The sequence below is a fragment of the Artibeus jamaicensis genome, unplaced genomic scaffold (genome assembly GCF_021234435.1).
Source record: "Artibeus jamaicensis isolate MK-2021 breed Jamaican fruit bat unplaced genomic scaffold, CSHL_Jam_final contig_723, whole genome shotgun sequence".
In the NCBI taxonomy this organism is placed as follows: domain Eukaryota; kingdom Metazoa; phylum Chordata; class Mammalia; order Chiroptera; family Phyllostomidae; genus Artibeus; species Artibeus jamaicensis.
The window spans coordinates 974,991-1,105,328 of NW_026521938.1; the positions used below are offsets into that span (position 1 = coordinate 974,991).

General features: G+C 42.8%; 2 protein-coding genes across 6 annotated transcripts; both read right to left on the reverse strand.

The window, feature by feature from the left end:
* Nucleotides 1-466: 466 nt before the first annotated feature.
* On the reverse strand, nucleotides 467-12,782 carry ZIM2 (zinc finger imprinted 2). The gene is made up of 6 exons (XM_037150691.2): nucleotides 12,416-12,782; nucleotides 10,670-10,773; nucleotides 9,540-9,587; nucleotides 7,717-7,843; nucleotides 5,466-5,558; nucleotides 467-1,422 (listed from the first exon to the last, which is right to left on the reverse strand). Exons 1-6 carry the CDS (start codon nucleotides 12,780-12,782, stop codon nucleotides 467-469), a joined length of 1,695 nt encoding a protein of 564 aa, XP_037006586.2.
* Nucleotides 12,783-29,836: 17,054 nt separating this feature from the next.
* Nucleotides 29,837-58,108, reverse strand: PEG3 (paternally expressed 3). 5 transcript variants are annotated; one of them, XM_037150628.2, is made up of 10 exons: nucleotides 57,960-58,108; nucleotides 54,070-54,125; nucleotides 46,729-46,814; nucleotides 43,962-44,441; nucleotides 43,347-43,430; nucleotides 42,035-42,343; nucleotides 41,841-41,950; nucleotides 38,327-38,429; nucleotides 37,446-37,535; nucleotides 29,837-37,098 (listed from the first exon to the last, which is right to left on the reverse strand). In XM_037150628.2, the coding sequence occupies exons 4-10, from the start codon at nucleotides 44,353-44,355 to the stop codon at nucleotides 33,236-33,238; spliced, it is 4,953 nt and encodes a 1,650-aa protein (XP_037006523.2). In that variant the 5' UTR covers nucleotides 44,356-44,441; nucleotides 46,729-46,814; nucleotides 54,070-54,125; nucleotides 57,960-58,108; the 3' UTR covers nucleotides 29,837-33,235. The 5 variants fall into 5 exon arrangements, with proteins under 5 accessions (XP_037006523.2, XP_053527942.1, XP_053527944.1 ...); XM_053671967.1 differs by lacking the exon at nucleotides 46,729-46,814; XM_053671969.1 differs by lacking the exon at nucleotides 42,035-42,343.
* Between the last annotated feature and the right edge of the window lie 72,230 nt (nucleotides 58,109-130,338).

Genomic DNA, 130,338 nt, shown 5'->3' on the forward strand with positions numbered 1-130,338 from the left:
AAAATCTTTTCGCCATGTCCTGTTCTGACACATCCCATGTGGTGGAAATGTGTGTAAACACTTCTATAAAGACTCAGGCAACAGATCACCTGTCTGGAGCCCAACTGCTGGGCTCAAGTTTTTGTGTCAGGACGTCAAAATCAAGGCTCTCTATTCTATGAATACCACCAAAGAAGGATGAACTCTATTAGATTCTTCCCCATGTAACAAAAATATTCTTTGTGAGGTTTTTGGCCTATGTGACTACTGATGCATGTGTGAAACTTCCTTTTGCAAGAAGATTGTTATACATTCTTGCCACCATTCCTTGTTTTTTGACCACACAACGATGAACTTTCAAGTTGTTTACAAAGTATGAGGGCTGGTGGAAAGTGTTCTCACATTCAGAGCACACAGAGGGTCTCTCTCCAGGATGAAGCCAGAAATACTGCAAATGTTCTCTGAAGGTTTCTCCATAGTAATTGCACTAACTGGATTTCTCTTGAGAATGGAGTTGGTAATGTTGAGTGAGTTGTGAGGGTTGGCTGAAACATTTCCCACACAGCTGACACTGGAAGGGCGTCTCTTGTGCATGAATCCGATAGTGTTGAATGAGTTGTGACCTCCGACGGAAGACTCTGCTACAGTCACAACACTGATGGGCTCTCTCTCCAACATAGTCATGTCTTCGCTGATAGCGAATTAAATATGTCTTTTTGCGGGGAAACCCAGGTGGAAGGGCTTTTGCTGACTTGTGATCTTGGAGATGCTGAAAAAGATGGTCATCCTGGATAAAAGCTTTGCCGCACTGGACACATTCGTAGTAGTCCTCCTGACTATGGATTCTCACACGGCCACAGATAGTTACACGCTGAATGAAGGACTTTCCAGGGGACTTGTCACCGGAATGAGCTCCCAGATGTCTGGTGAGGTATGGCATGAGGTAGAGGGTTTCTCCACATTGTTTACCTTCAGAGGGTTTCTTGCCAGTATGGATCCGCTCATGTTTCTTGCAGGCCATTTGGGTACTAAAGGTTCTCTTGCAAAATTCACATCTGTTGATTCTGGGCTCTTGGGAGAAAGGCTTGTTGACCACTGGTGGGGGACTGGTGCAAGTCTCAGGGTCAGTGCATTCCTGGGAATCTGCTCCTGGAGGGCCTGCTGATTGTTTAGTAAGATTTGAACTTCTCTCAAAGTCATCTCTGTCAAGGCTTACTTCTTGAGCGAGGGTCTTGGGCTCACTCACGGTTCCAGAGCTTATAGGTTTCTCCTTGTTGACCTGACACAAATCCAGTGGATCAGCAGGAGAAGACTCTCCTGTGTGTCCTACATGCCAGAAGTTACCTATTTCCAAATCTTCCATTCCTGCCTCCAAGGATGATTTTTCTACAGGCTGGCTTTGCTTTGGAGTTAGATCTTTGGTTTCAGGTCCTCTCTCCCAATCTAAAAGAAACGTAGAAGGTTCTCTACTCTAACTCACATAGATACATCTTTATAGCAGAAACAGAAGAAAGGGACCAAAAATAACAGGATGGATCTTGTGGCAATCGGAAGGGATTTAAATGTTTTGCTAAAAGTTTGTATTTTCTTTTAGGAAAGTAAGAAGCTGGCCAAAAGTCTATGCTTTATAAAGGTAACTCCCTAGGCAGGAAAGAAACTGAAGCCAAAGAAATCAAGAATAGGATTGTAGATTAGAAGAGACAATAATGAACACAGTGGTCATCTCCCAGCAGACACTCAAAATATGTGAGCAGAGTAAGAAAACAGACTAGGAAGTCATCAGGAGAGAGGGGTAGTGACCCAGCACAGTGGATTCAATTTTTAAAAATGGTCTTTAAGAAGCCCTTCCTGACTCCTCTGTTTCCTTGCCCTGCTGTAGGACCAATGTTCCAGCATGTTCTGCTGGTCCTTTTTCAGAGAATATACCACAATCCTGAGCACCTTATGACCACAGCTCCAGCCTCCATCAACTTTGGCCTGGCCAACTTTAGCAGCCTCCCTACTGGTTCCCCTTCTGGTCTTTCTAAAGCCCATTTTCCATAGATCAGCCAGAAAGATCTTTCTAGAAGGGAGCTGCCCAACAGATTGCCCCGGGATAATGTAAATGGACTATATTTTTGCTGTCTGATATAGCAGCCACTGGCCACACGTAGCTAACAAACACTTGAAATGTAGCTGGTACTTGAAAGGAACTAAATTTTATATTTTAGGGAATTATGATTAGTGTAAATTTAAGTAGCCACATGTAGCTCATGGCTGCCACAGCAGATAACACAGTTCCAAGGTGTCAATAATGCTCCCTCATTCCCGAGCTCAAAACCTTCAATACCTTTTTGACATCTCACTTGGAACAAGATCCACATCCTTTACTATAAACCTTCCTGGGCTGGCCCATGACTATTTCTGTGACCTCATCTGTTATCCCCTCCTCTTCACTCAGACCATATCACTCTTCTTCCTGTTTCTAAAACACATAAGCTCATTCTAAACTCAGGGTCTCTGTATTTGCTATTCTCCCCACCTGCAACACTCTTCCTCAAATGACTACCTGACCCCACTTTGTCTCATTCACACTTTGCTCAGTGGGTTTGTTCCTGACTCTCCTACTGTAAACAGCCTCCCAGGTCACTCTGTCTGCTGTACACTCATCTATTACTTGTTTCTTTACCCATAACCAATCACCCTCATTAGACTGCCAGCCCCACAGTCTGCCTTGTTTGTTCCTGTATCCATAGAACCTAGGACGGGGCCTGGCTCACCACAGAGGCTCAATAATTACCTGTGAAATTACTGAAAAAATCAAAGAAAGAATGAACAAATTAGAGTTCCAGCCAAGATGGAGGCCTAGGTAGAAACCCTTTGGTTCCTCACACAACCAAAAGGAGGATAACAACCAATCTAAAAGCAATAAACAACCAATAGAGTCAGAAAATCAAACTGCATGGGACTCCGACAACCAAGGGATTAAAGAAAAAATCAACCAGAACAACCAGACTGGCAGCACCGCAGCCCAGCACAGAGGGTTGCCCTGCTCAGGTGCTACCTAAGGCCCCACCCTCTTATACTTTATCAGCTGCACCAAGACAAAGAAATATGGTCCAAATGAAAGAACACAGCAAACCTCAGAACTAAGTGATGAGGAGACTGCCAACCTATCTGATGGAGAATTTAAAGCCCTGATAATCAAAATGCTCACAGAACTGATTGAACTTAGTCAAAAAAATGAAAGAACAAATGAAAGATAACCAAAATGAAATTAAGCAAAATATTCAGGGAACCAGCAGTGACAAGAAGGAAACTAGGATTCAAAGCAACGATTTGGAACAAGAGGAAGAAATAAACATCCAACTGGATCAGAATGAAGAAACAAAAGTCAAAAAAAAAATGAAAAGAGCCTGAGGATTCTCTGGAACAACCTGAAACATTCCAATACCCGAATTATAGGGGTGCCAGAAAGAGAACAACAACAAGAAATTGAAAACTTATTTGAACAAATAATGAAGGAAAACTTCCCCATCTGGTGAAGAAAATAGACTTCCAAGAAGTCCAGGAAGCCCAGAGAGTCTCAAAGAAGTTTGACCCAAAGAGGAACACACCAAGGCACATCATCATTAAGTTACCCAAGATTAAAGACAAAGAAAAAATCCTAAAGGCAGCAAGAGAAAAGGAGACACTTACCCACAAAGGAATTCCCATAAGGCCATCAGCTGATTTCTAAAAGAAACCTTACAGGCAAGAAGGGGCTAGAAAGAAGTATTTGAAGTCATGAAAGGCAAGGACCTACATCCAAGGTTACTCTATCCAGTGAAGTTTTCATCTAGAATGAAAGGGCAGATAAAGTGCTTCCCAGATAAGGTCAAGTTCAAGGATTTCATCATCACCAAGCCATTATTATATGAAACATTAAAGGGACTTATCTAAGAAAAAGAAGATCAAAAGTATGAACAACAAAATGACAACAAACTCACAACTATTAACAAATGAAACTAAAAGAAAAAAAAAAACTAAGCAAACAACCAGAACAGGAACAGAATCAGAGAAATGGACATCACACAGAGGGAGTTTAGTGGGGAAGGAGAAGGGAAGAGTGGGGAGAAAATATACAGGGAATAAGAAGCATAATTAGTAGGCATAAAATAGATGGGGAGAGATAAAAATGGTATAGGAAACAGGACTCAATGATCTTATATGTACAACCCATGGACATAAACTAAGGAGGGGGGAATGCTGGAGGGTTGGGGGGCAGGGTGAAGAGGAGATAAAGGGGGAAAATTGGGAAAACTGTAATAGCATAATCAATACAAATGAAAGAACAAATACTTAAACAAAAGAATGAACAAATTAGAGAAAAGATGAGAAGATAATGAATGAAACAGAGAGGCAGGTAGAGGAGTCCCCTTGGCCATTCCTGAATTTTTGTTTGGGTTCCCATTTCTCCACCCACCCAGGAAAAGGCAGGAGTGTTGTGTTGACTAGCACCACAACAGGCACAGCTCCAGGTTCAGGAGTGGGATGTGGCTCAACATGGAACACTGAGAAATGAGGAGGGTGTGTCAATAGCTTCTCAGGAAGCTGTGTAAAAAAGCTTCCTCACTCTTAGAAGGCTTCTTGGACACGTGCTCTCTCATCCTCTCTTTGGATGGGAACAAAAAGTACAGTGAGGATTTGTTTGCAGAGTGAAAACAGAAAATGAAACTATATCTGATAACCTGATAATACCACAGAGTCTCTAAATCTAACCATCCCTGAAGGGGCCAGCATTGAAGCTAACAATCTCTCCATTCACACCAGTTTGGGTTTACTTTTCTGTTAACAGCAACTGAAGGATAATTATGATTCTGGTTGACACACATGAGGAAGGACCCAACTCAAAGGAGAGGATTTCATAAAAATGGTAAACATTATCACACTACAGCCATAGAGTTTGGAGAAGGCAAAGTCTAGAAGGCTCTTGTCCTCATTAGGGACCTTTAGGGGAAGTTGTACAGCAAGTGAGAGGGAGGGAGAGAGGGATGGTAGAGGCAGGAGATGGAAAGTAGGTTGTGGGGTGAAGGAGGGGAGAGGGAAGGGAGCCTGTGAGTGTCAACAAGTTTGAGGAGCTGGAAGCAGCAGTATCACACCATAGTTTCTGGCTGGTCTCAGTTAAAAAGGAAAGACCTATGATTTCTAGTTGCAAGAACAAAGGCACAGATGAATGGAGGGCTTGGGGCACTAGAGAAAATGGAAACTGACCTCCCTGGAGCTGGGCAGGGTGGAACTCATGCTGCAAGAAGAGATGAGCTTCGGAAATGGGAGGAAAGGAAGTACTAAGCAGGCACAAGGCGGTGATGCCTCTGGGGAGGAGAGCTACTACCAGCCTTCTTCCTGATCTGAGTGGGTTTTAAAAAATGTTTCCTCACTAACAGCACCCAGCCCCTCCCCGGACTGACTGGGGGTGTTGTGGTCCTCTCACTTCAGTCTCCACAGGCGTACCCCATCCTACTCACCTTGACCTGTCTTTGTAGCACTTTCTTCCTGCATCCCACATGACTCCTCCTCCTCCAGCTGTGAAATGATATCCGGTTTAGAGAACTGGTACCCTGAAGAAGAAAAAGGCCTGTGACTTGGGGGCTCTGTCCTAAACCCACAGCACTTCCCAGCCTGGGCTCTAAAGGCGGTGATGATAAGGAAGGTGCAAATTCACACAGGAGAAAAGGAAGCCTGTTTCTAACAAGTGTGTCCCCAGGAGACCTTTGGCAACATTTGGGGACATTTTCGTTGTCACAGCTTTGGGGGAAGGAAGGGGTGCTTTTGGCATCTAGTAGGTAGAGGCCAGGGCTTTTGCTCAACGTCCTGCAGTGCACAGGATGCCCCCACAACACAGAATGACTTGGCCCAAATGTAAACAGTGCCAAGGTGGACACTCTGATCTAGAGTAAAAACTCAAAAGGAGGCTTGAAGGCAGTATGCCAGCTCGCTACTTCAGCTCAGGGATCTGATGTTGGTTGGAGCTGCTCAGAAGGGAACAATGTAGGGTTCTTTTCCTCCTGTGATAACCTTCATTACCTGGGTGATATAATGCTTTCTCCAATCCTGCCCTCCGTTCCACCACTACTTCTGTGTTTCTATGAACTCCCACCATTTGAATACCACCTACTACAGTCCGAATGTTGGTGCCCTCCTCCCCACCCGCCAAACTTCATATGTTGAACTCCTAATCTCCAGTGTGCTGGTATTGGGAGATGGAGCCTTTAAGAGGTTCTTAGGTTGTGAGGGTGAAGCCCTCATGAATGAGATTAGTGCTCTTATAAGAGGTCTCAGAGGGCTCCCTACTCGCTTCTAGCATGTGAGGACACAATGAGATGCCTGTGACCTGGAGGATAGTCCGAGAGGAGTCTCTTTCTCACAAGTGACTGAAGGACTACTTCATGCTGTCCATGTACCACCTAGAACAATCTTCACTATAACCCACTGTACTCACACCACCCTTAGGAAGGCAATGTCCTGGGTAATACTAACCCCAAGCTTTTAGCAATGCAAGAAGCCAGAAATGGCTCCAGGTCACTACATGAAGGCTAAAGATAAAACGGATTTATTCTGTCTATGTGAAGTCATAAATGTGGTAACTGAGAGAAGAGTTGTGTTGGAAAAGGCACTCCATCATGCCTTTTTTGTGTGACAAATAACGGTTCAAATTACACACACTGGTGGCAGGTGTGAGGGAAGGCGCTTCTCTCTCCCCACGTAGGTCTATGACTTCGCAAGCATAAGAGCACCATCCTACTCTCAGTGGAATGGTGGCTGGACTTGATTTTGTTTCTCAGAAGAACTGAGGCCTGCCACCCCAAAGCCACTGAAAAGAGGAGGATCCTGGCCTTGGCAACAAAAACATTTAGCTTGTGGGGAGAGGTAAACAACCTTGCCTTTGGATGTGAAAGAGACTGGCAACCTCTGACTCTTTTCACATCAAGGCTAGTAGAGGCTTTTGGAGCTTCTGGAATTTTCGGCAATTCCTTCACCCACTTTAAAAACATCACTGTGAGCCCTAGCAGCCAGGAGAGTGGACTAGAATATGTATGCCTGAACAATGACGACTTCACTGTACTAGTCAGTGGGGGCAGTAGACACCATTGAGTGAGCATGTGTACCGTATGGCTATCTCATTCAAAATGACTGAGCAAGTACAGCAACGAATCCGCATCAAATTTTGCGTTAAGTTCGAATATTCCTCCACAGAAACTATTCAGATGACTCACATAAAAGGCCACAGCTATGGGCAGCTTGGTGACTAGCAGCTTCATCACAACCATGAGCCTGCTCACGCCTCACGTCTTATGCAGAGTTTTTTGGTGAAACATCAAATCGCCCATGTGACTCAGCCCCTCCATAACCTACATTTGGCCCCTAGCAACTTCTGGCTTTTCCCAAAACTAAAATCAGCTTTGAAAGGGAAGAGACTTCAGACCATCAATGAGATTTAGGAAAACATGATAGGGCAGCTGATGGTGACTGGGAGAACTGTGTGAGGTCCCAAGGTGCCTACTTTGCAGGGGACTGAGGGGTCACTGTCCTATGTACAATGTTTCTTGTATCTTCTTCAATAAATGTATCTGTGTTTCATATTACATGGCTGGATACTTTCTGGACAGGCCTCTGATCTGGGTTGAGACTCACTGACATGGTGAACCACTATGACTCATGGGAGGACATAAAAGAGTTGAGAACTGTGCCCTAGTACCATAGAGAAGGCGGACTCACCTACAGAGACCAGGTTCTGGTAATTCTCCAGTGTCACCTCTCGGTGGAGTTTCCTCTCAACAGCAGTAAGAGAGGTCAGTTCATCCAGGCTGAAGTCCACAAACACATCCTGGAAAGTCACCAACTCCTAAAACAACAAAAACGATCACAAATGCTCAGAATCCAGAAATTATCCCAGAAAGTGGGAATGGAGCCTGGTGAGAGACAACCGAACATGAAGCTGACATTCAGACCAGCAGGAAGCTTCTAATCCAAGGGTTCTAACCTGGAGGTTACATGGACCTGGCAATGTACCTTTATCTTGTAGCCCAAGAGAAGGCAGGACATTTTTAAGACAGCTCCTGTGGCCAGTTACTCTAAATTTTGCTTGGAGGAATACCTCAGCCTCAGGAATCAGAGAGAGCTGAGTTGAAATTCTAGCTCTGGTTCTTTCACATAAACTTTGTAAGTGTGAATTAGGTTAAGTTACAGTGACTGATCCATAACATACAAAGAGTTCATAAATATGAAGGGCTAGTCAACCTTATTAATAAAGGGAAATGCAAATCACCATAACACAGTACCATTTTACACCCTGACACTCAACTGACAGAAATTAGGAAGTCTGACAGTACCAAATATCTAGAACATGGACCCCCAGGACCTCTTATAAAATGCTAAGGGAGCCCTGGCCAGGTAGCTCAGGTGCTTAGAGCATCCTCCCAATACACCAAGGTTGTGGGTGTGATCCCAGGTCAGGGCACATACAAGAATCCACCAATAAATGCATAAATAAGTGGAACACCAAATCAATGTTTTCTCTCCCTCTCTCAAATCAATAAATTTAAAAAAATGAAAAACTAAAGAAAAAGATGCTAAGGGAAATGAAAATTGGTAAGCCACTTTGGACCCCAAAATTCTATTCTTAGGTATACTTACTCATGTGTACTTAGAGACAGATATGTTTGAAACAATGCTATTTGTAACATTCAAAACTTGGAAATAATCCAAACATCTACTTATAGAAGAGAAATATATTTTAATATAGTTGCACAATGGAATAATATTCTAGGATTACAAACTAATTAACTACAGTTCCACACAACAGTCTGAGTAACCTAAGGTTGAATTTGAAAAGCAGATATTAAAAGATTACATAAGACTTGTGATACCCATTTTATTAATCATCATTTGTGTTTTCAGGGAAACATTATGCAAATCAGTGAGCATCTGATTTACACTAGAGGCCGTGCACTGGCTGCCCAGCTCCTACTGAGGGTTTATTTGGCTTACACAGGTTTTTTTAATCTTTAAAAAAATTATATTAGCTGAAAGACAAATACCATATGATCTCACTTATATATGGAATCTAATTAACAAAATTAACTGATGAACAAAACAGAACCAGAGGCAGGTATACATGGAACAGATTAACAGCTGTCAGAGAGGAGGCAGGAGGGGGTACTTGATGGACAAAGGTGAAGGGATTAGCCAAAGAACATATATGCACGACCCATAGACACAAACAACAGTGAGGAGATGGCCAGAGAGAAGTGGGGTGGGGGAGAGGTGGAGGTGGACAAAGGGGGGAAAATGGGGACATTGTTTATAGCTTAAATAATAAAAATAAAGTACAAAAATTTGTATTAGCTACCACCACAAAAAAATTTTGTAGATTTCATATTAATTGGGGTTTTGGCTTCCCTTTACAAAATCAGAAGACCTGGGTCTACACTCTCACATGGAACCATCTGTTGAAGCTGAGTTACAGCTGCCCTTTGGTGGGGCAGGCACTCCCCAGTTTGTTACAGTCCACCCATTTATAAATTCCTTGTTTATATTACTTCAGCAGCTCCTGTGGGCATCTCCACTTGGGATCCCTGAAATGGACGCTATAGGAACAGAGGGCTATTCTCAGGATCATATCTCCTGGAACAGTGATTCTCTCCCTTTTTTTCCTTATCTCTCCTTCAGGGATCATTCTTACAAAACTTTTTTCCTAATCACCACCCCCCCCCCAAATTATTTCTGGTTCTAAAGGAAGAGCAATGTGTTAATTTCATTAATTGTCTTTGAGGTTTCAAAATGTGATTGAACAAGCCCTGGCAGGGTGGCTCAGTTAGCTGGAGTGTCATCCTGAACACCAAAAGGTTGCAGGTTCAATCCCCAGTCAGGGCCCATACCTACACTGTAGGTTCAATCCCTGGTTGGGGCCTGTATGGGAGGCAAATGATCAGTGTTTCTCTCTGTCCCTTACTCTGTCTAAATTCAATAAACATGTTCTTGGGTGAGGATTTTTTAAAAAATGTGATTGAACAAGAACATTAAGGAGTGTATTTTTGAAAAAAAGAAAACCTCATATCAGTATCACATGCCTGTAGGAGCTGCCATTTGTTTCATATGTAAGCATGAGCATAATAATAGTGCAAACCACAAGGGTTGATTTGAATAAGCCAACAGTAAAGATAAAATAAAAAGCCCTGGCTGGTGTAGCTGTGAATTGAGCGCAGGCCTGAGAACCAAAGGATCATGGTTCCATTCCCAGTCAGGGCACATGCCTGGGTTGCAGGCCAATTCCCAGGGCGGGGAATGCATGAGAGGCAACCACACATTGATGTTTCTCTCTCTCCCTCTCTCCTTCTCTTCCCCTCTAAAGATAAAGAAATAAAATATTTTTTAAAAAGATAAAATAAAATACTAAAACAAATAATTAATTCAAGTGGTAAGAGGGGGGAAAATGTTAATATAGTGTGGGGGATAGTGGTAAGTACAACAGAGGGGGAAAAAAGCCACAAAGAGGCATACAAGAATAAGAAGATTTTTACATAGGGTAGCCAGGGAAAGGCACGGTGACATAATATTTATGTGAAAACTTAAAGAAAATGGTGTGGTTCAATTAGACAGAGAAGGCCCAGAAGTCAGAAAGGCAAGAGCCTCACATTAGAGAACCAGGTTGGAAGAAAGCCTGACTCACCTGGGTTCCAACAGATGGCAAAGTGTTAGAAACGTTTGTGTCTTCCTTTTTTGGTTCTTTGGTGTCCCTCTCTTCCAGAACGACAGAGTTCTTACCAGGGTAATCTAGAAGGAGAAAGGAATGACCACAGAATTGAGTCTGGCCTGGCAGCACCCACAGACCGAGAGAGGGACCTGCCACTCCCACAGCATCCTATGCTGAGTCGGTGGCAGTCCTGGACTTCCTATGATGACAGAAAGACCATGGAAATTATTTCCCAACTTTACCCCCTTCGATGGTTCCCCAGTGCCTTCCAAATAAAGTGGAAGTTCCCTCTATGTCAGCCGTTCCCAGTGTCACTGTACACTCAGAATCACCAGGGAACTTGTTTCTCAACTGTAAAATGTAAATACTTATACTTCTAAAGCCTCTCGTAAGGATTAAACATTACAAATGTAAAGTACGCCATAGGCATGAAACACCATGGCGGCTCTTACTAAGCTTTCTCTGTATCTTTTTATTCACTGATCTAGAAGGCAGTCACTAACTTCCTTGCAGAAACCTGAACCGTGAAGGTCTTCCTTGCCTATATTGTCTTTCCAAGTGCACTTTCCATTGATCTGCTGTTTCTCCTACCCCAGGGAGCTCTCTTTCCTTTCCCAAGAATTCAGCTCCATCAATAAACAGCACAGGCCTTCTGCCGACTTTTTCACCCTCTTGGACAATATTCCCTATGTCCACCAGAGGCAGTGTGACCCTGTGATTAAAAGTACAGAGGCAGGAGCCTGCTGGAATCCTGCCAGTTACTAATCTTGGAACAAGTTACTCAACTTCATGTCTCCTCGTCTATTAAACAGGCGTAATACCTATAGTTCACTATCAGTATCTTCAAAATTCCTTTATGAGAATGCAATGCACAGAAACTGGATTAATCATAATCCTTTATTTCATGATATATCAGCATTGACTGTCATATTTATTTTAAATTTATTCATTTATTATTTAATTATAAGACCTATGAATCCACTACCCAAACCCAAAATGAGAATATTTCCATTTAACTTACATCTACCCAATTACTTTTTCCTATCCACATCCCAGCCTTATGTCCAGAGATAGCTATAATCTTGAAATCATATTTATTGTTCCCTTGCCTCTCTCTCTCTCTCATACATATATAGTTAATATATGTTACATATTATACATTATTGCAATGACGTGTGTATATATACACATATATGACATATGTGTATAACATATGCAACATATATCTACATAGATCTCCAAATAATTTTAATTAGTGTCAATCTTATTCAAATGACTGAGGAGTAAATGGCATTCTTTTCTCATTATTGAAATGGCCTTAGTTCTAATCTAGTAACTTGAGTTTTCAAGATATCAATCAAATTTTAGCAGAGATTTAACTTCTAGGACTCGTGTTTCCCACATTTTATGCCCTGTTTTTTGGTTTTTTTTTTAGCTGGGTGTGTTGTTCCGTTTTGTGGTGACACTGAAGTTTAGGCTGGATAAGAAATGTGGGGTAAGGAGGACAAAGCTGGAGAAAGGGGCACTCTCAGGGGAATAACAAATATTAAAAGCAAAATGCAAACGCCCAAATTTCTTCCATGTTGCTCAAGGCAGATTAGAATTATTATAAAACTTATCCTTTCACTCATTCAACACGTTTTTATTCAGCTCCTATTACACACCAGGCACACAGCAGATGTTCCATAAATTGAATGGCTAGTGGCTTCCTTCCTCTCTTACCTTCCTCCTCACATGCTCGGATCAAGTTTGCCACTAGGGTTCCTGCCTCCTTGCTGTTCTTGGGTCGTTTGGATCTCACCCATGTCTGAACCTCCACAGGCAGGGTGTTCAGAAACTGCTCCAGCACTAGTAGCTCCATCATCTGCTCCTTGCTGTGAATCTCCGGCTGCAACCACTGACAACAGAGCTCCCGGATTTGGCTCACGGCTTTGTGAGGCCCAGTCACTGATAGGGCCTGAAAATGCCTAAACTTCTCATGAGAAATTTTCAGAACTGCTGGGTTCCTTATGGGAATGGTTTCTGGATTATGCATATAAAAGAGATGAGGCTTCCTCAAGATATCCAAACCCTGTGTCACGTGTGACATCTTTATAGCTTGGCCCTTAGCAGAATGGAGATACTTGAAAAGGCAGGCTGCTCCAGAACACACTGTTTTGGAAGATTTGTATCAGATGAAGAAAGGATACAGAACCTCAGGACCTGCAGAAATTACATAGAGAGACAAATGACCTGACTTCACTTAGCATAATGCTCTCTAGTTCAATAGGCATTGAACTTGAGAGCTCCTTCTTTTTTGCTGCTGCATAGTATTCCATTGTGTAAATGTACCACAGTTTTTTGATCCACTCATTTCCTGATGGGCACCTAGGCTGCTTCCAGCACGTGGCTAAGTGGGGTGCAGGTGATTTGAGACAAAAGGAGTTCACTCATTTCACACAACCCATATTTACAGAGATTTGCACATCTACAGATATCGTGTTTTCTCAGTCCCATTCCCAGCTCCAGAAAATCCACAAGCACAGGCTCGAAACATTTAAGAAAGGGCAATGAAGAAAAAAGAGACTTGAATCCCAAACTACAATGAACTGAGCTAATCTGATGAGCCGCAAAAGAATTTCATTTCAAAATACAATGTAGAACAACTATGTATTATGAAACGATGCTCAGCATTGCTAGCCATTAGAGAGATGCAAATTACAATCACAATGAGATACCACTTCACACTGGTCAGAATGGCCAATATAAATAAATCAACAAATAAGTGTTGGCAAGGTTGTGGAACCCTAGTGTACTGTCGGTGGGAATGAAGACTGGTGTACTCACTTTGAAAAACAGTATGGAATTTCCTCAAAAACCTAAAAATGGAATTGCCTTTTGACCTAGCAATTCCACTGCTGCAATTATATCCTAAGAATCCTAAAATACTAATTCAAAAGAATGTATGCACCCCAATGTTCATAGCAGTGGGTTCACAATTTACAATAGCCAAGTGCTGGAAGCAACCTAGGTGCCCATCAGGAAATGAGTGGATCAAAAAACTGTGGTACATTTACACAACAGAATACTATACAACAGAAAGAAAGAAGGATCTCTCAAGTTCAATGCCTATTGAACTTGAGAGCATTATGGTAAGCCAAGTAAGACAGGCAGTGAAAGGCAAATACCATATGATCTCACCTATCAGTGGAACCTAATTAACAAAACAAATAAGCATGCAAAATATAACCAAAGACATTGAAATTAAGAACAAACTGACAGTAATAAGAGGGGAGGGGAGAGAAAAATAATGGGGGAAAGAAGGGAAAGGGTCATCAAAGAACGTGTATAAAGGACCCGTGGGCAAAGCCGAAGAGGGGATAGGATTGAGAGTGGAAGGTGAAGTGGGTGGGTTGGGGAAAGTGGTGTTGGGAAAATGGAGACAACTGTATTCAAATATTAATAAAAATGATTTAAAAATAAAAATAAGAAACCAGAAAAATATAATAAAACAACTATGTATTATTATACAGGATAAGAAAAGATCCTTACCACACATACATCCTACAAAGGACTGGATTCATATGCAAAATATATAAAGTACATGCAAATCAGTGAGAAAGAAACAGACAAAATAAGAGCAAAAAGTTCAAAGATTTGAGCAAGTACTGCAAAAAGGAGATAGCTAAATGGCCAATGGACATATGAAACAGGACTCAGCTTCATTAGTTATCAGAGAAATATGAATTAAATCCCCAAGAAGCTATCATTACACACCCTCCTGAATGTTTAAAATGAAAAAGGCCAGACAATAATAAGTGTTTGAGAAGAGACAGAACCACAGTAGATTGACATATGCAAGCACTGGAAGTCAAAACAATTGAAAACATGGATGTATGTTGCTATTGGAGTTAAAGAAACCAAGGTTAAAAAAAAAAGGCCACATTCAATGATTCCATTTATGTAATGGTCAAAACCAGGCAAAATCGATTCTAAAGTGTTCGAACTCAAAATAGCTTACTGCTGGGACTGGGGGCAGCAGTAGTAATGCCTGGGAGGAGAGAGTGTAAGGGGCATCTGAAAAACTAGTTATGTTTTATTTCTTAATCTATGAGCTCATGACATAGACGCAGTATGTTTGTTTGTGAAAACTGTATGTTGCTTTGTGAAAACTGAGTTCTATACTTAGGATTTGTCACCTGTTCTCTATGTATATTTCACTAAAAATTTGGCTGTTATAGTTGTGGGGAAACATCTAGGTTATAGTAGTAACTGAAAAAAAGCAGGAAACAAATTTGTATATAGACTATATTCTTAACCATCTAAACCACAGGAAAAGACACTGAAAAGTAAACCAAAACTCTGCACCAGGTTTTATGTATGAGCAGTGAATTTATAAGGGATTTTTACAAAGGATTTTGTACCCTCCCTTAAAACTTTTTAAGTTCTACAATGAACCTTCATTCCTTCTACCTTCATTTTTTTCTTAATCAGGAAAATTAAAAATATTTTAGTATTCTGTAAAAGCTACATTCATTCTATAAAACCATAAGCAAAATTGCCATTTTTTTCTTTTCTACTCCCCACTGAAACATATATCTGTTATTTCTATGACATAATTTAATCATTTCTGTTTGAAGGTATTTTTGTTCTTCAGTATTAGAAATTATAAAGTAGTGAATATCACTGAAACAAAGTGTGTAATTGTCCACATCCCTGATACTTCCCTTCCAGGATTGACTCCTCAAAGTGAAATGATCTAGACAAAGGGTATAAACATTTTTAAATTTTCCTTTTTAAAAAATTTTATTACTTTTTAAATAAATTGAGGTATAATAGACATATAATATTAGTTTAAGGTGTACTATGTAATCACTCAATATATGTATATATGCCCTTATTTTGAAAGACAATTTTACTAGATATATTATTGTAGATTGACACTTTTTCTCAGCAAAGTGTCTTTTCCCATTTTCTCTATTATCACATTATGGAGCTTTCACAGATATCCATGTTCTCTTCTATGTCTCCATGCTTCTATTTAATAATTTGCCATACTTTCATCTTTTCACACTGCATTATATATAACTTATTAATATTATTTTCTAGTTCACTAATTCTTTCTCTAGCTGTATATATTACATTTCAGTGGCTCCACTTTTCATTTCTACAAGCTTTATTTGGTTCTTTATCTAATCAGGCTAATACTTTTTAGTAGTCTGTTTTTTCCTGAAAAAAATCCCTTCAAATACAGCTTCACATTTTTTAGACTTAATATATTTATTTTGTATTCTATTTCAATAATTGCAATATTTGAAGTCTGCAGGTCTGGTTCTATTGCTTGTTGTTTTAAAAATTTCTTAAAACAACATGCCAAATTTTCTTCCCAAAGGCTTCCACCATTTCCTCTTCCAATCTCAATATATAAGACTATACATCCACCTTCAGGTAAATGGGGTCAGCTTCATTGGTGTATGAAGTGCAGACTCTATGCTCAGAAAGGCCTCAAGCTTAGTTTAATGCTCTGCTGTTGTTGTTTTGAGATTCTTGGTATTTTACTGGCCAATTATAAATTGTTCCTACCCTTTCCCCACTAGGGTGTTTCAGTTACTGATTGGTAAAGGCTCTATATAAATAAAGAGTATTTCTTGTCCTATTTGCTTAAAAAAATGCAGCCATGCAACACATTCTCTTAAGTCTTTGTACAATGAAAACAATTTAAAGTACAACTTAACACTATCCATTCAGAGACCTATTAAATATTCAATTATATTTTTATTGCTTTATTAGAGCATTTTACTTTAATTATTTGTTGGAATCTAGTCTGTGGTAGGGTGTGAGAAGAGAACATATTTTTTCTAAAAACTCTCCTGCCACTACCAATCATAAATTTACTATCTCTTTCTTCTTAAGATAATGGCACCCTTTAGAATTGAGTTTCTAGGTCTGTGGCCTCCAGGGAAGAATCCTGAGAAAGTGATAGTGGAAATGACTCTGAAGTCTTGCCAGCCTGCCTCCCTAGACTAGCCAGGTCCAAGGTCAGAGTAGGGAGAATTCTTTCTGGCCTGGAGAGGGAAAGTACGATCCTGACCAGTCAACAGCCTTCCAGAAAGGAAGTTCATGGCCCTATCTTCCCTGAGGGCACTATCAGCACCCCTCCATATCTTTTTTTCATAAATTCTTAACTGTTGGCTTCCTTTATGTTTTAAACTTTTGAATCTCAGCAAGAGAGAGAGAGAGCAAAGCAAGGCAGGGCAGAGTGCAGACGCAAAGCAGAGGAATGGGGTGAGAGAAAGAGAAGGAAAGAGCAGGAAAGAGGGATGGGGCTGCGACAGGAGGGGTGTGGCCAATGGAAAGACACAGAGAGGGACCAACTGAGGTACATGAGGAGGAGGAAGGGAAGGAAGGGGAGGAGCTCAGGGAGAAGAAGGGGTGCACAGACATGACAGAGGGGAAGGACACACAGAGGAGTGGTGGGACAGACAGAAGAGAAGGAACAGGGTTTAGGGAGAAGAAACTGGGCCACGGGGAGAGACAGGGAAGGCTGGACATGAGGGACAGGGTGGAAGAGGGAGGGACAGGGTGGAAGAGGGAGGGACAAAGCAGAGAAGAGAAACCACAGGACCAGGTACTAGATGATACTAGGCTTAGGGGGTGATCCCTTCCTCAGTTAGATAAATGCCTGATCACTGTGGTACACCTGACACTAGTGCAATATTGTATGTAGCTGTAACTGAAAAATAAATTTAAAGAAATTTTTAAGTAGGTAGTAAGTTTTTACCAGAGGAGCATAAACGGCAGGTGCTGGCGGAGAAGAGGCAGGGCCGTAGGGGGGGTAGGACGGGCGGGGGAGGGGCAGCAGGAGGGGTGAGGCTGGGAGAGGAGGTGGAACCGCTCGGACAGAAAGACGGAGCTGGACTCAGAGGGTCCGAGTCCGGCCCGGGGGTCTGGTGGTCGGGAGTACGAGCGATGAACCTGAGCGGTGAACCTGAGTCACCCGGGCCTCGGAGCTGAGGTGGGGCATGAGGGGAGCAGAGGTTGCCCGGGCGCACCCTATCGCTTCAGCTCCCCATTCTCCGCAGTCCCCACATTCGAGCTGGGGCAGCCCCTCTGCCGCGCCGGGCCCTCCCGCCTCGTGGATCCTCGCGCCCGAAGGCACCGCGTCGACTCCCGCCAGCCCAGGCGTCCCCCTCAGGAAGGCCCGCGCCTCGCTGCCCTGAGCTTCTCGCGTCCTGAAGGTGGCCCCTCACCCTCGCGTCCCTTCGGACCACGTCTGGGTCTCGCGCTGCCCGCGCGCGCCTCACACACGACAGCCCGGACGTCCACGCGCGCGCTCACCTTGTCCGCGAGATGCCTTCGCGCCTGACTGAGCCACTCGGCTTCAGACTTCGCGCCCAGACATACGGCGCATGCGCTGTGCAGGGTCTGTGCGTGTGCTGTGGGGGCGAGAGCTTCCAGCCTAGAAATACAGGCCATTCCCTGATGCTTCCAGTAGGGGGCGCGCGAGGCCCAGCTATACGGGTTGCCGAGCTGGAGAGACTGGGTGCTCCTGGGCTGCTTCTCGCCTTAAAACGCTTTGAGATTTTGAATAGCTAATACATGGTTTCAACTTTTTTAAATTTACTTTTCAATTACAGTTGACATGTAGTATTACTTTCTGGTATACAACATAGTGAGTAGGCTTTTATATGCTTTGCAAAGTGATCACCCCAAGCAGTGGCCAGTGCCTTAGCTGATTAGTGCACCCCAATATGTCAAGGTTGTGGGTTCTATCCCAAGTCAGGACATATACGAGGCAACCAATGAAGACACATATACAAATCAACCAATGAATGCGTAAGTGGAACAACAAATTGATGTTTTTCTTTCTCTTTGTCTCTCTAAAATCAGTAAATAATAAAAACCAATGTGTTCTCCTTCAAAAGTCTAGTTAAATGTTTTTAGGTAAATAAAGCTTATTTAATGAGAAGTCTCCCTCTTTCCATATGTGTGTGTGCGTGTGCAGGCCACCCACCAAATATTTATGCTGCCCAATTCCCTTTGGCTTTTTCCTTGGTTTTAATTTCATGTGCACATAGGTAACCTCTGTAATTATTTTGTGTCCTTTCACACTTTCTTTATGTACATGTAAGAATATATAGATATATGTATAAATATTGTACACATGTGCATATTCATACATATGTGATTATCATTGATATATATTACGTACATATATCTACACTTAATATATATTCTGTATATATCATACAGAATATAGTATATTCTGTAATATAAATGGACATATTTTAAGATAGAAAATACAATGTTTTCTAAGTGTATAAAAATTTAAATATGTGATATCATCTATAATACCACATCTATGTATACTTTATGATATATAATGCAACAGAAATATAATTACATAATATATACATTGTTATAATACATATTCACAATTATATATAAGTATATGTTTGTACAAATGTAATACGTGTATTTTACCTTTGCTTAAATGCTCACATCTCATTTCCTCCCTTTTTTAGACAAAAGGTGGCACACTTTACACACTGTTCTGTGCCTTCATTTCTTTTTTTCTTACAAGTATATCTCAGAGAGCTTTTCATATCACTAAAAAGAGAATTCGCTCACAGTTTTTGAATCGTTTTTTGGATGCTGCTGTATCGTTGTGACCTAATCTATTTAACTGATTCCTGACTGCTGGGCAGTTGGGTTATTTTCAGTACTTTGCCACTACAACCAGTGCTGAGTTCATCAAGCCCCAGGAGTGGAATTGCTCAGGCAAAGGGCACATGTACGTGTCATTGTGATAGAGATTTCTACATTGCCTTCCAATGACACTGTTGCATCTTAGACCCCCTCCAGCCCGTGTGAGCGTGCCTGCGTTCAGACTGTTATATGGTGTTTTTTTAAGTTTTCTTTTCTCTTTTAAAATTTATTTATTCGTCTAATTTTAGGTAGAGGGAAAGTGAAGGAGAGAGGGAGAGAAACCACAATTTAAGAGAGAAACATCCACCTGCTGTCTCTCGCAAGCTCCCCAGCTTGGACTGAGCCTGCAACTCAGGCACATGCCCTGATCAGGAATGGAACCAGCAAGCTTTTGCTCTCTGGGATCATGCGCAACAAACTGAGCCACACCAGTCAGTGCTGTTTTTTTCAAACTTTCTAAAGAGAGGATTGAGAAATAGTAGCTTGGGGTAGTTTTAGTTTACATTTCTCTTTTCATGAGCAAGATAGAACATCTTTTCCTGTGTTCCAGAACCACTATATTTAGCTAAAGCACAGTTATTGAGGTTCAATATATATATGGGGACAGTGTTATAAATGTGATAAATGATGATGATGATGATGATGATGACATACGGTTAATATTTCTTGAACATTTGCCCTAAGTCAATCCTGTTCTAAGCATTAACACAAATGTAATGACCTCTTCCCAAAACCTTCTTTAGGTAGATAGTATTATCACCACCACTTCATAGATGACAAAACTGAGGCATGAAAGTGTTAAGCAACCAAGTAAATGGAGGCTCTGAAAGGTTAACTGATTTATCCCCAGGAAGCACAGAACTGGTACTGAGTGGTGGAGGTTGGTGGACATGGGAATGGAAGCATGTTGGATGGGTTCCATACTCATACTCAAGCCATTCCCCAGATGAGGAAACTCAGGCTCAGAGAAATGTCCCCTAGCCCTAGGCAGATGAGGTTGGAAAAAGACTCAAACTCAGGTCTGTCCCTGACCATGCAAGGGCTCAGCCCAGGTGAGAGATGGAAGACCTAGGTAATCAAGGTCTGAGAAAGATCCCTGCTTTCCCCTGAGAGGGCCCAGAATGAGTCCCGGCCAGGCTGCGGTGCACAGACATGGAAGCGCAGGCCCAGAGAAGCCAAGCACCCCTGAATTCATGAGGCTGACATTACCTTGAAAACCTTATTGATTTTGTGGATATCAACAAACTGATTCTGAAGTTTATATGGAGAGGCAAAAGACCCAGAATAGCCAACACAACACTGAAGCTGAAGAGCAAAGTTGGAGGACTGACAGACACCCCCTGACTTCAAGAATTACTATACATTTTTTTATTGTTGACACTATTACAGATGTCCCTCATTTTCTCCACCTTTGCCCGCCTCCACCCTACTCTCATCCCCTTCCCCTGGCCTTGCTTACACTGTTGTTTGTGCCCATGGGCTATGCATAAATGTTCTTTGGCTAATCTCTTCACATTCTTTTATCCAGTGTCCTTTCTCCTCCCCTCTATGGTCTGTCAGATTTTTCAGATGTCTGTGCCTCTGTTTCTATTTTGTTCATCAGTTAATTCTGTTCATTAGATTCCACATACAAGTGGGATCATATGGTATTTGTCTTTCTCTGACTGGTTTGTTTCACTTAGCATAATACCCTCCAGGTACATCCATGCTGTTGCAAAGGGGTAAGAGACCCTTGCTATACAATTTTTATTTGTCAATTATCTCTTTAAAAGATTGGAAACAATAAAAACAACAAGCCTAAAGGAAACTAACTCATTGGGTGTCTAGGGCACAGCTGTGGCAATAATAACAAAATTCACTGCCATTTATGGAAGAGAAACCAGGCTACATGCATTTCTTCCTTGAAACATGAAAATGATCTCATTTTACAAATGAGGAAACTGAGGTCAGGAAGTTTAAAATACATGCTCAAGGCAACATAGTTGACCAGTGTCAAAGGTGGTGTCTGATCCAGTGAAGTCTGGATCTAGAGTCTGAGTACCTGATTGCTTCTTTAACTAACATTTATTGAGTACCCACTGTCAGGCACCAGTCTAGGTGCTGAGGATACAGGAGGGGACCAAGCAGACGTAAACCCCTGACCTCGTGGCATTTCCTTGCTGATGCAAAAGAGAGGCAATAAAAAAATAAGTAAGATAAATAGTGAATCATATGGTGGAAAGTAGTACTACAGAGAAAAATTAAACAGTCAGGTGTATGTGGTAGGCAGGAGGTGGGAGGTGTTTGGGAAGTGTTGCAATTTCAGGGTGGCCAAGGAGAGTAGAGGACATTGGGGCAAAACTCTGAAGGATCCCAAGAAATAAGATATATTGAGTCCTGGCCGGGGTGTTCAGTTGGTTGGAGTGTCATCCTGTTCACCAAAAAGGTTGTAGGTTTGATTCATAGTCAGGGCACATACCTAGGTTGCAGGTTCCATCCTTAGTCAGGTGCATATGGAAGGCAATCAATCGATGTTTCTCTCTCTCTTTCTCACCCTTCCTCTCTCTCTCTCTCTGATATCAATTTTATATGTATGTATACACACACACACTATATCCTCTGATATCTGGAGGAGACATATTCTGGGAAGAGGGAACAGCTGGTGGAAAGACCCTGAGATGAGGACATATGTGATTTGTTTAAAAGAGGACAGTGCCTAAGTGCCCATCAGTAGATGAATGGATAAAAAAAAAACACTATGGTACATCTATGCAATGGAATACAATGCAGCAGAAAGAAAGAAGGAATTCCTGCATTTTACAATGGAACTGGAGATTATTATGCTAAGTGAAACAAGCCAGTCTGTGGGAGACAAATACCATATAATCCTTCTTATAAGAGGAATCTAGAACTTCTGGCCAAGATAGAGGCATAGGTAGATGCACTGTGCCTCCTCGCACAACCAAAAGAAGGACAACAACAATTTAAAAACAAACAAACAAACAAACAAAAACCCAACTAGAACTGACAGAAAATTGAACTGTATGGAAGTCTGACAACCAAGGAGTTAAAGAAGAAATATTCATACAGACTGGTAGGAAGGATGGAGATGGGCAGCTGGGCAGAGAGGACTCGTGCCAAGGCAGCAGCTGGTGGACCCAGTGAGGTGGCAGATTGTGGAGTGGGGGCACAAAGCTGCAGCTGGCCAGCAAGGCAGTAGTGGGCAGACCTGGCAAGGCAGCGAATTGCTAACTGGATGGTCCCACATCTGCACGCAGATAGACCGGGAGGAACAACTGGGGAGTGAGACAGATCACGAAACCTGTTGGGAACCGCTCTGTCTGGTTTTAGGAGTTGTAAATGCCCCCCATGGATAAATCTGAGTGAGCCACCTCCAGAATGCAAGCCACAAGGAGACAAAGCTTGTCTCTGCTTCCTCCCCTGCCCCATTGCATGGTTGGTTAGTCAGAGACAGGTACCACTCCTCAGAGGAGGGGCAACCTAAGCCAGACATGATCTCGTGGGAGGCCTTCATGGAAGGACTCGGGGAACTGCAACAAAGAGGGAGTGATGGACTTTTGCCCCCCACTCCCCCACCTATTCTGACATAACCCGAGTCCCCATTTCCATCTGGGAGAAGCGCTTCCTGGCTCTAATCCACTTAAGCCTGAAAACTTGTGATGGGAGAGGCGGTGCAGCCCCTTGCTGGCTAGAGTGGGATCTGGGGTGATCAGGCATAAGAAAGAATTCCTAAAAGTCCTGTGAAGCCTGCTTTGCTAAGAGTGTTTTCATTCATATAATAAAAGTATGAGCAGGAAATGAGTATGTCTCCCAAAGTTTCTGCAACCCCCTTTCCTGACAGAAACTGACTCAAACTAAGCCCTCAGATTTCTTTGAAATTTTATCTACTGTTTGATTCTTACTGCCTCTATTCCTCTATATTACAACCCAATAAATGCCGTTGAGGAAGGGGCTCTTCGCCTTTCTCCTCTAGAGATTGGCCACCTCTCCTCCCCAAGAAGATCATGTCTTGGTAGAGTTACTTTCATCTGTGGCAGACAGGGGGACTTGCTGGCAAAGTTGCCCCCACAGAAACCCGAGACCCCAGCTCTGGAAAACAAAGCCTCAAAACACTGATTAAAAACACCTGTGGAGGTTGAGGCAGCTGGAGAAACTCCCAGCCTCACAGGAGCGTTCATTGGAGAGACCCACAGGGTCCTAGAATGTACACAAACCCACCCACATAGGAATAAGCACCAGAAGGGCCCAGTTTGCTGGTGGGAAGCGGGGAAAGTGACTGAAATCCAGCAGAGAGTGGAGCAAGTGCCATTGTTCCCTCTCAGAATCCTGCTCCACATACCTCATCGCAACTCAGCCACAGGGGTTGCCCCACCCTGGGGAACACCTAAGGCTCTGCCCCTCACTACATAACAGGAGCATCAACACACAAAAAAATTTCCCAAATGAAAGAACAGATCAAACCTCCAGAAAAAAATACCACTAAGTGATGAAGAGATAGCCAACCTATCAGATGCACAGTTCAAAATACTGGGATCAGGATGCTCACAGAATTGGTTTAATTTGGTTGCAAATTGGATAAAGAAATGAAGGCTTCTCTAAGTGAAATAAAGGAAAATGTACAGGAAACCAATAGTGTTGGGAAGGAAATTGGTACTCAAATCAAGAGATTGAACCAGAAAAAATAAAGAAACATCCAACCAGAAAAGAATAAAGACACAAGAATTCAAAAGAATGAGAAGAGGCTTAGAAACCTCCAGGACATCATTAAATGTTCCAATATCCAAATTATAGGGGTACCAGAAGGAGAAGAGGAAGAGCAACACATGGCAAAGTTATTTGAACAAATAATAAAGGAGAACTTCCCCATTCTGGCAAAGAAAATAGGAGAACTTCCCCATTCTGGCAAAGAAAATAGACTTCCAGGAAGTCCAGGAAGCTCAGAGAGTCCCAAAGAAGTTGGACCCAAGGAGGAACACACCAAGGCACATCATAATTACATTAGCCAAGATTAAAATGAAGGAGAGAATCCTAGAAGCAGCAAGAGATAAGGGGGCAGTTACCTACAAAAGAATTCCCATAAGATTGTCAGCTGATTTCTCAAAAGAGACCTTACAGGCAAGAAGGGGCTGCAAAGAAGTATTCCAAATCATGAAATGCAAGGACCTACAGCCAAGATTGCTCTATTCAGCAAAGCTTTCATTTAGAATGGAAGGGGAGATAAACTGCTTCTCAGATAAGGTCAAGTTCAAGGAGTTCATCATCACCAAGTCCTTATTATATAAAATGTTAAAGGGACTTATCTAAGAAAAAGAAGATAAAAATGTGAACAGTAATATGACAGAAAACTCACAATCATTAACAACCACACCTAAAAAAAGCCCAAAAGCAAACTAAGCAAATAACTAGAATAGGAACAGAAACACAGAAATGAAGATCACATGGAGTTATCAACAGAGCAGTGGGAGGGGGAGAGCAGAGAAAAGGTACAGAGAATAAGTAGCATAGATAGTAGGTAGAAAATAGAAAGGGGGAGGGTAAGAATAGTACAGGAAATGTAGAAGCCAAAGAACTTATATGCATGACCCACGGACATGAACTAAAGTGGGGAAATGTGGGAGGAAGGGGGTGTACAGGGCAGAGGGGAGTGAAGGGGGGGGAAATGAGACAACTGTAATAGCATAATCAATAAAATATTTTTTAAAAAGAGGAATCTAATGAACAAAATAAACTAATTAGCAAAACAGAACCAGAGGCATAGGATCGTGGAACATACTGAAAGCTGTAAAAGGGGAGGAGGGAGGAAGAGACTGATTGAAAAAAGGTGAAGGAATAAGTCAAAGAACATGTATGAAGGGCCCATTGACATGGACAATAGTGTGGTAATTGACTATGGAAGTGGGGGGCAGGCTGGGTGGAGGGGGCTAAGGGGGAAGAACTGGGACAACTGTAATAGCATAAACAATAAAATATTTTAAAAAGAAAAAGTAAAAAAAGAGGAGAGTGTAGGGATGGTCTGATGTGCCATCATCAATGTTCTTCACAATGACCACTTTGCATCTGGAGTAGGGTCCAGCCAAGACCTGCACCACCTTCCTAGGTTTCATAAATTTGCCCATTTCGACAGCAGCCACTGGGACCTAGAGTAGAAAGGAAAGCCCATGGCATACCATCCTTTTAATGCGCTATTGAATTCAGTTTGTTAGTACTTATTTCCCTTGCTATATGAAAATAGTGAAAGTAGAGTGTTCCTTTAAACCGTTCAAAAGCTGAAATGGCATAAAATGAAGAAATAATTATCTTAGAACACATCTTGCACATAGATACACAAAATAAGTAAAGATAAAGCACAGATGCCCATAGACATGGTTCAAAGCTATGATGGCTTGATGCTAACATGCTGAGTGTAGTTCCCAAGAAAAGAGCTTGGTTGGGCCACTCTTGCTGTTTGGGGCATCTGCTGCCTCTATAATGGCTCATGCAAAACAAACTTTGGCCCTGGCCAGGTAGCTCAGTTGGTAAGAGCATTGTCCTGATATGCCAAGACTGTGGGTTCCATTCCCAGTCAGGGCACATATAAGAATCAACCAGAGAATGCATAAGTGGGTAGAACAACAAATTGATGTTTCTCTCTCTCTCAAATCAATAAATAAAAATTTAAAGAAAAACTTTGTCATGTGGCTTTAGAATTCTTTTAAAGGTCGAGTATATTCTCCCACCTCAGGTGACTTGGTTTGGCCAATAGAGTATCACTGGGAATAGTGATGGTACAAGTTCCAAGTGAGGTGCAAGAGGCCTTGTGTATTTCCACTTGTTCTCTTGCATTTCTTGCATCACCATAAGGAGGTAGGCCACTAGTCTCAAAAGGATGACAGACATGTAGCTAAGTCTCCTGCCCGCCCCCAGCTAGAAGTAGCTGTTGTACCTCATAGCCAGGCAACCCCTGGACATGTGAACAAGCCTAGAAAGACAAGCAGAGCCACTTAATCAATCTTTAGCTGATCTTAGATATGTGAGAAATAAACACTTATCGTGTGTCTGAGTTTTTGTGCTTGCTTGTTATTCGACATTCCTATGACTGATAATTGTTACAAATGGTACAAAAGTGATATATGAAGCATGCAGCAAGACTAAAGATATTGTAAAGAGGCTGGTGGGCAGGAAAAGGAGAATCTACATCCAGAACAAGTGTCTGTTTGATTGAAAATAAAATGTTGCTTTTTGTATGGTAAAAGGAGCGGGGCATGATCAACCTGTCCCCAGATGTCTGCCTGGTGGATATAGTACCAGTCTTGGCTTCCTTCTCACTCATGTCTTCCTGAGGCAGGTAGGGCAGTGGTTGGGACTTAAACCCAGTAAAGAATTTGGGTGGTGTAACTAGGAGATGCATAGCCCAGTTCTTGGGAGCTGGCTTGACTGCAGACAAAATGTTATATTTTAATTGTTCTTCCCCTTGCAGTGTCCCATTCCCCCAAGAATTAGTGTTTGTTTAGATGCAACATCTACTGGTCCTTGAAAAGTTTGTGGTTTTTTTAATCAATAAAAGAATTATCTATGTAAAATGCTGCAGGTCCCATTGCAGAAGATGAGGGGGAAGGCAGAAGTGTTATATATAGTAGTGCCCTACCCCAAGGGTCTCTGCATTCTGGTGTCTGTTTATAAACTGTTTCAAGGAGGTTGGGACTCTAGTGTGGGTGACATTACCCACCTATTTCCAACCTAGACTTTGACTTCTTTTGTTATGTAAATCATTTGGGGAGCATCACACCCAAGAGTCTGTGTCAGAACTCCCTGAGGATCTGATTTCACCAGCCATGCTTCCTATAAGAAGTGACCCCCTTTTCAGTATTTGAGTTCCTTCCATCACCACAGAGATCAGAAAACATTTCAACCATCGGCACCCTACTCAATTTTCTCTGGTGTGGAAAGGAATTGGTGAAATGAGTATCTTAATGTGTTTGGAGCTTCAGTGTCATGTCAGTCTTTCCAAGTCCCCTAGGTACCACCATTCTGACCGTCAGAATCCTGTTTCCCTAGGGCCACCCAAATTTTTCATAGTAGGAATAGTGTGAGGCTATGGATTTGGCTGCAGAATTGAGGTGCTTGTAGATATCCTCATAAGCCTCTGATTTAGACATTCTTTCCCTACAGGGGTGTACAACATTTTGGTATCTCTGGGCCACACTGAAAGAAGCGTTGTTTGGGCCACACATTAAATACATAAACACTAACGAAAACAGATGAGAAAAAAAAAGGTTTTAAGTGAATTTACAGTTTTGTGTTGGGCCACATTCATAGGCATCCTGGAACACATGTGGCCCACAGGCTGCAGGTTGGACACCCTGCATAGTCTTTGGATTTGTCTCTGACAGCAGCTATTCATCCCAGAAAGCAGATGACTACGTGATAACCAATCACAGGCAATAATTAGGTATCTTACTTCCACATGCCATGGTCTTCTAGTTTCCTATCCCAAGATCCAATATTTAATTGAAAAAAAATTCTCTAGTATCAATTTTTATACTGGTTTCTTTTTTGAAATTGAATTTATTGAGGTGACATTGGTTAATAAAATTATATAGTTTTCATGTATGCAATTATACACTACAGCATCTGTATATTGTTTTGTGTGTTTACCACACCAATCTGTATCAATTTCTATATTAGGGCTCCTTTGGGTTACAAATAACTAACTCTGGCCATGAAAATAAAGCCAATAAGAAATAGATTGGGTCCTGGCTGGTGTGGCTCAGTAGACTGAGTGACCGCCTGTGAACCAAAGGTCACCTGTTTGATCCCCAGTCAGGGCACATGCCTGGGTTGGAGGCCAGGCCCCAGTATGGGCACAAGAGGCAACCACATATTGATATTTCTCTCCCTCTCATTCTCCTTCCCTTCCCCTCTCTCTAAAAATTAAAAAAAAAGAAAGAAAGAAAGAAATAGATTGGGAGCGTACTGGGTGGCTCAGAGAATCAAAGGAAGAGCTAAACAAGCAGGCCTCAAGAAGCACAGGCTACCAGTGCAGCTCAGGCTACCTGTGTGACAGAAATGAGTAAAGGTCAGTGCTGACATTGGAATAATTCCTGTGCCCATCTGTTCAGGGAGCCTGAATGATACCCAGCTAAGTCTTTGGGCAGAGTGCTGTGGTGTTCTCACAAAATTGAATAGTCCCAGAAAGGGGAAGGGATTTGGTGCTGGTAAAAGCAGCAAAAACTACAGCAAAACAAAACCATCTAATGTGAGAGGTGGGTAATAATAAAGATGCAGGAGGATGTAGGGAACCCAAGGATTCACATGGCACTGGGGTGGGTGAGCCACAAGGGACCAAGCTTCCCTCTGGCATGTGGCCTTATTCCAGGATTGTTCATCAGCACACCCAGCCACAGCCTATATGAGCATGCAGGTAGCCCTTACTCTGAGTCTGGACACTGGGATCCCACGAGTACCAATCAGCTGAGGCCAGGGATGGATCAAAGCTCATGGAATAAACATGGTGGTGTAGGAGTAGTTTTCTCTGCAACAGGTTCAAGTGGAGGAATTCCCAAGAGTGTAAGTGCTAATCAGGCAACTCCCAATCTACTTCCTTCATTCCCTTAATCTACTTCCTTCCAAAATGTACTCTTTAAGGAAATCAGTCATAAATGAGAACTGACCTTCTCACCATGACCTACACTGATGTTCTTCTCATAGGACCATCCAAGCTGTGACCAGAGTTGGATGCCACAAGAGATAGCCAAAGTAGACTGGATCTTCATTGTAATATAAATAAGTTCTGAAAACATAAAAGAACGTAGGACTCTGCCATTGTCAAATCCCATAGGAACAAAATCTAAATTATATATGGTGCAATGCATAGCCATAGCCAATGGTTATCCAGTTAGCAACCTGGAAAACCTCTGGTCATGTTGGAATTATAAGCATATTTAAAAATTACCTACCGATTACCTGGGATGATAATCTATCAAATTTCCTGAAATGTTTCTGGTGGAGTTCGGGTTAAAAAAGAGGGAAATGATACCTTCTAATCACAGGCAAGATTTAGGAATACAAACTTTAAAGAGATGCTTAACCATAATGTTAACATTTTCATGTTAAGGAATCACTCTTATTTCTTGAATCTCATATTTAAATAAAAATAAAATTTTAGATGGCAACTCAAGTGACTGAAATATGCTTGTGGTTATTACCAGGTTTAAAAATGCTACTTTTAGCATTTTTAATTTCATAAATGCAGTTCAAAATGTGGAATCATGTAGCGTTAAAAGCCCTCAGAATTGTTGAAATATGTAATACTGAAAACTGAAATAAGATTTGTGAGGCAGACTTTAAGGCCTAAGAGGGCACAAATATTCTGGATGTGTAATTTTAATTAAAAAAATCCCCACTATATTAATAACCCAAAACTCTTAAAATAGACAAAAGAGACTGAGAAATACCTTATTTTTAACTTTACTTTTATTGTTGACACTATTACAGATAGATATAACCACAACCATATTAACAAACCAAAAACCTGTGCACAGAAACAAGATGAAAAAATATCAAGATGTTAATTAACCACAGCCTTTGGATGATGAAAATATGGATGAGTTTCTCTTCTACGTCTCTGCAACTTCAAAGGTTCTATAGTGAACACGTTCTGTGTTTATAATGGGAATACATGTAATAAAGGTGCCTTACCAAACACTATGATAAAGACTATTCAAGGAAACAAAGACAAAAGATTTAACCATAATCCCATAACCACACCACTATTTCTTAATTATTTTCCAGATTTCTTCCCATCTTTGATTCTATGCATACTTATCATTAATGCCCTAACAATCAGACAGGTGTACAGACAGAATTTAACAGGAATTAATTGTTAGGTGCTAGGAATATGGGTGACTTCCTTCTACTTTACTGAATCTCCCCAAGTTTTCTATGATATGTATTATATTTTTAATGGAAAAATACATACATAAGATTTAATACCCAAACACCAAACATCATTCAAGGAATTCGAGACAAAATACTTAACCATAATCCCACAATGACAACACTATCTTAATGATTTTTCAATTTTTTTTCAATTTTTTCACCTTGGACTTTATGCATACATATTCAACACTCATAATCACAAGCTTGTGCACTGAAAGAAAACAGGACACAGATCAAGATGTTAACAGTTGCTGGATGTTGGGAATATGGGTGATTTTTTTCCTTTCCCAATTTTTCCTTTGGGTACGTATTGAGCTTGTAATGGAAACACACATAATAAACTTTAGTTATCAGAACACTATTAATAAGGAACGTTAAGATGGAAGTGTTTAACCATAGTTCTACAAAGATAACATAACATCTATTTTTGAATACATGTTTTGACAGTTATAATCATAAAGCTGTGCACAGAAACAAGAAACAATATACTAAAGAGTGTATGTCTTTGGATGGTGGGAATGAGGTTTTTTTCTTCCCTTTTTATTTTCCAAGTGTCTGATAATGAGTTCAAATTATGTTCACAATGGAGACATGACTATAAACTTTTTAGTAACACTACCATAAGGAATATCAAGGAATTTAAGAAAATAATGCTCAACTATAAGCCTACAACAAGAACAACACAACAGCTGTTGACTATAAGCATACATTTTAAAACAGTTATAATTGCAGTATAAATATAATTCTGTGTCCTGCTTTTTCCACTTAATATTCTGTAAATATATTTCCACATTACTACATAACTCTTCATGATTATCATTTTTAAACAGCTGCGTAAGAATCACAGATATGTTCACTTAATCATTCTCCCTAATTGTTTGGCATTTAACTTGTTCCTAATTTTGCACAGACACAAGGTTGAAACGGACACCCTGACATTTGGCAAGTTGTTTTGTGAAAAGTTCCTACCAGTTCATTCTACCAGCAGTGATGAAGCCAAGCTCACCCAGCGTCAGCAATGGCTCGAGACTCAACAGCCCTCCTCGGAGGCAGCACCTCACTGCTTGTTTTCCTGGATGTCCGTTTCAACCAGTCTCTCAATGCAGCTGCCCTTCACCTACACCACGCCATCCAAATGGCCCCTTCTAAACTGCCCAGGACATAGCCTCACTGACTTGTCCTTCCAATCTGTTCCTGACATTCCTTTCGTCTGCTTTCTCACTCTCCGAGGTCTGCTGCTGTGTTGGGACTCCCTTTGGCTTACTTGATTCATCTCTGTGCTCTCAGCCCAAAATCCCCCAGGACTTTGGGCATTACCAGCAGCTCTGACACTCTCCTCGAGCCCTAACGGTGCGGATCTAGGAGAGTGAGATTGGGTACATTCCCAAGAAAGTGTATTAATTTTCTTGTCCAAATTATCTGCTCTTTTGCTCACTACTTCTACAGATCCACTTTAATTTTTTTTTTTTAAGTTTTGAATTTTCCAGTCAACTCAAAGCCCCCACCAAATGTCTCAATAGTCATTATGTGAAGGGAAGCAAAAAGAACACAGGTGGTCCACACAACAAGATACAGGAAACCACAAGCTATGAGGCCTATGAGTGGAAAACTAAGGCAAATGGACCAACACAACACTGATGGATAGCTCAGAAGTACTTAGGAGGGCTGAAACAGGAAGGAACAGATGATAACAAATTAATTAAGGCTGCTGGGGAACCTGAGTCCATGTTAAGCTTGGTCTGACTATAAAGTAAGCTTTAAAAAAAATGCAAGTTAGACATGGGATTGAGGGTCAGAGAAGCGAGGACAAGAATTAAGTTCAGCAATAGAAAGCTCTAAGGATACTAGCTCCTGGGCACCCAGGTGCAAACTGACTCATGGCAGTATATTCTAACGAAGCTACACTGCTACTTACTGATCACTTAAGGCAGGAAGCGCACAAAGTAATGAGGGAAGTTGTTACCTGCATCTTTATTTACAACATGAAGGCCTCTCCCTATGCTTCTCAACCTCCACTAGGAACTGCCTTGTTCTAGTAACGGTTGCAACCCACTCTTTCAAAGGCAAAGAAGCAACATTTATAGGGGAAAGCTTGGGCTTTTGTGAATTCACTACTGAATAACCACACTTAAGTTGGTTAAAAAGTTTGCATGAAAATCACTTCAAATGTAGCAAGGGATCAATCAACTTGGGTCACAAAAGGTCAATCCACATAATTCAAAGGCTTAGACAGCATTAGGCTCCAAAGTGTTGGTGTAGACAGATGGTTGAGAATGAAGGCCAAAGCACTTCTCTTTTGAAACAGCACAGAGTAAAAGATTATTTTATCTTCCATGCCTACACCCTTACAAGAACACTTAAGAGTAAGGAATAACACACAATTACTCAAAAATATACTGAAGGGGTTAAAATAATGCACAATAAATCTTTCACAGGATCTAAGAGGCTTACAAATATATTCTAATTCATTGCTCATTTCTTCCACCCCACTCCCTGCCAAATCAAAGCATTCCAGGTACTTCTGCACAGTAAACTGTGACTATATATCACATTGAATCCAAATATTTGTGATCACCGTTTTGCTATGATTTGCTATTTTTTATAAATCCCAGGAAAATTATGTATAGGTTATAGAAGTGTCATTTACAGGTGGCTGGGGCTATTTCTGCAGTCTCAGAACCTCCTCGGGCTTTCCCTCAATCTGACTACTCGGATGAAAGGTAAGGTACGTGCTGTGGTTTCCCACATGCCCACTGGTGTTGGATGGGGACAGTTAAGGCAGATGGAACCTCCACCACCTTCAGTTCCTTTCCAGTCCAAGTTGTCTGATGCTAAAAGCCAAGGCAAGCTTCCTTCCGACATTATTATGAATTGGTTTGAATTCTCTGTGAGGTTTAAGTTCCAAGTAAAGGTTTTCCGATCTTTACACTTGTGTTCTCAGCCAGTATGGTTATTCTGGTGCCTAGCAAGAGACAGGCGGTCACCAAAGAGCTGCCCACAGACATCACATTTGAAATACTTGTCATCAGCCCTATCGTGGTCACTAGTGCTGGTGCTGGCATGTTCAGTGTAGTGTGAGCTTTCCCCATAGACATTGCCAGCCTCAAATATGATCACCCTGGCATGGGTCTTCAGGTGCTCACCATAGGCTGAGTTGGAAGTGAAGGTTTCTCCACATTCCCTGCAGTCATAGTATGGTTCTTCCACTTCAATCTCTTGATCTTCACCTTCTTCTTCTGGGTCTTCAATCCCTGCACCATCTGGCTCATCAGCGTCACCCTCTGGCTCTTCAGCCTTTCCCTCTGGCTCTTCTGCTCTCTCTTCTGGGTCTTCAATCCCCACCCCATCTGGTTCATCGGCATCCCCATTAGGCTGCTCTGCCTCTCCATTGGGTTGCTCTGCCTCTCCATCCGGCTCTGCAGCCTCCCCGTCTGGCCCTTCAGCCTCCCCATTGGGCTCAGCAGCTTCCACATTGGGCTCAGCAACCTCCACCTCTGGCTCAGCAGCCTCTACCTCTGGCTCAGAAGCTTCCACATTTGACCCCTGGATACGCAGAACTTCTCGTGGAACAAGCACATTGGCTTCAACTTCCTGGGCTGCTGCTTCTTCCTCTTCAAGATGAAGCTTCTGATGTTTGGTGAGAACTGTGTTATGGATAAAGGACTTCCCACAGTCCTTGCACTCATAGAATGGTGAATCTCTTTTGGGAGGCTCAGTAAGAAATGAAGTGTGAACGAAGGAAGCCCCATAATCATAGGGTTCATCTTTCTCATGAATTCTCATGTGATCCCTCAGGTCTGCCTGAGTGAGGAAGGATTCTCCACATGTTTCACATTCATAGTGCTCTTCAGCCTGACCTCTCTGTGACTCAGTGAGGGATAAGCCTGGACTGACAGCATCTCCACTTCTTTGGCCCTGTTCCAGTGAATCCTCTCCCATATGAAGTGCCAGGTGTTCATTAAAGACAGAACCGTGAATGAAGTCTTGTCCGCACAGTTGGCACTGAAGAAACATTGCTGTAGAAGGATTCTTCTGCAAGTCATGAAACCTCTGTGGGTTAATGACCAGAGGTTGCATGAAAGGCTCATCATACCTCCTCTGTCCATAAAATGGATCTTGCTCATGAACTTTCTGATGCTCAAAAAGGAATGAGCTATGAACAAAAGACTCCCCACATGCCGGGCATTCATAGAGCTGCTCTCCAGTGTTATCTCTCTGATATTCACTGACGGAATGAGTGTGAATCACAGAATGTGTGTACTCACGAGCGTCAGTGAGATACTCTCTATTATGAACTTTCTGATGGTCCTTAAGGTCTGCGCGATCTGCGAAGCCCAGCCCACAGTCCTTGCATCCATAGATTGTATCCTCAGAATCATCCTGCTCATCCTCATCCTGCCTATCCTCCTCATCCTGCCCAGGCCCATCAAGGCTTACAGAGTCTCCAGACAGCTTCCCCCCATGGAATTCTTCTTGGGCATAGATCTTCTGATGTGCACCAAGGTCTTCAGTGGTAGCAAAGCGTTGCCCACGACCCTTACATTCTTGCTGCGCTGGCTGTTGAGAGTAACCTATCTTCACTGGCTGTAGAGCATCACCTGTCTGTGCTGGTTGTTGAGCATAACTAATCACCACTGACTGTTGAGCATAACTTGTCTGCACTGGCTGTTCAGCATAACTCTTTTGGGGGTCAGTGGAAGCTAAGCTGCGAATAACAGATCGTTCATAGTTTTGGCTTCCAGAAGGCTTCTTTCTATGGTGAATCTTCTGATGCTCAGTGAGGTCAGAGCTACGAACAAAGGACTCTCCACACTCTGGACATTCGAAGCATTTCTCTCTAGGGCGAAATGTTTCAGGTTCACCAAGAGGTAGGGAGTGAATCACCGAGGTCTCAAAGTTCCTACGCTCAATGTTTTTCTTCTTAGCATGAGCCTTCTGATGTTCATGGGCATTTGAGTTGGGAACAGACGACTGGTCTTCCTTCTTAAACTCACTGGTTCCCTCTCCAGTAAGACTTTTTGGAGGTTCAGTATGGGATACACTGCGTATAACTGAGTTATTTTTACCCTCTCCATAAGGGCGCACTCTGGCAGTTTTCTGTTGTTTATCATGAAGATCTGAGATGTAAATGGAGGACTTTCCCTTCTCACTACATTCCCTTCCACTGAGACTTTTGGGAAGTTTGAAAGTGGCTATGCTATGGATAACAGACCTCTCATTCTTCTTTTCTTCAGAGGCCTTCTCTTCGGCATGGACTTCTGGATGTTCCATGACACTTGAGCTCTGAATGGTAGACTCCGCAATCACTTTCAGTTTACTGAGCCCCATTGCACTGTGACTTTCCTGTGCTTCAGCAGAGGCTAAGCTATGAATAACAGACCTCTCATTTGGTTTCCTCTCATAGACATTTTCTTTAGTGGGAAACTTCTGGTTGTCATCAGGGTTAGAGCTAATGGTGAACGCCTTCTCGTCTTCATTTTCAGGTGGTCTTGTTATAGTATGACTCTTCTGAGATTCAGTGAAGCGCACACTATGAATGACAGACTTCCCATAGCCTCTGCTTTCATAGAGATTCTTTTGAGAATGAATTTTGTGACTTTCACCGAGGTCTGAGCTTTGCCTAAAGGTTCTCCCACCATCTTTAAAGTCATAGAACTTCTCCTCTGAGTAAGTTTTCTGCCGCCTTTTAAGGGACTGACCTGGAATAAAGGTTTCCTCACATACTTTACCCTTCTTTTCAAATAAGTTTGCTCTAGTGTGAATCTTCTGATGTTCTTTCAGGGATAAGCTGTGACGGAAGGTCTCCCCACACACCTTACATTCGTACATTTTCTCTTTAGCATATATCTTCTGAAACTCCTTAAAGGTTGGGCTGGGCTTAAAGGTTTCCCCCTGTTTATCATCTTTGTCATCTACCCCATGGGTTTTCTGGTGCTCAATTAGGGCAGAACTATGAAGGAAGGTTTCCTTACACACCTTACACTCATAGAATTTATCTTTCCCATATATTTTCTGAAGCTCACGGAAAGTGGGGCTAGGCATGAAGGGCTCCTCATATTCCTCATCATTACATTCTGTGAAATACCCCCTAGAGTGACTTCTCCGATGTTCAAAGAGAGCGACACTCTTATCGAAGGTTTCCCCACACTCCTTACATTCAAAACGCTTCCCTCGGGCATGACTTTTCCGAACCTCACTGACCGCCACACTATGAAGAAAGGATTCACCATACTCATAGAGATTCTCTCTGGTGTGCATGATCTGATGTTCAACAAACTCAGAAATCACACTGAAAGCCCTCCCACACTCATCGCACAAATAAGGCATCGCCCCAAAATCATGCAGCTGCGACCCAGTGAAGGAGGAGGAACTAAGGCTGCTCGTGCTCATGGGTTTTCTCATGTCACTACATTCAAAGGGTCTCTTCCTTGGGCTGCCTCTCTGATCATGAATGGCACCATTCCCATCTGTGTCAAATTGATAGCGCCTTTTTCTTTCAAGAATTCTCTTTTTGGAAACAAGGTCTGAGCCACAATTAAAGCCTCCCCTAAAAGCATTCCCTTCACAGGCCCTCTCCTGAAGCAATGACTCCCTCTTGTTGAAGGTAACATCTTTCCAATCACGATCTGGCCTTGTGGGGAACCTCAGTGACCGATCATTAGAGTCCCTCGCCCTTCCAGATTTGGAATTTCGTGAAACGTTATTGATGAATTTTTCCATTATCACCCCATGGGAAGATTCATCTTCACAAATTCCCCGGCGAAGGGTTGACTTTTTGGTTTCGGGCATGGTTTTCAGACCTGAAAAGAAAGAGCAAATGTAAATACTCCCTAGGTCCTGTACGTGTGCAAAATAATAGCAGGATTTCTCTGATGGCAGTGTGAATATAAATTGTTAAAGGTCCATCAGTACAGCTGGTCCTCCAGTAACATCGTTTCGTTCACCGTCGTTTGATTTTACCACGGATGAGATGCCGTAGGAAGTTAACTCTGTTTACGTCAATTAGCCTACGGTAAAACTGGTTTTGTTAGATGTTTCATGTAAAGTCGCACTACCTATGGGCATTAAGTGAGGACTCACTGTATGTATACATAGTGTCCTTCTCATTGATTAAAGTGGCCACTACGCATATCTGCCTAGTGCTTACCTCGACTGGCGCCTGGGTAGCCACTTCTCTTTGACCTTGAATGGCCTTGTGTCATGTGGGAGTGGCCATCGTCTTCGGCAAGCTGAACCCCTGTTCACGATAATACGACAGCTCATACTCAAGTAGGGGACCAAGACTCATCACCATAAATTGATGTCTGTCTTTCTTTGAGCCACTAAATGTGACATAGCCCATATCCAATTCTTTGAATGTCTTCTATTTGCAGTCTCATTTCTTTACTGCCACTCTAATCTGAATTTTAATTAATCTTCCTGACTCCACCTACAAATCTGTGACTAGACATTCATGTGTCCCTACATTCAGTGCATCCTTTTCAGGCTTCACCTTCTCACAACCACCTGCTAAATCTTCACATGCTTTTTCACTGGCCTCCATGGTTTTCCTCCTACCTTGCACCTCTTCTTACCCCACCTCTTCTCCAGATACTAGAACTCCTCAAGTCTCTGCTGCCTTACACAACACTCTCAGTACGGTTCTCTCTTCCCAGCACCAGACCTGCAGAGCCAACTGCCAACTATGGCCATGCTGCCTACTGTCTTGCAGGACAGTCCAGACTGGAGCTCAGGATCCTGTTCTAGGTGTATGTGTAAAAATCTCTGCTGTTGCCAGTCCATAAAAGTATCAACTCTTGTGGCAAGCGCCATCTCTCTGGTCTTTCCACCATGTACAATATGGTCTTCACCCACAGCCAGGACGATTTCTTAAAAACACAAATCTCCTCATTTACTCTTCTGATTAAAATCTTTTAAAGGCTTTTTATCACCTTTGAAGACAAATATATTAATACTGACTCTCATATCCTGCAATTGAAAAGAGTAAGGTGACTAGATGCCCCAGTGATGGGAGGAGCAGCAGCTTACCCAGCGAAAGCAGCTTCCTGTAGTTCTCCAAGTTGTCCTGAATCGGGTTCTGAAACTTCCTGTCCTCAGTGATGTCCAAAACGTCCTGGTATGATCCCGTATCCTAGAATGGCAAACACAGGCCTCTCAGAGAGTCAGTTCCCATGGGCAGCCAAAGAGAGAAGAAGAATGCTGGCAACACAGGAGCCACACACACAGGTGTGCAGAAAGTGCTCACAGCGTCTGGGACTCCGAGTGATCCAAGCCAAGTTTTACTAGGGACCTACTTTGTACCTACCTCGGCGCTATACTCTGAGGAAGATCCAAAAGACGTATGACATATATTCCTTGCCCTCATGCAGCTTATAATTTGGTTGGAGAGAAAAGACTCATGAAACAATCAGAGAACAATAAACAATCAAGTGGGGTACAGATAATTAGTGCTAAATGGGTTTCGTGGAGGGACAGTTCATGGTGGGCTGGACTAGGGAGCAAAAGTTTTGCAGAGGGCCTTGGGTGGGGCTTTAAGTGGTGGGTAAGATTCTGACACAGGGAGAAAGGGGGCTGGTGGGAAAGCTTCAGCAGGCTGAATACCATCTATGCATGGCGCATGCAGGGAACAGAAAGAAAACGTGTTTTAGCAGACATCTGGTCAGGAGGTGTGCCTTAAACCTTTGCTCCCCAGCCCCTGTCCCCCTGCCACTCTCTTGCACACACCTCCTTTGTACAACATGGCTACACAGTGGGCTCCTCTAGGTTAGGTACAGGTTCCAAATAACCCAGAAATCACTTAAGCACTGAGTGTTTTCATTCTATAGCTGCCTTTTCTCTTTTAATGGCTACTTTCCTAAAAAGAACTATTAAAGTCCCTGCATTACTCAGGAGAGTCTCCTGTGCATAACCTTGCAGAATGCTTTCTTATTGCTGCACCGGAACACGACTGCTTTCAGAGGGTGCCAGTCCTGGGGAGTATGGCACCAATGCCTGGAGACAGACTGCAGGAGGGAGATGGTGCCGTAGGAGGCCCATGGACTTTGGAGCTAGAGAAAATTAGGGTTCAAAGAGGACTGCACCATTTCTGAGCCATGCACCAAAACTAAGCAGAGCTTCAAAAATGAAACTCTAGGTTAGGGGCAAGAATTTCTAGGACAATAAACGAACTAGAAAAGCTCAGGGGGCATTGCAAACTTGGCATAATGAGCACCCTGTACAGCTAAGTCACATCATTTTTGTGGTTAAGATGGCGAGTTCCACAGCACAAGTTCCACTGTGCTTGGTTTTGCAATAACAGTGCTTCTTCCGGTTCAGCCCTAGTTTATTATAGGTAAGATGCACCTGTGAGGGAGGAGAGGGCCAGAGCTCCTAACTTAGCAGCTGGCAGAGAGCAGATGAGGTCAAGAACTTGGGGGGCTGAAGGAATCAGAGGGGTCACCATCCCTGGTGTTGACAGACCAACCCTAAGGGCAATGGCAAAAGGGAAGGGACTTTTTTCATATCTTTGTCTCCATTTGCCTAATCTAAGTAAAAAATGTACATTAAATTTTGAAGGCTACTGTTCCTATGAAAGAAAAATGATGCTTTGATGTCAAATCGATAATCTGTGGCAAGCTCTAAAGCAGTTTGTTCACTTTGTGTTTGTAATGAACAATGGTACCTAAATTTGCACAAGCTGCAATCAACTCCCCTATTCATAGATGCTGTCCAGAGAACCATTAAGAGATTCACATGTAATGCTAAAAGGAGATGAGAACTTCTTGTTTTGTACATCTCCAAAATGTAGTTTATATCTTTAGCTGCCGCTATTTCTACAGTACTGAGTTAGCAGGAATCAGTGGACTACACAGACATGGGGTCAGCTCTTTACAGGCAAGGCCGGGCATTTGAAAAGCAACATGAAACAAAATCCAACTAGCAATCTCCTATCATCTTCTATTCATAAAAGAGTATTTTAACACCTCTCCAAATAAAATCAGCCACATTTCCCACTTCCCCACAGATCACTGAACACTTCATCACCAGCTCACAGACCATGATGGTCACAGAATGTGACACATTCATACGGGGGAGGCTTCTTTTTAAAAAATCAAGTTTTAAAGTTTCTACAATGAACATTTTTATGTGGATTCCTAAATTTTTGGTCAATTTGGTTTCTCCAAATAGAAATCAAAATTTGTGACAAACTGAGTGAGCTACAAAACTGAGGGTATTTCCCCCAATACAACAGACATAACCCACATTCAGGCTTGGAGGACCTGGGTCACCTCTGACCCCGCCCATCTGCTATGACCCCCTCCCATGTGTTGCTGCTGCAGAAGCTCTGCTTTCAACACCTGGATACTCATCCTCATACTCATCTGTAGGTCCTTGCCCACCTCTAAGACAGTGGACAAATGACGGAGTTTTCAGGGTAGAATTCAAGGCCCTCCACCATCTGACCCATCAAATACATCCTGCCGCAGGAACCATTATTCATCCACCTCAGAGCCCCGGAGACAGACCTGCACACTTTGCTGGCCTAACGGAGGCCGGGGACCCGGCCCATTCACACTTCCAGGCCAGCCTGAGCCTCATGCCCTCTGTGTTCTAGTCAGTCTAGCTTGTATTTGCTTCCTGCTTCAAGGCCTTTACTTGGGTCTTCCCCAATGCCTAAGCTCCCCCTGACCCCATGCTGCGGCTGGCCAAGGGCTCTAACCAATCGGCAGTCAGACACACTATTTATATGGAGGTTTATTTGTGCTGATTGTTGTAAGACTGAAAGCCTCCAGAGCAAGGGCCTTGTCTTGGTCACCTTCATACTCCACACGGCCTGACCTAGGCGGGTGCTTGAATGTGAAAAGAGATTCAGGCAAAGCCCTGTCTCTCTGGTAGCCCTCCTCCACGCCGCCGTGTCACGAGTGACCTTCCTTCTTCCTTAAGGGTCAGCTCAAATCCCACGTCCTTTCCCCGTGTTTCCCTAGCGCACCGCCTCGTACAACGACTGCCGTACCTGCCGGCATCACGCGCGCGCCTACCTGGTGCCAGCGCTGTATCAAGCACTTCATGCACATGTGTGAATCTCACTTACTCCTCACTGTACCCATTTTACAGATGAGGGAACTGAGATTCAGCTTAGTTAAGGCAATGATCCCAGCCCGCACAGCTAGCAGGTGGCAGAGCTGGGCTTCAAACCAAGCTCTTGTCAGCTCCAGAGTCTTTGCTCTCTCTCACCAGTCTGCCCTGTGGATTTGCAACTTCTCTGACTCCCAAACTGAGGGACAGAAAGTTCTCCAGAATTGCTCTGCTTCCCTGGCCTGCTAGGGAACAGCCAACATGACAATCTACCGAGTGACACAAGAGCTGAGAGGGAGAATTCCTCTGATTATGTGGATGAATCAGGAAATAGGTAATAGTCGCCCTGGCCACTTTTCTCCTCTGGGGACAGGCCTGGGATCCTTTCAGGGAGTGACTGGGGCTCCGCCACCCAGGTGGGAAAGAAAGGCATCTCTGCCATGAAATGAAGACAGCCTTTTCCGGAAGAGAGGAAACCTAAGCATACCTGGGATTGCGACTCATATTCCATCAGGAAGTTCCTACGTCTGCGACCTCTTTCCATTGCAAACGTTGTTTTCTCCATCATAGGAAGGGAAAGATCCCGCTGAGGAAATCCTGGGAAAGGAAAAGCATCCTAAAGGAAAAGGCCCTGCACCCCGTGCAAGCACATCAGGGAGCAGGTCAGAATGCGGGACTTACTCCTTCTGGGACTCCTGGTGTATGGCCAGCGCTCTCGAAACTCCAGGTCCCTGCTCCTGCCCCTCCGGTCCCACCATTCCCGCAGCCGGTCTCGCTCCAGCAGCCAGTCTCGTTCCCGCATCCGGTCTCGCTCCCAGGCCCGGTCCCAGTCCCGGTCTCTATCCCAGTCCCGGTCACGATCCCATTTCCGGTCTCGATCCCAGTCCCGGTCCCAGTTACGATCCCAATCCCGGTTTCGGTCACGATCCCAATCCTGATCACGGTCACGGTCACGATGCCAGTCCTGGTCCCAATCCCTGTCCCGGTCCCCTGAGAAAGCCAGACGTGGGAGGAGTGAACAAAGCACTCTGATACATGGGTTCCCTTTTTACACGTACATCCCCAAACCCCATCAGAGAAGAATGCAACCCTTGCTCATGCCTTCAGGAAATAGATCTCCAATTGGGGTCTCCAGACACCCAAGGGTGATCTGGACTCTCCATCAGCCGAGACGTGGAACACTGTTTCTGGAGGCTTCGCCTAAGTGGGGCTTCCTTTAAAGCAAGTCCCAAAGCTTCAGACACTTCTGCCGGGTTCCCCAGTTCCTACACTACCAAGCCCACACCCAGGGGAATGGACATCAGCCCCTCTGCTGTCTGGCTCACCCCGGCAACTCTTAATGTGTACAGTACAAAACACATGCCCTCGCCAAAAGCAATGCTCCTTTTAAGAAGCTTTAAAAATAAAATAGCTTTAGAAGCAAAAGGGTGAACTTTGCCCCTCCTGGGAAAGTGATGGGCACAGCTTGAAATAGCCTACTGCAAGCTTCCAGCTTGAAATACTTCCTTCATTAAAAAATATACATTGTACCTTGGCTGGTGTGGCTTAGTGGATTGAGAGCTGGCCTGTGAACCAAAGGGTCACTGGTTTGATTCCCAGTCAGGGCACATGCCTGGGTTGTCGGCCAGGTCCCCAGCAGGGGGCGCATGAGAGGCAACCACACATTGATGTTTCTCTCCCTTTCTTTCTCCCTCCTTTCTCTTCTCTCCAAAAATAAAGTTAAAAGAACACACACACACACTATATATATACACATAGCATTTCGCTCCATAGTGTGTCTGCTTAGCGTCTGCTTTCGGTATAAAAACGCCTCATTTTGTCATCAGCTAATCGGCATTCCCCTCAGATCTCTGAGCAGAAGCAACTGCCCTGGGAAAGGCCGGGCTGCCTTCACTGGGGTCTAGATGCCCACCGTGCACCTGCAAACACTGAGCAGACTGGGCTGAAGTTTGGAAGTGGCCCCTTGGTCGGCACAACCTGACTGGTTACTCACTGTAGAAATAGGCGGGGCGTGGCGGGGGGGATTCTGCTCCCTTCCGGCCCATGCTGTCTTCATTGTGGATGTTACTGCTGTTGTCTGAGAGGACACCGGACACCCACTTAGTGTTTGACCATCTTTTGCCCACACTCCCACAAGTTCCCCCAAGTGGTGGAGAGGACTGTCCCACCCCACCCCCCAAATAATCCCACCTCCATGAGAAGCTCGTGTTGTGAGCCCATCACAACTTCAAGTTCCCACCATGCCTGGGTGGGGACACTGCCGTAAGCGCGCCTACCTCATCTCCAACTGCGGCCACGTACAAGTTCCTGGGGCACCTCACTCATAGGTCTACGGAAATTGGGGCTAGAGTGCAAGGCGCGTGCCAGCTCCTCACGGAACCCCTGGCACTGACACCCCAGGGTGGTAGGTGGGTGCTTTCTAACCAGGGACACTGGCCGTACCACACGCTGGGTTGCCATAGCTGGAGAGGGAGGCACAACCGGCATATCTTGTGGGCAGAGAAGCCAGGTGCCACTACACACCCTACCACAGGACACCCTCCCACGAAGAGAGTGACCTGCACACGAGCGGTGCCGGGGCTGGGAAGCTGGGGGCACGCAGTCTCACCTTCCGGCTCATACATCTCCTTGTATCTCTCCAGCAGGGTCACAAGCTTTTCACAGCTCTGGGGCCGTTTTGCTCGCACCCAAGGCTTGATCCTTTCGGGGAGGATGGTCAGGTACTGCTCAAGGACCAAGAGCTCCACAATCTCCTCTTTGGTGTGAGTCTCTGGCTGCAACCAATCGAGGCAGAGGTTTCGGAGTTTGATCAGGGTCTTCCGAGGCCCCACAAATTCCACGTAGAGGAAGTTCCGAAACCTCTGATGAAAGAATTCAGAGTCAGATGCGCCTTCTCCTACGACGGCATCCGGGTCCTTAGTCAGGTCACTGTCTAGCTCATACAGATCTGGGGCCCAAGACTTCCTGGGCTTGCTGGCAGACAAGTACTTTGGAGGCAGCATTTCTCTAAGTAAAATTTTCAGTGGAGCAACCAAACATGGGTCAACAGGGAAGACGCAGCAGCCTGTGACAGTCAGTGCTCAGGGACCTGCAGATTGTAAGGAGATACACAAATGTCCCAGAAGTTGAGAAGCAGGCAGTGGTGTGGGGCTGCCCTAAAAGGGGCATCAACAATGCTTTTGTGACGAGGCTAAGGCAGGCAAGAGGTACATAAACCCCCCGGTACCCAGACACAGGACACCGAGTTGCAGGCATGATCTCTGGGCCCCACACAGAGAGTTAATTCTGCTACTAACTGGTTCTGTAACCCTGGGTAACCTAATGTCCTAGAGTCTGTCCCCATATCTGCAAGGAAGAAACAACAGACCCACATCCCTTTTAGAGCTGTGAAGCTCCCATAAGCCAATATACCCAAGAGGCCTCACCACGCATTGCCTGACATAGTGGACATATGAGGACGCTAGCCATTAGTAGAACTGGGTGTGTTTTCTTTTCTTAGCAAAAATGGATGGAGGGCGTTAAGGGACAGGGCCAATCCTGTCATTTCTGAGCATTTCTCCCAGTAACGTCATTGTTAAGGTAGCAGACAACACGTAAAAGACAGACGGCCTCATGACGTGCCAGAAGTGCTCAGCTCCACGGAATATGATGGCAGGAAACTCTCTGCACCTGTGGTGCTGTAGAGACTGGTAAATTCAGTCAAGTAAAATGAAAAATCCAGCTTCTCAGTTGCATGAGCCACATTTCCAGGGTCAGTGGCTCCCGTACTGGACAGTATATAACATGACCATCTCCGTGGGATGTTCTGTTGGCCAGAGCAGCTGTCCAGTGTCTGAATCTGCAGGTGTCTGCCCTTGAACCCAGCTGCAGGCTTGTGTTAACATCATTCCCTTGGTTATCTTTCCTGCGACTCACCTCATCTATCGGGTGTTCCAAACGCTGATTGTACTTAAATGTTAGAGTTAACTTGCCTACCTCCCACAGGAGCTAAAACCCCACCGAAGGGACCAGGGATGACCGAATGACACAAAGCCAGGTGTCCACGCTGAACAGCATGCTGAAGGTGACGTGTGAAACCCAGTTCACAACTGGTTTTAGACACTGGCTTACAGAAGCACAGCAGTTCCGGGGGAGGGAACACCCTGGCTTACCCTCCACGCCACTGCCCCAGAGAGCATTCTCGGGGCCACTCACCCCAACCTGCCCACTTCTCTACCTGCCCCTTCCTGGATGAGAGCACTGGTAGGTCGTACAACGGGGCCTTGCACACTGGTGGGGGGTGGGGGATAAAGTGAAATACTGGTGAGCCCACAGAGACCCTCTGCAGGCGGCAAGGCGACAGCATTCACGTAAACAGCAGGGAGGAGACGGAGGGACCAGGAGGCCCCTCTGTGCTATGCACAGCCTCTGCCTCAGCCTTCCAAAGATGTGCTGTCTGTCTCCAATCAGCCTTCTACTTTGATAATCTTCTGCATTACTTCATTTATTTGCTTAGCTGTCTGAATTTTTATCTGCTTCCCTTAAAAAATGCTCTTTAAGAAAAACTTTTTAGACAGTATAAAAGCTGATTTTCAATCCTGCTTTAACTCTCATGTAACCAATGAAGGCCATATATTCCCTTCACTTACACCATTTTACCTGCCTGTAAGGTTTATCACATACACAGCCTTTTATCACTGGTCAGCCCCAACTGGTATTAAGGAACTGGGGCAGTACAGGGGGAAAAAATCTCAGTTTGGGTGGCTGAATTAACTTGCTTTGGCTTTACTTCTAGAGAAGAAAACCACATGCATCAAAAATGCCCCACTTTTGTTTTCAAAGGAAGGCTAGGAGTTTGAATTGTTCTTTTAAAAAAACGTTTAAAGAGAACAAGATGTTTCAATGATTCTGAGTCTCAAAGTAGACTATCATTTGGGAACAAACGTCGGAGATGCAGTCTCTCGCTCTCCTTGCTGTGGTTGGTGGCACTGTGCTGCCATATACGCAGTCCGCCCACTGCCGCCTTCCTCGGTGACTTGACCCCTCCCTCCCTGCCTGCTCTGTCCTCCCTCAGGAGAAGAATAGAGAGGAGGGCACTAGGTAATACCCTGCTGAGTGGAGGACTTCTAAAGCCAGGGTGAGGGCAAGTGTCCCGGCTCTGGAGCACTGCTGTGACATTTTGGACAATAGCACGATTCTACCCAGGACCTGGCTCAAAGGGACCGCCCCTGACAGGAGCAGAGTCCTCAAAAGCCAGATGCCTGCATGGAAAAGGGGGAGGCCACAGACCCCACACCTGCCCTGTGGCATCCAGACTCAAGACAAAATCCGGGCCCCCTGCAGGACACCAGCTCAGCCTCTCAGAGGCTATGGGACATGCCACACATGCAAATCACCTGTTTGGGAGTAGGATCCGTTCTGGAACTTCAGAACAAGCCACTATCCACAGGAACAGAGTCAAAATGCCAGGGACCTGCAGGTACTTTAAAGGAAGAAATACATGGACAAACAAACACAGAAGAATGTAAGAAGAGTGTCAGAGAATTGATTCTCCAAATGGCTGTGGACTTGGATATTATAAGGGGTGAGGCCTTTCAGATCATCTTCAAGAAAAGGCCAGTTCCCATGTCATAGAAACCAACTAGAGAAAAGAAATAGAAAGCTTTCAAGTTTTCGTTGTGAAACCAGAACTCAAAAACCCGAGGCAAAGATCAGTACTAACTACAGAGCAAACTCACTTAAGAAAGCAGACATAAAAAGCCCTAACACCATCATTAGTGAACATCATCATTCTATAGAATTCTAGCCAATTACAAGGCAAGGAAAACAAATCTGAGGCATAAAGGTACAAAACTATCATTCTTTTATGTAAGACTGTCCACTCAGACTTTACAAATAAATGAATAGAAATAGATCATATAGTAAGGAAATTGTTTGTAAGTGTCCTTAAACGTGTATTATCAATAACAAAATTTTTAAAATAGGAAGAACTCCATCATAAAAATAAAGATTTCATGAAAATAGCGCTGCCCTGGCAGGTGGCTCAGTTGGTTGGAACATCCTCTCCACAGGCCAGAGATGCAGGCTCAGTCCCCAGTCAGGGCACATACAAGTACCTACCCATGAATGTACAAATAAAAAAAAATGACAATATTTCTCCCTTTCTCTAAAATCAATTAAAAAATTTAAATAGCACCTACGTGAATTAAATTATATCGTAATATAAAAGGCAGTAACTAGAGACACAGGATAGTTACAGAAGAGATATAAATCCAGTACGTCGAAGTTTCAAATCCTCCCCCATATTAAACTACCTCAGCTATTGGAATTTCAAAAAATTGTGAGAACTCAACAAGCGCTCTAAGCCGACATGGAAGAATTCCATTTGGATCAATATTCTGAAAATCCGTATGTCAAAAGGCCAGCAAGCCAAACACAAAATTTAAGAAATATATTAATATAATCTTAGTGTAGGAAAGTTTTTACAGTATGATGCCTAAAGAAAGATGAAGTAAAAATAACAAATGATGGTCTTGTCTATACCATCAAAGCCAAAATAATGAAAGAACAACAACAACAAAAAACCCCATTTGCTATTTATAACAAAAAGACTGATTCATTTAAGAATCACAATATGCGTTTACTATACATAGTGGAGTGTGCGGTAGTCTATGAAAATGGCATTTAAAAATAGTAAGGAAATGTATGGGTTATTTTAAGAAATAGGAAGAGGAAAACTAGCCAGTCATTAACTTTGGGGAAAAGAATATAACCTATATAAAAATGCTAAATCTACCATCAAAATGAGCCCAGATCAGTGTGACTCGGTTGGGCATAATAGTCCCACAAAGCAAAAGGTCATTGATTTGATTCCCAGTCAGGCACATGCCTAGTGGTGGGTCCAGACCCTGGCTGGGGTGCATATGAGGGAACTAATTGATGTTTCCTCTCCCCTTCTCCCTCCCTTCCCCTCTCTCACTCAAAAAAAATTTTAAATCAGTCCTAGCTGTTGTAGGTCAGCGGACTGCGCACAGGCCTATGAACCAAAGGGTCCCTGGTTGAATTCCCAGTCAGGGCACAGGCCTGGGTTGTGGGGCAGGTCCCCAGTACGGGGTATGAGAGGCAACCACACATTGATGTTTCTCTCTCTTTCTTCTTCCCTTCCCCTCTCTAAAAATAAATAAAAATTTAAAAAAATTAAAATCAAAATGAAATAAGTGAAGATTACTTTTTAGTATCCAAGAGCAGGAAAGGGCTCTTGTATCCTGATAGTAAGGCCAACCCTGACTTCCTACAAAGACTTCTCTGTTACATTAATTTTTTCCCCCAACAGGCATGTATTTAAAAAACATAAAGCATCAGTAGGTGAAAACTACATATAAGATGTAAAGGCTTAAAAATGTGATAGGGAATCAAGTTTGTTTGTTTGTTTTTTAAAGAAAATATAAACAGGAAAACATGACACAGGAAGCAGAAGAAAATCAAGGGAGGCAATAAAACTTTCAGGAGCAAAGTATTCACCACGTTACATAAAAACCTTCCACATCTCAGGAAGGACTCAGAGGACTTCCTAGCTCATTAATAATATGACTATCTGAACGCAAGGATCTAGTCACAAGGTCATTTCCAACTTCTCTGCCATAAATGCACTCATTCCTTTTCTCAAGAAATTTGGGATGAGCCCTGGCTGGTGTAGCTCAGTGGATTGAGCACGGGCCTGTGAACCAAAAGATCGTGGTTCGATTCCCAGTCAGGGCACATGCCTGGGTTGCAGGCCGGTTCCCAGCAGGGGCCAGTTCCCAGCAGGGGATGCACCAGAAGCAACCATACATTGATATTTCTCTCCTTCTCTTCCTTTCTAAAAATAAATAAATTTAATTTAATTTAATTTAAAAAAAAGAAATTTGGGATGAGAGCAAATAAATTACGATCTTCATTAAATGTGCTCAAGATTTTATGAGCAGGCCAACAAAACAGCTCTCGGTCAACAACATTAAAAAATGAAGGATTTTTAACAAAAACCTTAGAGAAGACAAATCTTAATTAATTACTCTTTCCCACAATGTCAGAGGAAATTCATTTCAGAGTAAAAAGGGGCCTTGGGAACAGAATAATCATGTATGTGTGAAGAAATTAGCATTCTCACATACTGCCTGTGGCAATGCAAATTTTATGGAGGGCAATTTGGCTACTTATCAAAATTAAAAATGTATATATCCTGTCCTATAATTTCTACTTCCATGAATTTAACCCCAGGGATAGACAATGATATACGGTGCAAGAATATATGTATTGAAGTAATTGATAATGGAAAAAATGTTACACCATTCATCTAGTGATTAAGAAATGTTTCTAAAAAGTGAGGCAATTGTAAATAAATGGATAAGAAATGATCTCTAAGATAGTTTAAGTGCAAAATAGGACACAATTGTACGGCATTCGAACAAACTACAAAAACAGATTCACTTACTTGGACATAAATAAAAACCCAATGAAAAGGCTGGAGCTTTGACAAACTGAGAATCCAGTTCCATTGGAAGCATAAATGTACAGGAATACCAAGAAAGGGAAAGACAAACAGCAACTAAAACTTTACATTTTATATGGAAAATTATTTTTGATTGTGAACTTAAAACACTCTAAATTGAAATGCAAAAAGGAGTGGAAGTATCTTTTATAATCATTTATTGTTTTCTGATTTCCCTTTTTGAGTAGTCTTTATAACAAGTTTATAGGGAAGTTTTCTTCTAGCTTAATTTGTGTGCCATATGTTTAAGTACATTGCTACATCCAAAGACTAGGATACCAAGAGGGCTTTAAAAAGAATGATGTAAATCTGTATGTACTACGGTGGAAAGACAGTCATCAGAAATTACTGGGCTGAAAAATACATACACACATGTGCAGAACTCCTGGTGTCTCATTTCAGGGAAAACAACGAATTTGATCAGTGGCTGTGCCTTGTCGTTTCTACATTAAATATTTCCTCGTGTTTCAATGTCCTATTGTCTTTTGTGTTCATAACCAGAAAATAGAACAACAAAATTTTTTGGAAACATGAAACATAAAACATAACATTCTATTAAAAATTCTGTTTTCATTCCAATTTGTTTGATGAAATTTTTTAGTGCAATGGCCTTCCAAGAGCAGGATTTTTAAAAGTCTGATCACATTCAGGGGACAAAGGTAGGGACACACAGGAATCAGGTCCAACTCTGGTCCTAGCAGCCAACAGAGGCCACCAACTCCAAGGGGAGGGAAGGAGAAGACAAATGACGGGAACCAGGCCTGGCTGGTGTGGCTCGGGTGGCTGGAGTGTAGTCCCATCCAACAAAAGGGTAGGAGTTTGATTCCCAATCAGGGCATATGCCTGGGTTATGGGTTCAATCCCTGGCCAAGGTACATGTGGGAGGCAACCAATCAATGTTTCTCAAATCAATGTTTCTCTCTAAAATCAATAAAGATATATTTTTAAATGATAGTTTAAAAATTTATTTAAAAAACACATTTTCAAAATAACTTCAGTAATGAAGTTTCTCTCTACATGGGAGGGGTTGTGGGTTTCTAGCTGCTCTTCCATCTCCAAGACCTGCTCGTAAATGCACTAGACATATAAGCATGAAACGGGGTGCGCAGTATCAGCACTGCACGCAGAGTGCCGTGCATGAGCTGCACTGCTGAAAACCACAGGACAGCGGCACTGACTACTGGATGACAGGGTTGCCATTGTGGTGTGTGCTGCGGCATTTATGTCACTGGAATATTTTTCTAGCACTTTGCTTCTATTTCATAAAAATGAGCAGAAAACAAAAGCATCTCCTCACAATGAGTGTAACCAAGACAACCAAAGATGGACTTCATCAGGCACCTCTGCCACAAAGTCGGGTGATCAATGGCTTAAGACTTCAACTGAACTGGGAAGAACTCAATTAAATGTCACGCATCAGAGGCTACAACTGTGGCTGGGACACATGAGTAGGGATGAAGCAACCCCGTGACCCCACTGCCTAACTGACCACAGGCTCCCCTCCTCCATCAGTGCTGAGAGAAGCCCCATGGAATCTCCTGCAAGCCTGTGTTACTTTCTCTGATGCCTTGTCACTGTGCACCTGCATCGGCTCCTCATTCGTTCTACCTACCTCATTAAAAGGGGTTGTACCTGAGAAGTTTAATGTCAGGAACCCAGGCAGTTACCGTCTTCATTTCTCAGGGACAGAATGGTGTTTGGTTTCTCTTCTCTCTTGCTGTGTGCCATTCTCCTGCCTGTCCGCAGACTGATTCTCGACTTCAGCACGCGTGGGAAGGAAACGCTGCCCAGCCCATCCTACCTCACACCCCAGGCTGGGTACTCAATGCTGCTGTGGCTCGGTTCGCCCCGGCTCTTCGAGTCTCCAAGTGCAACCACAGCCCACTCCTTCCAGGGTAGTGGCTCTCCCACCTGGGGAGGAAAGCTGCACCTGCCTTCCCAGGTGTGACAGTGTGGGAAGACCGTGGTTCTCTAGGAACGAGGCATTCCAACGAGCACTCCAGGAGCTGTGTGTACTTTAAGAACCACTGCCCTAGGCTTTGGTATCCAGTCTGGTCCAATCAACTACGCACAGGTACATATAGACAAGAGGGGCTGTTGGGGTAATGATCTTACGTGGGAATGTGAGCAAGCAGTAAGTGACCACCACCCTACCACACCAGCCTCTGGTCCATGAGGCATCTCCATGTCACCCTGGGCTTACCTCTACCACTTAAGTGTAGCACTTACCACACTGCAGCGAAATTTCCTTATTGTTGTCCATTGTTGAGGGGGTCTCCTGATCAGACCTAACTTGAATGGACTGGGGGAGGTGGGGGCTGGAGATAGAGGGCTTCTGGTATCATGGTAACCCTGGCAGCAGCTTCACTGCATCCAGATGGTAGCACTGCTTTGTTGCAGGCCAGTGTTCTTCAAGTCTGTCCACCTGTTCTTGTTCTGATTCCATACTCACCGAGCAACCTTCCCATTATGATTTTGTTTCCCTTGTAGGTTTGCCTACAGGGAGAAAGTCTGCTAATCACACACACTTTTGAGTATTTGGATCTCTGCCACAGTGATCTCCCACAAGAAATCAATCAACCAAAATTGAGTGACCTGTTTTTCCACATAAACTAACATGTCAGTATGGCTTAGGTAAGGCTCCTGGGCTTCCTTAACATGGATCAACCAACACGAGGTGAGTCCTTAGGCAAAGTAAGGTTCCTGAGTCTCCACTGGCTTGAGCACCAGACACTAGATACCTGAAGCAGTCAGTGAGATCAGGAATAAACCAAGCCATCCCCAGATGCTAATAAATCATCAGTATAGCCACCTACCTTGGGAAACATGTTTTCTTCTTCTACACTTAACTGAATTTCTCATTCAGGTGACACTGAGGCCAGCGATTATGTTGCCCATTTCCTGAGACTCAAAGTCTAGCATGATATGGTCCCAGATCAGACCTAGTATCAATGCTTACTGGTAGTACGAACAAGCTTACTTTACTCACTTCCCCAAGTAACATGACTCACTAAGTCTGGTCTGAATCCATCAGCAAGCCATGAACAGAGTACAACCCTCATGAGTCTCTCTCCTCATTACCTCTCTCAAATCCATCCACTTCATCTACCCACTGCTGTGACCCTAAACCAAGCCACCATCTCTCACCCAGACCTGAGGGGAGTCTCACTGCACCCACTATTTCTACCTTCCCCTTCTGAACTCTGCAACCAAATGTCATTTCAAAAACAAAAATCCAATTAACCTGTTATTTCCATGGTTAAACTATCTCCATGGGTCCTGCAGGTGGCTCACTTGCTTAGAGTGTCATCCTATACACCAAAAGGTTACAGGTTCCACCCGAATCAGGGCACATACTTAGGCTGAGGGTTTGATTCCTAGTTAAGATTTGTACAAGAGGCAACCGCCCATGTCTGTCTATCTGTCTGTCTGTCTCCCTCTCCCCTTTTCTTCTCCCTCTAAAATCAATAAACATCTTTGGGTGAGGATTTACACAAACAAAAAAACCTCAATAACTTCCCATTGTGCTTCAGATCAAGCCCAAGTACTTACCATAGGCTCTAAGGCCTTTCACCATGCGCCCCAGTTTACCTTTCTCCCACCTCAGTCAAATCCCACTCTTTCCTTGGCTTTAGGCTTCCTGGACTTTTGGCTCCTCTCTGGACTCCTCAGTCACGTCCAGGTCCCCTCTTCTGGACGCCGCTCTTTCCGTGACACATTACTATCCACTACCCTCCAAGGCTTAACTTCAACGCTGCTGGCTTTCTCAGGGAGGCCCTCTATGGCCTCTCCTAGACCAAGGTAACTGCCTGTAGTGAATGTTCTCTTTCAAGGCATGGGTCACACAATTTTTTTTTTCAAGTCTTTCTCTACTTAATACATTTCGAGCTCCAGGGAAGCACTTCCTTTCCCACCTGGGACCGTGCTTAATAAATAAATAATGAATCTCTCATGCTTGTTTAATCACCCAATAAAAGAGAAAGAGTAGGCCTGAAGGAGTAGCTAAGTGTGGGAAAAGAGGACGCTGAAAAGGACGGCATGAGGCCAAGGAGAATTTCTGGCGAGCACACGATCCATCGGGAGAGTCCGTGCATTTTCAGAGAGCACAGAGGGCGCCGCGGCCATGTGGAGGGGACCCATGTGCCAGGATGAGGAAGGACCTGCCCACTCCAAGGACCCGGTGGCACCATGAGAAGGGAATTCGGCTCACCTGGACTGGGCCACCTAGCGTCGTCTCCAAAAAGGGTAGAAATTCAAGAAGGCAAGCTGAGGGGAAAAAAAGAAAAAACATGAAACACCAAATTCACTTTGTAATTACTGGACTCCTTGGGCTAGAAATGATCCCACGACAGCTGTATCTTTCTCTCCCACGCTGACAAGAAGTCAAATGAGACCAGTGAGAACAGCTTTCCCTCCCAGGATGGAAGGCCACGTGGGCATTGCTCTCTAAGGCCCATGCAACTATACCCTGGGCTGTAATCACAGCCTTTTCCCAATGACGTTATGTCCGTGGGTGTGCAAGTGAACTTCTGGGTGTCTTAGAACCCTCTCTGATAAGCAACACAGAAGACATGGACTTTGGATTGTATCAATTTAGGAACCCCATTTCTCACTTATTAGGTATGTGGCACCAGCCACCCTCCAAAGGAAAATGATACATGTTTTGGGTTAAGAATTGGAGGGAAAAAGTGGCTAAGAAGACACTATTATTTACTGCCAATTACAGGCCAGATACAGGGCTTAGCCCCTTACTTTTATTGACTGCTGATTCTCACCACAGTGCTAGTCATTTTCTAGCTCTCATTTCACAGAAAAGAAGCAGAAGCTCGAGGACTTAATCAGAATGCGCATGGCAAACTACTCCGGATCAACCTCATGTCATTTTGAAAAAAACAGTACGCCTACTGATATTTTCCATGGACACCAAGGAAATGGACACAGGGAATAATGACATAGGTACCCTCTAGAGACATGAGGTGACACTCCAGTTCTGCCAGTGAGAACTTACTAGCCAGTGAGGCTGGGCCAGAAATTTAACTCTGCTGCAAATTTAAGTAATATGAAAGGACTAGCTTACACTATCAACATTACACTAAAGGACTATCAACATTAGCTAATGGTGTGATTACTTAATCTTTGGTAACATTTTATAGGTTCTCAGCATTCTCCCAGGAGACTAATACTACCTGTTTCAAGTCCCCTCTGCGCCTCAGATGCATTCCATCAGGGGCCCCTGGGTACTAAGGGGCCCCCTTTGTACTAAGGATCTGGTTTATGTCAATGCTATCAGTCACTGGCAGATGTATACTTCAAAAATGAAAAACAAAAAATTCATTGTCGGAAACTGCATTCCTGAAGGACTCAGCAAAAAAAAAAACCAACACCAGAAACTGCCTTCCTGATGAACCCAGCGCCACACGCAGCTCTGCGCAATAGTGGCCCCTGCCTTCTCCTCCTGCGCCCCCCCCCCCCCCCAACTCCGTCCTAGAGCCAGAGGACCGGCCCTGGGCCCCAGGCCCTCCCCCAGCTGCCTTCACTCCTCACTTTCCCACACTACTGCCCCTGGTGGCCATCTTCGGCTCCGAAGTCTGTCCCACAGAATCTTCCCTTCGCACACTCCCTACTAACCCCCGATATTACACCCACAGCCCACCTCCTCCATTTGCTCAACTTAAGACCCTGCCTTCCCCCAAATCTATTATAATTCCTAAATTCTCAGCCCAAGTCCCCTTCTAATGACCCCCACTAACTATGCAACTGAATCTGGTCCCCACATTTCCTGACATGGCTTTGGCGCCCCTCAAAGGAAAGAAGACGCCCATCGCCACGTCGGCTTCCCAAGACGGCGCTGCTGCAGCGAGTGCATCAAGCTGCCAGATCAGCGCCTGCACAGCAGCCAGCATAAACAGTAGGGGCAAGGAGCAGGCTCTGTGCCCGCAGTCCCTCTGGACACCTAAGTCCCTCAGTCGGTCCCCACAGCCCTGCTGTCACTCCAGAAAGTGCCCGTGTAGTAAGCCTTGGCTGCAACCTCCAGGCCGCCCCTGCAGCTCTGCCATTACTCAAGGTGGTGCATGTTCTGTAAGCCTCTTTGGCCTCCAACAAATTTGGCGCGAAGGGAGCTTAAGCCCCATCAGTCACTCCGGACAAGGCAGGCCCTCCCTTAGGCCTGCCCCCTGCAGGCAACCCTGCTGTCACTCAAGATGGCGCCTGCGCACTAAGCCTCAGCTGCTATCTCTTGGCCAACGTGGTACTGGAGTGGGCGGGGCCATGCAGGCCCTCCTTTGGGTCTGCCCCAGCAGCTCCACCCTCATTTACCATAGTACCTTTGCAGTAAGCCTCAACTGCCATCTGTCAGCCAATATAGTGGTAGACTGGGCAAGAGTGTGTGTAGCTCCCTGTCAGTTACTCAGAACAGGACAGAACCACCCTTAAGTCCACCCCTTGCAGGTCCACCCTCCTATAAGATGGTGCTGGCGCAGCAAGCCTCCGATGCCACCTATCCGCCAAGAAACACGGCCCGCCCCTTGAAGCTCCAACGTCATTGAAAGTGACGCCTGCATACTAAGCCTCGGAGGCCACCTGTCAACCACCATAGCCCTGGAGTGGGTAGGGGGCTGCAGGTCCCATCAGTCAGTCACTCAAAACACGTAGCCTTTCCTTGGGCCCGGACCCTGCAGCCGGCTATGCTGCTATCCAAGATGGCACCAGCGCAATAAATCTCTACTACTACCAGTTGACCAACCTAATGCCAGACTGGGCGGGACTCAGCAGCCCCTCCCTCAGGTCTACCCCAGCCGCTCTGCCAATACTCATAATTGCGCATGCGCACTAAGCATTCGCTATGCATTGGCCAGCTTACGTACAGCTACAGAGAAGGAGGGGGTCGGCAGGGCTGTTAGCCCCCAAAGACCATACACGACCCTATCCACTCAGCTCAGCTCACAGGGCGCCTAGACAATACAACCTAACTGCACCCCCCCAACCAAAACATGCAGCCACACACATCCCAGGGTGAAAACAGTCCTGAAAAGACGACAGACTGAGCCTCTGCAGTGCCCAGGCATCATGACAGCCTGTAGCCCTGTCCCTCCGGACAGACAGTTCTATCGCGGCAACATATACGGCAACTCCAGGCACAGTGCCTGGCTTCACCAGATGCCACATGGACCCGGCTGATCAATCAGGCCATTACTTGTAGCCCAATCTGAGTTCATACCCCATGCTAGTCAGGGTGGTACTGACACAGCAAGCCTCTGCGGTCGGACACATGATCAGAAAAAAAGGTACAAGACCGGCAAGACCCCACAGCCTTCGATCACCAAACACAGGCCACTGTAGCCACCCCTGGCCCCGCCCCCTGCGGCCAACCAACGAAGACCGCGCCTGCGCGGCAAGCCTCATCTGCCCCCCACCAAAGATGGCGCCAAGGTGGGCGGGGCTCCTCAAGATCTTAGCCCAAAGTGCCTCAACGACCACAGCTTTCAACCCCGCCTCAATTCAGTGAACCAATCAGGGCAGGGTCTGCGCAGCAAACCGTAGCCGCCCACAAGAATCGGGGCGGAGCTCCCTGGACCACAGAAAAAGCTCTGTAGGCAGGATGGCTTTTGGCCCCTCCCCTTTAGCCCTTCCCACCGCCACTGCGGCAAAGCAAGCCCCACCCCCAAACACAGCAAGGATGCAGAGCCGCCCAAGAACTTAGCCAACCACGGACCCCGCGGGATGGAGGTGCAGCTCTGCGGCCCCCAAATCCAGCCCAAGAAAACAGGTGGACCCGGTCGAGACCGTGCCACCTATGTTCATTAGGAACTGGCCACCCCTTGAATGCCCACCCTGGTAGGCTGATGGTGACGGGAGTCCGCTGTTGCCAAGGCCATCACTACCCAGTCCCCTACTCCTGCAAGATGGACCAGCAGCCCCCCAACTCTGCAGCCACCTCCATCGGGCTGCCGGCCGCGCAAGACAGCTCTGCTGCGGCAAGCGCGGCAGCCCCCGGCCGCCCGCTAGGACCCTGGCCCGCCCGGACGCCAAGGGTCCCACACCTGCGGCGTGTGACCAATGTGCCCGCTTGGTACGGAGGTATGGACGGGCAGCCGGACTCACCTCACCGCACCAGAGGCACAGCCCTGGGTCGGCCGGCCGGCGAGGCGCACCCCGCGTACTAGCTAGCACACCCACACGGCCCCCAGTGCCCAGTGGCGCCAACAGCCCAGGGTGGACATATCCGCTGCTCCACTCCAACCCGGTCCTTCGGCTCCTGGGCGTGTGCAGAGAACCGCTGCCCGCGACTCCTTGTGAAGCTCTCCGCAGAGGCGGGGCTCCGGCACGGGCCAATCAGCGGCCGCGCGCCACCCTAAGTGGCCCCCAATCTGCCCCCCAACCCTGCCAATCAGAACACAGTTGCTGTAGAGACCGTTTGGCGCCAGAGTCCAAGGTTGACGTCAATGGAGCCCACGCGAGGGGCCCCAAGAAGGGTCTGAAAAAAGGGGTGGGGGCGGTGTATGGCCCCAGAAAAAAAAAGGCGGGGAAATGCGGAGAAAGGCCACTAACGACTCCAAAATGCAAAACTGCTGAACAAGGGGGAGGAAAGGTACATTTGTCTAAAATTTTAAAGTCCGACGGGCAAAAACATTTTTGTTGAATTCTAAAGACAAACAAGAATGCAGGAGATGGAGACTTCTCCGCCTGGGACACACAAAAGACACAAGGCTCACTTATTAATAAATGAAGAGCTCTTGGAAACCAGTAACGTAAAGACCAAACCAAGCTATAAAAAATAGGCAAAAGAGGAGGAAACGCGATTCACAGGAAAATGCAAATGGCTGACAGAACTAAAGGACAAAAATCCACTAGATTCTTACAGAAACACTAAACCGAAACCCAGCAAGCGCGGTTCACAGGACCCTCTCCGCGAGCAGTGGCGCTCTCGGCAATGCCTTGTAGGACACAGCAAGAGATTGGCAGGTGACAGGAGGAAACCTTATTAACTCAGGACAGTGGCGAGGTAGAGCTGACTAATAAAAACCAATGACTCTATAATAGAGTTAGTGAAGTACACAAGTCGATGAAGTTTGTAGCAATGAACTAGTAAGTGTTTTCATTTGTTTGTTAAGAATGAACACCTATGCAGATAAAACTTCTGGAAAAGTATACAAGAAGTAGTTAACTAGTTATTTCTAGGGAAAGGGGACAGGGTAGAGAGGAAGAGGAGAAGGAGGGGGTTTTCCCTCCTCCAATCCATACTGTTGGAATGTCCCTGCCAGATATATATATTTCTTTTCTGGTGGTAAATCAATGAATTATAAAAAGCTCTTTCATGTAGACTCTGATCCAATTATTCACTCTCAAAAAGCTACAGCAAAGGAAATAAGTAGAGATGCATTAAAGATGATACGCAAGTGTATTCATGGGACATTTTTACTAGAAAAAAGCATTCTGCAGAAGAATTAAATTGTATTCTCATAAATTCATACATTGCAATTTTAGGTGGCCAATAAAAAAGGAAAAATTCTTAAGATACAGTTATTTACAAAAAGCAGGTTACCTAAGAGCACATAAAACATGATACCTCAAATTACAATTTATATTTATTTTTAAGTATAAAATGAAATTTATGCTAAGTATAAATATAAATCGGTAGTTTCTTGCTACATTAAGAGCTCCTGGCTTGGGCAGGGGTGGTGTTTTAAACCCAAGTCTTCAACAGTCTCTTCTTACCCAGCAGTGACATAGAAATCTTAAAGGCACCCCTAAAAGTGAATGTGGCACTACCCTTAAGTCAGAAGTTTTCAACTCTGGCTACACATCAGGGTAACCTGGGGAGCTGTTAATCACTGTGGATGCCCAGGGTCCCCAGAGGTGTTTGTTTGGAGCTCCCCAGGTGATATTAACTAATGTCTATGATTTTGGAGGTGATTTAAGACACTCTATGGACCCCACTCCCTCTCCTTTTCAAAGTTCTCTATCTGCAAAGTTCTCTATAGATCCTGGATGATTCATTCCCAGCAGATACTACACAGTTTAAGGGCTCCTCTAGCTCCGATCTCTTTTTCTCAGCACTACCCCCACCCCCAAATAAAAACCTTCTTGCTAGAGTAGTCTTCTGTCACCGACTCGACAGCCTTACTGTACCCCCCCCTACTGTGCCATATGGGCTTTCATTCCTTCCACCCTTGTCAATTTCAACAATTCTCTATGAGGCTGGAGAATTTGTTCTTAATCTCACCTTGTTCTTTAGTAACATTCAACACCTTTATTCAAGCAAACAAACAAACAATAACACAAACCCGAGCTCTCTTATTTTTGGTGATACAACACAGCCCTGTCGTCTTAGCTGACCTCTAAATGCTAGAAGCTCAGTCACTAGACTTCTCCATCAACATCCACGCCCTAGGCAGCAGTCTCACCTGGTTGCATGGTTCAAATACCACCTGCACAATGCTGGCTCTCAGATTTCTATCCTCTGCCACCAAACTCTCCACAGAAGCCCAATCTCATGTATCCAAACTGTCTGTTTAACAGATGGCTCCTCCACGTGTCAACTCAAAGCATTTAACACAAACTATAATTTCCCCTTTCCCCATTTCCGGAAATAGCACCACTGTAGTAGCCAAAAATCTCACAATTGTTCTTGATTCCTCTTTTGCCTGCCACCAATGTCCAATTCACCAGCAAGTCCTACTGACTCTACCTTGCAGCCACACCCCAGATTCATTCCAGGTTTTTCCTCAGCACGACCTAACTGATCACCTACTCACTCAAACTTTCTGCTTCCCACTCCAAAACCTTCCTTCCAATAGCCATATTTGACTTTAGGAAGACTCTATTATTATTATCTAGTAGGTTATTTTTGGATTACGACAGTGGTGTAACTTTAAAAAAGTTTTTTTTAATAACAGTAGATTTACAGAAAAGTTGTGAAGATTTTACAAAGATTCCTTACTCAGTTTCCTGTTAAAATCATTACATAACCTTGGTATATTGTCAAAATGAGGAAGTTAACATCGGTTTAAAATTACTGGCTGAACTTAGACTTTATTTGGATTTCACCCATTTTTCTATAAATGACCTCCTTCCGTCCTGGGATACCACATCACATGTGGTTGGTACAACTCCTTAGGCAACTCTGGGACGTGACAGCTTCTCAGTATTCCCTTGTTTTCCATGCCTTCAGCAGTTTTCAGGAGTACCAGTCTAGTATTTTATAGAATGTCTTTCAATTTGAGTTTGTCTAATATTTTCTCATGGTATATCTCAGGTAACGAGTTTTTGAGAATTATCTGCTGTTGATTTTTAAATGTTGATTTTGTATCCAATGCACTTGTTGATCTGTTATGTTAATTCTAATAGTTTGTCCACAGATATTCCTGGATTTTAAAAAACGTTAACATCTTTACTACTGACAGTTTTTTACTTGATTTGACAATTATACCTCATTTCATTATCTTAATGCATTGGCTAAGATTTCTGGGGTAATATGGAATAAGTCTCAAGTGGATTGAGTGATGGCTTGTGAACCAAAAGGTCACCAGGTTCCATTCCCAGTCAGGGCACACCGCCTGGGTTGCCACCAGGTTCTCCAGTTGGGGGCGTGCAAGAGACAACCAATCAATGTATCTCTCGCACACTGATGTTTCTCTCCCTCTTTTTCTCCCTCCCTTCCCCTGTCTCTAAAAAGTAAATAAATAAAATCTTTTAAATATTTTTCCAAAAAATGAAAGCAAAATCAGAAGTGTCACAAAGGAACAAAAACACTGACAAAAACACACTGAAAGACAAAGGAGAAGATTGAGAAAAGCAAAAGGAAATGGAAATGAAAAAGTTCAAGAGAATTAGAGAGAAAGTGATATCTATGGAAGATAGGCAAAAAAGATTCAATATTGCATAACAAATTCCCTTATGAAGCAGCCCATAATTACAGAATAGAAAATAATTTCAATGTATTATTCAAGAGAATTTAAAACAAAGAAAGAAAGACAGACAGAAAGAAAGGATACTCATTGTTCACCATCAAGTAAAAAGGTTCATAACAAGCTGTTTTGTAGAGCCTTTTTATTGGGGTTAAGGAAATCCCCTTAAGTTACAGTTTCCTAAAATTTTTTAAGTTAATTTTATAAATGTCTTTTCTACATCTGTTGGGGAAATTATACTTTATTATTTTATATAATCTGTTAACATGGGGAATTAAAGCAAATGTTCTGATGTTAAAACCTGTTCACATTCCTCAACCTTACTTGCTTGAGATTATGAGGGTCTGATTTACACACACATGTAGTTGGATACTACTAGGTTACATTTCGCATTTGTTTTTTACACCTAACTTCTTAGTTTATTATATTATGCTTGTCTGGTTTCAGTATCAAGGTTATACAGAACTAGTCTCATAATGATTTGGATTGCTACTTTACTGCTTATGTTTTCCACAGTTTACAAAAAAAAGAATCTCTTTTAAAATTTAGTGTAGCTCACTGTAAAATTATCTAAATCTGATGTCTTTTTACATGTAATATTTTGGACTTAGTTTCCTTAATTTTGAACTTATACTTCTGCTTTGTTTTGAGTCTACTTTGGTCATTTATATTTTTAAAGAAAATTGTCCATTTCACTGAAATTTATTAGCATGTAATTAGTTATAGTATTCTTTTGATTTTTAATTTCTTCTTCACTGGTAATTATGCTCTCTTATCTATTAATATCTTTGTTCTTGTTTTCTTCATCATTTTTGCTAAAGATGTAACAATTTTGTGTCTTTTAAAGTGACCTTTGCTTTTTGGACCATATTCTTTCTTCTCTTCCATTTAATTGTTTTTTATTATTTGCTTCCTTCTACTTAATTGGATTTCTTTGCCTAACATTTTGAGTTGTATATTTAGCTCATTAACTTTTTTTTTAAGATTTTATTTATTTATCTTTAGAGGGGAAGGGGAGAGGGAGAGAAATACAATGTATGGATGCCTCTCACACATCCCCTGCTGGGGACTGGCCTGCAACCTAGGCATGTGCCCTGACTCGGAACTGAACCACAATCTTTTGGTTTGCAGGCCCGCGCTCAATCCACTGAGCTACACCAGCTGGGGTATCATTAACTTTTAATATTTCTTCATTTTTAACAGATTATTTAAGGCTATAGCCTTCGCTCCAAGTACCACTTGATCACATTCCATATATCCCATTGTTGTTCAGACTATATTACATTGTTTCCATTAGATTTCCCCTTAGTAACATTAGAAATATATTTAAATTTCCAAGTTCTTTGAAAAACATTGATTTTAGATTCCTAATTAAATTGCATTATAGACAAATGCTATAGCCCCTATGTTATTATTTGACATTTGTTAAAACCTCCCTTGTGATAAATTGGGCCATCTGGGTATTGTGAGCCCAGGGATTAGCTCAGAGCTTAATGCATAGAAGTCTCTCAATAAATGCTTACTCATCTATTCTTTCAACAAATATTTGTGTGCCTGCTCCACACAAGGCCCAATGCTAGGCATGGTTAATCACTAATGAAACTGAAAAGGCCCCTGCCTGAAGCTCCAAGCTTCGGTCTAACTAGGAAGATCAATAAAATAAGTTGGCAAAATAAACCTTCAAAAATTGTAGATTGTGGTGAGGGCCCTGGCCTGGTGGGTCAGTTAGCTGAAGCGTGGACCCATACACCGAAAGATTGTGTGGGTCTGATTCCTGGTCAGGGCACATACCTAGGTTGCAGGTTCAATCTCTGGTTGGAACACATTGGAGGCAATCAGTCGATGTTTCTTTCTCGCATAGATGTTTCTCTCTCTCTGTCTCTCTCTTCCTTGTCTCTTTCTCTAAAAGCAATGAAAAAATGTTCTCAGGTAAGAATAAAAAAACGTGTGGTGAGGGCTCTGAAGAAAAAAAAACATATGCTGAAATGAGGAGGGCTGTGCTTGTATGGTGGTTATAAGAGTAGTCAGGAAAGGCTTCTCTGAGGAAAAGAAGCTAAGACTAAATTTTGAGAAAGAGCCAGCCCAGGGAAGAACAAGGAAAAGAACATTCTAGAAAGATAAAATAGCAATGTACAAAGATCATAAGAGAAAAAAATAGAAAAGATGCCCCAAAACGCCCGGGTAATAGCAAGAACTAGCATTGAGGAACATAAAATGCAATTGTACAGGTATGCAAGAGCCAGATTTTTTGAAATTGGAGGCCAAGATAACAATCTTGAATTTAATTCTAAACGTGATGGAGAGCCAGTAAAGAGTTTTAATAAGGTCTGACAACATCCACTGTAAGATGACTCATGATGCTGATTCTGTGTGGAGAACTGGGGGCCTGCAAAGATGTCAGACGGGAAGCAGGAAGACCAGTAAAGAGGCAGCTGCCCAAGCAAAAGAAAGACAGTGCACTTCTGGTTTGGGCAACTGGGTAGAGAGATGGAAGTGTTATTCGGGAAGTCTTGAGTAACAGATTTGGGCAGGGAAAGAGCATCAAATCAAAGAGCTCTCTTTTGGGTATTACATTTGAAATGCTTATAAACATGCAAGTGGAGATATTGAGTGGGGATTCTGGAAAGATCTCTGGTAGAGTTCTAACTCTGGAAGTACTTTGTACAAAGCTAGTTTGTTACATGAATAGTCAGTTTAAAATAAATACTACTTTGCCTGGTGGCTCAGTTGGTTGGAGCATCGTCCCATACACCAAAAAAGGTTGCAGGTTCAATTCCCAGTCAGGGCACTACCTAGGTTGTGGGTCTGATCCCCAGTTGGGGTGTGTACGGGAAGCAACTAATTTTTTTTTTATTTAGTTATTTTTCAAGTACAGTTTTTTGCCTATTTCTCCCATCCCAGCCCCACCCCGCCCTGTGCTCCCCACCTCCCTCCCATTTCCACCCCCCTTAGTTCTTGTCCCTGTGTCCTTCATATTTGTTCCTCCAAATCCCTCCCCTTTTCCCCCTTAAATTCCCTTCCCTCTCCCCTCTGGTCACTGTCCCCTTGTTCTCTATTTCAGTGTCTTTGTTTTTATTTGGAAACAACTGATTGAAGCTTCTCTCTTACGTTGATTTTTCTTTCCTTTCTCTCTCTCTCTCACCAATAAACATATCTTTGGGTGAAGATTTTTTTAAAAGTTAATAACATAAACACTGTTTTACAAAATAAAGAAATCAGATCTTCAGTATATAAGACTCTTGCATATGCATTCAGTGCTGGGAAGGTAAATATCTTAATATGCAGATTTGTCTGCAGTTCCGCAGTACTTCAAATCTAACCAATTATCCTTAAGAGTGAACTTACTTTTATTTGTTAACCCTCTCAAGTAATTTAGGACAACAGAAAACCAAATATTCATATTAGAGACAACCAACTCTTTCACCAAAACTGCTGCAAAATTCAAATATTAAAAGAACAGCCCCCAAAAGCAATTAATTATATATAAGATTAAAGATAAGCAAAGGACACTGTCACAAACCTGACGTTATTATAGAGAACTACGTCAGACATTTGGCAGTCAGTGTTAAGGTTCAGAATACGAGAGTTCCTGGATGCTGGGAGAAGGCTCCCCTACCCAATGTTCTGCTCACATGTCCATGTCCAAGACAGCGCTGGGCACCTTCTCTCATAGGATGCAAAACATTGAGAGGTCAAGTTATCACACGCTAATCAAAAATACTTTTTCAGAAAATGTAGGGTTATTCACGTATATTTTTTTCTCATATTAGTTTATTAGCCGCAAAGCTCTAATCATGAACTGGCGAAATGGCAGATGCTCATGTCTTTGACCTTTCAACAAATAGGTATTGAGTACCAACTACAGTACATTCAGACACCAGGGATACAATGATAAACAAAGGAGACTCAGTCTCTACCTTCATGGGCCACAAAGTCCATGGATGATGTCAATCAAATAACCATACAAATAAATAATGTGAGTTGTAGTCAATGTGATGAAGACAGACTGTGCTATAAGCCTGTACAGAAAGAGTCTGACCTGGACCAGGTGCTGAACAAGGGCATTCCCTGCCTACTTAACAGCAAGGGCAGAGGAATACGGAGAGCCAGGAGCTAAAATACAGAGTGGCATAAGACTAAGGCTGGAGAGCGATTTTGCAGGGCCCTGTAGGCATTTAAGGACTGCTGATCCCTGACAAACAACCTCTATTAACAGTTCTTCCTAGGGGTGACCAGCACTCAAATCTCACTCAAGTCTCTGAAAATGCTGTGATTGCCATGCAAACTCACAAAGTCAGCAGCTCAGGATGTGACTACAGAGATAAGGAAAGGATATTTGGCTTCCACAGGGTAGCTCCAGGGGCAGAAGAAAACACCCTTCTTATCTGGTTGATTTTATCAAAGGCTCACAGAGGAGACAACTCTAAATCTCACTGAGATAAACGTCAAACAGGAATCTGCAGCAGAAAAACAGCTGGAGATAAGAGAGTTCCCCGACGCTCTTACAAAAACAGATTTTATGAATTCCATATACCAATTAAAAATTCCACAGTCATATGAAAGAATAAGAAGTATCTTCTGGGCCCTGTCCAGTGTGGTTGGAGCATCTTCCCATGCACCAGAAGGTTGTAGGTTCAGTACCTGGTCAGGGCACATACTGGGAGGGAGGTGGGAAAGCAATCAATTAATGTTTTTCTCTCACATCAATGTTTCTAAAATCAATAAACATATTTTTAAAAATTAAAAAATACGTATATCTTATGGAATGATCTCCAAGATAACACTGTTAAGTGAAAAGCCAAGGTGCTAAACACTGAACAATGTATGTTTCATTTGTGAAATAAAAGGGGAACATGCATATATGCATATTTGCTTCAGGAAGTATGGAGTAACTTTATCTAGTTCTTTCTCTTTTCTTTATTGCTATTCTAGGCATGGAATAACTGTAGAAAGATTATTCACAAGAGCAGTGACACTGGTTATCCACAGGGAGGAAAACTGGTGGCTGGGAGATGAATGTGGGACCCTCTTCTCCTTTCTAAATTTTGAAACCACACAAATATTTTGCATATTAAGTGTTAAAGCAAACATGTTAACATTAAATAAGATTTTAGACTAAACATATGAAAATTTTAATGAAAAGGAACATTTTGAAGGGAGAGAAAAATGACCAAAACTGACTACCAAAGGAATAAGAAAAATTACCAAAAACCTTATGGAGAATTCCTGTGTTAAGACTCTCCAGTATGTTTCAATAACCCAGCACAGGGGTTTTCAACAGCACAAGCTCTATGAGCTTAATAACTAGTATTTGGGTACTTTCTGTGTGCTAGATAATGCACCAGGCATCACGTGTATTTGCAATTTATCCTTACAATACCTGAGACAGGTGTCCTCATCTCTAGTTTTACACATAAGGAAACTGAAGCTCATGGGATGGCACTGAAACTTGCTTGCCTACTTGGCTACCTAGTAAATGACTCCAGAGGTCAGATTCTTCAACGATGCTACATAATTCTATGCTAACAAATGAGAAAACCTTTCCTAGGGAAGCGGAAATTACTTGAAATTTCAGTTGGACTAGAAGTGTCCTTCAAATGCCCAAGGGGGGAAAATTAGTCTGCACAAATTGTTCCAGGGCATGAAAAGACAGAAGGCTTGCCAATTCATTCAACTAAGTTTGAAGAATGGCTTCCAAGACAATGCATGTGTGTTGCTGGAACACCTATGTTGTGTGAGGCACTTGCTCTGCGTCAAACACTGGGTTAAGTATTTAAAAAACAATCTGGGTTTAGCCCTGGCCATTGTGGCTCAGGTAGTTGGAGCATCATCCTGCAACCTCTTGGTTGCAGGTTCAGTTTCTGGCCAGGGCACATCCCTGGGTTCCATTCCCAGTGCAGGCAACATATGGGAAGGTGGCCAATTGACACTTTTCTCATATCAATTGTTTCTCTCTCCCTTCATCAATCTCTAAAAGCAATGAAAAAAATTCTCAAAACAAGGATAAAAAAACATACATTCTGGGGGCCACTTGGAAAACAGTCTGGCAGTCCCTTAACCGGTTAAACAGTTAACACACGATCCAGCAATCCCATTTCCAGATGCAATGAAAATATATGCCCACATACAAACTATATGAATGTTCAGAGCAGCATTATCACAACAGCCAGAGTGGAAATGCCCATCAGCTGATAAATGGACTGTGCATACAACAGAATATTTGGCAATAAAAGAATAAAGCACTGACACCCGCTACGGCAATGGTGAGCTCTGAAAACATTATGCCAACTCAAAGGAGCCAGTCATAAAAGTCCACATATTGCCCTGCCTGGTGTAGCTCAGTGGATTGAGTGCAGGCTTTGAACCAAAGTGTAGCTGGTTTGATTCCCAGTCAGAAGTGTAGCTATGTTTGATTCAACATATCTGGGTTGCAGGCCAAGTCCCCATGTGGGGGCATACAAGAGGCAACCACACATTGATGTTTCTCTCCTTCCCTTCCTCTCTCTAAATATAAATAAAAATAAAATCTTTTTAAAAAGCCCACATATTGTATGCTTCCATTTACACAAAATGTCCAGACTAGGCAAAACTTGTAGAGACAGGAAGTAGATTAATGGTTGCCTTGGGCTATGAGGAGAGGGAAATGGAGAGGGAGGGTTTCTTTTTAGGATAAAGAAAATGTTCAAATTTGATGGCAGTGGTGGTACACAGCTCTGTAAATATACTAAATACCTGTACACTGTAAATGAGGGAACAGTATCATATATGAATTGCCGTATTTTTTGGACTATAAGATGCACTTTCCCCCCCAAATTGGGGAGGAAAATGCAGTGGCGACCCTGCTCCTGCCTCCTGTGACCCAGCTCCACCACTGCCTCCCCCCCACCCAGCCACAGTGAGCCAGGTAAGCTACGTTCGGACTATAAGACGCATTCTCCCTTTCCCCCCAAATTTTGGAGGGAAAGTGCATCTTATAGTCCAAAAAATATGGTATATCTGGATAAAGTTGCTATTAAAAAAACATATGTATCTATATCCTGCTAAGTTCTCCCAATAATCTGATGAAAATGTAATACACTGGTTTTATACATGAGGAGCTTGCAGCTCAGAGATGTCATCTATTCAAGGTCATAATCTAACTGGCTGAGAAAGCCACAATTCAAAGACAGTCTTTCTGTCTACGTTGTTTAATGTGTACTTCCCAACACAATTCTATACAAATACAATTAAACTCTTTAAGGGCTCCCTTTTTTGAGGAAACATAAACCAAAGACTCATGGGCTCATGAGGGCAATCTCCTAAGGACAACTAATTGCTATAATACTATAAGCATTCCAAAGCTAGAAAAAGAAGAAAGGCTGCCCATGTATAAGAACATAGCAGATGGTTTTCAATCTCAAATGGGTCTTACTTTAAGAGTGCCCTGGAGGATAATAAAATAACTTTCATTTATTAAACTTTTACGACCGGCCGGACCTGGCACCAAGCACTTTATGTGCATTATGTTTGATCCTCATAACAACCCCATGAGGTAGATACTATTATTATCCAAGTTTTATAGATCAGAAATGAGCCTAGAGAGGTTAGTTTCTTGTCCCAGGTTACATGCCAGTAGGTGGTAAGTCAGGAATCAAACCCGAATCTGTCAGACACCTGAGCTCTCAACCAACCACTGGGTGAATTTCTAGGCTATTAAATTCGAAAGCCATAACGAAGTGGATCATTCTTGAAAGGGAGTCAGATAATAAAAACTTAGCAAATGTCAAGGGAGTGCTTTCTTCAAGTGCTTTAAGCCCTTGCCATTTACGGGCAATTTTCTTCACACTTCCAAGGAACAAATAATTCTTTTGCTTTATAAATTATACCACTTTGGCAAAGGGATAAAAGTCTTTCATTTTAATAATATGGTACAGGGGTTTCAACCCCAAATATATCATATTGTGAGATAAGAGTAGCTAATATTAAGAACTTACACATGCCAAAAAATTTTTCTAAGCAATTCACAAAGTGTTAGCTTACTTAATCTTCAAGACAACTGTCTGAAGTAGGTACTATTATAATCCCTATTTTAGGGATGAAGAAAAGGAGACAGAAAGAAGTTGGGTGACCAGCCCAAAGTCACATGGCCAAGAAGTGTCCAGGATTTAAACCCAGGTCCTGTATTTCCACCCTCTAGCTCTCATTCTATTTGACTAACGCTCAAAAAAGAATTGATATAGCTCATACGTAATTCACTAGACTCCTAACGGTGTGTAAGACTTTTCACATGTATTATCTCAAACTAAGAAGCAGAGGAGGGAGGTATGTTAGTACCATGCCTGTTTGCTAGATGAAGGACATGAGGCTCAGGGTGCTGGGAAACCTGCCCAAATACATCCAATACGTACATTTCAGAACAAAGTTTTCTGACTCTACATCACACTGCTAGTCACTATGTCATGAGATTCCACGATAGAGGCCAACAAACTATAGCCTGCCCGCCAAGCCCAGCCTGCTATCTGTTTTTGTTCGATCCACATACAAAATGGTTGAACTAAAAGTGATTAACTAATTGAAAACAATAAAAAAATTATATAATCATGACACACAAAAATTACATGAAAGCCAAATTTCAGTGTCCACAAATAAAGTTTCATTGGGCAAATCACACCCTTGTTCATGCACTATCTATACTGCTTTTACATTACAACAGCTGAATAATTTCTACAGATGCCATATATGCCACAAAGAAATATTTACTGAAATATTTACTCTTTGGCCCCTTACAGAAAAGGTTTACTGACCCATTATTCAGTATTAAATTTAAAATACTTAGTGAAGTGGAGGGGGAGTATATAAAAAGTACCCCACTACCCTGACTGGTATAGCTCAGTGGATTGAGCACTGGACTGTGAACTGAAAGGTCATGGGTTCTATTCCCAGTCAGGACACGTGCCTGGCTCAGGCCAGGTCCCCACACCCACTGATGTGTCTCTCCTTCTCTTTCTCCCTCTCCTTCCCTCTCTGTCAAAATAAATTTAAAAAATCTTTTTTTAAAGTATCCCCCCAAATCAAGAGAAAGCATGGCTTTAAAGGGTGACTGGAGTAGGAATGGAAACTTCCTCCCCACTTTCCAGGAACAAATAATTTCTCTGTTCTACAATGTGTTCCAAAGCCTAGAAAACAGTGGAGGGATTCCCAGTTCCTTTTAGTTAACTGGCTCAGACACGTTTACAATCCCTAAGCTGTTTTAATTGGCAAGAACTCTACATAATGAAAATAACAGCTGAGAGTTATGGAACTTCCCCTATGCTGCCAGGTGCTGTGCTAAGTAAAAGATTTCCATTTAGTTCTCTTCACAACCAGGGAAGATACTCAGCACCCACTTCTGTGGGGTGAAATTGGGGGCTCAGGCGATTAAGCACATTGCTCAAAGCACCAAAGTTGGTAAGATTCTAGGCCTCTAACCCTTGTTTCTGCCCTCAGAGACTAGATTCTTAACAACACACCACTTAATTTTAACCTAATGAATCTGAAAATATTAAGGAAATGCACGATTTCCGGAGAAAGTACCAAAACTATCAAAATAATCTTGGGGTGGGGGTTTTAAACTTCCTACCAATTCCCAGGGAGCAAATAATTATGTGCCACAAACTGATGTGAAGCAAAAAAAAAAAAAAAAGAAAAGAAAAAAAAACCAGCTTCTCAACAAATTTTACACCCTAACCCAGTGGGATGCAAGAGCATCCATCTCCTAATCCATCATTCTGTCTCCCCCAAAAAGAATCCCTGTATCATAACGATAACTAACATTTTTTAGCTGGACTATGTGCCAGGCACTATTCTAAGATTTTCCATGCGATAACTCATTTAACCTAGCAACAATTATCCCCTGGAAACTGAGACAGAAAAGTTAAAGACTTGTCCAAAGTCTTACAACAAGCAAGTGTCCAAAGCCTGAAGCCAGGCAGTAAACAAAGTCAGCCTCCTTAATAAACTCCCTATAATTCTATGTTAATAAATCTGAAAGTCCTAATTCAACATGCTGGATCCAGGGAAAGCAAAAACTGGCAAAACTGGCAAAGCATTCCTCCAGAGAATAGTCCACAGTCTTCACAATTCACGCAAACTCCCTGTAGAGCAATTCTGAACCCAAACTGTCATCCTTCAAAAAGAGGTGCGACTCAACTCCTGGTAAAAATGCCACAACATACATGTACCTCAAAAGCATGATGCTAACTGTAAGAATCCAGCCACAAAATATCACGTTTTACTAGTCCATTTTCATGAAATGTCCAGAAAAGGAAACTCTAAACTTTAAACGTAAAACAGATTAGCAATGTCCTGGCCAGATAGCTTAGTTGGTTAGAGCATCATCTGGATATACCATGATTGTGGGTTTCTCCCTATTCAGGGCACCTATTCAGGTAGCAGGTTCAATCCTCTGCCAGTACAGAAAGCAACCAATCAATGTTTTCCCCTCTCTCTCTCGCTCTCTCTCTTCCTCTCTCTCTAAAATAAAATCAAACATAACCTCAGGGGAAGGTTTAAATTTCTTTTTAAAATTTAAAAAAGATTTTATTTTCGAGAGATAGGGAGGGAGAAAGAGGGAGAGAAACATCTGTGTATGAGAGAGATGTCGACCAGTGGCCACCCCAACAACTGCCCCGCCCCCCCTGCCTTGTTGGGGAACCTGGCCTGCAGCCCAGGCATGTGCCCTGAACAGGAAAGTCCTATGAGGAATATGAGACCCTTCGGTTCCTAGGCCAGAGCTCAATCCACTGAGCCACACCAGCCAGGACTTTAAAAAACAAGTTTTTAATCAATAAATTTAAAAAAAAAAAAAAGTAGTTTTTGCTTGGGATTGGGAACCATCACAACTGCAAATGGGCTTGAGGGAATTTTGGAGGGGTGATGAAAACGTTCCCAAACCGGATGGCAGTGAGGGCTGTACAAATGTGCTAAGAAACGCTAAATTGTACCTTCACAATGGTTTGAGTTTTAGCGTATGTAACATTACGCGTCAAGGGAGACTAGTTAGTCCAGTAACTGCTTGGTCATTTCCTAGACACGGTGCTTCGTGTCTCACAGCTTTCTCCCATTCAAATCAACAGTAATTCCAAGCTCGGAGTACATGTCAAGTGGATGGCCCCGAAATTTAGCAGCTGTTCCTGGAAGTCTCTGATTCTCCTCAGTTTTTAAAAGAGCCCAGCGGCGAGGTTGGAGGTCCTTGGTGGGCTTGGCCGAGAAGCAGCCCTGCAGCCTGGAGACGGTGAGGGAAGCCAGATTGTGACGTCAAGGGCCAACGCCTGACTTCTGACCCGCTGGACCCAGAGCGAGGCCTGCGAGGCCTGTGAGGCCCGACGGGGACGCCGGGACTGCAGTCTAGAGAGCACCGAAAAAGTCGCCAAAAGAGCTAGAAAGGCCTTATCTCTTGCCCTGAGGAGGCCCTGCTTTGCGAGTGGACGCCTTTACAGAAACTTAGACGCCGCCTGACCCGAAGCCTGAGCGCCTCCCGTGACCACGCGAGATGTTGCTGGGGCCCTGAGGCCTTCTGCTCATGCGTCCACGCCAGTGCCCCGGATTCTCTCGCAGCTGTGAACTAGTCACTCCGTCCCTCTGTAAAGAATTGGCTTCCATTCTGTACGGTGCTGGAGTCTCAGGTCTCCAAGCCGTGCCTCAGTCACACAGGAAGAGGAGCGTTGGGCCCAGGGAAAGGCATCTCCTGGTCAGCGAGCAGGTTCGTAGATCTCGCGAGCGCTGGGTGAAGCCCCTGCCGCAAGGGCTCCTGGGAAACCCTCAGTAGCTAGAGACGAACCAGGCTTCTCGGGGAGCGCACAACTGGAACCGGAAACAGGTAACCAAGTGAGGGGGAGAGTTGTGGACCGTGGAAGAGCTAATTCTTTTATTATTTTTATTGCTGTTCCCCTTCCCATAGTCCTATTTCTCCACCTCTCGATTTCATTTTCCTTAGAGAGAGGGGAAGGGGTGTAGAAAGAGAGGGAGAGAAACATGGATCACCTCCTGCACGCAACCCCACGGGCCCAGCAGCCCAGGCAAGCGCCCTGACTGGGAATGGAACAGGGAAGATGCCCAATCAACTGAGCCGTCCCGATCTGGGCTGGAAGAACTAATTCTTTAAGGGTAAGTCTCACTTGAAGGACTTACTGAAACAATATTTGACATAAACACCTGAGGATTGCAAAGTATACATATATGTGGAATAAAATGTGTTCAGAAATAAGATTTGTTCTTAGGCTGTATCAAATCTCAAATGTATCAAATCTCAAATAAGATTTGATTCTTAGGCTGTATCAAATCTCAAATGAGATACTTAGGCTGTATCAAATCTCAAATAAGATTTGTTCTCTTCACATGGACTGGGAAGTTCTTTTAAATCATTAAAATTAAGATGGTCATCTCTTTTGTGACATTACAGTAGGTATTCTAACCACTCAGATCAAGCCTTTACTCCCTTTGAGAGTTTTCAACATAATTGATTGAGCTTTGGGCTTTACAACGTTTATCCTTATAGAGATCATCTTTACAATTTCTTGGGGAAATGAGAATATGCCACATTTTGTTTTCAATACTGCATGAAAACGGGAAAAATTGTTAAAACTTTGGGAAATAGAGCTCATTAAAGTAAAATTGTTCGACTTGATTTCCCCACGTTAAAAAAAATAAGTTTCAGTTGCAAAATTCGAGGTCGTATTTTAAGTAGATTTTATTATGTTCTGGGGAAAAGATGCATGATTCTATGACCAGCACGAAAGCAAGTGCTGAGAGGGCAGCAAACAACCACTGTGCCTGTAAAGGTGCCTGGCACAGAATGGATGGTCCATTAATATTTTTCAACTAAATGACTAAATGAAGTCTTTTTAAGAGATACTGTGTCCAGAATTAGAATTATTGTTAGAGTCAATCATCTGCTAGATTATCTGATAAACCAACTTTTCATTTGTCACAAAGTAGCCAAGTGTGAGATGTAGGATTGACAGACTTAGCAACTAAAAACAAAACAAAACAAAACAAAAAAACCTAGGATAACCCAGTTAATTTGAATTTCAGATGAACAGTTTTTTAGCATTAGTGTGTCTCATTGGGGCGTACTGGGTTTCCTATATTTTCTCTGGCACCCTAGTGAGATGGCAATGTATTCAGGTGGAGAGGAAAGATGATTTCATTCCTCTTAGAAAGAGAACTGTAGAATGGGGGAAAATGATACCTGGAATTCATAAATAAGTACCTCCAAACAATTTGAAACAGGAGTAAAGACCACACTTGAGAAATTTTGATTTATAAAGTACCTAGCCCTGTGCCAAGGATTATATTTACATTATCTTAATTGAAACCTCCTATGCAGTAGGATAATTATTATTTTTATTTTACAAATGAGTAAAGAGGCTCAGAAATAGGAGGTCACTTGTTCAGGTTTCCACATTTTCACTGTGTTACCCCAAAAATAATTGTTAAGAACTGTGTGATGGTCTGGTCTTTGATTCCATAGGCAGTCTGCTTGGGGAGCTGGAAAATTCCACTCTCTGCCCATTCCTCAGCTTCCCTCCCCTTCCCCACAGCAGCTGCAGTTTCCATGGTAACAAAATGAACCTACCTTCTATAGCTAACAAGAGTTAAGAGCACTTCAGGCGAATAAGCCTTAACCATTGATGTTGACCTAGCCTGGCTGGGGGATGGGGAGGACTTCCTGAAGCCCCAAAGCCTTCTCCATTTGTCAGTGGCTTAAGCAAGTGTTAAAATCTGTCCTTAATGGGGTCTCTACAGAACAAAATGTTGGCTCTGTGAATTGCCACAGACTTCACAAAGTCTTAGGTTTTCAGTTCAGAAGCTGCTGCAAACACCACTGACACTAACATTGTGCATCCCTAACATTTATTAATTCATCTAATTTATCATTCAACCAATAACTGAGAGGGAGGTGGTCTTCTACGTGAGACAATGCTAGATCCTAAAGATACAATTGCATCAAAACATTCATGCCCTGGCCGGGTAGCTCAGTTGGTTAGAGTGTTGTCCTGATACACCAGTGTTACAAGAACCAACCAATGAATGCATAAATAAATGGAACAACAAAATGATGTTTCTTTCTCTCTCTTTCTTCTCTCTCTCAAATCAATAAATAATTTTTTAAAAAACATTCATGGCCTGTGGGGGAGGTAGAAGTTTTTATTTACCCTTCTATGTTCTTCTAGCTGGTCTAATAATTAAATCAACATGAGACAAATTAACAAGAGAAAATAACCAAATTTAATTTCACACATACATAATAGGAACCGTATTTGAGAGAGTCTGAGACCCCACATACATGAGAGGTTCAGGGACACAAAGGTCAAATGAGGTGTATATGGCATTCTGAGCTCAGCAATGAAGTAAGGTGCTCTGGAGTTTCAGAGGGGAGGGGGTCAATCCCAGGATGTTAAGTGAACACAAGTTCTGTAATAAGTATTTTGCTCTGCCCCATAGATGGGTCATAAAAAGTTATTTCTGGTGATAATTCTTATCATGGGCATTTTAGATTATTCTAGATAGTTAAAGGAGGGGCAGAAGTTTTCCCTGAGTGTTCAGGGTCTTGATTGCCTTCAGGTCAAACTAATCCACATGCCAAAGTGGCACATCTTGAGGAGTCATGTTCTGAATCCCTAAAGGGGCCTCTATCTTCCTGTTTCTTAGAGTCCCACAGGAGAGACATTTATTTATTTGTTCATTCTTCAGTATGTTCTGAGAGCCCATTGTGTGTGAGATATATACTAGAGTCTGGGGGATACAGAGGTGAATTTAAAAAACAATAAAACCCTGTGCTACAAGAAAATGCCCCTGGTGAGATTGATGTCAGATGTTAAATGGATAATTACAAACACAGCAAGTATTTACTGAGTACCGACTATGGTGTCAGGTACTGTTTTGGGCAAAGGGACTAACTACACCGGTGAACAAAAGAGACTGATATCTATTCTCATAGAGCTTACACTCTGGTGGCAAGAGAGGAAAAATGTTTAAATGAATCAGGTAGTATTTTATTCAGGTGCAACAAACAGGAAATTCAACTCAAATTGACTTATATGAAAAGGAGAATTCACTGGCCTAATTAATTGAAAATGCCAGAGATGCAGTCACATCAGTATTTATATTATTGCAGACCTCTATAGTTTTTCTGCTCACTACTCTTTTGTCCTGCTTCTTGCCACAGAAGCCCTCTTCTGTTGAAGTAGTTGGTATCTAGTTCAACAAGGCCTGATCATGTACTCTTTGCTTTTGTCCTGGCCACAGTATTGGGTCAGGGATGAGCACATGACTCAAGATGGGCCAATCAGAGACTTACCTAGAACTTTTCCCTGGGAACTGTGAGGAATGGCATTCTCTCTTCTGGGATGCTAAACTGATCAGAAGCATGCCCGGGCCACAATCATCTTGTCCGCTTATCAGGGAATAAAGCAAGGGAGTTAGAACCCTCCCCCTCTGTTTTTTCTGATGCTTACTTAGATTATGTGTAATACCTTACATATATAGGTAATATATGTAATATACTTGTCATAAAGTAAGTGTTCAATAAATGTAAGCCAGTGTTGGTAGTGATTTATACAGGAAGCAATGAGAGGAGGTTCCTTGTAGAGACCAGAAGACTGAGTTTTTGACACTTGTAAACAAAGGTAAATCAGGAGGTTTCTTGGAGAGTATGAATTGAAAGGGAATGGAGGTATCCCTTGCCAGTTGGCTCAGTTGGTTGGAATGTTATCTTGTGCACCAGAAGGTTTCAGATTCAATTCCCAGTTAGGGCACATGCCTAGGTTGTAAGTTCAACACTCAGTCGGGGTGTGTGCAGGAAGCAACCAACTGATGTTTCTCTCCCACACTGATGTTTCTTTCTCTTTCTCCCTTTCTCTCTCTAAAATCAACAAACACATTCTTAGGCGAGGATACTAAACAAAAGTCAATGGAAGTACACAGTGTAGAGAAATGTTTCTACCAGGCCCTGGTAAAGTTCTGTGAGCTATCTAGGATTCACTGCAAAACACCATTCCCTGGAATCAGAATGCTTAGACCAATCCATTCAAACTTTCAATGACACGGTCTTAATACATTCATTCAGGTTGCTATAGCAAAAATACCATAAACTGGGTGGCCTACAAACAACAAATTATTTCTCACAGTTCTAGAGGCTGAGAATTCCAAGATCATGGTGGCAGTAGATCCAGTGTCTGGTGAGGGTCCATTTACTGTGTGTATTTTTGCTGTGTCTTCACGTGGCTGAAGGGGCTAGGGATCTCTCTGGGGCCTCTTCTCTAAGGGCACTAATCCCATTTATGAGGGCTCCACCCTCATGACCTAAGTATGTCCTAAAGGCCCCACCTCTTAATACCATCCTTGGGGGTTAAGATTGCAACACTTAAATTCGAGGGGGCAGATACAAGTATTCCAGTTGATAGCAGACACTTTCCCTGGGTTAGGCTATACAGAAGAGAAGATAAAAAAGACAGGATCCCAGGCATCAAGGACTTCAAGTTCAACCAGGGTAACAGAGAGGTCAAGGACCAGTGACACTGGAGGACTTCTGAGCCTCCATGACATCGTCCTCTTATAAGGCTGGAGGAAGATGGGGCAAGCCTCATTTGCACATTCATTTACATAAGAACTATGTAGACCACATATAATATGCTGGGCATGGTTTTAGGCTATTGTCCAAATCCCCGGGACCTCGGATGATGGAATTAAGTTAAGGACCTTGGCATGAAGTCATTCTGGATTACCTGATTAAATCCAATGACAACTGTCCTCATAAGAGTGAGGCAGAGGGCAGTGAAACACATAGGCAGGGAGGAGATTTGGAAATGGAGGAAGGGCGCATTCAGTGGGCTATTTGTTGAGGACTCACCCACCCTGATTCAAACCTTTGGGAATGGCTCCCCCCACCTAGTGTTGGGATAGGAAGGAGCAATACCTGGTTTCCTTCCTTACCCTGCTCAGTGCATGATGCTTCATTCTGGCTCCAGTGAGAGGAGAGACCTAGCTACTAGTGGGCTCTGCACACATATCTGAATCATGGAGCGGACTCCCAATTGCCTGGGAGTATCTGCGCTCACCCTTCAACTATCCTTGTACCCTAGGGAGCACAGCATTAATTAGCAAAGAAAAAAGACCAGGACAAGTCATGAAAGAAACCTTGCAAAAATAAGGAAAAAGCATTATATCCTAGTACCTCAATGCACACCTTTTCTGGACAACTCAATGGTATGCCTTAGACCCTGTGCCTTGGCCTCCTGTGTCTGTCAGTGCACCCCACTCCTCCGGAAGAGTCCTCTTCCTGGGGGCATGCTCGTCCAATACAAGCCAATCAATCCAGAATCCACACACTCTGAAGCACCCCTTTATTAACCTCTCACACTCTGGCCCACCATATCTCTACATAGTCAGGTATCAGAGAACTACAGACATCCACTTTACCTGAGAACCCACTGAAGTTAATCAAACTAGCCAATCCTAAATAGTTCCTTCTAGTGGAAAACGCAGTGAAGGCTCCTGTCCACAGTTTCCTCTCACTCCCTCTGCTTCCCGACCCATGCTGGTGCTTCCCGGTGTGACTCCCCATGGCATGATATGCTTCCCCTATTGGACATTGTAACAAACTATCTTTTTTTAAAAAATAATTTTTAAATTCTTTTTTTTAGAGAGAGAGTAAGTGGGGGAGAGAGAGAGAGAGAGAAACATCTACTTATCGTTCCACTTATCCATGCATTCATCGGTTGATTCTTGTATGTGCTCTGACCTGGGATCAAACCTGCAACCTTGGTATATCGGGAGGACTCTTTAACTAACTGAGCCACCTGGCCAGGGCATAACAAACTGTCTTTTAAATGATAGTCATCTTCTGATCTGTTGGCTTTGTTATACATCAAATTTTCTTTTCATACACTGCACTACATTTTAGGACATATCCTTCTAAACAAGCTTCCTTCCACCCTCTGCCCCTAAAACTGCTCTGCTCAGAATCCACAATGTTGTCAGAACAAATGGTCACTTCTCTATCCTCAGGTTACATGGTTTCACCATGACCACCAACACAGTTGACCTCTTACTCCTTCTTAAAAACACTTTCTTCTAGTGCCTTCTTTGGCCCTCTGTTCTGGTGTCCTGGCCTCACCTTCTTCTCTCAGCTCCTCCTCCTCCACTTTTAAGTATTGAAGCTGGAGATGTGCCTGTCCTTAGACTTGGCCTTTCCCATTCTAGGGGTCTAAATGTCTACTCTCAGGGAGTAATAATAACACTGAGCCAAGGAATCATTATAATTTCCAGTGTCTATTGAGTGCCTATTCTATGCCATGTTTGAGTTCCTGGGATACATTTAGATGAACAATTGAGATCACCGTCCTGTTTTCATGGAGCCGACAGTCTTGTGGGGCCTCGATCATCAAGCGATTTGAGAATGAGAAAGTTCCCAGAAGCTTAGGAAAAGATGGAGTGGTCTGCAGAATCCAATTTAAATGCATTCAACTGATAAATTAACAGCTCACCTCAGCGGCTGCACATTTGCAAGCCAAATAGTGTCAGCACTGTGCTTTCAAGAGGCAGCCAATGAAAGAGTCAATCAAGGGTGGACTCACTCTGATACATATGCCTCTGGGCACCAACCAATCAACAAAGGTCTCGCTGGAGAGACCACTATTCCAGAGATGCTGTCAACCTGTTTATATCTCCAAAGGCTTTCCAACCACTGAATTCCTTACCCTATATAAAATTAGTCCATCTGCACAGAGAGACAGCCTGACTTCCATGGATCTCCCTCATTATGGAAAAAATAAATAAGTTCAGCATTGTCTCTTTATTGCTCTGCCAGTATTCGAGGGCTGCCATAACAAAGTACCACTGAGTGAGAAGCTTAAACAAGAGCCATGTGTGGTGCCATGATTCTGGAGACTAGGACGCTGAAATCAAGGTGTCAGCAGCAGTGGTTTCTCCTGAGGCCTTTCCTCTTTGCTTGTGGATGCCTCTCTGCTCCCCATGTCCTCTCACAGAGGACAGACCTAGTGAGGGACTTCTTCCCTTTGTACCCGTATGTGTGTAAATTTCCTCTTCTCATAAGGACGCCAGTCATTGAATTAGGATCCACCCTAACGACCCCATTTTACCTTAACCATTTCAAAATACAGTTATATTATGAGGTTCTGGGGGTTAGGACTTCAACAGATGAATTTTGTGGGGAAACAGTTCAGCCTATAACAGACTAGTAGCCTCGTTGTATTTTGACAAAGTAAATGCACAGCTACATTTACGGTTACAGATTATGACTGCATTTCCAAGCTCTCTGTGCACTCCTGGGAATGTCTCTCCTACAGTGGGAGATACCAAGCCCTTATTATCTCTGGTTTTTGGACACATGCCATGAGTTCTCCATCATAGCCAAAGTTCTTATAAATTCTCTATATTTGGATTGCCCACCCATTGCTTGCCTGCCCCTCCCACCAGGGACTATGTCAACTTCAGGAGTCTAATTAATGCTCCTTGAGCAGAAGTGGAATAGAGAATCGTAGACCTTTAAATACATCATGCTCTAGCCTTTGCCTCTAAGTGTTAATGAGCCCTAGAGAGTTGGTTCATTTCTACCTACATGGCCTGTTCTCCCAGCTGAAAAGAAAGAACCAGCACTCTGTACTTCTTAGAGCATTGAGGTCTAGGCTGGGGTGAGGAGCATCTCCCAGAGCATAAGGAGGCACCCAAGAACTCAGCAATCAAGATAAATAATATTTAACCAATGTTTTTAGAAATCACAATGAATACAAAACAGGCCCCCAGACAATTCAAGCCCAGTAGGGTGGCAGCGGGAACCCTGGCCCCTCTGTGACCGAGTCCTGGCTCCCACTTCCTGGAGAGATTTGGTCTTGGTCATTTCCAACCTTTTCCACAAATCTGCCCCTGGGACAGGGAGCTTAGGAAAACGAGGGCACCGTGGCCTGAGCTGCTTCCAGACCCATCCTGTTTGAGCTAGTTTTTCTACAAGGAATTGATTTCTTGTTCTCAGGCAGGGAAACCTTGGCTGCTCATTAACTTCCATAGCCTCTGAGAGTCAAATCCTACCTATATTTCTCTTGGGGGAAGGGAAAAGCCCATCCAAGTTGTGAGGCAAAAGCATGGATATCAACCCAGATTTTGTCCGCAGTCTCCATACCTCCCAGGCCATGAGTCCTGTTGGTGATGCCCCCAAAGCACTGTCTTCAGACCAGGTCTCTTCGTCTCCTTTGCTGTCCCCCCAGTCTACGCCCCCTCATATTTCTTCTGAATTACTTCACTGGTCTCCTGATGGTGTCCAGCTTCCATTTCTGTCCACCCCCCAGTCAATCCCCCATGAAAATAAGATTTTGCCACTCTCTTATTTCAAAGCAACTAGCACCTCCCCATTGCTCTTAGAAAACAAAACTAAGCTCCTTCATTAAAAACCATTCATTCCATTTATAAGCTTCAGGAGCTCTAGACTTTCCTTGAAGCCATTTGTACAGTTTTTCTAACTATGACACAATGCACTCCACTGCAAAACAGACTATGGCTATGAATATTGCTGTGTATGTGTAAACACGCGTGTATCAAGGCCTCCACAGTGCTGGATTTGTGAAACTCAGTACCACTGATATTTGGGACCACTTTGCTGTGGGGACTGTTCTGAGGCTGTAGAATGTCGAGCAGCAACCCTGGCTTCCCACTAGATGCCAATAGTATTACCCATCCTCAGCTATGCCACCAAAATTGCCTGCAGACATTGCCAGATGTCCCCATGGGGCTTCAAATAGCCCTCCTTCAAGAGCCACTACTATAGACTGAGATGACAAAATAATAAAAGTGAAATTATTTTCATTGGTTTATAGTTAAATTTGCTTTTTATTCAGCTTAAGAAGTACCCTTTATAAACCTACTTTGTGCTAGGTGATATGAAATACACTCATTGCATTTGAAAGTGCTGATGTAAGCCCTGGCTGGGTAGCTCAGTTGGTTGGAGCATCATCCCCATACATCCAGGTTGTGGGTTCGATCCCTGGTCAGGGCACATGTAGAAAGCACACAATAAGCCCTGGCTGGTGTAGCTCAGTGGATTGAGCGCGGGCCTGCAAACCAGACAATTGAGGTTTGAATCCCAGTCAGGGCACATACCGGGGTTGCAGGCCAGTTCCCTGCAGGCCAGTTCCCAGCAGGGGATGCACAAAAGGCAACCATACATTAATGTTTCTCTCCCTCTCTCCTTCCCTTCCCCTCTAAAGATAAATAAATAAAATTTTTTAAAAAGCAAACAATGAATGCATGAAATGGTGGAAAAGTGGATCAATGTTTCTTTCTTTTTCTCCCTCTTGCTCTCAAATCAATAAAAAAAATTTTAAACTATATCAAAACTTCTGGTGTAAGATAGTCAATACCCTGAATGTTATGGGGGAAACTTATTAAAACTAGGAAACACAGATATCATTGCAAAGCAGATGGTTGGTCTTCACAACTGGTTACGTTTTGTGAATGAGAATTTTCTGGAATACTAGGCACATTGTACCCTTCCAAGAAAACAGGTCCCTTCATTAATTATTAAACATTGATGTATACATAGCTTGGACTCTAGCCCACAGTCAGCTCATGAACTGAGGAAATTCTATGGAAGGCTGTTGACCTGAAATTTTCTTCTGCACACTGGGACTTGTGTTCATCTGTGAGATTTCCAGACATAAATTTTTCTTTCAACTGCCCTCTTTTTTCTATCCTTGCCATCAAGACCACTCTCAAATCTCTTCACTTCTCTCCATCCTTATCCTCGTACTCTAGAGCTAGCTGCCATCTTCTCTCCAGCGATGGCTACAGTAGATTCCTTGTTGCCTTACCCCTCACAGCCATTCTGCAATCTGCCATTGGATGAGCGTAAAAACACAGGCGTGTCTCTCCCATCTTAAAACCCTTCCACAGCAAATAACTGCCCCAGACTCTCACACCCTCAGGATTGCTGCTATCAAATCAAAACAAAACAGCAGCAGCAAACCAATAACAAATGTTGACAAAGATGTGGAGAAATTGGAATCCTTACAAGGCTGATCTCAAAAAGACAAATACTGTATGATTCCAATTATATGTTGGAATCATACAGTTGAAACTGACAGCAAATCAGAGTAGATATACTAGAACTTAGCTTTTAGTTAAAAAGATTATATTAGCTCCCCTAAGAGTTACCACACTGGAATGTGGTCATGTCATAGGGCCTGGGGGCCTCCCTGTAAAGCTAGTTGCAGGGGCAGGGTAAAAGTATAAGCTGCTTAAGATAACAGAAGAATTTAGCCTTTGAAGCTCTGTTTTTTGTACCCTTAAGATAACAGTACTGACTCACAACCCCCAAGATGTCTTGCAGAACTCTGTAAGCAAGAAAGAACACCTGGCCACAGTCATGAAGACCCCTGACAAAATGCCACTGAGAACTAAATAAATCAGATTAAGAAAATTGCTAAAGTGTGCACAAGAACTAACCAATCAGCACAGCCCGTGACCCTGAACCCCTTGCTTATGATTATTCATGATGTTTGCCTTTACAATCCCCCCATTGTAAGCCATTGGGGAGTCTGGGTTTTAAATGACAGTTTCCTGTTCTCTTTGTATGGCCCCCACAACAAAACGACTCTAATTCCTCCACTGCAATCAATTGTCATTGGTCAGTGTTTGGCTCTGCTGTGTGCTGGGCAGAGGAACTCTCTTTCTGTTCGGTTACATGTAGAGACAGAAAGTAGAATGGTGGGTGATGGGTGTCAGGAGGGGCTAAAGGAGGAGACAATGGGGACTTATTGTTTAATGGGAACAGAGTTTCTGTTTTACAAGATGAAATGAGTTCTAGAAAAGGTGGTGGTAATGGTTGCACAACATTATTAACTTATTTATTTTTATTTTTACTTTATTGATTTGATAGGGGAGAGAGACAGACAGATAGACAGGTACCAACTCATTGTTCCACTTATTGATGCATTCATTGGTTGATTTTTATATGTGCCCTGACTGGAGATTGAATTTGCAATGTTTGTATCCTGGGACAACCCTCTAACTAACTGAGCTACCCAGCCAGGGCTATGAATATATTTACAACCACTGAACTGTACACTTAAAAAGTTAAGATAGTAAAATTGATGTGTGTATTTCACCACAATAACAAAAATGGGAAAAAAAATATGTAGGTCAAGACTCTAGTCACCTGAAGGCTTGACTAGGGGCAAGATCTACTTCTAAAATGGCTCACCTGAGTGCCTGGTATGTGGATGTTGGCTGTTGTCAGGAAGCCTCAGTTTCCCCTCCATGTGGCATCTCCCATGGGCTGCTTGAGTGTCCTCACAGCATAGCACCTGTCTTCCTCCAGAGTGTCCGATCCAAGAAAGAATGAGGCATAATCTGCAATATCTTTTATAACCTAGCCTGAGTAGTCACACATTGTCATTTATGCAATGTGCTATTAGTTACACAGGTCATCCCTACTCAGGGTGGTAGAGCCCTTTATGAAGAGGTGAGGATGGCCGAGTGCCATCTTGGAGGCTGGCTGCTACAATCAGTAATGATGAGGAAGGAGTGGCTGAGTGGATTCTTGGAAGTAGATTCTTCTCTAAAGCCACCACAGAAAAGCCCAGCCCAGCCCATACCTTGATTTTAGCTTCATAAGATCCTAAGCAAAGAACTCAATTGAATGTGCCTGGACTTTTGACCAATAAAAAAGTGGGATGATAAATGGGTGTTGCTTTAAGCCACTGAGTTTGTGATAATTTGTCACACCTAATAGAACACTGATACAGAGTTGTTGCCGGAATGGACCATGGAATCTAAATTAGACAAGGAGAGACATAAAATCAGATGTAGTAGACTAAATGTGCCAATAAGGTCACAGAATTATGAGTATGAATTGTGTGTTAGGGTCACAGGAGGAAAGACCCAAAGGGATGGGGCTAGTGATGAGAGCAAGGGCTATTTGATATCAAGATTTCAGATACATTGTAGTTTCTGAAAATGACAAAAATTCTAGATAGATAGATAGATAGATTAATAGATAGGTAAATGAATGGATGGATGGACAGGCATAGAAAAAATAATGTTAATCCTTTAGAATAAGACATTCTAAACTAATCAGTTGTTTGGAAATTTAAAACGCAAGAAAGTTCATCTTTCACTTCTAGTCTCTGAATAAATGAGAAAAGGAAGTCAAAATTAAATTAGATGCATGAATGAGCACTCTTTCAGTTACCTATGTTAAATTGAAAAAAAATTGTTGTCCTTTAGAAAATATTTCACATTTTTAACCATAAGTATTTTAAAAGCTGTGTTGTATTCTTTTAAAGTTTTTTAAATGTGTTCACGGTCCAAGAAAATATTAGAAGTTTGGTCATTTTATTTAGCTGTTAACTTCCCCCAAACAAATTTTGTTTAAAAACAAAAACTAGCAAACATAAAAAACTCAACCTAACCCATACCTGACATATCCCAAGAATTCAGTTCATGTTTATAAACTTAATAACTAAAACAACAATAAGGTCTACCATAGTATCAGATTAATATTATTATTAATACACACACAACTTTTTAATGTAGCAACAATCTAACAATACTCTATCCTTAAGTTAGGACTAACATAAAATTTAATATAGAAAAAAAAGAATGCACTAAATATCCCTAAACCTTAAGAGCAGTTATCCCTCTGGTGTCTAATTATGTCAAGAATCTTCAATTATTCCTTCCTGTCATCCAATAATTTTGCTCCTGGGAAATCTCCAGGAGGAAGGGAGCAACAAGGCATAAAACAACACATGCACAAGAACTGTCATTCCTGTTCTTTCTTATATTTATGAAAAAATTGAAAAGGAGCTAGAAGTCCAATAATTTCTCAATGGTGAAAACATGTTGTTGTATCACAAAGATGAAAATTTAAGCTGTCATTACAAGTTATATCTCCACAGAATGTTTAATGAGGCTATAGGCAGTGCTAATGAGATTGTGTTAAGTGAAAAACGCATTCCACGTGGAATGCTAACTCTGCAAAGGCTGGGAACTTTGTTTTGTTCGCTGCTATATACTTGGCACCTAAAACAATGCTTTGCACACAGTAAGCACTTAGTTAAGAATTATTGAATGAATGAGTGGTATGTTCACAATGTCATTAAAATTGGTTTTCATGCCTATATTTACATAGAAAATAGTGGATAGAAGTACTCCAAAATATTTCCAGAATTACTGCTGGTGGGTCTGCTTGTAGATGATTTTATTTTTTTCCCCATTACTGTATTTTTCTGGAACTTCTAAAGTAGCCCCAATGGGCACATTTTCCTTTTAGCATGAGAGAATAAAACAATTTTATTTAAAAGAGAGAATTGGGACCTTAGCCAGGTAGCTTAGTCCCCATACACCAAGGCTGCAGGTTCAATCCCTGGTCAGGGAACATATAAGAATCAACCAATGAATGCATAAATAAATGAAAAAAATAAATCCATCTCTCTCTCTATTTCTCCCTCTCTCTCTCTCTCTCTCCCCCTCTCTCTCTCTAAATCCATAAATAAATATAAAAAAATAAAAGGGAGAATTGGGGAACAAGCCAGCCCTGATGACATATTTTTCTCAAAGCCAAAACAAGTGTGGTGGATTAGGAATGCACTCTGGTTACCTTTGTTCTTCCTGATTCTTCCTGCCTGGAGCCCTGTCCACCCCCACAGCTGTCATTTGATCCAAGGACACATTGCAGGGTCAGCAAACAAGGAAATGCATGGATGGTCCTCTCTGGGGGAACTCTGCCCAGCAACAGCTACCCATTGCGTGGGTTCCCCTTGTTGCAGCTCAAGCATCCCATCCTCCAGGTCATTTATAGGCTGTTGTGAAATCTGTTGTCCATGTTAAACTATAAACTTGACCAAGGCTGGGCCGGGCCTGCAGCTGGTTAGTAGTGAAGCCAGTATGTAAAGGAACCTGTTTCCCCTACTTCTGGATAAGAGATATTTTCTGGTTAAAGGATTCATCCTGCTGATGGGCACCATAGCTTCAATGTGTTTCTCTGAACATGGACAATAATTATGATAGCAATCATGGTTATAAATGTTTTTGTGGATTGCGATACTCCCATAGCACTTCCACCTTTCCAAAATCCTTACCCTAGTCTCATCTCCTCCGACCTTCCATTTACTTCCCTCCATGCCTCCACCACTGTTCTCTCCACTCATTCATGTTTCAGCTTAAATGTCACCTCTTGAGAGGGATTTTTCCTCAGAGCCTCTGACACCCTCCGACAGTGTCTGTCACCTCACAGGTGGCCCCATCTCCATCGTTAACACCCATTCTTTGATGTAAGGGATGTCTTCTCTAGGTTATTTACAAAGTGATATACAAACTGACTTCCAGACCCCTCCTCCCCACACTTCAGAAGCCTGTCCTATGAAGAAATTCCAGAGGAACCAGCTGATTGCCCTGACTTGTTAACACCATTCATTGTATTTCATTGTGGTAAGAAATACATAACATAAAATTTACCATCTCAGCAGTGTTAGGTGTACAACTCACTGGTGCTAACTATATTCTCATTGTTGTGAAATGGACCTCTGGAACTTTTTTGCCTTTCAAATCTAAAACTGTACCAAAGAAACACTAATTCTCTGTTCCCCCCTGTACCAGCCCATGGTAACCAGCATTCTACTTTCTGTCTCTATGGATTTGACTACTCTAGAAATATCATATAAGTAGAATCATACAGTGTTTGTTTTTTTGTGAGTGGCTTATGTCACTCGGCATAATTTCCTCCAGGTTCATACATGTTGTAGCACTTCTCAGAATTTTCTTCCTTTTTTAGGGCTGAATGAAATTCCATTGCATAGATGGACCATATGTTGTTTATCCATTCACCCACTGATTGACACTTGGGTTGTTTCCACCTCTCGGCTATTTTAAATAATGCTGCTATGAACATGGTGTACAAATACCCAGAAGTAGAGTTGCTAGATCATAGAGTACTTGTATTTTTAATTTTTGAGGAATCTTCATACTGTTTCCCATAGCAGGTATACCATTTTATAATCCCGATTTCTCTACATCCTTATCAACACATTTTCTTTTTTTGTTTTTTAATTTTTTTAAAAGATTTTATTTATGTATCTTTAGAAGGGAAAGGGAAGGAGAGAGGAAGAAAAATACCAATGTATGGTTGCCTCTCCTGTGTCCCCTGCTGGGAACTGGCCTGCAACCCAGGCATGTGCCCTGACTGGGAATCGAACCGTGATACTCTGGTTCACAGGCCCGAGCTCAATCCACTAAGCTACACCAGCCAGGGCTTTCATTTTTTTAAATTTATTTGCAGATAGAGGAGGAGGGAGAAAGAGAGAAAGAGAAACATCAATGTGAGAGAGAAATATTGATCAGCTGACAGTTGTGAGTGCCCCAGCTAGCACCCAACCCACAGCCCAAGCATGCACCCTGACTGGGAGTCAAACCCTCCACTCTTTGGGGTGATGCCCAACCAATCGAAACACACCAGTATGGGCTGTTTTATTGGTTTCCATTTTTAAAAAAATAATAGCCATAGTAATGTATGTGAGAAAATACCTCATTGTGGGTTTTTTTAAAAGATTTTATTTATTTCTTTTTTAACAGAGGGGAAGGGAGAGAGAAAGATAGGGAGAGAAACATCAGTGTGTGGTTGCCTCCCACACACCCTCATCTGGGGACTTGGCCCACTACCCAGGCATGTGCCCTGACTGGGAATCGAACTGGTGACCCTTTGGTTTGCAGGCCAGTGCTCAATCCACTGAGCCACACCAGCCAGGGCCCACTGTGGTTTTTATTTGCATTCTCTGGTGATCAGTGTTGCCGAGCACCTTTTCATGTATTTTTGGCCATTTGTATCTCACCTTCCGAGAAATGTCTGTTAAAGTTCTTTGCCCATTTTAAAATCAGGTTTATTTATTTATCTATTGAGCTTAGCCGTTCTTTATATATACATATATTTGAAATTGTATTTATTGATTTTTAGAGAGGAAGGAAAAAAGAGAGAGAAATATTAACTTATTGTTTCACTTATTTATGTATTCATTGCTTGACTCTTGTATGTGCCCTGACTGGGGATCAAACCCACCACCTTGACATATTGGGACAATAACCAACTGAGCACCTGACCAGGGCAATATATATTTTGAATATTGACTCCTTATCATTTGCAAATATTTTCTTCCATTCCATAGGCTGCTCTTCTACTTTGTTGATGATTTTCTTTGATGTACAAAAGTTAAGTTCCCACTCATCTACTTTTCCCTTTGTTGCCTTTGTGTTTGGTGTCATATCCAAAAAATCACTATCTATCTCCAATTATTTAAAGAATCACATTGACTTTATTAGCCAGAGCTCTCACTCCCCACTTCAGCCCCTTTAGGAAGAAAGAATATTAATCTTCATGGGCTCTCCTGACTCCCCAGAATTTAGTCCTGGGGAGTAGGCATGCCAAATTCTTGTTGAATGAGTGAATGTTCCATGTTGGTATCCAATAGAATTTTATTCTTAGTTTATACCTGACCGTCCTAGGCGGGGTCTCTGAACCCCTCTGGCTGGCACTATGGAGGGAGAACAGGAGCTTCCAGAGGAGATCCACTGTACTAAGATATAGACTATAGCTCCAGGTGCCCCAGAGGACTCTGCATCTGGGCTGGGAGCGTGGGAGCCTTCTTGCACTTTGATTGCAGGGTTAATGAGGTGAGACCCCTCTCCCCCTCCCTCCCTGTCCCCTTCCCTGGTATGCAGAAACCCGAGCCTCTGGGGGCTTAGGGAAGGCTGAGGCTGGGTGAGGCTGGAAGGGAGGGTGTAGGAAATTCTGGTTCTTGCCTGAATCTTTCTCACTGCAGCTGAAGACAGCTTTATTGGGTTACCTGCTCCAGAAGAGGACGAAGGGGGAGGCAGGGTCTCTGTTTACCCCCTTCTGGAATACAGAAACATTAATTGGGTCAAGGCCACCCCCATTCCTGGATATAAAAATAGTAATACTTTTCCTTCCTAGCAAGATTGCATTCCCTAGACCTTGCTGGTACAGAAATCTTATCACTGTTGCTTATTGTGCCGGGGGCTCAGGCAACCCCCCTCTGCTGAGGTGGAAGGCTGAGGGGTGGAGGGGTCAGGGGAACAGGCCTCCTCCCAAGCCCTTGCAAGGGCCTCCGGCCCCAGCTGGAGGGATTAAGGAAAGGAGGCCCCTGGCGTCCCTCAGTCTGGGGTGGCTGCCTGGGAGTGTCCCAGGAGAGACTGAGTGGGCCAGAGGGCTGGAGGCTCCCAAATCAATCTGAGAACTGAAGGTCATTAGAGCTGTGGCCTTCAAATTAGGTTACTTGGATCCCCAGAGGCATGCGTGCCCTCCAAGAGCGGAAGAAAGGAAGATTGTTTACGAGAAGCAATTTCCCAGAGAGGCACCCTGTGGTTCCCCCTTCATTGTGGCCCTCCCAGCACTTTACAAATGAATAGCACAGTGCTTCCCTACCCCTAATCTTAGTGAGGTGGATCGTCCTGAAGCTGTTAAAAAAATAACTTCCAGATCCCCAAACCAGAAGCAATTAGGAGAGAGCAAAATTGCCAGAATTTGCTTCTGACTGATGAGGGTTTATGAGCCAAGTCAAAGGAATATGTTGGCAATAATGCAGAGTCTTCAATTTTCCAGAACATTTATCTGGACCCGTAGGAAAAAAGATTTCATTAGCTGTTGGTGAAATACAAAAGACAATTGCATATCGTAGCTCCATCTTCTATGTTCAGTAAATATTTAGTTCACTGTTAATCAGTTCTCTGCTGGTTTAGTCCTACCAGGCATTAATTACTTCACAGGGTTGACTAAAATGCGGACCATGTGTGGATTCGACAGCAAGAAAACTATATATATATTTAGTGTTTATTATTACATAAAACATTCTTATACTTACATGTAATTATGTATAAGATTATTATACATAATATTGTACTTTATATTTAATTACATATGTTTTTATAATATTCTAACAATAATCTGTAATAAGTGAGAGACATGCTTTTTCGTAAGCCTTACACTTTTCTGATACCTTTTTTTTGGATTTAAAAAAATTTAATTTTCACCTGAGAGTACGTTTATTGATTTTAGAGAAAGAGAGATAGATACAGAGAGAGATATCAGTTGTCTCTTGTCTTGTACACACCCCAAATGGGGACTGACCCCGCAACCTTTCAGTATAGAGGACAACATTCTAACCAACGGAGCCATCTGGCCCTGGCCTTTTTTCTTAATTTTACTGAATACTGCCTCTTTCTCATAGTAAGTAACATTTATCAAAAATAAGTACATGAGCTAAGCATTCTCAAATAACCATTTGGTGGATACTTTCCAATTTTCTTTTTTTCATGTAGGGAAACTAAATCACAGAGGGGAGAGGTAATCTGTCCAATAATTAGTACACAGCACAACCAAGACTTGAACCCAGTCATTTGTGAGGAATAGTCCTCATTTTAACTAAATGCTGCACAGTCCTGCCTCATTCCTGAACTTTGCACTAGTTAAAGCCCAGTGTCCAAGGCATGGCAATTTGATGCTGCACTTGGTACCAGAACTTTCTTCTCAAATACTGTTGGAGTCCAAAGGAACTGTCACATTCTTCTAACACTACCTCACACCTGCATCAGAACACTGAGAGTCTTCTTTCTCCTGTTGCTATGTGTGAACTGTATGCTCTTCTCTAAAACCACCCTCTCTACTTGGATGCCATTCTCTTCTCTGTTCAAGGGCATTCTTCTCTCCTGAATCACCAAAACTCCCTCCTTGACTAGAACATTCCCATGAGTCCACAGACATGTATACATAAATGTGCAATATGTCCCATCCTCAATACTTCACCCTGACCCCACATTTTTTCAGCTGCTGCACCATTTCCCTTCTCTCCCTTAGAGCTCACTCTGCAGTCCCTTTGCTTCCACATCACTCTTTCTCTTAAACCTCATTCCAACTAAGGTTTCATCTACACTGTCCTCCTGAAAGGACACCGATAATCCCCACATTGACAAATCCAATGGTTGAGTTTCAGCTCTCAGAAGTACTTGAGAGCTGAAACTATCATCCTAACCTTTTTTAAGTAGTCTTTTTAAAAATTTTCTTCGTATTGATTGCTTTTTAGACAAGAGAGGAAGGGAGAGAGAAGGAGATAAGCATCATTTTGTCGTTCTACTTATTTATGCATTCATTGGTTGATCTTGTATGTACCTTGACCAGGGATCAAACTCACACCTTGTGTGCTAGGAGGATGCTCTGACCAACTGAGCTACAAGGCTAAGACCCACTCCTTCTTTCTTCTTTTGTTTTAAAGGTTTTATTTACTTATTTATTTTTAGAGAGGGAGAGAAACATCAATGTGTGGTCACCTCTCAAGCGCTCCCCACTAGGGACCTGGCCTGCAACCCAGGCATGTGCTCTAACTGGGAATCAAACTGGCATTCCTTTCAGTTCACGGGGCTGGCACTCAATCCACTGAGCCACAGCAGCCAGGGCCCACCCCTTCTTCTTAATAGAGTCAGGATGCAATGCTAATTGCTTTGACCATACCTTCAGGACAACATTCTCTTCTGATTTCTTCCTAGCTCACTGTCCACACTGTAGTAGCCAGCTTCCAATGTGTCCCCCAATAGTTTCCACATCCTGGCATTCATTCCATGGTGGCTCATCCTGAAATAATGTGCCCATCTCTGAAATAATCATGAGGGCCAGGAAGATATGCTGCTCTCCTTGGCCAGACTGGGGTCCCCTGCTCACTCCTGGAGTCAACAGGGTGGGGATCAGCTCCTCCTGAAACACAAAATGAAATTGAGAGAAGGGGTAACCTCAGAAGAAATGTAATCAATGCTTGGCAGGTAAAGACAACATATGGGATTGGATACACGGAGCTATTATAAGAAGAGCATCAAAGTTGCAGTTTTGATCCCTGGTCAGGGCACATATAAGAATCTACCAATAAATGCACAAATAAGCAGAATAAGAAATTAATGCTTCCCTCTCTCTCTCTGAAACCAATAAACGAAAAAATTTTAAAGCAAGGAATGCAACCGTGATCAGATAGTGAAACACACAAATCAGTTTAATTCAGATTCACATTCATGTTTCCTCTCTTTACTTACACGTTTCTAGTGGAATAGCAAACATTTGTGCCCACTTCCTTCTATTCAACATTCAAGAAGTGGGAGCTAGTCAAAGTTTACACGTACTTGGGGCTGACTAAACATGGGGTATAGTTTTGTGTATATTGCATAGGTTTTCTTTATCTTCTTCACAATCCTATGAGGTGATGCTTTATTTTTTAATCATTACCTCTGCTTCACAGATGAAGGATTGGGGTACAGAGAAGTTAAGTAACTTGTTTACAGGCACATAACAAGTAACTTTTGGTTCCAGAATTGAGGTTGAGATAGAATAACTCCATATTCTACCCTCAACCACCATGTTATGCTGTATCTCTAGAATGGTGTTCATTTTATTTTGTTATTTTTTTAATCCTCACCCAAGGATACATTTATTGAGTTTTAAATAGAGACGATGGGGAAGAGAGAGAGAAACATCAATGTGAGAGAGAAACACTGATCAGTTGCCTCCTATACATATCCTGACTGGGAATTGAACCACAACCTTTTGGTGCCCAGGACAATGCTCCAACCAATGGAGACACCTGGCCAGGGCTAGAATTCTGTTCATTTTAAACAGAATTCTCATGCAGCAAGGGCATTGGTGGGTAGAAATGTCCCTTTACAGGTAGTTCCTTCAAAGAGCAGCAATTCATATACTACAATTGATTTGTATGAATGAAGGTGCATCGGTTTATGGTGGTTCCCTGTGGGTGGTCCTGTAGGACTCTCCTGGTTACATAGGTAAGAAGCCAAATTAGTTCACCTTAAGTGCCCACACATACACACACACACATGAGTTTTCTATTGGCCCATGTGGCCACTCTGCAGAACAGCAGGGGTGCAGCTGGTCATTGAGGGTTACCAATGACACCTCAAGGTAGCTTAGGCAAAGAGAGGGGATTTCTTGGCTCCAGTAACCAAATTCCAAGGAGGGATGGGGTGAAACTGTGCTCAGGAGGATGAAATGCAGTCAGCAGCTGTATCTCTACCACTTGAGTCTATATGTTGGCTGCATGTGGTCATGCAAGGCTTCCCCATGAGGTCAGAACAGGGCTATTCCTGGATTATCTATCCACAATGAGGGATCTTCCTTCCCTTGTCCCAAGAAGAAGGTTCTTAACTGACCTAGCTTGGGCAGCACACCAACCCCATGGCCAAGGCACACAGAATAATTCAATAGACCACCTTTGGTAAGGAGAGGCTGTCCCCAAAGTAAGGGGTGGGATTAATGTTCCCAAAGAAACAAGGAGGAGTGCTACATAGATCAAACCATTAATATCCACCTCGGGCACTGAATATCTTTTGTGGGGTCTCAGGACACTTTTCTGGGAGGAAGTAACCTATGTATTAAGGCCTTAAAGCTGAGCAGGAACTTGTTGAAAAGAGAATGGAAGGAATGGGAACTCAGGTTGAGAGGGCACATGTGCAAAAGCCTAGGGATGAAAGAGTTGAGGGAACCAGAAGTAGTTTATTCTAATGAGGGTGTGGAGGTGGTAGTTCGTGGTGGAGTAAGGTGAACTGTGGCTGCAGAGGAGACCACAGTGAGCCTCAGGGGGCCTGAACTTGAAGTTATGCTTTGGATGGGTGTGGTGGATATAAGGTTTTGCTTACTCAGTACTCACTCTTCTACTAACAACACCTTTTTTGTTTTTGGAGAACCCCCTCTCTTAGTGTATGGGGCTAATGTGGGACTGGCCTCTCTCCTCAGCTCCTGTGACCACTACCTGGTCAACAGAAGCCACTGTAATTGGCTCCAGAATGGACAGGTGACTCAATCTTGGTCAGTAAGGGACAGTCCTAGGAGTTTTGCTGGAACTATTAAGGATCATTCCTGCTAAAGAAATCAGAGCTTAGAGATAGAGATGGACCTCTGATGAAAGTTGTTGTTTTGTTTTCAAAGAATTGCTATCATTTATTTTAAACTTTTTACTTGTTGATTTTAGAGAGAGGGGGCATGGAGGTAGAGAGAGAGAAACATCAATTAGTTGTTCCACTTATTTATGCATTTATTGTTTGATTCTTGTATATGCCCTGACCAAGGATCAAACTCATAACCTTGGCATATCAGGGCAGTGCTCCAAGCAACTGAGCTACCTGGCTGATGAAAGTTTTTTTGAGCACTTAGGTCCATCTATTCCTGAAGCCAACTACCCCTGGACTTTTCAGTTATCTAATTCAGTAAACAAGCTGTATTTTTGCTTGTTGGTTTGTTTTTGTAGTAGCAATTAATATTTCTATCTTTTGTCACTGAAGATGTGTTTCTAAGCTGGTGAATGACAGAATTGCATTTGGGAAGGTTGTCCTTCTGATTGGAGAACAGTACGGAGAAAGCAAGCATGGAGAATTAATGGTGGAGTGGACTAGAGTTCTGTCACTTGGGAGGTGGATTATGGATGCATAACAATGAAAAAATATGAGATTTGGGAGATGCATTTATGGGAGAGAGTCCACAAGATATGGCAAATCGTTGGATAAAGGGAATAGATGAGAGAGAGGAGTCAGGGGTAACTTTAATGCTTTGAAATTGGGTGGTGACAAAGGCTTCCAGTAGGGTTTTAATCTGTTACAAAAATTTCAGGTGTAAGTGACAGAAAAATAAACTCAACATCTGTATAGTTCAAAATGCTTCAGGTACAGTTGGATCCAGCATTTCAAAGGATGTCAAGAGGTGATCTTTATGTCTCAGTGTCTGGGACCCATTTTCCTCTGATTTGGCTTCATTCCATCACAGGCTTTCCCCCAAGGTGGTAAATATGGTTCCCAACAGCTCCAGGGTTACAAGCTACCAGTTTAATAACCCCAGTGGAAACAGAACACCTCTACCCCAATAGTTCCACTTAAATTCCAGGCCCACCCGTGAGTCAGTGCCTGAGATGCTGATTGGCTAGACCTGGGACATATGTCTTTCTGGATCAGGAAGTGATGTCATCATTCAAACTACAAAAGCTGCGAGTGGGGCTCCCCACATAAAATACAAAACATAAAACCAGAATAAAGGGGAATGAATGTTGGGTGGGTTTTCCCACCTCAATGAGTCTAAGATAATTTTCTGAGTAACACAGGGCCCTGGTTTTTACTTTGGGATCTACAGAATGTGTTGGGGACTAGAAGGAGCATGTACCAGGAACCCAGTGGCACTGACGTTCTGGGGTTGAGGGCAGGATTGGAGGCCTAGATCTAGCTGCTATTTTAGGTGGAACAACAGTTACAAAAAGCCCCTTTGAGAAGATGATACTTTACCGGAGTCCCACAGAATGAAAAAGAGCCACCCTGATCTGAGGGCAGGGTGGCTTGGAGTTGGTATGTCAAAGAAGAAAATGAAGAGCAGAAAGGCCAAAGAGTGGTTAGCAGCGGGGAACTGGAAAGCAGGACCTTGTGGGCTGGTAAATCCCTCCTTGTCTATTAAGTAGCAGGGAAGGCACAGCAAAATCTTAAGCAGAATCAGTAGGGTAGGATGTCACTGAAACTATGAGGGTTACCGGCAGGGCACACCATCCTAAGTATGAAAAACAAAAGTGAAGGAGGAAAGAGAGTCAGGACATTGCTCTATCATCTTCCTATTCTGTCGAGGCAGCTTTGTAAATTGGCTGTTGAACACAACACAATTGACCTCAGGTGAAGACAAGAAACCAGTATCCCAAAGCCACAACGCTAGTATCTGAGCCAGGCTACCTCCGAATAGCAAGAACTCCTTCCGGATGCTGGTTGCCCGGATGTTGAATTCCAGACACCAGGTCCTGAAGCCAGGTCCCGGAAGCAGGAAGTCAGGTCCCGGAAGCCAGGATGAGAATGCGATCCCGAAAGTGCCAGGTGGGTTACGACTCTCCCGGATTCTACCTCTCTTATCGCCAAGTTTAGTCCTGAACCGCCCGCTTCACAAGAAAGGAAACCAAAGACCCTGGTCGTCTGATTACCTGGTCTCTGTCACCTGGCCCTGGAGAGGCCCTCAGCTCAAGCTTCCTGAGAAGAAGGGGTTAAGCCCTGCAGCCCATTTGTCCTTGGAACTTCAGCTTGCATCCCACCCTGGAATTTTCCTCTGAGCTACAAAGCCTGGCCAGCTGCCAAGTCATATATACATTGCCTCGTAGCCAGGCAACGCAGCGCTCTTTCTGGGAAGACTCACAATGTGGTCACTGTTTTGTAGACGCCAGGTTCCAGATGGAAGAGAGACTTTAATCCCCAGCTTCAAGGCTGTTTGCCACATTTCAGTCCTGAGATCCTGCTGGAGCTGGTTTTCACTCTGACACTCCAGCACAGCCATTTTGTCACATTTTGTGTCTGATGTTTAAATTGAAGTGTAGAGTGGGAAATTGGGAAGAAGACTGGAAGGAAGTTTAGACCCAAGAGGATGGGGGCCAACGTGTTAAGATAAAGAAGACACTACCCTGGCTGGTGTGGCTCAGTTAACTAGAGCGTAAACCAAAAGGTGGTAGGTTCATTTCTGGTCAGAGCACGTGCCTGGATTGCAGTTCCTTCTCTGGTAAGGGCATGTACAAGAAGCAGTCGATGTTTTTCTCCCTCCTACTCTCCCTCCCTTCCCATTTCTGTCTAAAAAGAAGAAGAAAGATGAAAAAGACATGGGAGCAAAATGATAAATAGTTAAAGGACAGAAAAGAACAAGACCAGAGAAGTGAAGAAAGGAGGCTCAACTTCTTGGGTGATTATGGAATACAAATCAAAGTAACAGGATGCCAGAATAAACTTTAAGACTAATTAAAAAATTAAAATTTTGGTAAAGGCCAGGGCTGGTGAGGGCAGCAGTATGTGAGCACTCTCATCCATGGTGAGTAAGGGTTTTCAGGACGTAATCTATTGGGAGGTGGTATTGTAGGATTTAGGGCCATTTTGAATATGTATAACCTGTGACACAGAACACGTATTTCCAGTATTCACAGACGCACACATTTTCATTGAGAATTGCAAATCTGTCTATCCATCAATATAGGAACAGAAAACCAAATAGTATTGTATCCATACTGTGGAATTGTAAGCAGCTGTCCAAACAAGAAAATTTCTGAAAGAAAAAAATTAAACGTTAATAGTATACACACACACACACATACATAACAGATCTATATACGCATACATGTATAATGTTTGTTAGGTAGAAATAAAATGTTAATATTTTTGAAGGCTCTTTGTGAGACAGGTGCTGTGCTGATGGGCACCAGAGAGAATGGGTTGGTAATTGTAAATGGATGTTCAGGAAGTCTTTGTATGCACACAAGTTTTGTTTTCTCTTGGGCAAGTACCTGGGCATGAAACAGCTGGCTCATGAAGTATGTGTGTATTTACATCCTTCTGTATGGTTCACAGGACCCTGAGTTAGTTTGCATGACAATGACCTGAATAATTTTTGTAGTGTAAGTATGTCCCATGCCGTGCACGATTGTTGTTTCTCTGAAATTCAAATTTAATTGGGTGTCCTCTATTTTTATTTTGCTAAATCAGGCAGTTCCAGCCCTCTCACTTCTTTGAGGTCTCAAATGTCATCTCCCCAGAGAGTTCTTCACTGAGTCCACCCCCCTTGCATTAACAGCAGCCCCCTGTGCCTTCTCTAGAACCTTATCCAGCTTCCTTTCTTTCACGCCACTTCTCACAACCTGACAGCACGTATCAGTTTCTTCATTCATTCCTATTTCCCCCAACTACAGAGGAACTGGCAATATAAGGTGAAGGATGCTGACCGCTTGTTCTATTTTATCCCCAAGAAGAGTACCTGGTACATAGGAGACAGTCAGTATTTTGAATAAATCTAAACCTCAGCTTCTTCTTGCTACAAGCAAGCTGCAGCCCCTGTTGGAGATTTTAAACGAAGAACAGCTGGTCTGCCAAGATCATGTGCATACATGTGTATCCAGGCAGCTGTGTCCAAGGACATGACTAACTGCTAAGCCGCCCTGGATCTATGCATTACTTGCTCAGCACATTCTCTTCCCAGTAAAGCAGCTAAAAGCCCAGTGATGTTTTATAACACTTACCCCACCCCATATGAAACACGTCCTCTAATCATTTCAGTTTACAGATGGATTTGAGGCACAGAGCTGTGGAGGACAGATCAAGGTTGGATGTGACGTTAGCTTTGTTTTGCAGAGTAGATGTTTTGCAGGACCCAAAATAGGGGTCAAGAGGAAAAGACCATTTGTGAGCAGAGGCATGGAGGCAGTAACCTGGATGTAAGAGACCTGAGGCCCCACATTCAGTGATATTTTGGGGCTGGAGTTGAGGAGAGAGATCTGGGCTACAGTTGGCACACACTGGTGGCTGGGCTGTGGCCTTAGGTGAGTTATATCAGAAGAACGGTCAGTGAGGAAGGTAGGTAAGGACTCTCCACACTCTTTGTGGAGTGTCTGAGTTCTCCTGGAAGGAGCATGAGTTCAAGCTGATCTCAACTGTGTACCTGAAAAAAAAACTACCACCATGACCTAAATGAATAAGGGATTTCTTTTTCTTCTACAACTGATGATGGACCGTTATGGTTCAGTGACTTCATTAAAGATCTAGGGTCACCCTGGTCAGGTAGCTCAGTTGGTTAGAGCATCATCCTAATGTGCCAAGGTTGTGGGTTTGATCCCTGGTCAGGGCACATGCAAGTACCAATGAATGAATGCATAAATAAGTAGAACAATAAATCAGTGTTTCTTTTCCCCTCTCACTCTCCTTTCCTCTCTCTAAAATAATAATAAAAAAAAAGATACAGTGTCCTTTTCTCTTTCTTCCCCACTTTTCATAGTGTAAGGCTCTCTTCTGCATGATCACATGATGGCTGCTACATTTCCAAGCATCACCTCCACATTTCAGGCAAAAAGAGTAGGAAAGGCCATATGCCTTCTTTTTGTGAAGCGTTGCCTTTTATTCAAGAATGAATGACAAAATGACTTTTTCCACGTCTCACTGATAGTACTGGCTTATCTACCCCATTCACACATCTGTGAGGGATTTTTAAGGAGGTGGGTATTTTTAACTGAGCACATTGCTGGGCTTTAAAATATCAGAGTTTGTTATTATTTTTTAAAGAGAGGAAATAGATATTGAGTAAGCATCCAGTGTCTGGCATAGTCAGCAGTGAAGTGGGAACGGAACTTGGAAAGAATTGGGTATGAACAGGGTCACAAAACCCAAGGGGTCTCTAGAAGAAAAGCTGTAGACGTGTTCACTTTAGGAGCCGAGGTCTGAAGAAGAGTAGAAAGGGGAATTAAATTCCTGTCTTTCTTATTAAATGTATATTATGGGCTAGAACATGTAGCAAACATATTTGAGTTAAGGATCAAAGAAGTAGAAAAGAATATCCATTAAATATCCACTTTCTTTCCCAGCCCTAGTCCACCTCCCCAGATACAATTTCTATTAACAGTTACAAGTTATCTTCATTTTTCCTGTTTTTTTTATTGACTTTAGGGAGAAAGAAAGAGAGACAGACATCGATTTGTTGTTCCACCCACCTACCCACCCACTGATTGATTCCTACATGTACCCTGACCAGGGATCAAACCTGCAACCCTGGTACATTGGCAAGATGCTCCAACCAACTGAACTACTCAGCCAGGGCACACGCTTCATCTTTATTATTTGCAGGTTCTATATTTGTCAATTTTCCCTCTCCCTTAATTATATTTTTAACCCCAAAATTAAAACTGAGTTTCATATTCATGGACACGTACACATGAACATTCCCAGCTGAGGTTGAATAAGGTGACAATGTTTGGCCTTCTGGTTTCAGCTCTCATACTATAACCACGTGTCCTTTCAGCAATCTATCTAGTGCCACATTTTTTTGCACTTTTGTTATTTTTGTTGGTGATGTGCCTGTTTAAAATGTCCCCCAAGCATAGAGCTAAAGTGCTGTCCAGAATTCCCAATTCAAGAAGGCCATGATATGCCTTATGGAGAAAATGTTTTTGGAAATTTCTATTGCTGTGGAGAAATTTTCTATATTTGCTTAATGTTTTAGATAAACGCTTTATAACATTTTTAAATGTTTTAAATAACATTTCTCCATATTTATGTAACTTATTCAGGCATGAGTGGTAGTGCTGTTGGGCATTATGACTTCATTATTAACAAATCAACCACATACTACATTAAATAAGGTACCTTTAAATAAAACAGACATAAAACTCATTTGTGTGTGGCTCAGTTGTTGAAAATGTTCTGGTTCAATATTGGTTAACTCAGTGTTCACAGCAGCTTTATAAACCGTAACTACCACGAACAACAAGAATTGACCTTATTTGTTTATCTTTCCAGAGATGTTCTGAGCATGTACCAGCTTCTATATCTCTTTCCTTATACTTCTTCCCACACACATATAAACATGCGCACATTATAGACATCATTTTACATGCTGACTTTTAAACCTAACACTGCATCTTGGTGATTATCCTCTGTTAGTTTCGAGTTCTTCAAAAAGCAGACACGGAAATATTATTTGATGTTCAAGAGATTTCTCAGGGGAAAAAACTGTGAGGAAAGCTGAGAAGGAAGCTCAGGGAGGCTTGGAGAGCCGTTGAATTCTGATGAAGGTCTGACCCCGAGTAAAGAAGGGAGTGGAGGGGAGGAGGCTAGGAGGCTGGGTGAAAAATGTGAAGGTAGTAAGCAAAAAGACCCCAAAACTCAGACACAGACAGCAGCATGGTGATTACCGAAGGGAAAGGGGGTTAAATGGTGATGGAAGGAGGCTTGACTTGGGGTGGTAAACATAATACAATATATAGAAGATGTATTCTATAGCAGATGTATCCCACAGGACTGTACACCTGAAACCTATATAATTTTATTAACCAGTGTCACCCCAATAAAATCAATAATTTTTTTTTAAAGAAGAGAGTGGATTTCAGGAGGTTGGATGGAAATGTCCTAGTTGGTAGTATAGTCATTTCTGGGAATGTTCAACAAGCCTTTAGGGGTGGGAAGAAATCCTCTAGATAAAGTCACCCGCCAGAGGACCTCCAGTTACCCAGGAATTGATCTGCCCTTGTGTCCTCAGTGGGAGTGTCCTGGAGAGGCTATACCAGCGCCATTTTGAGCTGGATCTCAGAGTGCAACAGCTGGGCACTGGCCAACGGGCTCTCTCTAGTAGGAGATTTGAGAGGTGTGTGCTCAGGACTACCACATCCTGTGTTGCCCCATGTCACGATGCCTCGTTTTTTTGTTTTTAAATAGGTAGAATAGATTTTGCTGAATGGATTTATCAAAGCTGATCAAACCAGTGCCGATTAGTTGGCTTTAAGGAGTTTCGGTCTCTTGCTTTGACAAACAGCACTATGGTGGAAAACCCTGTGCGTGAGTCCTTTTATGAGAGTGTGTCAGCAACATGGAAACTCCAAAAAGAATTTCTGCATCAAAGCGTACATGACTTTGTAACATTAATAAATATTGCCAGATTGCTCTCCAGAGTTCTCAGTATTGCAAGTTATGGTCCTCCAACCCCATCATGCGTGTTAGTGGCTGACTCCCCACACTGTCACCAACACAGTGTGTGAGCAAGGTTTTAATCTCTGCCTACCTTCTAGGTGGGAAGTGGGAAATGGTAGGTCGGGGTTTTATTTGGGATTTCTTTTACCATGGGGGGTAGACCATGTTTTCATACTATGAGAGACATTCATGTTTCTTTCCTGTGGACCGTTGGTACTTAAATTTTCCTGAGTGATTAGCTATGTGTTATCCATCCCTCCATTTGAATGTAGATGCCAGGAGGACAACGACTATGCCTGTCTGCCCGCTGTGGTACCCCAACATTTAGAAGAGTGCCTAGCACAGAGGGGGGTGGTGTGTGGACAGTCTCATGGCTGGTGACTTGAGGAGCTGGAAAGCAAACCCAGTTTGCTTGGTCCCTAATGCGCTGCCAGGCACAAGGGACCAGGTGGTTTACATCAAACATCCCTTTGATCTCTCACTGCCTTTGCATGAATCGTTTCCCTATCTCATCCATGACAAGCCCACAGCTTTGAAGATAACAAGAAGTATCGACCTCCCTGTCCCATGACTCCGGAGCAGAGAAAAATGGATTTGAGCTAAGCATGGGCGGGTTGGAATGTTGGGGCACATCAAGGCAGAGCGGTTTGAGTTTTAACACATGGCCCAGTTTCTAGAGGCTAATTCGGCTCATCAACCTACCCTGGGAATTTCCTCTCAGCTCAAAAGCCAGGTCTGATTCCAAGAAATATATACATTGCAGTGTAATTAAGCAAGGGAACAGCGTCCTTGGAGCCACAGCTCCATGTGGTCAGTATTTGGGAGACATCCACTTCCTGACAGTCAACAGATTTAAATACACCATCTGTCTTGCATATACTTCTCTGGAACTGTTTTTAGTCAGTTTCTTTCTCTAGTTTTTGAGTTCTGACAACCTTGTTTTCATTTTCTTTCCTTTTCTTAAAATGACATAAACCAGTATTTGTTTTTATTATTTTCTCATGAGCCAGGTTTGATTGTTGTGAGTTCACTTATATACTTTCATTTGTCCCATCAAAGTAAAAAGCAGGCCTTTTTTTGTTTTCCTGTTGGATTTGTCATCAGTCACAATGAATAAGAACTTACAAAATGGTGGTTGGTTTTGGTTTTTGTCCTTGAACTGGTGAAGGGTCACCTTTTTTTGTTTTTTAGCATTGAAAAGAAAATTCATGTGCAGGAGATGGGTAAAATGTGATAATGTACTTTTTTAAACTTTTGAATAGAATTATTGATGATGTACCATTAAAACTCTGTTAAAACTTAACACTTCAAGTTTATCACTTAAAACTTCAAGTAATTCCATTTCTGTTTCTTCTTTAGAACACCGGAAAATCCCTTTGGGCAAATTCTTATGGGAGGGCCATTTAGGATGGTATCTGTTTATGGTTTCTCTCCACCATTTGACACTTCAGGGCAGAAAACACAGGGCCCCTTGAAGCCTCTTCTTTGTTCACCCTGTGAACTCTTGTATGTGTGCTAATGAATTCTTACTGACATGGAATAAATTAGCTCAGTTTTGGGATACCATGCACAAAATATTTCTAAAACTTGAAAAGTGGATTTTTTAAAAAAGTTTCTCTTTTATTTTCATTATAGAGTCTTAAAAGCATTAAGACTCTTTTCGTACAAAAAAAAGGAATTCCCTTTGTCATTCATGCAGATGGTCTATTGTATCTCTCTGTTTCTGTAGCAGTCTCATGTCTTCATGTGGTTTTTCTAATTACTTACTTAAAATTGCTCCTGATCCTCTACCCAACTTCCCTATGTTTTTTAAATCCTTACCCAAGGATATGTTTATAGATATTTAGAGACAGAGAAAGGGCAGAGGGAGAAAGAGAGAGAGAGGGAAACATCGATGTGAGAGAGAAACATCGATCATTTGCTTCTCACACATGCCCTGAGCAGAGATTGAACCCACAACCTCGGTCTGTGCCTTGACCAGGAATCAAACCCACAGCCTTTTGGTGCACTAAAGGACACCCCAACCAACTGAGCCCATTGCCAGGGCCTAACTTCCCTGTTTTTAATTTTGCACACCCCTTGCTAATCTGTAGCCAGTACAGTCAGGTCAGGTAGCCTCATTAGCCTGTATTGTTTCATAGGGTACCATGAGCGGGTTTCTATCACCCTCCTTCATTTATGCTATCAGTCCATTTTTTTTATATGCCACTATATCCCAGGACACCGCTTCTTAAATTTCCAGATTACATCTTCTGAGTGTTGGTCCTGACCTACTGAATATCAGTTTCCTCTTCAATCACACACTTACTTAGAGATCTTCAGCAGATGGGTTGGATCACAGCCCACAGGGATCTGACATCTGTTATAAACTTGGTGCCCCGATCAGAAGTTTTCATTTAACCCTTTTGGGGAAACCATTGCCTTCCCAAACTAACTTACTCAAAGCCAATTTTCCAAATGATGAAAATTTTAAAGCTTCCAATGCACTGTTTTTTTTTCTCAAGCTTTTTCTTAAAAAGGAATTTGAACTATTTCACTTAGATGAGTCAATATCACATACTTAACAAATATTTGTGGGTGTTTACTACAGACCAGGTACAGTTCTGGTGTTGAGATTAAAACAGTGTGTAAGAGTATGGGGAAAAAAACTAAAAATAAAATAAAATACTGAGTAAGAGCCTAAGTTCTCATTCTCACAAGTGTCCAGTCAAGTGGAGGAAATATGCAAAAAGTACTCAAATAAATATACAATACAATAGTAGTATAGGTATTATGTTAGGTAGTCATAAAAACATGTAGTGAGGTAATAAGAAAAGGCAGACAATTAATATAATATAGTATAATATAAAGTAATATAATGTAATACAGTATAATAATATGTATACTATGATATAATATGGAATCATGATATATAATATAATATGTAACAAAATGTAATATATGTAATGATATAGTATATAATAATACACTATATAATATGATACAATGCAATACAATGTTATATGTAATGACATAATTAGTATAAAATAATTGACTATATAATGAACTAGATTATACATAATATATGATCCGGTATAAGTATATAATAATACAATATATAATATGACAGTAATATGTAATATCATGTTATTCTTAATATAATAGCATACAATAATATAGTGCATGATCATGTAATATTTAATATATAATACAATAATGTAATATACAATGTAATATGTAAATAATATAACAATGTAATGTAGTGTGTGAGACAGTGAGAGAGGTGTAGTGGGTTGAGGGCTAGAGGGTGGAGAGGACTATTCAGGCACAGTCAGGCAGTAACGACTAAGCTGAAACTTACTGCAATGATATGGGAGAAGAGCACAGGGAACAGTGAGTGCAGAGGCTCCACTCTCAGACAACATACAGTGTGTCGGAGAAATGGCAGGGAGTTTCAAGTGGGAGGAAGGGAGTGAGCGAAGCAGACAGCTCGAGGAGCACAGAGCAGATCGGAGAGCCTTACAGATCACCGGGGACCTTGTGGACACATGAGGAGTCTGGATTTTAGTGTGAGCACCAAGAGTCTGGATCACATTCTGAGTGCGACAAGAGGCCCCTGGATGGTTTTACTCAGTGTGGTGACACACCTGACTTGCATTTGGCCTGTTACAGGGTCAGAGAGAAAGGGGGCAGCAACTAAAGAGGGACTCAGGACCTAGAAAGCACTGCTTTGTAATGTGGGAGATGTCACAGCCTGTCTGCATGTTGGGGGAGATGACCCAGTACAGGGGAAACACAACACCTGATGCAGGAGAAAGACAAGTTCTGAACAACACCTCTGGGCTGGTGGCCAGAGATGGGATGCGACCTTCAGGGAGACGAGCTGGAAAGTATATCTGCCAGATGGACAACTTGCCGAATAGAATGGTGGCTTCGTGGTACACAAATTTCTATTAAACACATATCAACATGACACCAAATCATGCTACACAGAATAGCATTATCCAGCCTCAAGGGTCATTGATGTCCCTTCTTTGATGTTTCGGTTTCATTTCCGTTGAAAGGATATAACTTTGGTTTTTCCCCAGCTTTTGTTTCACTTTGGCAGGTTTAGCTCAGCTTTGCAGCCTCCTATGCAAACCCAGCTCAGTCACATATCAGATTTGGGTGTGACTCTCACATTATGCACAGAACACATCTCAGATGATTAAAGCATGTCAAAGACATTTATGTGCTCATGCTGGGTGACATATCTTATGTTAAGAGTATTTTAAAAGGTGAGAGAGAGTCATAAAAATGAGTAGGAAAACGGAAACCTGTTTCATTGTTTATAATACCCTCGACATTACAGACTCACAGAGGACTCTCTGCTAAACACTCAGAAATTCTCATTTTAAGATACAAAAATGCTCAGAACACAACAAAACAGTTGCAGCCAATGTAAATCTGAACTAAAACTAAACTTCCTTAAAATGAAACTAAAACCTCTGATGGAATCATTCAAACATACCCGATGTCTCCAGAAGCTGCCTTCCAAAGGAAATCGCTTTGACTGTCAGAATGAGTTAAAAGAAACACATTTTTTGTTGTTAAGTAGATGAACGCAGTGAATTTGGCCATTTAGAGAATTCACCCTGCAGGGAAAATGGTCGTTGGGAGAACTGATTTTCAGTGAACTGACTTTGAGCCGGTACTGTCTAAACATTGCAATGCCTGTATCTGGGGTTGGTTTAAAACATATCCTTAATTTACAGGAACTAGTATAAAGGACACATGGATAACAAATAAGGGGGGGAATGGGAGGAAGGTGGGGAGCACTGAGGGGTGGGCTGGGATGGGAGTAAAAAACAGAAAACTGTACTTGAACAGTAATTAAAAAATTTTTTTTAAAAACCATATCCTTAAAATGTTCAGGCACGTATTTCTGTACACTCTTCTTTGGGACATATTTCACTGTGAGATAAGGAAATTCCTATGGCTTATGAGAGACAGAGCCCAGATATGAATTAAAGTTGTTTGGGTAAAAGTTGATGGGCATGAAAATGGGGTATTTAGATTTTTAAAAGGTAAGAAAGAAATCCTGTTGCCAGCTACTAGCTCAGCACATCCCTCTGTTGGAAGCTTGCCCAGGCCACAATCCAGCTGCCATTCCGACAATATACACACTACAGGGATGTTGGGGTTCTAGAACACACAGCCCCATGTGCCTGGCATCCAGGAGCCCCGGACAGCAGACTTAACTACACTACCCTTTTGCACACCCTGTTAATGGAAACTCTATTAACTTTGAATTTTATTCTTTGTGACTTTCATGTTCTGATAACCCTCTTTTGTCTTTCTTGGTTTTTTTTTTTTTCTGTTTTAGGTTTTATTTATCGAGTCTTAGAGAGAGGGGAAGGAGGAAAAAGAGAGGGAGAGAAATATCAATGTGAGAGAGAAACATCCATGGGCTGCCTTTTGCACACATCCTGACAGGGAATTGGGGACCAGGCCGGCAACCGGATCATGTGCCCTGACCGAGAATCGAACTGGTGACCTTTAGCTTTGCAGGATGACGCCCAACCAACTGAGCTGCATGGTCAGGGCTCTTTCTTTTTCTTTCTTTCTTTCTTTTTTTTTTAAACAGAAGCCTATATTGGTGTTTATTTACTCCTGGGTTACTTCAGTGTTTGCCAAATTAATTTATATGACTTCATGGATTCCACAAAAGGAAAAGTATCACCTTTTGTTTCTTCTGGTTATGGTCACAAAAGTTAAGGACTGTCTAAATTGCATTTGATTTTATTCTTGGATAGGGAAAGTTTTCATTCTCCCCCCAATTTTTCAGATGGATAGATGCAGAAAAAAACAGCTGATACCCCAGAGTTGGTAAAATTGGGTTATTTGTTCTTCAAATCTGATAAACCCCAAACCACCTGATAACTGCAGTTCTGTTCCCCAGATTAAAACTTCTAATAGTATATATTTCCATGAGTTTTTAGCTTTCACAACCATTAAGTATTTTGAGAACTATTTTCTGTGTGGGTAATGGAGGAAGAACATTCGAAGCTTCCCACATTTGTGCTGGAATTCATACTAACAAATTCCAGATGAAGCTATAGAGAGCAGCAGAAGAAATTAGCTCAGTCTTTTTTATTCAAAGCCAGCTGGCTCTATGTATAAATACATTTATTCCGAACATTTTTTGGTTTTTGTTTTAAATTGGAATAAATATGTGCTCTGTGCAACAGAGCAACCATTTGCTTCCCCTTTCTGTAGAATCACACGCCAGCCTCATTTTTTGGTCCCTTTTATTCTAATTCTTTGTTTTCATCACTTACACTGAATTTTGTATCAATCAAAAATAATAAGATTTTTTTTGCAAATAGACAGTATCAGGCAAGCATAAAAGTTTCCCATTTATTAAAATGTTTCCTTGGCCAACAGGCATATGAAAAGATGCTCAACCTCATTAATCATCAGAGAGATACAAATTAAAACCACAATGAAATATCACCTCACACCTGTCAGAACAGCTATCATCAATAAATCCATGAACAACAAGTGCTGGTGAGGATGTGGAGGAAAGGAACCCTTTATGCACTGTTGGTAGGAATGCAGACTGGTGCAGCCACTATGGAAAAAAGTGCCAACTTTCCCCCAAAAATTAAAAATGAAACATCCTTATCACACAGAAATTCCACTTCTGGGTGTTTATCCAAAGAAAACCAGAACTAATTTGAAAGGATGTATGTACCCCTCTGTTCACTGCAACATTATTCACAATAGCCAAGATATGGAAGCAGCCAAAGTGCCCATCAGTGCAAGAATGAATATATACACACATATTCAGTGGACTATTTTGGACATGAAAATGAATGAATTTTACCATTTGCAACAACATGGATGGACCTAGAGGGTATTATGCTCAGTGGAATAAGCCAGTCAGATGGACAAATACCATATGATTCTGCTCACATGTGGAATCTAAAGCATGAAATAAATTAATAAACAAAATAGAAGTAGACCCAGACACACAGAACAGGCTGATGGTTGCCAAAAGAATAGGAATAAAATAATAAATAAATAAATAAATAAATAAATAAATAAATATTCCTTCTTGTTTTTGACTCATGTCTTTACACTTATGTCAATAGTGAAAGCTATTATTGAATACCAGGCACCCTGCTAACTGTTAACAGGTATTCTTTTATTTATCCTTCTGAAGAAAACATCAGAGGTAGACTTTATAATCTCCTCTTATAGATGAGGAAGGTGAGGCTCTGAGGCATGACATGACTTATTTATGTAAAAAAAAAAAAAAAAAAAAGACAACAGGCCCCAAATGGAGTCACTTCTGCTGAGCTTCATGTCACCAAAACCAAGAAGTCATACCTCACTTAATTAGTTTCAGCCTCCCCTAGGAATGGAAACTCAAACCAGTTCATCTGGAATTACCTGCTCAGCACCACTGAGGTCATCTACCTGAAAGACCCCTGCCACACACTAAAGGTGGATGACCTTGCAGTAACCAACCCACTTTTTTGTCTAGTAGAACTTTCTTGTTCTTGTTTCCTTCTGCCTATGAAAGTCTTCCACTTAGTATAGCTCCTCGGAGCTCCTTTCTATCTGTTAGATTGGATGCTTTTTTGAATAAAGCCAATAAGCTCTTTACAATTTATTCCATTGGATTTTTTTAACACCCAGTTAGACAGCTAAAATACAGAAGATTTTGGATTCAAACCCTTGTTTGCATAAACAAGACTAAAATTGAATGTTGTTGCAGTTTGTTTTGATTTTTGTTTTGCTTAATAATACCTCATAAGCATTTACTTTTTAAATTAAACAGTGCACTTCTCTTTTTTTAAAACTTTATTTAGTTATTTTTCAAGTACAGTTTTTTGTCTATTTCTCCCATCCCAGCCCCCTGCACTTCTCTTTTTAATTTTTTATTTATTGATTGGTTTTAGAGCAAGGGGAAGGGTGAGAGACATAGAGACAGAGAATGAGAGAGAGAAAAACATCTATTTGTTGTTCCACTCATTTATGCATTCATTGGTTGCTGCTTGTATGGGCCCTGACTGGGGATCCAACCCAAAACCTTGGCGTACTGAGACAAAGCTCTGGCCAACAAAGCTAACTGGCCAGGGAAGCATGTTTCCATTTTTTAATACTTGATTAATTTTTTCATTTAAAAAATATTGAGCACTGACTGCTGTGGCTCAGTGGCTTGGGCATCGTCCTGCAAAATCAAGAGGCGGTTTGATTCCCAGTCAAAGCACATGCCTGGGTTGTGGGTTTAGTCCCTCACAGAAACAAAGGCAACCAATCAATGTTTCTCTCTCATATCCATGTTTCCATCCTTCTCTTTCTCCCTTTCTTCCCTGTTCTCTAAAAAACACATATATTTTTTTTAAAAATGAATTGAGCCCTGGCTGATACCTTTACACAAGTTAAAGGAGTTCATCATCATTAAGCCCTTATTATATGAAATGTTAAAGGGACTTATATAAGAAATAGAAGATCAAAACAGTGAACAGTAAAATGACAACAAATTCACAACTATCAACAACGGAACATAAAGAGCAAAAACTAAGCAAACAAGTAGAACAGGAACAGAATCTCAGAAATGGAAATCACATGGAGGGTTATCAATGGGGGTGGTGAAGAGAGGAGGAAAAGTTGTAGAGAATAAATGGCATAAATGGTAGGTAGAAAATAGGAAGGGGAGGGTAAGAATAGTATAGGAAATGTAGAACTTATATGTGCAACCCATGGACCAGAACTAAAGGGGAGGAAATGCGGGTGGGAGGAGGTATGCAGGGTGGAGGGGAATAAAGGGGGGAAAGTGGGACAACTGTAATAGCATAACCAATCAAATATATTTTTAAAATAAAAATAAATAGCCCTGCTTGGTGTTGCTCAGTGTGTTGAGTGCCGGACTGCGAATTTGATCCCCATTCGGGGCACATACCTAGGTTGCAGGGAGTGGTGGGGTCTCTGAGACATTTCCTTGCCTCACTGCTGCTCCTCCTTCTTCAGGACAGCCTGGGTCACTGGGGGAGCACGGCCAGGGAGCAGAGAGTAGACCCAAGGAATCTGACCAGGCACCATGGCTGTGCTCTACCACCACCTCCACCCTTCCCAGGGTCCTGCCTCAGCCCCAGTCCTCCTGCCTCACCGGGGTAGGGGCCCTAAAGCTGCCAGCTGAAACCTGACCCACCTGTAGATGCAATACAGGGTTGAGCGCTCCACCGCCTCCCCTCTCTTCATTTTGCTCCCTAGTCTACCTGGCCAGCCCACATGTTGCCAAATCCAGCAGCAACTTCTCTGTCCTCAACCTCCTCAATTTCTCAGCAACATTGGAAAAACATCCTTCATTACTGAAGAACTCATTACACCTTTCTTCAGTGACCACCCCCCATTATTATTCTCCAATTTCTTTTTTCTTTTTTTAGTTTTTAATACTTACTCAGGGATATGTTTATTAACCAATAAGGGAGAGAAAGAAACATCAGTGTGAGAGGGGGAGAGAGAGAAACATTGATGTAAAAACATCAGTTGATTGCCTTCCATATGCAGCCCAATCAAGGATCAAACCTGCAACCTAGGTACTTGTCCTGCAAGGGGGTGGAACCCAAAACATTTTGGTGTGTGGAACGATGCTCCAACCAACTGAGCTACCCAGCCAAGGCATCTTCCGTTTTCCTTGGACCTTCTTGTTCATGGGCATGGGCTGGTTTCCTCTCCCTATCTTGACCTTTAGAAGTGGGTGTCTCTTAAGAGCTCAGTTCTGGGCTGTCCACATCCTCTGCTTGGTCGATTTCATTGGGCCCACGGCCTTATACATATGTCCCTGACTCCCAGGTCTCTCTACTCGCTCAGACTTCACCTTCAAGCTTCCCCATCTCATCTATCCAAACACCCACTTGACATCTTAAATTCTGTTAAGTGCTCCAAGCTGTGGTAACCAGACTCCAAGAAGGCCCTGAATATCCTGGCCTCCTGTTACTCCTGGACTCCTGTAGTCTCCTCCTCCCTGGCCTTTGAGACTGTGAACTCCCTTGGAAACAACAGTGTGACTTCTGGGCCTAGGTTGTTAAGGGCACTTCCACATCCATGTTGGTTTCTTGGATCACTTGATCTGGATGAAACCAGTCACCCTGTTGTGAGGACACGTGAGCAGCTCTAGGAAGATGTGCATTTGGAGAAGAATTGAAATTGCCCACCAAGAGCCCACACTAATTTTCCAGGATGAGAGTGAGTTCCCTTGGAAGCAGACCATACAGCTCCAGTCAAGCCTTCAGATAACAAATCTCATGAGACATCTCAGGCCAGAGCTACCCAGCCAAGCTGGTCCCAAATGCCTGCCCCACAGAAACTGTGAGAGACAATAGTTGACTGTTGTTAGAAACCACTAAGTTTTGGGTAATTTGTTTTGCTGAGATAAATAACTAATACTTAGACCTAGTGCAGTTTAAGTGGAACTCTTGGGTCCCTACCCTACAATCAACATTGCAAATCAATCCCACTTCTGCATAAAAGACCAACAAATTTCTCTGTCATCTACTCAGTTTCTCTAGTCAGAATTCATGAATAATTCTTTTTTTAAAAAAATATTTTATTTATTTATTTTTCGAGAGAGGGGAAGGGAAGGAGAAAGAGTGGGAGAGAAATATCAATGTATGGTTGCCTCTCATGTGTCCCCTGCTGGGAACTGGCCTGCAACCCAGGCATGTGCCCTGACTGGGAATCGAACTGTGATACTCTGGTTCACAGGCCCGCGCTCAATCCACTGAGCTATGCCAGCCAGGGCATGAATAATTCTTTTAAAAATTTTTTTATTTATTGATTTGAGAGAGGGGAGGAAAGGGAGAGAAAGAGAGAGTGAGAACCATCAATTTGTTTTTCCAGTACGTGTCCTGGCTGGGCATTGAACCTGAAACCTTGGCACATTGGGAGGGTGCCCTAACCAACTGAGCTACCTAACCAGGACCTTATTAATGATTCTTGTCTGATGGCTTTTCTTGCCTCTCCCCATCAACTAATTCAAGTGTGGTCTACTTATTAAATGGTATCCATCAAATTCTCTCTATTGTCATGGTTCCACCCTCACCCAAGAAATCATCATCTCTCACCTGGACAAGCACATGTGTAACTGGTTTCCTTGCTTCTGGTCTTGGCTCTCCTCTACAATCCATTTCCATGCTACAATGAGAGGGAAGGTTTTTATCTGTATATTCCATCATGTTACACATTATCCCTCTAAATTAAAACTTTCCAATGGTCCCTGGCTGGTGTAGCTTAGTGAATTGAGCACAGGCCTGCAAACCAAAGGATCACGGTTCAATTCCCAGTCAGGGCACATGCCTGGGTTGCAGGCCAGGTCACAGCAGGGAACACACGAGAGGCAACCATACATCGATATTTCTCTCTTTCTCTCCTTCCCTTCCCCTCTAAAGATAAATAAATAAAATATATATTTTTTAACTTTGAAAAAAACCCATCTGGGATGTTTTCTCTCTCATTAAAAAAAGAAACTTTCCAATGGTTTTTCCATCGCTTTGAATATAAAAACCAACTTCCTCACAAGTTATGACGGTCCCCTTCATTTTGGCTTTGATGTCCAATTTTTGGATTCCAAGGGAGATGGTAGACGTTTTCTTGTTTTTCAAAATTTGGGTTTCTTCTTCCTTTTCTTCTCCTCTTTCATCTCCTCCTCCTCCTCTTTTCTTCCTCTCTCTGCATATCTTTTGCCTGCATTTCTATTTTAAGGTTATTTTTTAAAATTTCTTGACTCTCTTGATGCTCAGTACCCAAATATATATGCTTTACATCTACATTTTGTGAAATTTCAACTCAGATGCCCATCAAGTCTTATTTGTGATGGGGTTTCCCCTGACCCTCATTTTTCCAGTGTTTGTAGGGACAGATTGTTAATGTTTTCTTTTATATCCACTGGCTTCTTTGTTAAGTTTCATGGGGCATTCCCCACCCCATGATTATCAAAATATTCACCTCTGTTGTCTTATGCTGAAGCAAGCATAGGAACTCCATCTGCTCCAAACACTTCCTTCTATCTTCAGTTCAGACTTCACTCAGAGTTCTTCAGCAAGCAGTTGCTATCAGCAAGATCGGGACCAAAACCTGAACACAAAAGAGGGTCCCGTTGGGGGGTGACTATTTAAAAAGCAAAGCATCTCTGAAAACTGGCAGTTAGAATGTCAGCTTTATCCCGTTTGCCAAATAAAATGCAGGGCAGCCACCCACTGTGGAATTTTGCCCTGATTAATGACCTATGAGTGCCCGGCTCAAGTCCAAGCTCCATATGCATTGACATCCAACTCAGGAAGCAAACGGTTTTCCCAGAAACAGCACAACATGGCCAGTATTCTGGTGATGTCCATTTCTAAACCATAAAAAAATATCTAATACTAGCCATCTGTTTATAGATTCCATCCCAGGGTCATGTTCCATAAGTGGGTTTTCTGGGGGTGAAAATCTTGTGTTCTCATTTTGAGAGGGGTGTTTGTTCCAAATGCCTACCATGCATGGCCCACAGCCCACAGTTTTCTGTATGTATGGACCATATGGCAATCTACTTCCAGGCATGTGTGTGTATTGAACTAAATTATATAAACATTGAAATAATAACTCAAATAGTGTGTACATTTTCAATCTTTGTTTGTCTGTACCTAACTTTATGCATCCTTAGATACACACATGCAAAGGAGGTGTGTGATTTTTCCCAAGCGCTGCCTTGTGTAACAGTGGCCATCATTGTACAAACACCTCTCTGCAGGGCGAGTCCCATAGCTTTCCGACCTCCAGCCTGACTGTCCCCCACCCATGCCCCTTCTATGTGGCAATTATGAAGTTCAGTCTACTTACAGATTCTCAAAAAGAATTGGGCCCTGGCTGATGTGGTTCAGTCGATTGAGCACCAGACTGCAAACCAAAGGGTCGCAGTTCTGATTCCCAGTCGGGGCACATGCCTAGGTTGCAGGCCAGGTCCCCAGTAGGGGGCGCTTGAGAGTCAACCACACCGATGTTTTTCTCCTTCTCTCCCTCCCTTGTCCTTTCTAAAAATAAATAAATAAAATCTTTAAAAAAGAGAGAATTGGGTGTGTATCCACAGAGTGATGGAATCTGCTGAGTGGCTTAAAGAGTGGGATGTGACCAGGCATCCCTTTGAAAAATCTATTCTTGTGAGGAAAACAAAGGAAGGGCAGAGGTGGTGTTAGAGAAGACCAATGAAGAGATGGTTGCAGGACACAGGAGAGAGATGATGGAGATGTGGATGATATGGGGCAGTCAGGGAGACAGAGAGGTGTTTGTAAATGAAGGAACAGGGACACCTCCATTCATCAGATATGGTCTACAGTGCTTCCATGTTGCGTGGTTGAGTCAGAGGCCTCATGGCCCACAAAGGCTAAAATATTTACCAGGTAGATCTTTGCAAAAAATGTTTGCCTATCCTAAGTATAGAGTCTAATGCTTCAGAACTTTGCATTGACCTAGCTTCGAGGAAAATTCCACAGAGCATCTCCCAACATAGCTGGCATCCCCAAATTCCTCTAAAAAGAAAATCTGGGGTCACCATGGCTTGTGGGCTGTCTTTGGGTGGGTGGAACTTATAAGCAACAAGAATCAACCAAAAGGGTTGGCAAGGGGTGACTTAGCCATATTTTCCTTTGAGAAGGAAGGATAGTGAGGGGTTTTTTTGCAAGAATTATATAGGACAGGCTAATGCAAAACCTATGTCTGAGGCAGAATCAGCAAGACTTGGGGATCAAGGGGCCATACAGCTGCAGAGACAGGAAATTGATTTTGATGTTCATGGTTTTCCCAGGACAAATGAGGGGCAGGTGAGTGACATAAAATATATTACTAGAATTCATTTTAATTGTTTTTTCCTTATAAATACATGGCTACTAGAAAATGTCAACTTATATACATGGCTCTGGAAAACTGGTTTAAAGAGAATAATGACCTAATATTCTGATAGACTAGTTTTATTTTGAAGGAAACAATTCGGTGGTATTTAGTGCATTCACCATGTTGTATAAATCACCCCTTCTACTTCATTCCAAGATATTTTTGTCACCCCAAAGGGAAAACCCCAAACCCACTAAGCAGCCACTACCCAACCCTCCTCCAGCCCTTGGCACTTGAGCGTGTGAAGCACCTAGAAAAAGGTTTGGGGTGCAGACAGGAACTGGAGGTTCAGTAGGCAGATGTAAGAATGTGAAGAGAGAACCTATCTTGGGATTGAATGTGGAGAAAATATCCAGAGATCTGAGGACCCCACATTAAGGTCTTTTCTGTCTCATTAATTTCCATGGGAATTAATGGGGAGACCATTACCAACCCCCAAAAATGTTAGTCAGTGGTTCAGACCAGTGGTCCTCAAGCTTGAGCCAACATCAGACACACACAGTTGGTTCGTTGAAGTAGGAGATGGGACCTGAGAAAGTGGATGTCTAACAAGTTCCCACGTGGTGCCAGTAATGCTGCTGGCTCTGGATACTACCCTTGGGGCCACAAAGTATAGGTAGTGGTTCCTCCATATTTCACTATCCCCCTTCCCCATTTACTCCTTCACCCTCCTCCTTCATCTTCAATTCATTAAACCCCCCAAATCATGCTTTCCTCATGTGGGCAGGATTTTCAGTGCACAAGAAACTGCTCAGAAACCAGGAACCACAGCTGGGGGTAGGGTGGGCATGCATCCTCCTGAAGTCCTCCCCATCCCCCAAAAAGCAATTTTCTTCGTTCTGCTGCGCACCTATAGTATTGCAACGGGCTTATTTGTTGCCATGGAAACTGCTGGCTGGCATGGGGGATGGGGAGGCAGCCTTGGCCTTGGCATTAAGCTGCAGAAATTGGAATTTTCCAGGCTGTAGGAGATACAGGCAAGGTTTGAAAAAACAACAACAATGAAAATCTCAGTACATCATTATCACGTTTCTATGCTTCTTGGAAGAGGGAAGGACGAATATAATTACACTAGGAAACAAACTCTTCCCTGAGGTCAGAAATCTAGAGGAGGTGTGCTCACCTGGCTGCGGTGTGCACTGAGTTAGAGCTGGTCCAGCTCAACACAATAAGCAGTAAACAGGCAAAGAAAGAAAACCCTTTCAAACAAGGGCACCGAGGGAAATATCACCCCGAGGTGTGCTGGACAGTTTGGAGGTGCTCTATGCTTAGCTTCATTTGTGTGTGTGTGTGTGTGTGTGTGACTTCCTTTCATTAGGTGATAAACCTGGTTCTTGAGATGTATTCGTATTGAAGCGCATGGTTTTGAGTCATTCATTTAAATAGCTACATGGCATTCTATTACGTAGATACCTCTGTTTGTGTTGTCGTTAACACTATTACAGGTGTCCCCTTTTTCCTTCCTTGGCCCACCTCCATACAGCCCCCCACCCCCGGCCTGCACCACACTGTTGTCTGTGTCTATGGGTTGTGCATATTTGTTCCTTAGCTAATCCCTTTGCCTTCTTTCATCCAGTTCCCCTGCCCCTCCCCTCTGACGGATACCTCTATTTTATATATCTGTTCTCTTGTTGGTGAACATTTAGATTCCACACCAGCACCCCCTCCCCACCCCAGGTTTTTGCTCTTACCAAGAACACTAGAGATGTTGGCACACAAGTATTTCTTCATCAGATAAATGAAAGTTGCCATGTCCATTCTGGTATCTGTCTCCTTGTCTGGTATTCGTCACACATGGGAGAGCTTCCCCAGGGCTATCTGTCCAGCAGAATTAGTGGCTGGTAAGAAATTTATCTCTTTCATCTGTCTAACATGTTACCAAATCATATACCCGATGAGTAGTTGATTGATTCTCTTTCCCCTCCATTAAAAGGAAGTTTCAGGAGAGCAGACTTTTTCTATCTTGGTCTCCATCGTGTCCCCAGGGCTTTCAGAGTGTCTGCTAGATAGCAGATAGCTCAGCACAGCTTCTAGGTAAGTAATAAATATGTAAACATAAAGGAATGAAATTTCTGCTCTGGGTTGACATCGCGGCACATACAATATGAACTCGTGTATGAGTTCTTATTCTCTATTATATAACATGTCCTTGAGATATTAAATATTTTAATTAAATTTATTGACATACATTGGTTAATAACATTATATAGATTTCAGCCCTGTCTGGTGTGGCTCAGTGGGTCGAGCATCAGCCTGCAAAGCAAGAGGTACCGGTTCAATTCCAGGTCAGGGCACATGCCTATGTTATGGGCCAGGTCCCCAGCTGGGGGCATTCAAGAGGACACTGAGGGATGTTTCTTTCTCACATCAATGTTTCCCTCCCTCTCTATCTCCCTCCTTTTCCCTCTCTCTCTAAAATATAAATAATAAAAAATAAATTTCACGTGTACAACTTTATATTACATCTGTATACTCCATTGTGTACTCACCACCTAATCCCTTTCTGTCACCATATACTTGACCCCCCCCCTTAAATATTTTTTAAAAAAACTATTGGTTTTTGAAGAGTTGTTTTTATTTCAAACAGTTTGAAGGCCGTCCCACACAGGCTCACTGCCCCAGTTCTCATCCTTGGGGATGTTCTATGCCCTTCACTTTAGTTTCCTGCATTCACACACACACACTGTCCTAACCCCCGTGTGGCAAGCGGCTTCTGTGGGGGTCCAGGTGGGAGGGGTAGGTTCCCAGAAGTGAATTACTGGATCAAATATTAGGCACATTTAAAAAAAGATTTTATTTCTTTTTAGAGAGTGCGGAAAGAAGGGAGAGAAGGACAGAAAAATCAATATGTGGTTGCCTCTCAAGCGCCTCCTACTGGGGACCTGCCCCCCAACCCAGGCATGTGCCCTGACTGGGAATCAAAAAAGGGGCCTTTCAGTTTGCAGGCCGGCACTCAGTCCATTGAGCTGCAACAGCCAGGACACGTTATGCACATTTTAAGCTTGTATAATCATCGCCAAAATGTCTGCAATGCCTACTGCCAGCTTGGGAAGGCAATATTTTGTCATCTTCTGGTCCCCCTTGGGTAGTGTCAGTCTCTTCATCTTTGCTTGCCTGGTAGGGGGAAAATGCCGTCTCATTTTGGTTCCCAAGTCCAGGTTTTGAAAACCACGGGAAAGGGGAGCAGTGGGGCACCCCCTCTTGTGAGCTAATATTTGAGCAGGACTAGACCCAGGGTTAGTGAAGCTTTATACTCGGGGGCCCACTTGGATAATAAAAGTACAAAATAACAAGTACTAACACATGGTACAAAAGTAAAATTTTCTTCACAATGGTATGTACAGAAATCACAACAATCCACTCAAAATACCACTTAATTGCTCAAATGCCATAAAGTATCACAAAGTCAAAAACGTTTTATTAAGGAACCCCTTGACACACTTCTAAAATAGTTTTTCTCCTGTGTGGTTTTGTTTTGGCTACAGACTCATCTATTACCTCCTCTTATGAACATAATTTTGCAACATAATTTGTTTTTCCTTAAGAGATAATGAGGACAATAATGTAGCCTCTGCTCTGGAACGGTGAACAAAAAGACAAGTGTGGTTAGGAGGTGCCCGGAGCTCTCAACTTCACAGAGGAGAGAGAAGGCAGAATGGTGGTTGGTGGGGGTGGAAGGTAGTTGTTTAATGGGTCAGAGTTTCTGTTTTGCAAGATGACAAACTTCTGGAGGTTGGTTACACAACACTGTGAACGAACTTAACACTACTGAATGGTACACTAAAAGAATGCTTATGATGGCCTTGGCTGGTGGGGCTCAATGGATTGAGTGCCTACCTGAGAACTGAAAGATTGCTGGTTCAACTCTCAGGGCACATGCCTGAGTTGCAGGCCAGGTCCCCTGGTGGTGGGCAGTTGGGGGCATTTCAGAGCCAGCCCATCGATGTATCTCTCACACATCAGTGTTTCTCTCCTCCTCTGCTCCTTCCCTTTCCCTGTCTCTAAAAATTAATAAATAAAATCTTAATAAAAAAGAATGGTTTTGATGGTAAATTTTATGTTATAGGTATTTTGCCACAGTTTAAGATGTTTTTCTTTTGTCCTGGCTGGTGTGGCTCAGTAGACTGAGTGCCAGCCTGTGAACCAAAGGGTTGCTGGTTTGATTCCCAGTCAGGGCATACGTCCGGGTCCCCAGTAGGGAGCAAGGGGCAACCACACATTAATGTTTCTCTCCCTCTCTCTCCCTCCCTTCCCCTCTCTTTAAAATAAATACATAAATAAATTAATTAAATCTTTTTAAAATAAAATAAAATAAGCTATTAAAAACAATAAAAATTAAATGTTTTATTTTAATTTATATTTTTTAATTTTTCAATTACTATTGACATTTAATATTATTCTGTATTAGTTTCAGATGAACAGCACAGTGGTTAGACAATTATGTACAAGGAGAGACCAAAAAAGCCCAAAATACCTTTATTAAAAATTGTGTATTTATTCTTGCATGTTTACTATTTTTGTAATTTTATTTTAATTGTTGTTCAAGTGCAGTTTTCTGTCTTTTACTCCCATCCCAGCCCTCCCACCCATCCCTCTCCACCTCCCTCTTATTTCCATCCCCCCCAATTTTTGTTCATGTGTCCTTTATATTTGTTCCTGGAAACCCTTCTTCTTTTCCCCTGAAATTCCCTCCCCTCTCCCTTCTGGTCACTGTCAGCCTATTCTCTATTTTAGTGTCTTTGGTTATATTTTGCTTGTTTGTTAATTTTGTTGTTTAGGTTCCTGTTAAAGGTGAGATCATATGGTATTTGTCTTTTACTGCCTGGCTTATTTTGCTTAGCATAATGCTCTCCAGTTCCATTCATGCTGTTGCAAAGGGTAGGAGCTCCTTTTTTCTTTCTGCTGCATAGAATTCCATTCTGTAAATGTACCATAGTTTTTTTATATGTAATTTATTTTAAAGTTATTTTTAAATTAATTTAATTGTTGTTCAAGTGCAGTTTTCTGTCTTTTATGTGCCACAGTTTTTTGATCCATTCATTTACTGACTGGCACCTAGGTTGCTTCCAGCACTTGGCTATTGTAAATTGTGCTGCTATGAACATTGGGGTGCATAGCTTCTTTTGGATTGGTGTTTCAGGGTTCTTAAGATACAATCCTAGCAGGGCATGTTTAAATTTCAGTCACCTTCAAAGTACTCTCCATTTGACACAATACAGCTATTGGGACTTTTTTCCCACTGTTCAAAACAGTTTTTGAACCCATTGATTTTGATGACTTTTTGGTGCTTCTGTCATTTTTTGTTTCACATATTCCACATCGGTGAAACGTTTCCCTTTGAGGACTTTTTCAGGTAAATAGGGAGGGTGGGGCATGGGGGATCATGCGTTTTTTGGTCAAAAACTGCTGAACACTCAGTGCAGTCTGGGCAGGTGCGCTCGTAAACTTACCCATCATAAAATGGGCAAACTCGTCAAACACAGCCTCAGAGGTCAAACACAGCCTCTCACAACAACGCCAGCTAACACGCTGATACAAATGGGTTTCTAGAGCACTCACCCAGGGGATGGTCTGTACTATAAGGGGCCCACTCTCTAGAAGATAATTCCAGTTTTTGGGTCCCCCCTCATATTTTACAGAGGAGTCTGCCCAATACTTCAAGTATTCACCTGACCCCCTACATATAGTTATGGTGATATTATTGACTATATTCTCTGTGCTGTAATCTACTCTTTGTGACTATTCTGTAACTACCAATTTGTACTGCTTAATCTTTTCATCACAATTTAAAATTAAAAAGAGAGAGAGAGAGAAACGAGATGAGCCTTGTTTCTCGTTTCTCGTCTCGTTTCGAAGAGATGAATGCATGACCGTTACAACACACGGAGACAATCAACTACCTCCGACGCTGGAGACGCAGCTCTTTCTCTACAGAGAATAAGCAAAGGACTAGCCCCTGGTACAGTCCTGCAGGCTCATCAATGCTCGTAAAGTTACTGGTTTTTTGTTTTTACATCCTCTGATAGAGGCTTTGTAAATGAAAACAAATCTGACTATTCTCACACCTTCTAGGAAATCTCAAATCTCCTGCAAGTTCTAGAACCGCTGCAACTGTCATGCACTGACCAAGAATGTTGTTCCCAGTGGGTGACACTCAGAATTTGTTTTCCCTTTTCCTTTTTTCTTTTTTTTAACTGGTTTTGGGGAGAGAGAGAAGGAGAGAGAGAGAAACATGAATTTGTCGTTCCACTTATTTATGCATTCACTGCCTGATTCTTCTGTGTGCCCTGACCAGAGAGGGATCGAACCCAAAACCTTGATGTAGAGGGATGACGCTCCCACCAACTGAGCTACCTGGCTAGGGCCTGTTTTACTTTCTTAAAGAACGTCTCCAAAAGATGGTATTCAACAGGCAGAGAAGTTCCTTAAAAAAGCCTCTCATTGCTTTTTCCATTATAACAAAACCCAAGTAGTTGGCATGTGGTTAGACCCTGACACATTCAGTGTAGAATCTTAAACCGGGAGTTAGATGTAGCATCTGGTTTAGAGCATTTCATTTGTAAACATTTCCCCCACTATTTTAATCAATTCTTTATATACACTTTTGTTTAAATAAAGCACATTTGTTTTTTCACTTTGACATTTTTCCCCCAAGTGCATATAATTCCCATTATACTTTTGTTTTTTGAAAAGTAAACATTCCTTCCTGTCTGGTCTGGTCTAGTGCATTTATTTTTTCTTTTCTTAAGATTTTATTCATTTACTTTTAGAGAAGGAAAGGGAAGGAGAAAGAGAGGCAAACAGCAATGTGTGGTTGCCTTTCATGTTCCCCCTGCTAGGGGCCTGGCCCACAACCCATGCATGTGCCCTGACTGGGAATCAAACCGGTGACCCTTTGGTTCACAGGCCAGCAATCGATCCACTGAGCCACATCAGCCAGGGTCGAAAGGAAACTTTTTGAATGAAACCATCTCTCTCCTTTATTCTCTTAGGCCAAAGGCTCTGCCTGCTGGTTTACAATCACAATTCCAGTTCCCAGCACTGAGTCTGGCAAGTGGGAGGGACTTGATCTATATTTTATGACACATATCAGTACATGGCTGTAGGAAATGCTGGTACCAGTGGAACTTGAGGGAGATTTGAGATTTCCTAGAAGATGTGAGAGTAGCCAGTTTTGTTTTCATTTACAAAGCCTCTATCAGAGGATGCAATTTTCCACACCCAAATGCGTGCATGAGGTGTTAACGGCATGACTGTCCACTAGACCCTTCCCCAGCCTGCCCTGCCCCAAGCCCAGTTGTTTTCCGAGCTTTGCTGTGTTCAGCCCCAGGAGCTGTCACACTGTCCCTGCAGGGGCCAGCTTTGGCCATTGCCATGGAAACTGCAGCCTGTGCAGGAGGGGAGTCAGGCTGTGGAAATGGAGAAAGAGCTGCAGAGTCTGGAATTTTGTGGCCTCTAAAGGTGAATACATGTGGGCTCAAAAACATGGCTGCACAGTGTAGACCTGGGCTGTCCAACACAGCAACCACATGCCACACATGGCCACTGAGCACCTGCAACATGGCTGTTCTGAATGGAGATGTGTTATGGCAAAATACACACTGTGTCTGAATGGGATGTGTTACGGCAAAACACACTGCAGTTCCAGGAGTTTGTGCAAATGTAGATATGTATATTTGAATACCTCATTAAAAATGTTTGTGTTGATTCATTTCACCTACTTTATTACTAGTGTTTGCTTAAAGTGGTTCCTGGAGCCCTGGCCCAGTGGCTCAGTTGGGTGGGACATCATCCAGTACACCAAAAGGTTGTGGGTTTGATCCCCTGTCAGGGCACATACCTATGTTTCAGGTTCAATATCCAGTCAAGGCGCATACAAGGAGGCAACCAATCAATGGTTTTTTTTCTCTCTCTCTCCCCTCCCTTCCCTTCTCTCTAAAAAATGAATAAAAAGCCCTGGCTGGTATAGCTCAGTGGATTGAGCGTGGGCCTGTGAACCACAAGATCGCAGTTTGATTCCCAGTCAGGGCACAGGCCTGGGTTGCAGGCCAGTTCCCAGCAGGGGACACACGAGAGGCAACCATACATTGATATTTCTCTCCCTCGCTCCTTCCCTTCCCTTCTAAAGATAAATAAATTTAAAAAAAAACTAAATAAATGAATAAAATATTTAAAAAATAAATTAATCAAAGGAGCCACCTCTCCTGATCACAAAATGCTACACAGCCTTTATGCCTTCCACACCACAGCTTCTAACAGCTTGCTCTCACTCGCAATGTCCTAATGTGGCCCAATGTAGCTAGGCAGGCCTCCCTGAGTTTCGCATTGACCAGAGTCCCTAAAACAAGGTCCACTCATGTGCACTTGATGCTTTGAGTCCATTGCTAAAATGCTTCCAGAAAGACTCTGCCCACCCGCGTCCCACTGGCCCCATCTGAAATTGCCCTTTCCCCTCTCTCTTGCCAGTTCTGGGTGTCACTGCTTTGTTCATCATTGTCAGAGCAATGACATTTCATGTGCTTTTGATGTTTAGATCTGTTTTGTTTTTTTAAAAAGTTAGGCTAGAAGACACACAGCATGTAATCTACCATCTTAGCCATTTTTAAGTGTGCAGTTCAGTGGTATGACGTACATTCGCATTGTTCGATGACCATCACCACCATCTGTCCCCAGAACTCGTTTCTTCTTGTAAAACTGACACTCTGTCCCCATTAAACAACTCCCAGTCCTGTCTGGTGTGGCTCAGTGGATTGAGTGCTGGCCTACAAATTAGGGGGTTGCTGGTTCAATTCCCAGTCAGGGCATATGCCTGGGTTGCAGGCCAAGTCCCCAGTAGGGGGCACATGAGAGGCAACCACACCCCTCCATGGGGTGCTTTTCTTCTTGCTCCCTTTCCCTCTCTCTAAAAATAAGTAAATAAAATATTCAAGAAAAAGTCTCTATCCCCCTCTTCCTTAATATAACATCTTCAAGATTCAGGCATGCAGCAGGTGTCAGAATCTCCTTCCTTGTTTAAGGCTGAGTGACATTCCACTCTATGCTGGACCATGTTGTGTTTATCTCCTCGTTGCTAATGGGCACTTGTATCACATCTCCTCGTTGCTAATGGGTTGTATCACAAGAATGCCAAAGCACCTTTTCACCAACTGTCAGCTCAGGTCCCTTCCTTCCTCTCCTATGTGATGTTCAACTTTTCCATCTTTACCTGGTAGTTCTCTGACAGTACTAGTGCCAGAATTCCTTCCATTTTTTAAGATGCGATGATCTCACCCAGGTGGTTATTAAACCTTATTTGTGACAGGGGTTATCTGTCCTTCCACGTGTAGTGTTTGTGTAATCAGATTTAATAGTCTTCCGTTCTATGTTTGTTGATGTTTGGACTGTCTTGAATAAGGCATCTCCCACCCATGGCTACAAAAATCTTTTTCTGTATGACCATGTGCGGGGCTCAGAGAACAGCTCTGTTCTCGCTGTGCACACTGATCCCCATTCCCTGCATCCGGAACCTCTGCCCTAATATCCCTGGATCTCAATGTTGTAGGGGAGGTTCTGGCCAGATCTGAATTCAGTTGGAAGACACATGTCTAATTGGAAACGCATGGTCCTGGAAAAGAAATAGTTTGCATGTTGCTTCCTGGGCCAATCATCAGATTATATTTCAGTTCAAAGACTCACCGTGGTTCCTGAGCTCAGTGCTCAGCTGGAAACCAAACAATAAGGAGCTTGCCTCCCTCGCACGAAAAGCAGTTGGCTTTTTGGGAAACAATTCAACATTGCCCCCTGTTCTGAAGACGGGAGTTTCCAAACCATGAACATATTAAACCTTTCTAGACTGTATTCTTCTGTATTATTTCTTAGCTTTAGTTTGTTTTTTTTTAAGGGGGGGGGCAGTGAAACTCTGGCTTCCTCATTTTCTGATGGACTGGGTGCCTAGCCCCAAACTGGTGATCTGTGTGTACACACAGCCATCTGGTTTTGGATACGCTGGGTTAAACCAGATCACTCAATGCATTAAATCATGGCTGTGTCAAGAAGAAGAATTGCACTTCTATGCCTTTGAATACACACACGAAGGCTCATATATTCACAGAAATTATGTGCATTTTCCTAAAAGCCACATGTGAAAGAGTCAGAACACCACGCAAATGAATCTTAGAGGTGGCCCCTCTGCAATGGAGTGTTCACCCCCCTCCCCCAGGCACCGCTTCTGTTGAAACTCTGGGGAACCAAGCGCTTGCACATCATGGTGGGGACCTGAGCCTTTTAAACGTTTTTTTTTAATCCTCACCCCAGCAGATGTTTATTAATCTTAGAGAGAGAGTTGGTGGGGGAGGCAGAGAGAGAGAGAGAGAGAAACATTAATGGTTGCCTTCTGTACATGCCCCAAATGGGGACTGACCCTGAAAACTAGGCATGTGCCCTGACCAGAGATCAAACCTGAACCCTTTGGTATATAGGACAATGCTCCAACAAACTGAGCCACACTGGCCAGGGCTCCCCTCCCTTTTTAAATTTTATTTTATTTACTGATTTTAGAGAGGGGGGGGCATTGATTTGTTGTATTCGTTGGTTGACTTCTATATATGCCCTGACCAGGGATCAAACCCACAACCTTGGCCCATCAGGACGACTCTCCAACCAACTAGGTTACCCCTGGACAGGGTAACCTATCTCTCTTTTTAAAAAAAAATTTTTATTCATTGATTTTTAGAGAGTAGAAGGGAGGGAAAAAAAGGGAGAGAAACATCAAGGGGCCTCTTGAGTGCTCCCCACCAGAGACCTGGCCCACAATTCAGGCATGTGCCCAAACCAGGAATCAAACCAGTGACCCCTCAATTCACAGGCTGGCATGCAATCCACTGAGCCACACCAGCCAGGGCATAACCTATCTCTTTTAAAAGCAAAAAAGAAAATAAAGATCATGCGCAGTCACAACTATTAGATACTTAAAATCATGCATGTGGCACACACTGTAATTCTACAGAATTACTCTAGGCTCCTTCTCAGACAGCAGCCTTAGTGGCTACAGGAAGAATTTGGGCCCAACCTAAATAAACAGAAAAGAGGTTCAGATGGCAGAAACCTTTCTGACTGGAGACATTTAGTCCTTGAAAAGTAGTCTGAATGTCAACATCTGGCCCCATTGCCAAATAAAACCTCAGTTCAACAACCCACCATGGAATGTTTCCCTGATTAATAAGTGAAAGGCTGGACTGAAGTCCAAGCAACATATATATGTTGCCATCCAGCTCAGGAAGGGACTGGCTTTCTCGGAAAGAGCACAACCCGGCCAGTGTTCTGAAGACCTCTATTTCTGAACCATGAAAAATATTCAACACTGGCTGTCTGTTTTGCAGACTGTGTACCTGACTGCCATCACTCACCCGCTCCTTTTCCTGCTGGTTTTCTGAGTCCCATCTCGAGGTTCTGTCAGGACCCCTGTGTGCAAAGTGACTGTGTGTGAATATTTGATATTGTGATGCATAGTGCTAACCTATAATGTCAATAATATTGTAGTAAGTATGAATGGTGCCAGGTGGGTACTAAGCTTATCACAAAGATCACTAAGTAAATTATATAACTACCTACCCAATATGGAGTACACTTGAGACTAACATAAAGTAATATTGAATGTCAACTGTAATTGAAAAATATTTTTAAAAAAAGAATCACATGTAATATTGCCAAAAAAGTCAGATATTGTGTAATTCAAAATAGGAAAATCTATAGAGACAAAAAGTAGATCAGTATGTGTCTATGCCTATGAAATAAAATTCTGTAATACATTCAGAGCAATACTAAGTTACAATACTAAATACATGTTGTACCATGTATCGGTACTTCACTCCTCTTTGTGCCTGAATAATATTCCATTGTACAGATAGACCACATTTTATTGTCTGCTCATAAGTTGATGGCCATTTGGGTGGTTTCTGGACTGTTATGAATAATGCTTTTATTGGCATCCAACCTTTCTATCCCCATTTCAAGAGTTTTCCCAGGCATTTACAAACCCAAAATCTTGTCCTTTTTTTCTTTTCATGTCTGCCAGTTGGATCAAGATACCATGACCTCTCCTTTGGATTTTGCTGTCCCCTTTCTGGTTACCATTGGACCATCTTTTATCCTTTGCTTTTGACTTTCTCGTCTATGTTCCAGTGTGTGCACATTTTTCCACATGGACACCCCTTTTCTCGTGGATTTATAGTTACAAATTGTGAATTGGCACAGAATGCCTCTGACCACCACGCACAATGCAACCATTTCCCCAAATTTTCACTTCTGTCTGGTTTACATCCCCCCACTCCACGTGCAAAATGCCCATCTGTTATGGAATCACATGAATTAGCATTTTTGTGTGTTTTAATTTCACCGTTATTGTTTGCAGGGCCTTGGCCACCCCAAGATTATAAAAATATTTACCCATACTGTCTTGCAATGAGAGAGAAAAGGACAATGTTGGTCCCTCCCCAACCCAGACTCTGTCTTCTCAGCCCACTCGGATGGACCCTGTAGGTTGATGAGGAGGCTCCAGCTCCCAGTGCTCAGGGGGAATTTGGGCCAAACCTAATAGAAAAATGGGTCATAAGGGAATGACATTTCTTAGATACCCACATCTCTGAGAGGAAAGAGTTAGAATGCCAACTGCCAGATAGCCCTCAGTTCAGTGCTTCAGTATGGAATGCCCAGCGGGAATCCAAGTACTAGAGAGGCCACGTCTGAACTTAGGGAGGAACAGTCTTCTCCAAAACAGCACAGGCCTGGCTGACATCTGGAGACCTTGATTTCCAAACCACAAGGAGACTTCATTCTGGTTGTCATCTTCAGGTTTCATATCCCTGTCCTGTCGGGAATCATTTTGCGGCAGTGGGTGTTTGGGGGCAGGGAATTCCTTCCCTTTAGTTAGTTTCTGGTTCTCTGATATTCAGCTATGATTCCAGCTTATTCCTGAATACACTATGGAACTGAATTCTGTAATTAATTCAATTCAAAATACACGATGCAGCCCTAGCTGAGTAGCTTAGTTAGGTAGAGCATCATCCTAATACACCAAGGTTGCAGGTTTGATCTCTGGTCAGGGCACATACAGGAAGCAACAAATGAATGCATAAGTGGAAAAACAAATCAATGTTCCTCCCTCTCTC

Bases quoted from the DNA above. Each gene is read 5' to 3' on its own strand.
- PEG3 (XM_053671967.1), bottom strand. From the start codon at position 44,355: ATGCTGCCTCCAAAGTACTTGTCTGCCAGCAAGCCCAGGAAGTCTTGG. The intron at 43,431-43,961 runs GTGAGACTGCGT...GTGTCCTCTCAG, and splicing joins GGAGATGTATGAGCCGGAAG to ACAACAGCAGTAACATCCAC. The intron at 37,536-38,326 runs GTAAGCTGCTGC...TATCGTGAACAG, and splicing joins CAGGAAGCTGCTTTCGCTGG to GGGTTCAGCTTGCCGAAGAC.
- ZIM2 (XM_037150691.2), bottom strand. From the start codon at position 12,782: ATGTCACACGTGACACAGGGTTTGGATATCTTGAGGAAGCCTCATCTC. The intron at 5,559-7,716 runs GTGAGTCCGCCT...TTTCTTCTTCAG, and splicing joins CCAGAACCTGGTCTCTGTAG to GGTACCAGTTCTCTAAACCG. The intron at 1,423-5,465 runs GTGAGTAGGATG...CGTTTCTTTTAG, and splicing joins TGCTACAAAGACAGGTCAAG to ATTGGGAGAGAGGACCTGAA.